The 123,095-nt window shown below is 37.9% G+C and overlaps 1 protein-coding gene across 1 annotated transcript; it reads right to left on the bottom strand.

Annotated features, from left to right (window-relative positions):
• Positions 1-1,481: 1,481 nt before the first annotated feature.
• Positions 1,482-112,334, bottom strand: LOC131030646 (uncharacterized). Its single transcript, XM_057961553.2, has 8 exons — positions 111,874-112,334; positions 70,665-70,800; positions 70,324-70,393; positions 70,071-70,164; positions 51,117-51,330; positions 48,620-48,761; positions 4,313-4,483; positions 1,482-2,075 (listed from the first exon to the last, which is right to left on the bottom strand). Exons 1-8 carry the CDS (start codon positions 112,109-112,111, stop codon positions 1,884-1,886), a joined length of 1,257 nt encoding a protein of 418 aa, XP_057817536.1. The 5' UTR covers positions 112,112-112,334; the 3' UTR covers positions 1,482-1,883.
• Positions 112,335-123,095: the final 10,761 nt, after the last annotated feature.

Here is a 123,095-nt window from a genome sequence, read left to right as displayed (position 1 = left end):
AAAGCATTTAAAAAACATTAAATTAATTAACAAAGAAACTATCAAGAGCTAGCTGAAAGAATTCCTAGTTCAAAAATTTCTAGTTTTCTTCCTCCAAACCCTGCAACCCAAAAAAATATCCGCCCCTTCTCCTAAACTCTATATTGAAACAATAATAATCTCTCATTTTTGCCCCAAATTCTTTGTATGTCTTTAAACCAATTTCCACCATCAATTTTTATGTTGTTATCTGCAGGCCTGTGGGTGAAAACATTCTTCAGCCTAACAAGATTCTAAGGGATGAACGACGTTGGATTCCCTTTTCTATATTTCTTTTAATATTCTCTCTTTATTTAAATTTAGCATGTCCATAATTAATTTAAGAAAAAAAAGGATATGTTATGTATAATAAATAACATTTTATAGATGGAATGGATTTTATACAAAGTTTTTATATATTCAAACACATTAGAATACTTTATAAATTAAGAAAAGATAATTACAATGAACTAATCAATACAATGGGCATCCAAGGACTCCCATGGATTAGGGCTAGGTCCTTGTCCAATTAATAAGACGTGCTCACTTTCATTATGATTATCTACAAGTCATCATCACTTAAACAATGCATTATGGATATCTCACTTTCCTGGGATGTAACGTGTAATTTCCTTTTGGCTTGTGTTCTTCAGTTTTTCATCTTTTTTATTTTCTGTGTGTTGTTCCCAGAATTGTTTTTGGCTTTTGCACTTAAAAACTGCAACCATGAACACCCATCAAGAACAGACCAGATCTGAGAAGAACAAGTTATAGCTTAACTGCAAGGTGCTGGTTTTATAATATTAATCTGCCTTTTTTTCAACTATCACAACCCTTTGGAATGGGATGATATCAAAACTGAAGTAACCAAATTATATCTATGACCACAAGAGTTCTTCCTCTGAAAAATAATAATAACATCTAGAATTTAAAGAAAATACCAGCATGCTTCTGATCCATAACGATCTGTGCATTTCTTAGGTTCCTTGAAGGAAATTCTCCTCTTAACACATAGGTTCTGTTCACATTTGGAATTATTTCATCCTTGCAAAAATCAAATTCTAATAGAGCTGTGCATCAATTATCAGACCATCTTATTTTCAGACAAGTATGTTCTTGAATTTTATTTTTCTTAGAATGCAGTTTCTAACATAAATGCCAACCGAATTCCCGAAGGGAAACTGTAAACATACAATATGCCCCCCAAAATAAATTCAATACAAATCTCTTAATGTACCTTGTCTTCCTTTCCTTTTCATCGTTTCTATATAATTTTTTATTTACTTGCTCTAGAAATTTTCTAACACCTACATTGGCTATTCAAGCTACAAACCAACTAAAGAAAACTTTTAGGAAGTACTACCGAATCACACTCGTCAATAAAGTAGAAATGATCTCAATGAATACAAACAAGAAATCTTCACAGGCATAATGATATAGAGAATATTATGTAGACTTAAACATGGAATTTCAATGAATATGGAATTTAAAAGAGCCGCATCTGAGCACAATCACCCCAAAATTGATAGGTGCATCCAACAAGAACATGTAACTTGAGCAAGGAACCATTAATGGTCAACATTTTTCCCATCCTGTATTATTTCAGTGTAACACTGATAAATCATAAGATAAATGTAGGGTACACGAGTCCCTAACAAAATGAGATGTATATACAAAAATCGCTTATTGTGCTTTCCTTGCTCTACTATATGTAGTCTTGCTTATTTGGGGTAGGATCAACAACTTTGAGGATCACCCATAATCGGCATTATTTTTCAATCACCGAAGCACGTCAATTTTCTTTCACCCTCTAAAAATGAACATGAAGTTTATTAATCTTTAAAAAATTTAATCTGGGACTTTGGTTACATAATCTCAACCACAGCTCGACCTATAATTTCGCCTCTGTCAAGAGCGTTATAAACAGCTTCAGCTTCATCAAATGTACATTTCCTTGAAACAGCAGTTTCCAGGTTGAAGATGCCTGTTTCTGCAAGCTCTACTAACTTTGGAAGATCCTGCCTTGCTCTACCTCCATATGATCCAATTATTTTTATCTGTATGTTCAACAAAAATTTGACACTGAATTGTCAATATTAAACAGAAACCATGGATAAGGTATATATTGCTGAGCAGAAACAAAAACCATGGGTAAGGTGATTGTAACACACAACATAAATAAGAATAAGAAACATATTAATGTATGTCTATAAAAGTCGTTTTGTTCCTTCATTCATTGTAATGTCTGCAGAACAGATGAATGCAATCATAATGTAATTGAAATACCATCTTCACTTCTGTGTATTTGTAAAACCTGGAAGACCAATCTGCCTAGTCTTGGATGGTCCCTTAGAAGCCAAGTAAATATTTATGCTTGTTTTCAGACACATTGGATGTCTTAGAAAGAAACCTAAGTTATAGTTTGGTTTAGAGATCAATTCCCGGATTCAGCCCCCAAAAAATTTTAAGGTTGGTTTCATCCATATAAAAGTATATAAAATATTAAAAATCGACAAATCTATACATATTTATAATTAAATTTATTGTTCAATATTTAAATAATAAAACTAAAATCATTAATATTTATAAAGCATTTAATATGCATATTTATAATTTTAAATAAACTAAATCTATCATCCTTTCCTTCTAGGGTTTCATTAATAATTTCTTTTGTTGCCATATGGAACTTTGTGCAAGGCTTCGACATTGAAAAGTTCAATTAGTTTTAAATTTTGTTTACCAGGCATATTGTGGGCTCCATTCTGCCATATGACTAGTTTAATTAACAATATTACAGGCTTCTGTTTTTTGTGTGGGTGGTGCACTTCATAGTGCAGCCTTTACAACCCCTATCCACCTGAACTTCATTGGTGAGTCACATATTGCCCTACGCACTCTTCGTATAGGACGATGCCCTTCTTTAGAATACCTCAGTTCCTTTAGCATTTGCTGGCTATTGTAAATCTCCAACCTCTAGTAACAAGATGCAGCCTCCATTATAGAATCGGATCTGAGCTACTTTTAGTTCGTGGATTCAGGATTCCAGATTCCAATGGAGAAAAGCCAGCATTCAATGTATTGGATTCCAGTAAAATTTGTAAAACAAAGGTACACATTTTTGACGGATTTGCACAGAATAATTAATGCAACGTTCGGATTCTTGACGGACTCCAAAACAAACCCACTGTTAAAGAATGACCCCTGCCAGAACCCCTACCCAGATCGATCTGGAGTCCGAAACAGGTTCGGATCGATCTGAGCTCCGGGGCCTACATGGGACAAACAGGTAACATAGAAAGAAACCAATGTGCATTCCTCAATGGTGGTCGTGAAACCAAACCCTTATATCACTCTTCCTGGTAAATTGGTAATAAAGCCCATCTTGTTAAGGGTAGCACCTTTGGCACAAGTTGAAAGCGACATTTGATAATCAGGGTTGATCGATTTCATCATTTCCAAGTCAAGCAAACCTTAGTTTGTCATGTACCTATTTACATGGATAAGCAATGATCTGCCCAACTAGGACTCCATGGTACACCTAGATCTTCCAGTTCATCATAAAGATTGATAATCATAAATTATCACTGGCGAGTGCTACAGGTCTCAAAAATATAGTAATGAACATGCATACACATGCAAGCAAGAGAATGTTTTAGGTTTTTCCAAATAGAAACTACTGACCTAATGAGTTTGTTCTTCAGAGACTCATGTGATACGAGCAACTGACAAATATCTCGGTTGGATGTATTTAAGAAAGTTGGTCTTTGCATCGAAGACTAAGGAGTTGGATTAGGCACTCATAATTGCTGCTAATAGCTCATGTTCTAATCCTGTACTCATCTTCTTTAATGTAACTTAGGAAAATTGCTCTTTTAAAAAATTAAAAAACAAAGATTTGCAGCACTGGCCTTCCACAATGAAGTGAAAATTAAGGATAAACACCACAATCGGTGCAGAAATGATCACTAGTGCAGAAGCTCTCTTGTCTCGCTGATTTTCTGAACAATAATAGAAATGACTCCAAGTTTAACAAAATCGCCTTTGCTAATAGGGAGGAACATTCAAACTGATAAATTACAACCTGCCATCTAGCTTTCCAGAAAAAGGGACAAAGAGAGGCAGGGAAGAAATTTGAGCCCTGAGCCTAACCATCTCAGAATCAGAAAGTAATATTGATAAGTAAAATCCTTTGGAAAGTTTAGTTCCTTTCAAGAATTTTATTAAATTGTGTATCCTGACTACAATTCTATTCAATTTAGCAAAGATTTAAAACAATAAGGTAAGAAATTAGGACCTGACGGCGAACAAGCCGTGTCATGTCAACCTCTGCTGTAACACCAGAGGGTGCAAGCCCAATCAAAACAGCCTTCCCACCATCCCGTACACTGAGTACAGTCTGCTTGAATGTCCCTGGTTTTCCCAACGCTTCCATAGCAATATCAACTCCCCTGCCCCCAGTAATTTCCTGCATAAATAAAGATAATGTCAGTAATGATTTTATATTCAAATATGCAAAAATATTGTCATTTCAACATAAAATATAAAGTAGCAGGTTCATAAAGGCTGCAGCTTGCTTAACGCATTCTCACACATTGATAAACTCTAACTAGCTTATCTTGCCATGTTTCACCTTTTGTGCAAGCATATGGGGAAGCAAAGCATCTTCAACAGCACACACATTCATAGAATGACATTTCTTTTTTAAAATGATAAGCTTTTGTCATGTAGGAAGCATCCAAACAAATAAAATCACCAAACTTCAGGGTATATGCAGAAATTTGCGATAAATCTCATTGATAAAGTTTCATGTCTATCTGATGTGTATATTTTACATCTTGAAGAAATAAGTGTTTTTGTCAAAAATTGTTTCATGTATAGAGAAATCAGGTATCAGTTAGGACTGAACTGAAAATAAAAAATCAATCTTGTCAACTTTATTGCAGTAGAAAGTTAATATAAAATAATTTTGCCAAACTCAGCCTCAATGAAGAGGTTAATCCAGAGGAAATGTACATTCAGGGCTGTTGTCTGTATCATAGAAGCAGAAATCTGCAATAAATTGTGATTTTTATAAAGTTGTAGCTGGGGCAGATTTTTCCCCTGAAAATATCGCACAACCTGTAGAGATTGTTGATCATTGGTCAATGATTTTTTGCAGTTTAAATCATGTTTTAATCACATAACAAATCACATTTAAATAATAAAAAATTGCATCTAATTATTCTCTTCCCCATGAACTCACAAAACCCTAAAAAAGAGCAATTTTTTTATAAACTAATAGATGCAGAACATTTTCTTGCAACAATGCACACGCACATTGGTTAGGACACGAACAACCTCAGGTATCCCGAACAAAAAACAAGGAGAGTTGCAGGGAGTCGTTGACTTCAGCAGGCGATTTTATCCTGTCAGCTTCAGGGATAACAACAATTTTATACTTGTATAGTGTTTGTGATTTTATACTGAAGTCAATATTACCATCCTTATAATTTTCAAGGAACTTTTAAACAACCTGAACAAAACCGAGAGAGATAATTATGGTCGTTCAAATCATTTCTACTTGTATAACTCCTAATATAAATCTGGAGGTTGAAATGACTCAGCTTTCCATATGAATTAGGCAGGCAGTATCCTTACACAAGAAAATAGGAAAAGCAGGTATGGCCTATTCCAAAACAAAGCAGCAACACATGTCAAACTCAACTATCCATATACATTAGTTATAAACGTATAAGTTATAAGCATAAACCAAGAGGTACAACTCATATGCCAATGACCATAAGATATGGTCTGATTCCTAGATGGATGAGAGGGTGAAACTACAAAATTATCTGGTAATTCACAAGTTTACAAAACATGAAAATGAAACTATTACATGCATGAAGTTTCCACAGTCCATGATAGTTAAATCGATGAATTCTGACTTGACTGTGTGTGTGATTTTCCCATCAATGTTTTGGATCATGCTCCATGATCCATCATTGGGATGAGAACTAGAAAAGAGAAGAGTAAAAAAGATTGCAGATCAGGCTAACAAAAATGACTATATAGCAAGGGTATTAGATTAGAGAAGATATGTACAATTACTATACATCAAAGAATACTAATTGTTCTTCTCTATCTATAATCTGTGTAGAATGCAGTTATTTATATAAATAGGCCATCAACTAGGCCCCACAAATATGCTAGCAAGTTCACATGCACATAGTGCATTGATCATTTGGACAAAGTGAAAATAAATTTCAAACCCGTATGGTGCCAATTGTATTTAAGGGATATGTTGCATAAACACTAAGCGCATGCTTTGTTTTCTTCAGCAGTTTTTGCGGATCATTTGCATTTCAATATCTAAGAAGTATGACATGAATTTATTTTTCTACCTCAATGGCAAATTTAAGATAAATCAGTTCCTGCTATAACCAATTTCCAATAATCTAAAATTCAAGAAATCTTTTCAAAGTCAACAAAATCTTGCCACTACTTGTTGCCATCGTACAAGTAAATATCTAAATTAAACAGAAAATAATTACAAACTTTCTCACAAAAATATACTGTGTGACCATGGTAAGAATTTTTTGCTATCAGGTTAATTTTTCCTTTTAGAGATTTTCTCTTTAGTTTTAAAATTTATCAAACAATCTTAAATGTAATAGAGGCTCCTTGGTTCATGAAAACTGAACAGGCAATCCACCTTTTGACCGAAGGTTAATCTTTTTATATTTACAATGATTTCTATGTTATAAAAAAAACTGGGACTTAAAGTGAAAAGCATTAAGGATTGTCTTGGATTTGATGAAAGTGAAGACGAATATAGCTTTAGTTTGTTCTCTTTGGATGAACTTAAACAGCATGTTCACACTTGCAAAGAAAGTATGAGACCATACACATTCTCCTCTTAGATATATGATTCAAAATTAACATCAAAATAGAATTGGTAAAAGATTTTTAATAAGCTCTTGTAAGATTTTAATGTTCAGCATGTTAGAATATATAATAAAATTAATGAAAAAGGTTTAGGAATGTGCTCTCAACATCACTTTAGACATTAGAGCCAAATGCAGCAGTTACATTAGGAAAATGCAATACACAAGAAATGGCTTCAACAACAAAATATAGCAGATACATAAAGCAAACTCAGTTCAAAAATTGGCTAATACAACGCAAGCATATTACTAAATTCTTTAAAGGAGACAACAATTTTACAATCTCATTGTAGTAGCAAGAGTCATTGGCTATGTTTGATTTTTTGGAACTTTGTACTTAGTTTATAGGTTGACTTTGGACAAACTATATTGTAACTGAAATTTTGTCATGCGCCACCATCTTGTAATATGCTTTATGCAATGCAATGTAATCATTGATATGAATATAAATAATAAAAGTCTATTTTTTACAATTTAGTGGTTAAACTCTCTATTATTTTCTCTCAATGTCTCTTTGGTATGGAAATGCCCTTAAAATTTCCAAAAAATGTAGTTTTTGTCTCTTTTTCTACATTTTTTTATGCTTTTTTTAAATCCGATTTTTTCACTATTTTTTTTCGAAAAATCCTATACTTTTGGTCTGCCAATTTTTCCCCAAATGATTTTTGCTGCACTCTATTGTCATAAGAGTGAACGTAAAATCTGGATGTGCATCATCAACATACAAAAAAAGAGAATCCAAAATACAATGTGGAAAAGAGAAAATGCAGGCAAAGAGAAGAAAGAAACTGAATTTGCTTGAGGATGAAAACAAATTATCATTTGAGATGATATATAGCACATTTAGAGTACCAAGCAAGAGATCTGCGTACACCCCTAACATCATTCCTTTGTTAACTCCCTCTTATTCATCGTTTCCAGTAGATATCATCATTTTTCTTTTAAGGTTTTTCTCCTCCTTGGTTGAGGAATTGCTTTGATTGTTGCCATTAACCATATGTTATCTTCCCATGTAAGTCTAGTATATTGGCAGGACAGAGAAACGTCCAAAAAAATGCAATAATGCATTCATACTAGTCACGTTAACATGAGATACAATCACAATACATGAAAAGTACTTGCACACTGCATCAATATGTGAATGCCCTGGTGTTATGTCCCTTTTTACAAATTTTGTTATTTTCTGATTTTTGTCTAAATTGTGCAAATTGAAATGGAATAAATATAGACAGCTACACCTACTTATGATAACCTTGAACAGCAGCAATCAAAATGGAACTAACAATATAGAAAACTCAACTTATTTATTCACCCAGAGCATTGGAATGTTTACAAATATAAATATACTGATCTGGAAATGTAAAGTTCCGAATTACATGGGGTAAATACCAATTGAATACCATACTGCAGATCTGGAATGTTAGGTTGATGACTGGATAATGAATGCTGGTAAACTGTGAGCAGATCTTATGGTATCTCAGACCCTTTTACTGTCCCCAAGATCTCTGTTGATGGCAACCAATCACCCCTGAGTCTGGTCTGCAGTGTGGATGCTGCCCAATCGGTGGTTTGATTGCCCTTCTCCCTCTCCAAGTACTGTAGGAACCCTCTTGAATACTGATGGGATTGATAACTCAGAACAGCTCTCCTTGGATTCACCATATAAGGCATGTAAGCTGCCTTAAACCCTTGGAACCTGTCCTGAAAGTCTACAAACTACTCTCAATCCTGGCGCTGTCCTGAAAGTAGAGCAATTTCACCTTCAGATCAGCAAGTTTCAATGATGGAAATGGATAAATCAGGGAATTGAGGATAGGGTTTTCATCCTACCGCAAAGGGTTGCAAAGCGGGTCCATACCTGTCCTGGGAATGCATCCATTGTCATATAATGATAACCCTTCATCACCCTTCATCCCTCTCATACCCTGTTGGTGATATTCTGCACAAATATCTCCTTGCTCATGGGGTGCTACCCTAGCTTTCATGTGAACCTTTTGTCTTATCATTGTACCATGGACAGCAATTAAGATCAGCAATAGAAAATGGTACAGCAGTTAGCACTTCCTAGAAAAGTTCGAAATAAGGAGGCTTCAAGCGCCCTTATAGTAGAGATTGATGAAAGTTTACTAACCATTGCAAACAGAAAATTACTGTCTCGCAACTGAGAACACCCCTGTGGTGGCCAATGATGCCATGAAATGACTGGAAATGATGATAATAGCACTGCCAAAACTGAGAATCATGTGGACATCAGTGTTTGCAATGATTCCTTTGCAACTTGGTTGGAATATGTGCATGTAGCTTCATAAGCAAAACATCATACTATACTTAGTCACAAGGTCTTGGAAATCAAAATGATACCTATTTGCTTATAATATCTAGCACCGAGAATCTCAAGGTGACTGTCTTCATTTGGTCTTCAAGTGTGGTGAAGTGATAGCTTGGTGAATTCACCCATTGTCCTTCAGTGTCCATGTTGGCCCCTCCTAGAATCATCATGTACAAGCCAAAGGTCTCCTCATGACTACAAACTAACCCATCAACAAGCTTATCGATCTTGGAGCAAAGGAGTTTGAATGCTTCCCACTCAACCTCTATGTAGCTAGTATGTATCATCATGGAATTTCCTTCTCTCATGTCAATAGTTGCCAAAAGGGCAAAGGGGTCAGAAATTGTGGCCCATTTTGGGCAACTATCATTTTGCAAATCTCCATCAGGCCTTCGATCAACCAGTGAGATTTCATCAAGAGGATGTGTCAACATATTAGTCCTAGAATATAAGTCTCAAGATACCTCATGCTTGCTCATGATCCAACTTAATTGTTGTTTTGTAGGTGTGTAAGGGATAGAAAATCTATAGTTGATGGAATGAGTAGTTCCATCAAAGAAAAGTCTCCTACATCCCACACAATTGCATGTGAATGTCCTTGATCTTGAAGAAAGGGATCCCCATGCCCTAAGCTAAAGAGTATAATCTCCATCTCTCCAATAACATTAGGGTTTTCATGATAAACTTGCAATTCCTCTTCATGGAGGTCAATAAAAATCAAATCATTCTTCACAACAACATAACTAATATCTTGCGAATCATCAACACGCAGTCCAATCATTCCCATACATTGCAAAACATCATTACATGATTCAATTACTTCCATACCTGAATATTGGGTTGGTGCTTTTTGGACATCAATTACAACTATTGACACACCTTCCTTCAACTCAAACTCTTCTCAACCAACAATGGATTCTTTCCCACCTTCATTGGTCTTTTGCTGGTACACACAATCATTATAAATCAAGAAGGAAACTTCACCTTCAACGTGCTTATAGGATTCCTCGTGTTCTTTCTCCTTGATTTCTTGTAACTGCTCTACTATCACAATTTTCCTGACCTCTTGTGATTTGGTTCTGGTGTAGCCTTCACTGTTTTAGGTCCATCATCTTGGGCTCTTCTTTCAAAAATGATTCTGTTGCCTCCTCCTTTAACTCCTTCTTAGCAACTTCTAAATCTACTTTCCTCTTTCGTCTTAAGTAGTAATAAAGTCCTCTTTTATATGGATTTCTCCATTCAGAACATCTCAAATAATCATCAAAAGGGAGTAAAGATTTGACTCCATCAGACATTCTTTCATTTCAGTCAAAGATTTTGGTGGCTTCAAATGGGTACCTTTCTTGATCATTTTCTATTTTTAACAGTAGCTTTTGAATAGGATCTATTCCTTCTTCCTTGAGTAAGAATTTAGCTCATCACCCTATGTTCTCTCTCCTAAATTCTCATATCTCCTTGACTCAATATTCATACAAATCAGACCCACAGGCTGGCAAGACATACTACTCTGATACTACTGTTATGTCCCTTTCTACCATTTTTGTTACTTTCAGATTTTTGTCTAAATTGTGCAAACTGAAATGGCATAAATATAGACAGCTACAGCTACTTAGGATACAATTGAAAAGAAGCAATCAAAATAGAACTAACAATACAGGAAACTCAACTTGTTTATTCACCCAGAGCACTGGAATGTTTACAAATATAAATATAATATATATTGATCTGGAAATGCAAAGTTCACAATTATGTGGGGTATATCCCAACCAACTGAATACCCATACTGCAGATATGGAATGTTAGATTGATGATTGGATTACAAATGTCGGTGAATTGTGAGTGGATCTTATGGCATCTCAGACCTTTCTGCTGTCCCCCAGGTCTGTTGATGGCGCCCAATGACTCTGGCCTGCAATGTGGACGCTACCCAGTCAGTGGTTTGATTGCCCTTCTCCCTCTCCAAGTACTGTATAAACTCTCTTGAATACTGATGGGATTGATAGCTCAGAATGACTCTCCTTGGATTTACCATATAAGGCCTGTAAGTTGCCTAGAACCTGCCCAAAAAGTCTGCAAACTGCTTCCAATCCTAGTGGTGTCTTGAAAGTAGAGCAATTTTACCTTCAGATCAGCAAAGCTTCAATGTTGGAAAAGGATAAATCAGGGAACTGAGGATAGGGTTTTCGTCCTACCTCAAAGGGTGGCAACTCTAGGGTTTTCGTCTCAGATTTGCTGATTAAAACATAAATAGCAAAATCAATTCCTTGTCTGCCTCAAACTGGCACCAAAGCTAAACTTTTATATCTGTTTGAAGAGGTCAGCCATAGGGCCCAAAGTTGGCAATAGAAATTTAAATTTAAAACTTAGCTCCATTTTATTTTATTATATTATTTTTTCTTTAATTATTTTACTTATCAAGTCGGCCAAAATGGCACACGTGTTGAAAAACACTTCTTTTTAAATTGTGAATTTGAGGTTGGCTAAGGGAGGTGGTACTAAAACCACTTTTTTCCTTGCTGCAGATTAATGTGTTGGTACGAAGGTATTACATCAATTTCCTACAACCAATTTGTTCCAATCATAAGTTTGACTCATATTTTATTGTATAAATTTTTGGCACAAAGGGCCTTATGTTCATAATGTGTTTAACCCAAAGAAGCAATACTCTCCAAAAAAACCTAATGATACCTGATTTTTTGCAAATCTTTGCCATGGACAAGTTTTTCCCCAAAAAATCCCTTCTTTTTAAAAAATTGTTGACTGCAATTTTCAACAACTTTTTTTGCATTTAAACTGCATAAACATTTCATTTAAATTGCTTATGAAACCTTAATCAATCTCCCACCAACTTGTTAAACCTCGAAGCTTGTGAAATTTGTACAATATTTTTAGGGCACAACTATAAATGGGAGCTCGTCAAGACATGCATAGAAGGCACGACTAGTTGCAGATTTGCAGGGTGTTGGGAAGCACTGCATTTGAGTCAAAGGTAGGCAATTTTTCGTTGTGCATTCCTGCAAATACATTCTATAATTCCACGCCATATAAATTGTATTTACATAAAATTCGACCAGCACATACATATAGGTGAATAGATTGTTAATAAAAATTTCAAAGTGCACATCACAAGGATCTTTCAATTTAAATTAATAAGATAAACATTAAATCTATCTTATTTGGTTGGGTTTCCATCCAAGAGATAGTATTTTAAGGTTATGACAAGTGAATGGTATATATTCCAAGGTTATATCTTCGCTCATTGTTCATACTTCATAATTTGTGTCTATTTTATCATGGTTTACTTTTATCTATATTTAGATGCTAGGATTTCTATCGATACCATCAATATGCTGTCACACATGGCTTAATTTTGTGTCTACTTCTTATCTACATCGAATGTTAAATAGAATTTTCAATGTGCACATCATAAGGATCTTTCAATTTAAATTAACAAGATAAAAAATGTTAAATCTATTTTGTTTTGATGAGGCTTCCATCCAAAGACAGTATTTTACTATTATGATAGGTGAATGGTCTATATTCTGAGGTTATATTTTAGCTCGCTATGTCTACTTCATATTTTTTCTACTTTATCATTATTTAATTGTGTCTACTTGATATCATGATTTTCTGCACAACTAAATTGTTATTGTGAAGATTGGTTGGTTGTTTGGTCCAAAAAACATTTGATGGTCTATGTTTTTCTACAGTGATAGCCTTGTCAATTAGTTCTCTAGAAAGAAATAATCCATATTCTTGGCTAAGTGGCTTGAATGTAATACTAATTTAGACTTTTTATCATATCATTGCTTTGCTTGATGAATATGGCAATGCTATACTTTCAATTTTTACATTGCCTCATTACTAAAAGCGAAGAGGTAATGTTATGTGTAGATCATCTTTGTCTTCATAACATTTTATCATTCTCTCATTTTTTAGTACAAAAACCCTTGGCTGCATAAAAACATCAGCCTGATGTTTATGTGTAACCCAGTGTTGCACTGAGATGTCCAATCTTTGTGACATCACTATCTTGCTCATTGTGATTTTGTATGCTTATGCTGATATTATGCATATTTATCCAACATGTGTTTTGTGTCTATCTTCTACTTCTACTTTATGTGTGTTAGTACTTTGACTAAATTTGAAGGTTTGGCTTAATAGCAAAGCTTTTGAATTTGACTTGGTTTTGTTCCTGGAATATTTGAAAATGCATAATTCATGCCCATATGACTCTACCTATTATGAGAAATGGTTTCTCTTTTATCAGCTGATAATATTTTTATTTGGATGATATTTTCTTTAAGTTTCCTACTTGAAAATTTCACAATGATAAAATGTTTTTTTCTTTTATCCGACTGGGATGCCAACATATTTATTGTAGTTGTTTTGAGGTCTTACTAAGTTTTCAAAGTTTTTAGAGTTTGTTATGATAGTGTGGTCTCTATGATTAAACACTTTTTTAATATTAATAATAATTTAGAATGCAGTCTTGTAACATTTTACCATCCACTCACATCATACAACAAGACTAAAGGTTTACTCATATCTTTCAATGAACTATTTTATTAATCATTAAGCAATAACTTTATCAACTTCAAATAGAGCTTACTAAAGAATCATTTAGTAGCAAAGCTTACATGCTATACTGTGTTCTGCTATTTTAGAAAAAAACATTTTATTTGGGCAACTCATGGGCTAAACTCTCTATTTTATTTGCTCTCTACATCTCTATGCTATGAAAATGCCTTTAGATTTCAAAAACATGTAGCTTTTGTCTCTTTTTCAACATTTTTTAATGTTTTTTTTTTCAAATCCGATTTTTACCCATTTGAATCCTGATTTTTTTCAAAAAAACTTATTCTTTTAATTAGCCGATTTTTTCCCCAAAAGATTTTTGCTGCTATGGGTCACTTTTACCCAAGGAACATATAGTCCATCCTAGTTCAATTCTTTAGTTTTCTTATGAGCCATAAGTTCACATGACCATTGTAAATGCCTCATGTATGAGCATTATAGCCTTCGGAGACTCAGGAGTTTCAATTATTATAGTTTTAAGCTGCAAAGATTAGGTTAAAAAGTCCCATGGTTACTAGGAAACTCCATTATAGGAACATGGACCATGCACAGATCCACATATCCACAATTTCTGGTGGCCAAATTTATATATAATACAATCGTCTCCTTATTCATTATTACATACCCTAATTTGATCAGTGTCCCCAACCCTATACCTGTACCATACCCCTGAATCTCCTAGTAACTACGACCGTTAATCCTTCTTAATTATAGTTAGTTATTTGCAATAATGCTCAACTAATTTATAACTAAAGTAACATCACAAGTCACTGTCAATAAATCATGTATGTTCACTCCAGCAAGTTCATCTATCTTTACTGTTACTACAACGCCCAACAATAACTTCATTGAAACCCCCTTTTTATAACAGTTACAGATATAACTTTAGCATCTATCCAGTTAGAATAGGCCTTGGAGTCTATTCTCTATGCATTTTAGCATTATCTTCATCCACTTTGTCAGATAGACCTCATTGGTTCATCATGCTCAGGGAGTATCTGATCAACCTAATTACCCTTTCAATGATCTTATTTACTCATGCTCACTAAGATAATATCAGACATAATGCTCCTGCAAGAATTCTCAACTTTTCTGGATTAAGATAAACAGGTTCACTACCTTGAAATAATGCATTTCACTCAACTTTTATAATTTTCACTAAAAGGAGCAAAATCTAAAATTTGTCAATCCCCAATTTTTCTACCTGACACATAGCAGTTATCTAATACAATTAATAGCATTTGACCAAGTCAAATAAGTTACTGTTACAAGGTCCATATCATTAATTCAGTTTCCAGGGTTGTTAGACATAACCCAATCAGTGTTTCCTGCTACTTCCACTCAATAAGCATCACTATTAAACTTATTATGTCAAATTTGAGCTAAAGGTTCTTAATGACATTGCTATTGTGTCTCCAGAAACTCTGTCAATAGTTGTCTCAAGTCTACCTTGACGATACAAGCAAGCTCAGCATAGATTAACACATACGTGTCAGTCATCAGGATAACTGTTATCTACAATGATCTAAGTTGAGATCTCATAAAGAATTTCAACAGAAAACTATAACAAATCTTTTATCACATTCCAAGCCTTATTCCAAAGTTACAATGAGGTGTTTCAGAATTTTGGCAAGGAAGAACAGCCCCCAAGAACACATGTTGACCAACTCAATCCTTACATCTAGGTGGTAGTAATCAATAAGATAAGGAACAATATCATCCACAATAAGATAGCTAGAGGACTATTTATAACATCATTGAAATCCAGAACAAGATAAGGAACAATATCAACCACACCCAACACAGAAATGCTCAAGAAAAGCAATTTAAGGCTCATAATAGTAAATACTAAGTACCTTACGACAGTTTAAAAAGGTTAAAATATTAACTTCATCATTCCATGGGGACCCATGCACCCAACACCCTCCCTCAAAAATTCTGAGAAGAAGGATGAGGACAAAACGTCACCCCCACTGCCATCCTATCACCACCTATAGGTGGAAAATCTTGGGAGTGTCCCCCTCTGCAAGGGACATTTAAGGAACTCCCCAATGTCCCCTGAAAGGCCAACAGATGCCTAGGGATCTCTTGACCATCCCAGGACATCAGGGAGTTCCGATGCAAATATCTTCTGGCAAATATCTTCAGTCATAAGATGCTCATGGAAAATATTTTCTGTTGTAAATCATGTATTAATGCACTCCTAACCACTTTGATGATACAAAATTTGGTGGTATGATACTTGAAAACCTTTGTTATCTATAATTGAGGTGAAAGACCGTGAAACAAATGTGGCATTTGTTAGGATGTCAAAGATGGCTAGAAAATTAAAAAATTAACAGAAATCTGTTAGCCAGATGGCCCAAAACACTCCATCTCCAAGAATAAATATAATGGTATAGTGATAGTAGACAAGGATCCTTGGGTACTCTAGGTATAAAAAATGTTATAATGAAAACCTTAGTTCCTAGCCAGTATCTTCAGAAAACAAGCAACTGTAAAACAAACATCAAAGGTATTGGCAATTCTCATTTATTCAAATTATCTTGTCAACTTTAATTTTTTCTCAGTTGTACTTAACACTTGCTAGTAATTTATTCTTAACTTCTGTCGTATAAAATCAGTCAAATGAAAACAGTTTAGAGGCTAAAGTTCCCAGATTGAAATATGCTATCTAAAATTTTCAATTTGAGGTCTGACCAAGCTGGAAACATGCTACTGAAAAGTTATGAGGTCAAGATTTCAAGCTATATGGAAACATAATATGGGGATTTTGCAAGATATAGTTTCACTCAATGCAAAACTTACCTTTGAGATATTGCAAGATTTTGCAGGCCATGGTATGACCCAGCCCAAAACTTACCTTTGAAAAATTTGTGCTCTTTAATTTGACATTAGATGAAATCATTTTATCGAGGTTTGTTGGGCATCTATTTCCAAAATCAGCATGAGGTTTGACCTACTTGATAATATTAGCATTCATTTTGAAGACCTTTGGCCCACCCAATAATCAATAATTTCTTGACTTTAAGTTGGACCCAGATTGAGGGTTCACAATATCTTTAATTAGAAGCAAAACTGGATATTGGCTCTTTGCATAGAGCCAACTGGCAGCAGATTCCAGTACAGGCAAAGTGCAAACACAACTCTCAACCCTTGGAAACTTCATACTCTAAATGAGAAAAACCACCCTCAACCCCTTCATGGATATCACTTCTCTGGAAAAATATTAGAAACATTTATGGAAATTATATCTGACCTATGTTACCCCAAGTTTCCGGGACGGGGATGAAGGGACGAGGTTTCAGGGCAGCTTTTTTTTTTGCCAATTTTTTGGACGGCAAAAGGGACAGCTATATAAAATATAGGAAACATTTAAAATATATAGGGAAATTTTAAATGTTGATATGAAAACATGGATAAAGCATACATATATACATTATATTCATATGAAAACATGGATATAGCATGCATATGGAAACATTATAGAACCTTAAGTTTTAACATACAACATTTGTGTTCAAAATTCTGTCAATATTCAATAATACAATATGCATTCACTATTCAGAAATTAGAATTCATTGTCAATAGGCATGTGATGTTAAAAAACTAACATACAAAATGCCCAAAGGCTACACTGCTGCTATATAGTTTCATTTTCAAAATACCAAAAAACAAAGCATAAACATAAGATTTTGAAATCATGGCAAATGCAAGGATTCCAGCAAACTCAGTCTCCAAAATCATGGCCTTGCAAGGCTGCCATGAAGTTTCCACTTTAGCATTCAGGATGTAAGGGTCGTAAAGGAGTACAGAATATTAGTATTCACAGAGATTATAGGTTGCAGTACTTCAACTTTAAATCTAAATAAACATCTTTGATTGTAAGCATTTCTTGTATCAACAATATTTATTGCTGAAGAAGTAATATAGCAAAATTACCTGATCAAAATTACCTCCCAATAATTTATTACATGTCTGATCTGTAAATATAATGCAACATGCCTTGCAAATGTAGGCAACCAATAGATTTGAATGTGTAATAACTTATTTACTGAAACAAACTGAACAAAAATGGCAACCATCAATATTTCACTATCAAAATACAGTAAACCCCCTGTCTCGGAAATGTACTATTGCTGAGGTGTGTGGACCCACAAAAAGAAATAAAAAAATGTTTTTTTTAAGCATTTGAGCCTTTTTTTTTTTTAATATTTTGGGAAAAAGGGGACAGTTGGCCATCCCCGGGACAGTTAGGGGACGTCACAGGCATCCGCAATCGTCCAGGGGACAGGGGGTTGTTCCCTTTGAGAATCATTACCGTCCCCAAGTTTCCGGGATGTTTCCCACAGATTTTGCAATTTTGGGGACTGGGGGGGATGTCCCCTAGCCATCCTGTTGATGTGTTTTTTGTACAGGACCAAACACAAAATAAAATACCTAAAGGTACCTTATCCTCTCTTGAATAAAGCTTCCCCGAATGCTAAAGATCTCGCAGAAGGGTCAATCGGAGTAAGCTCCAAGGTTCTAATATGTAGGTTCTCTACTTGTGGATAAGCACCAATGGTCATTGTGTTTGCTGTTTTATCAAGGGGCCTTACGTACTTTCTAAGAAAGCTAGTTCTTGCAATTACTTTTCAAGGAGGAAACTAGAATTTCCTAATATTAAATGATGTTTCAAAAAAAGGGCAAAAGATAGGGGATTCGAGAAGGCTATGCTAAACTAGGCCTAAGAATGACTAAATAGGGAGTGATCTTGGTGAAACTCTACTAATTTCAGTATCGCCAAAGAACAACTCTACTGGAATTGGTGCAATCTTCTAAGGGAATTCAATGATTTTCAAATCATCAATGAAATAGATACTATCAACAAGATACATATCAATATCTCAAATAATGATTGAACTCTTAAATTATTTTAATATCTCCAGTTGACCACACAAGGCACACTTACAATCAGTAAGGGGCTAGTGGTTTGGACTATGAGTCTTACCAAAAGATCAAACACAACATTTATCACTCAATCTAATTCTAAAATGTAAGAACTTATCTCCACTAAGAGTGATTCAAGAAGATAAACAACCATGTAAAGAGCCACAAAGATTGCAATAAAACACCAAAACTTCAATATTTCATTGATCTCATAGCAAAATATAACAACAATTGTTCAACTTTCTCTTTTCACTACTTCTATCTTTGCTGCTAACAATCTTATTATTCTTCTCTTTTTCTCTCTCTCACTCTTTAAAAATGAATTGAGTGAGGGCTTATATAGCACTCTCAAATACAATGAAAGGCCTGGATCTAAAGAAGATCAAAGGCTGAGATTTTTGAGACCTAGACCCTAATTAGGGTTTGCCACAAAAATCACCCTAATCAGATAAGCATTATCATAACATAGCCAATAGAAATTGGCACAAATAACGAGGATACATAGCCCAATAGGAATTGAATTGCCACATCATTTCATAACAACTTTTCATCTAGAATTTTGTTCCCTTTTCTATGTTCTTTTTTGGCATATTCCATGAATCTGGACGTAATCCCCTCGATTTCAGTAACGGGAATCTCATGTAGGTTCTTCATCCGCTCTTCCAAGTGAAGGACCTGATCAAAAGCTGCAAGAAGGGTCGTCTCCCACCCGTGCTCTAGTTCTTTTGTTCTCTCGATCAGGAACATAGTAGCATACATTTGATCTCGTTGCTTTTCTGTGATCATGTTCTCCTCTTTGCAAAAAATAACCTTGATCCTATCTTCCAATTCTTGGACATCCACATCTGTTTCGATCTCTATCCTTCTGTCAAGGATTGTACATAATACATCAAATACCTTATCCTGAATAGGATGGATAGTATCCTCCACTCGGCTGCATCTACTATTGATGTCCTCGAATAGGACTTCTTTCATTTGGAGCAAAGTTGACCATTGTAGAAGATTATGGGTTCCCCCAATAATTTTCTCGTGCTAAAACCTGTCTTGATGTCCTCCTTACCACCTGTAATACAAGGATGACAATATCTCTAGTGTGAGTGAAGGCATCCATAGTCACTACTAGATTATGAATGATCTCAAGGACTTGGATAACTCTGTGGACTGTCTTCATCATTCTTGCTACAAATTCCATGGCTTCCTTGTAGGATTCATCAATCCATGTACTCATTAGTTGGGCTAAGTTATTCATCTTTTCTGCCTCATTTATTGACTCAAGAGGGAGTGCATGCAAGGGCGAGATTGTTGGATCTTGTCGCCTTAATGGCTTGTTGAGGTGGCTAAAATAATTCCTCCAAGCGTTAACCTCCTTTTCTAACCTCTTATTCTTCTCCATTTCTTCCTTTAGTTTATCATTAACTGCTCTTACTGAATCGGTTGCTTCTTCCATGGCTTGCTCGGAAGTGGACGACGATCAAATTTCTCTAAATCATATTCTTCTGCCACAATCTCATCCTCATACTTGTCCACTGCTGGTGTAGCTACCTCTATCTTCCTGGATCCTGCATCATCTCTAATTACCTTTGACATCTTTGTAGCCTTCTTCTTTTCGATTTCTTCTTGAGAGTTTCCTAGGAGACTTTCCAAATCAAATACTTGCTCTTCATCTTCAACCACAACTACCCTCGTAAGTGTTGCCGGGAATAATCATTATGTTATGTTGTCATATTATGTTTATGTTGTCGTCAGTAATAATGAGTTACAGTGGTCAGTTAGTTAGTCGTCCCGAAGGGCAGTTGGACGCGACGGTTGGTCGCACCCCTTCGGGTATTATATATTGCATACCGTTCCTTCTTAGTATCATCGTGATAGTCGTATTTGGGTTTAATGTTACAAACACTTGATGTACATGGACTGTTGAATTAATACAGAGACTGGTTATTTAATATATTTCCATTATGTTCTGTGCATTTACTTTCGGCATTTAATCGTTTACCCGTATGTGGCAAACATTTGGCGCCGCTGCCTAGACATACTCAGGAACGGAAGACGCGGATGGCGCACGGACATGATGGGCCTACCCGTTGGTGAGATAAACCCAGAGGCCGACGACACGCAAACAGAGCTCTACAGCGGAGAAGACACTGCGACGAGGGAATTTTCAATTCTGCTCCAGGTAGCCATCGAGACCTACGTCCGACGAGAGGCCACGGAGGAACCGTTGGCACAACAAGCTCGCCTAGAGGAGATTGCTCGGGAAGAGCGATGCCAACAAATCCTCCAACAGTATGAAGAAAGCAGCCATCGGGAAGCGGAGCGGGATGGCACGAGGCCAAGAAGGAATTGAACCCTGAATCCCATAGGGATAAAGGAGCATTCTATATTCAAATAAAGGTGTCATAATATTGACACGAGTTGTATCTGACGAAATGAATTAATAAAGGCGTGTTCTGGTTTATGTGTTGTGAATTATGGAAATGTATGGGAATTAATGCCCAACCTATTAAATAAAGATAGAAATATAAAAGCAGAAACGAACGAGTGGGAGGCCGCGCAGAGGACCTTGATTCTGGAACAACGAGTAGAACGTAGACGGAGGCTGAGGCAACTTGCCGAAGGACGACCTGCCGAGGGGTTGCCCGAAGGGAACCAAGGAGGTGTCACGGAGGGTGCAAAAGCTGAGGGAAATTTCTACGCGTCACCAGAACACCATAGGGTGAGAAGCCACGAAGAGTTTCTGGAGGAAACAAGGTTACAGAGGAATCTAGTTGAAGAGACTCGGGATCAATTTAGAAACTTATCCCTTACGCCACGAAGTTAGGATCACCAAAGGGAGCCAGGAGTGGGTGCGGGTGAGAACGGAGGGGAGGACAACCGTACGGTTGTAGGTGCCACACACAGCAGGCAAAACACCGTACCTCCAGTCACCCAAGCAGGACACACCACCGGCGCCGGAGGGAGCGGCTCACAAACGCAGCCACAACCACCTCCAGGAAGACGACCCCCATCGATGGCAGGCAAACAAAAGTTGCCTAAATTCAACAGAGATGGAAACGATGACCCCGTACGGCACTGCCATACATGTGAGACAATATGGTCAACCAACGGGGTAGTTGACAAAGCGGATTGGGTGGTGCAGTTCCCTGCCACCCTGAGAGGAGTAGCCATTGATTGGTACTCTAATGTGGATAAAACAAAGGTGGGAACATGGGATGACCTACAGAAAGCTTTCGAGAAGGAGTTTCGACTCCTTCGAGATGATAATGAGATCGTGGCGGAGATATTAAGCACAAAGCAGGGAAAGCACGAGACAGTGCGAACATACAGCCGACGGTTAAAGGAGTTACTGGGGAAGATGGAGAACCAGCCGGCTGACGAACTAAAGAAGAGATGGTTCATGGAAGGGTTGCGGTCATCCCTGCGGAGAAAGATGAAAATTGTACTGCCCACCTCATACGATGACGCGTACATCCGCGCAATGGATTTGGAAAGTGAAGGCAAAACATCGCAGAAGAAAAAGGACAAGTCCTCTGCAGAAGAGGAGTCCTCGGGAGAAAGCAGCAGTGACGAATCATCAAGTAAGAAGGTGCAAGCTCTTCAAAAGGATATGCACCGTATGTTGAAGGAATTTAAGAACATGAAAGGAAGCACGAGTAAAAACGAAGAGGTGTGGTGCACTGATTGTAAGGAAGAAGGCCACACAAAAGGCACCTGCCTGAAGAAGGCCTTTTGTGAGATTTGCCAAGTGATGGGACACTCCATCAAGGAATGCCCATACAACATGAAAACCCGAAGTACGCAAATGAGCCAAGTGTTGTTCACTGAGAAGGCCACAAGATCCGCACTAGCGGGTACGGCCCAACAAACCAACACAACGGCATCATCTGGAGGTTACCGAGACAACAGACGCAGCGGCGAAAGGAATAACAACAATAACAATAATGGAAGCCGTATCCAGTATGACGTCAAGGGCCGGCCAATGATCCAATGTAGGGCCTGTAATCAATGGGGGCACTTCGCCCGTGATTGCACGAAGGAAGCCACCCCTCAACACCTCTGCCGATGGTGTGGGCCAGGCGACCATGAGGATGCAAATTGCCCAAAGGCAAGGGTTAATCTCCTCAACATTGAGAAGGCTAAGAAGACTGGTGAGAAAGAAGTACTGGCGATCACCCGCGCTCAGACAAAAAAGGCCACTTATCCCGACCCCCATACGGAGAAGGAGAGATTACGGGAGGCAAAGGACAATATTGAACGTGAGATGACGGTGCCGAACGACAGAACAACGAGGTGGTGAGTACATCATCCCGTACGGAAGCTGAAAATAACATCATTGGGCAAGTACTGCAGATGGAAGTACCTATAAGGGTAAAGGACCTTCTAGAAACAATGCCACAGTTAAGAACCACCATTTTTAGTTCCATACAAACCACTGCGTAGGCACCTTTGCGTACCACACGGGCGGAAGTTCCGGTCAGCCCCTCGGCTGACCCAATGTTGTTGGCCTTAAATAGTGGTCGGCATCCTGTTGTAGTAGAGATGAGAATTCTCGGGGCTATCCTCAAAGACACCATCGTGGACGGAGGTTCGGGGGTGAATGTACTGCCAGAGGATACGTGGAAGAAGCTGGGGAAGCCAACACTATGGTCACCCACGTTCAACTTGGTAGGTGCAGACCAACACGGCATCAAGCCACTCGGCACCCTGATGGCCCAGCCGGTCACCATCGGCACGCAACCCTTCATACAGGACTTCGTGGTAATCCCACTAAAGAAAAAAGGGTATGATGCGATCTTAGGGAGAGGGTGGCTGGTGGCAGCCAAGGCCACCCACAACTGGAAGAAGAACACTCTGTCTATGGAGAATGGAGGAAGGAAGTTTACCATAGACCTTGGGACGCAGTTGGTTAGTGAGGAACTGGCATCATCTTCGGAATTGGAGGGTGAAGGAGAAGGCGACCTGAGGAACGAAGGATGGGGCTGCAGGGAGCCCAACGACGAAGGGATCCTCAAACTAGGAGAGTGCTCTGAGGATGAGACGAGGTCATCGAACGGGCTCTTCCACTGGCAGATGGAGGATTACGAAATGTTCCAGAGCTACAGGCTCGAAGTAGAGGAACCAGAGCAAGCAACAGAGGAGGTGAACCTACCGGAATACAAAGAATATTGGAAGGGAGACGCCCCAAACCTCGGTGACATAGATAATACCAAGATCATTTGTGTCGGCAACAATTGGAACCCTGTGTGGAAGGCCGCAGCCTTCAAAATCTTTATTATTCTTCTTCTTCTTATGTATGGGAAGGAGACCGTGGTCCCTGTAGAATTTGTGGTTCCAGGCCTTCGGATGGCCATTGAAAATAGACTTGCCACCAACGGATCCAAATTGAAACCCTACCACGAGAAGCGCGCAAAGGACCCAAGAGGCCGGAAGGACACCCGAGAGTCCGAAGGGGAACCTGATAGGATGGAAGGGGACATGAGAGGCCGAGCAGGCGACTCGAGAGGCACGGGACCAAAGCGGGAGACTCTCGGGCGAGGCAAACCAAGAAAGGGCGATCCCAGAGGCATGAAACCCGAGCCGAATTAAAAAAAATAAAAAATAAAAAAATCCGTACGATCCGTACGGCAAAAAAAAGAAAAGAAAAGAACGATGGTGGAAACCACCGTGCGGTGGATACCACCGCTGCCACAAGCAATAAAACACGCAGCAGCCCAAACGCAAACATAAAACACCCACACAAACACACAGCCCCCGCACAAACGCACTCCGCCCAACAACGCAGCGCCCACGCAAGCACAGGGCAGGCACACTGTAATGTCCCTAGTGGGGAGTTGTCTATTCGAAGCTTAAGACCTACAAACAAACGTTAGTATTCCCAAAATATGCAAGATAAGTAAACATGTGTATTTAAGTGTGCTATTTATACAAGTAGTAAGGATATGTTATTCTACATATTCAACAATTAAATGCTCGTTGATTGATGGCTAATTATACAAAATGGAAACATTCCTTAGGTTGATCTTACCTTGATTGACCCAACCCTCTATTGAGAGACTCTTTCTCAGTTAGGGCAACCCAGGTAATATCTGCCTAAGGTCTCTATGGGATCTCTATTAATGAGTGAACCCATTAATGCTCTCAAAACCTGGCAGAGATCCCACCCCTGTCCAAGCTTCCCTATCTCTGACATATGCATATGGTTAACCTCTACAATATATATATTGCCTCTAAGAGATTCATTACGAATCTCCCTCTGGATTCCTATGAAGTATTCAACGTAGTTACAGTAACCATGCTCTTCATATTTAATACGTAAGTTACCTGTTGGTCTTGTTGATTTATTTGCAGAACCTGGAGATTGCGTATACCCCCTTTCACTTGTCACTATGCTCTGGGCGTTCGCACTGGGGTTTCTTTCTCTACAGTTTACTGGCAGTGGCAAGGCGTAGAAATGGCGACGCTCTTCCTACGTATCCGCCTGTATGCTGGGCTACACAGGGCATCCAAACCCGAGCTCTTGTCGCGTGACTCCTTGCTGGCAATGTTGACGTCCTCCTAGTATACGCACCTCCCACACCCTTCCGCCTCCTTTTCCCCTTCTCCGTGTTTTCCAGATGCATTATTCATATGCATTGTGGGTTGCTTCCTCTGCAGCCATGACTCGTGTTCGTGACCTTTGGATGTCACGATTTTGGTTTTAATTAATATGTTTGTTTTAATCAATCTTTTATGCATATCCTTTGCTATTCGTTTATACTCTTATTCATTTTAATAATTCGATTTATTTTATTTATTAATATCTTTTTATTATTCACTACTTTTATTATTTAACCATTTAACTTAATTTATATTTTAATATTTAATTTTTACTATTTTATTATTTATTAGTTATTCTTTATTTAAGGGAATCATGATTTATTGTTTATTGCAAATAATGATTTATTATTTATTATTTACTTGATTTATAATAATAATAATTATTTATCATTTATTATTATTTACAACAACAATTTATGATTAATGATTTATTATTTATTATTTACTTGATTTATAATAATAATTATTATTTATCATTTATTATTATTTACAAACAATAATTTACATTTTAATTGGCAATGATCAATGTGTCTTTGACAAATTTAAGTACCGGGATATATTTATTAATCGGGGGTTATTGCAGTCCCTCCCTCTCGACTTTGCTTGTCCTCAAGCATTTTAAGAGCCTCTTCCTTCTCCAAAGTAGCAACTTCATTGGGTAGTCCTTTCCATTTGATTAGGACCTCTTTCACGGTTCGATTCCTCAACTTTTTCTCTCTAGTATCAATGATGACTTCTGGCTCTAGAATAAGTTGTCCCTCATCGTCAAGTGGGGGCAATGTTTCACATGGTACCACTTGTTGTCCCAAAACTCTTTTTAATCTGGATACATGAAATACATTGTGAATTCAGCTATCTTCGGGAAGCTCTAATTCATAGGCAACTTCTCCTACCTTCCGTGTTACACGGTACGGTCCATAGAATTGGGGTTTGAGTTTGTCTGTCCCATTCTTTTTGATGGATGTCTGTTTATATGGCTGCAACCGCAAGAAGACTAGATTCCCTATTTCAAATGATCTCTCCACTCGTTTCTTGTCTGCATAGAATATTTGCTGATTTTGGGCATGATGTAAATTGTCTCTAAGTGCCTTCATGAGGTCAATATTCTTTTGGATAAACTCTTGAGAGCTAGGTACTTCGCTATCTTGGGTGTTCAATCCTCCAAAAAATGGGGCCTCATAACTGTATAGTGCTTTGAATGGACTCATCCCTATAGACAAATGGTGGGTGGTATTATAACAATATTCTCCCAGATGCAACCATCTAATCCAACTTGTTTGTTGGCCCGTGACATAGTTCCTTAAGTACCCTTCTCTCCATTTATTTACTATCTCTGTCTGCCCGTCAGTCTGGGGGTGATAACTGGTGCTTGGTGTTAATGTTGTTCCTGCTAACTTGAAAAGTTCTTGCCAGAACTTGCTAAGGAATTTACTATCTCTATCACTTACAATGTTCTGGGGAAGCCCGTGGAGGCAAAAGACTTCTCTAAAGAATAATTATGCTATTTGTTGTGCTTTAAACTCTGAGGAGGTAGGGAAAAAGTGAGCATATTTTGTGAGTCTGTCCACCACTACATAAATGCTCTCTTTCCCCTGAACCTTGGGTAATCCTGTTATAAAATCCATAGATATACTTTCCCATTTTTGGCTTGGGATAGGGAGTGGTTGTAATAGTCCTGCCGGATGTGATAATTCTATTTTATTTTGTTGACATGTCATGCATTCCCGTACATATTTGTAAACGTCCTTCTTTAGTCCCTTCCATGAGTATTTTTCTCTTATATGTTTGTATGTTTTATAGTACCCTTGGTGTCCAACTAGAGGGCTATCATGATACTCCCTCAGAATGGTGTCTTTTATTTTAGATTGAGGGGTTAGATATACCCTACCTTTGTAGAGGATAACACCATCCCAAACTCTGAATTCTTCACTGGGCATCTTCCCTTCCATAATCTCAGCGGTCAGGGGGTCTTTGGCGTATTCTGCTATTATATCTTTTTTCCAATCCTTTGTAATTTTAGTGATAGTGTTGATGTGAGGTCGTCGGGATAAGGCGTCTACAGCCCCGTTATTCACTCCTTTAACATACTCTATATCAAAATCATATGCTTGGACCCTACTCACCCATTTTTGTTGTCTATCATTTAGGTCCCTCTGGCTCAGGAAGAAATGCAAGTTGTTATGGTCTGTTTTCACCAGGAACTTTCCACATACCGTATTGCCGAAACTTTGCTAAGGCGTGCATTATGGCCAGCATTTCTTTATCATAGATGGAATAATGTTTCTTTGTTCCTGTGAGCTTGCGGCTTTCGAAGGCTATCGGGTGTTTCCTTTGCATAAGAACAGCCCCGATACCTTCTCCTGATGCATCACACTGTAGTTCAAATGGTATGGAGAAGTCAGGAATGCCCAATACTGGGCATGAACTCATGGCTTCCTTGAGTTGTTCAAAGGCTTGTTGGGCTCTGTCACCCCATGAAAAAGCTCCCTTTTTGGTCAAGTCTGTGAGCGGGGCTGCTATTTTGGAGAATCCTTTTACAAATCGTCGATAATAACTGCATAACCCCACAAAACCTCTAAGTTGTGTGAGAGTTTTGGGCATGGGCCATTCCTTGATGGCTCTGATTTTTTCTTCATCCACACTTACCCCTTCTGCATTAATTTTATGCCCTAGGTAGAGTATTTCCTTAAGGCCAAACTCACATTTCGAGATTTTGGCATATAGTGACTGTCTCTAGTATATTCAGCACTTCCTCAATATGTTTGAGATGTTCCTCCCATGTTTTGTTGTAAATGAGAATGTCGTCAAAAAATATGAGAAGAAACTTCCTTAACTGTTGCCTGAAGGTGTGATTCATACAAGATTGAAAAGTGGCTAGAGCGTTCGTAAGTCCAAATGGAAGCACTAAAAATTCAAAATGCCCATAATGACATCTAAAGGCTGTTTTTTGCACATCTTCCTCCCTCATTCTGATTTGATGGTATCTTGACCTTAAGTCAATCTTGGAAAAATAACAAGCTCCATGTAGTTCATCCATCAGCTCGTCGATCCGAGGGATAGGATATCTATTTTTTATGGTTTTCTTATTTAAGGCTCTATAATCAATACACATTCTCATGGTTCCATCTTTCTTTTTGACTAACACCACTGATGAGGCAAAAGGACTGCTGCTGGGCTGAATGTGACCCATTTCCAATAGCTCCTTAATGGTTTTCTCAATTTCCTCTTTAAACTTGTGGGGATGTCTATAAGGTGTGGTAATCACTGGTTTTGCTCCTTCTTCTAATTCAATAGAATGTTCAAAACCTCTTTTTGGGGGAAGGCCGGGTGGAATATCTCCAAAAACCTTTTTGTATCTTTCAAGGATGGGTTGGACGTCTATATGAATTCTTTGTTCATCTGAAGGAGTTTTACCTAGTATCATACATTGAGCTACCCATTCACCTTGATCATGTCTAAGGATTTGTTCAATTTTATTACAAGACACTAGCTTGGGACACCCATCCGGCATGCCTTTTAAGATTACTTGTTTCCCTTCATGCTCAAAACATATCTCTAAATTAGGGATATCCATAACGAACCACCCCAAATAATTTATCCATGGCATTCCAAGGATAACATCATTTTGTATGTTTGCTACATAAAAATCTCTTTTGATTGTATGTTTCCCAAAAGTGATTTCTACTTGAGGGACTATTTTTGTACATTGATTTATGGATCCATCTGCAAGGGCGACCTTAAATCTTGGAAAGTTTTGGGTTTTTAGTCTTCTTTTTGCCACCAAGTGTTGGCTAATGAAATCATGCGAAGCGCCTGTGTCTACTAAGGCAACCACCTTCTGTCCTTTAAGAGTTCCCTTAATTCTAAAAGGTCTATTCATGTTCTGAGTGATGACTGCCAGTGATCCCTCTATTTCGTCGGTCTTAGCCCTCTTGCTAAATTCTTCTATTTGGTTTACTCTGCCTCTCTTACATTGATGCCCTCTTTCCCAAGGCTCTCTACATTTGAAACATAAATTTTTCTTCATTAATTCATCCCTCTTTTGGCACCTATGTCCTGCACTCCAGGGCTCCATACATAAATAACATGGTTTCTCTAAATTGTTTTTCCTTGAATCATCTCTTCGGTAGGATAATTTGGAGGGGTAGATCTTTGTCTTTTCTTTGGATTGGTTCGACTCAACCCTCCTTGCCTTCCTGATAGCCTCAGCTAAATTTTGGGGTTCGAATGGTTTCACTACATTGTTGGTTAGGTCTTTGAGCCCCTCTATAAACATATGAGTTAGCCGCTTCTGGGATAGGTCGGGAATCATGACAAATAATTCTTGGAATTTGCTAATAAATTCATCCATTGTGCCAGTCTGTTTGAGGAGCACTAATTCTTGAAAATACCATTCAGAGTCTTTTTCATCAAATCTGCTGGTAAGTTTTTGAGAGAATTCCCCGTAGGAGTTAATACTTTGATGACCTAGGGAAACAAGTCCATTATGCCACCATTCATGAGCTGCTCCTTCTAGATGGAGAATCGCAAATTGAAGGGCGTTCTCTTCTGTCATGGGGCTTAGAGTGAAATAGGTATTCAGTTTTTGTAACCATGCATGGGCTGTGAGATTCCCTGATCCGTCAAAATTGGGAAGGGATACTTTATTCACTTTGTGTTGGAGTTCTTTATTTTTATGCTTCTGAGGTGCTTCCCTATGCTTGTCCTCGCAGAAATCTCTAAAGGATACCACTTCCCTGATATGAGGGTCTAGATCGGCATATGCTCTTGCAATGTCCTCAGTGCTAATTCTGTGTTGTTCTACTCCCTCCTCTTCCCGAGAAGGTTCATCGTGAGGTAAGAATTGGGGTTGAGGCACCCTGGACGTTGAACATTTATTATTATTCTCTAAATGATTAGAGCTAGTATCCCTTTTATCGGTAGTATGCCCTTTATTGGTTGAATTCCCCATAGATTTCAAAGCTTGTAGGAGGGCCTGATTAGATTCTTTCATCTCCTTAATCAGGGTGTGATTTGTTTGTTCCAAATAAGATCTCATCTCATTGGCGAATTCATTCATGTTGGGTTTCTTCTTCCTCTGGTAGACTAACATAAACTCCACAGGATGGCAGGATTATGCTCTGATACCACTGTAATGTCCCTAGTGGGGAGTTGTCTATTCGAAGCTTAAGACCTGCAAACAAACGTTAGTATTCCCAAAATATGCAAGATAAGTAAACATGTGTATTTAAGTGTGCTATTTATACAAGTAGTAAGGATATGTTATTCTACATATTCAACAATTAAATGCTTGTTGATTGATGGCTAATTATACAAAATGGAAACATTCCTTAGGTTGATCTTACCTTGATTGACCCAACCCTCTATTGAGAGACTCTTTCTCAGTTAGGGCAACCCAGGTAATATCTGCCTAAGGTCTCTATGGGATCTCTATTAATGAGTGAGCCCATTAATGCTCTCAAAGCCTGGCAGAGATCCCACCCCTGTCCAAGCTTCCCTATCTCTGACATATGCATATGGTTAACCTCTACAATATATATATTGCCTCTAAGAGATTCATTACGAATCTCCCTCTGGATTCCTATGAAGTATTCAACGTAGTTACGGTAACCATGCTCTTCATATTTAATACGTAAGTTACCTGTTGGTCTTGTTGATTTATTTGCAGAACCTAGAGATTGCGTATACCCCCTTTCCCTTGTCACTATGCTCTGGGTGTTCGCACTGGGGTTTCTTTCTCTGCAGTTTACTGGCAGCGGCAAGGCGTAGAAATGGCGACGCTCTTCCTATGTATCCACCTATATGCTGGGCTACACGGGGCATCGAGACCCGAGCTCTTGTCGCGTGACTCCTTGCTGGCAGTGTTGACGTCCTCCTAGTATACGCACCTCCCACACCCTTCCGCCTCCTTTTCCCCTTCTCTGTGTTTTCCAGATGTGTTATTCATATGCATCGTGGGTTGCTTCCTCTGCGGCCATGACTCGTGTTCGTGACCTTTGGATGTCACGATTTTGGTTTTAATTAATATGTTTGTTTTAATCAATCTTTTACGCATATCCTTTGCTATTCGTTTATACTCTTATTCATTTTAATAATTCGATTTATTTTATTTATTAATATCTTTTTATTATTCACTACTTTTATTATTTAACCATTTAACTTAATTTATATTTTAATATTTAATTTTACTATTTTATTATTTATTAGTTATTCTTTATTTAAGGGAATCATGATTTATTGTTTATTGCAAATAATGATTTATTATTTATTATTTACTTGATTTATAATAATTATTATTATTTATCATTTATAATTATTTACAAACAATAATTTACATTTTAATTGGCAATGATCAATGTGTCTTTGACAAATTTAAGTACCGGGATATATTTATTAATCGGGGGTCATTGCACACACGCAAGGCATACGCAGCCATACACAGCCATCTAGGAGGTAGTTAAGCATTCGGCGTGCAGAAGGAGGCTCGTACGGTGTGTATGGTAGACGGTTGGTCGTGTATTCCGTATGGGGTGATTCGTACGGTGGAGGGGTGTTGACCACACGGGAAGGTGGCCGTACGATTGGAGGTGTCAGTGTTGTTGTTGACCGTACGGGGAGGTTGTATGGCCGGGGTGCCATCGAGGACATTACAGTGGAAAAAATGTACAGCAACAACAAAAAAGAAAAAAAACGACGACGACCAGATTTAAAATCATTCGATGGAGTCTGGACATTACAGAAGGGTTTTGATATCTTAAAATATCACAGAAATGATGCGCGCCATGGACTTTCGGGTGGTTCTGAGGGTTGTAAATTGGTGTTGGCCCCAGAAACCCGCGAGGGGCGCTGCGCCGAGACCCCCAGTTTATTTTTGAGCTACAGTACACTTTTTGGAGTTGGGCGAAGGGCATCAGATAAGGCACGGTAAGTGTTGGGTTGTCCCGTACTGTGAGAAAGAAGCCTGAAGCTTAGCATTGGCGGGGAAGCCATAAGCCGTAGAGGGAGACGGTTTTGGAGGTTGCGAACAAACAGAGTCTGAGAGAAGGCATTGCAGGCACGCGAAGTCGTACGGTACCAGGGAGTTATTAAGTTCAGTTATTAGCCTTTGGGGAATGTGATGGAGGATTTGAGGCGTCTCCTAGCCTTGGTGCCAGAGGGTTGTGGCCACCTCCAAGCAGGAATGGTATGCTTTGAGGAACTCGGAGTATGTCTCGGCTAGACGTGAGGTTGCCTTGGTGGATGCACAGAGGGCTCGGGAGGAGCTGACCACCAGGTTGGAGGCAGTAGTAGCGTGAGACTTAGCTCAACGTACCCAGGAGTTGGATGCCGAGAGGGCAGCATGGGTGGCTATCGAGGACAAATTGGCTAGGGAGACAATATCATTTGCATAGCAGTTGGTGGAGGCTGAGATTGAAAAGTGTGTTTGTAGACAAGTTTGGTTTAGGCACAGGAGGACTGTGATGTCAAAGGAAGCACTAATGGAGAAATCCGCACTTGAGCATAGGATGGTAGTAGAAAAGGGTTTTCAAGCGAAGATGCAGCAGGTGTATAAGTTCCGGGCTTGACTAGCGTCAGTAGTTCCTGCAGTTCTCTACCTTGGTTCTGGTTAATGTCATCTCTATTTTGTAATAAGTCGTCCAGAGACGACTTCTTTTCTTGGGGGGGATGATGTTGTCGGGAATAATCATTATGTTATGTTGTCATATTATGTTTATGTTGTTGTCGGTAATAATGAGTTACGATGGTCAGTTAGTTAGTCGTCCCGAAGGGCAGTTGGACGCGACGGTTGGTCGCACCCCTTCGGGTATTATATATTGCATACCGTTCCTTCTCAGTATCATCATGATAGTCGTATCTGGGTTTAATGTTACAAACACTTGATGTACATGGACTGTTGAATTAATACAAAGACTGGTTATTTAATATATTTCCATTATGTTCTATACATTTACTTTCGGCATTTAATCGTTTACCCGTATGTGGCAAACAGTAAGTCTTTCTTTTAGCCAATCTGGAATGGAAGATTTTCTCTCTCTTACCTGTATTTCCTCAGGTAGAGGCCCCTCGGCTCTGAAAGGAGATGTTGCTTCATCATCATTCTTTTCTTCTTGTTGCTCATTAGCACCAACTTGGAGAGGAAGAGACCGACTTGATGAGTGCTGAGGTGTTTGTCCTTTGCCTTGTTTATCATTCTGTACTGTGGATTCCATAGACTCATCAACTTCATACACTATCTCTCTTTGATCCTCTCCTTGACTTATCTCCTTTTCATGTCTAGAAGAAGTACTTGGTGTACGATCAGGATTCACCTTTTGTTTCTTCTTGGATGGTTCTCTCTTCTCAGGTCCTTCCTTTCTCTTTGACCCTTTGAAATTGTTGTGACCTTTTCACACATCGCCCCATTGCTAACGAGGACCCCCTCTTTACCAGCTTCCTGCGTTGTTAGGTTAGGGTTTTGGCTACTTCGTGGGCAATTTTGCGTTTCCCGTGCCCAAGTCTCGGAATTTTGATCATGCCTAGTGTCGTCTAGGGTTTTTGAAGTGTTAGGATCAAGTTGCAAAAGATGATATTTTTAATGATCCTAAGTTTTGCTAAGTGTTTGACCTATCGAGCGTTAACATGTTTTTAAACACGCGCATCAGTGATTTTAAAGTGCCAAGATATTCACAGACCTTTTGGAGTTGTTTTCTCGCTCCTAAGGTAATATTTAAGTTGGTTTCGCACTTTATTCCAATATTTTCCTAGCGTTTCGCTCATATTTTTTGGAAAATAGTATAAGTCCAGTCAAATTTAAGGTCGCTGAGTGATTTTGAGTGGTTAAAATGATAGAATCCTAAGGGAAATTCTTATTCCAAGGGTTAAAGGGTCAAAATCCGTGCTAGAGGTGTTTTTCCCCTCACATTCCAGACTACCCAACCCATTCCCCCACTTAAAATCCATACTACACATGGGTTTCCCCTGGAATCCATACTAGCTACTAATTTCCCCCACTGTTTATCCACACCTGGGTCGAATTTCCCCTGGAAGTGCTAAAATTTGGCTAAGTGTCAGGATTTATCTAGACTGCCATCGAATTTCCCCTGGGAGTGCAGACTGGAGTGCAAGGATAGTTCCATGCCTGGGTCGATTTTCCACCAAGATTTTTGTGACGGCTAAGTGAGGATTTTTGTCCGGATTTTTATCCAAACAGAGATCGATTTTCCCTTGAGCATTTTTGTAAGGATTTTTGTCTGGATTTTCATCCAAACAAGGATCGAATTTCCACTGGGAACATTATGAAGAGTTTTGAGTTCGGATTTTCATCCAGACTAAGGTCGAATTTCCACTAGGGAGGTTTTTTCCAAGTTAAAGTGAGTTTTGAGTGTGGATTTTTGTCCAGATACATCGAATTTCCCCTCGGGGAGATTTTTTGCAAATTGAGTGCATTTTTGTCTGGATTTTTGTCCAAACTCACATCGAATTTCCCCTGGGAGGGTTTTTATATGCATTTTGATGAAATTGAGCATGGATTTTTATCCAAGCATGGGTCGAATTTCCCTTGTGGGGTAAATTTTGACACTTAAGTGATTTTTGAAGGGATTTTTCAATCCCAACCTATAGCGATTTTCCCCTGGAGGCTTATTTTGGATTTAAATTGCAATATTTTAATAAATAAGCCCCATTTAATTGCTTTTAAATAATTATTAATGATTATTTAAAATTTAAAAGCAAATTTAATAACTTGCAATAATTATTAAATGTTTGAACCTTCTAGAAGCAAGTTAGGGTTTCACCAAGCAAGTATTTATACAAGTGTTTTATCCCACATTGCTTGTGTGGTGAAAGAGAGAGGTGAAAGCAAGTATATGAGAGGAACTTCAACATTATTTTATTATTATTTCTACCAGGTGTCTCCATGAAAGCAATTTTTCTCCAAGTTGGGCGAATTTTTAGCAAGGCGTTTTTGTGAAGTGTGGGATTGACGATTTATTTTCCTCCATTTTTTCCAGCTTGCTGCTCTATTCCTCTTGGCTGCCATTAAAGACTAGTTTCAGATTTTCGATTTTGCTAAGTTTGGCGATTTTTTCCAAATTTAGCATTTTTTGGTGAAAGTTGGCAATTTCATGATTGGAGACTTGGGCGATTTTTCCTCCACCATTTGTGCTTGCTGTTCAGACCTTCATTGCTGCAAATTGCTGCCATTAACAACATTTTTCAGAATTCTGAAAAATTTCGATTTTTTGAGAAGGCAATTTTTTGTGTTTGGGGTATCCAACCCCAACTTGGGCGATTTTTTCCAGATTGTTGCCATCCTTCATTGCTGCAGATCAAGGCTGCCATTGACATCAATTTTCAGATTTTATGTTCAGTGCTAGACTTGGGAAAATTTCGATTTTGCTTGGGAGGTGTTTTGGTGCCATATTTTGATGATTTTCATGCATGTTTTGTGGCTGCCATCATTCTCAGCCTGCTGATTCGCTTCAAATCTAAGGTTTGCTTCAGATTTTGACCTCCATTAATGGCTGCCAATAATTTTCAGACTTAAGTTTTTATTGCCCAGCCAATTGCAACTTAAACATTTAGCATTTGGAGGTGTTTTATGGAGTTTTCTGTGCATTTTTTAGACCATTTTATCACTGTTGTAGGTCTGAAACTCCATTGTTAGGCGGTTGTCCTCAGAAATTTTTATGTTCAGCGCTAGACTTGGGAAAATTTCGATTTTTCTTGGGAGGTGTTTTGGTGCCATATTTTGATGATTTTCATGCATGTTTAGTGGCTGCCATCATTCCCAGCCTACTGATTTGCTTCAAATCTGAGGTTTGCTTCAGATTTTGACCTCCATTAATGGCTGCCATTAATTTTCAGACTTAAGTTTTTATTGCCCAGCCAATTGCAACTTAAACATTTAGCATTTGGAGGTGTTTTATGGAGTTTTCTGTGCATTTTTTAGACCGCTTTATCGCTATTGCAGGTCTGAAACTCCATTGTTAGGCGGTTGTCCTCAGAAATTTTCATTTCCAGCCACCTAACCAATTTTGGCGAATGTGCTTGGGGCTGTTTTCTTAGCAATTTTTCATCATTTTCAAGGATTTAAACCACTTTGCAAGGTGCTAGTAAGTCTGAAGTGTCCGATTTTCAAACTTGTCCTTAGAAAATTAAATTTTACCAGCCATACTTACATTCCAGAAAATGATTGTTTTCATCAATAAAACTGATTTTTATTGATTTTATGCACATTTTGAAGATTACAACAGGTTTTAAAAACTCTGATTTTCAGGTTGTCTTCAAAATTTTGACCTCCATTGTTGACTGCGGAAGGTGTCTTCAGACATTCATTGTGTGAAAACACAACCTTTCACACCTTTCCTTAGTCATCATCAATCCGGTATACTCTTTTGCACTTTAGCTTGCATATTTTCTAAGCGTAAGGAGGTATTAAATGAATTTTATGGAAGGCTTCCATGCCTTAGTGTTGTCACACTTTAAACTTAATTGCTAAAACTTACCAAATGTATGGATTATTTTCCTGACTCCATGCTCTGAATTAACCAAATCTTTAGAAAGTCAGGAATTTTATTACGAATATTTTCCTAAGTCTAACTTCAAGCTTCGTACAGGTGCGATGTCAAAGTCAAGATACAAGGAAAGAAAAGAACTGCTGAAGACTGGATTTTATCCAGAGTTTAAAATTTCATCCAGATGGAACGAGATCGCTGATACAAACATGCATTTCCTAGACTTCGACCAGATGCAGCGTCGGATGTTCGGAGTCAGAGATCAGGTTCATTCCCCAGCATATGCAAATATTATGAAGAGTGGCATTTTCCATGCCGCTGGGTTTCCACAGTCCATACAGTGCAGTGAGTTGATCCTGGAATGTGTATGATGTTACGATCCGCTCACAAGAATGATTAAGAGTCCCAAGGGCGTTGTCATCGCCTACCTTGCCGAGGATGCCATCGTTGAGGTGTTCGGAATTCCACACGGAACAGACATGAAGGATGTGACCAAGGAGGATTATGCAGACAGATACACAAAGAAGATGGGTGTATGTAAAAATTTAATTAACAAAGAGTGGATGATTGAGCCTAGGTCTCATCATTCCAAGGCTCCCAAGACACTCATGTGCATAGATTTTAAGGAGGAAAATAGTGATTTGATATTCCTACTCAACAGAGTGATGGGGATGCCGCAAGGAGCAATATTTCATGGATGGATGTTCTACCTCATCCAGGATTGTCTTAGAGGAACACTAGTGAATTGGTCCAATATTATAAGTGACAATCTGGATTTCCAGCTGAGAAATGTAGAGTGGTCCAAGTCATTCGCCATGACTTCCTACCCGGTGTACCTGCTTGCACGATTTGTTTCATACAGAGGATTAATATGCAAAGGTGAAGTCGGGAATGAGCAAGGACAATTTAAGAGTTATGAATGCTACCCCCAGCTGAGCATGCATAGAATTGAAGACTATAAGAGAGTGAATGATGCATTCACTATGTACATCACACGGATGCTACAGGGCGGAATCCACAAAAGATTGTCCAAGGAGGCAACAGAGTTAATAAAAAGATATGGATCGTGGTATATACAGTTCCCCACTTTCACATACCTCAGGATTCATGGGTTTCAATCTGAACCCTACAGACTTCCTAGGTATCCGACCGACAGAATGATATTGTTGGAAGTGGTGAGATAGCTTCTAGAGTTCGACGTTATCCAGAGAGAGAAGCACATGACAGGAATGACATTCCCTATTTCAGTTGGGAAGACGTCAAAGGTTTGCCAATCCGCCATAGCCGCCAGCACTGCAAGTGAGGAGATTGCAATCTACAGATTTGCAACGTACAATAAAAGAGAAAGATTCGATCCAAACAAGGTCGGAAGGATCAGGGGAGAGAAGTTCACTCATAAGGTTGACATAGAGGATTATTGGGCTAACTTAATGGACGAACAAGCAGTGAAGAGAAGAATGTGGTCTAGAATGTCAGTGGATTTCATGAGGAAGTGTGGACTTTTCCTCATCCCTGATCAGGTATTAGATGATAGAGATCATACACACCCACATTATGAGAATGAAATGAAGAAGGCAATCCTATTGCCAAATTGGTCAGAATCAGAAGAGATTGACCTGAATGTATTGATGAGAGAGGTCTTGAATTTCTCCCACACATGGGTAGATATGCAGATGAATAAGTTGGTTGACATGGGTGTTACCTTCACTTATGAAAGAATGAAGCCAAAAGAGTCTACTTCCGAGGATGATCAGAGGACTGTCAGTGATGTCAGGATTCATGCAGACGAAGAGAGTCAAGCTCCCAAGAGAAGGAAGAACATGCCTGGAGAAGTCAAGGCCAGAGGGAAGAAGATTGAGGAGGTGAAGAAGAAACAGAAGACTATCACTCCACTTATCATTCCTTCACCCCCTCCCAGTGTCTCATCAATCAAAGTGATTGAAGTTACAGAGCAGAATAAGGAGACCCAGCAGTGTTCCAACACAGTGATACTACCAGAGAATATCCACGAATTCCATGCCACAGCGACATCTGCACCTGCTAATGAGAATAATGATCAGCCGGAATCCCCTACTGTCCTTTTGGAAGTTAGCTTGGGAAATGAAGTATATGATTGGACCAGGAGTAATCCTGATGATAATGATGATGTTATTTCGGCATTGAAAGGACTTGATCGAGAAGTATGTCTTGATGATGGTATGGAAATGGCCGCTATTCCTGAATGGCTGAGGAGAAGTATGGAGAAAAGTAAACAAATGATAGAGGTACAACCTATTAATGATATTGATGACTACCTAGCTAGGAGTGCTAAGAAGAAGGAGCCCAAGAGAGCGGAGATTTTGTCGCACATAGCTAGAGATGAGACAGGAATGCGGATTGCGCAGATTGTTGTTCCTATTGCAGGCGTGACAGCGGACATTGCTACTCCTATGGATTTCCAGATCACTTCAGTCGCCCTTGGTTGTACATCCGCAGGGCAAGAATTCCAGGAGATTGGTGACAACCTCCAAGCAATCAATGCAAGGTTAGACAAAGCGATTGCGGAAAATGAAAGGTACAAAGAAGAAAATATTAGACTCAGAGAGTATATTGCAGGGACAAGGCATGGAGATCCCACCCTTATTTCCCCAATTGCAGTTGACCATGGAATACATTCACATTGCGAGGTAGCGAGAGGTACACACTCAAAGGTGGAAAAGTGGATTGAAAGCAAAAGAAAGTAGGCAGATGATTTCCTTACTTAGTTTGTCCATGCATATGATAAGACAACAACGCTCGTATTCAGAATACAGTATTTGGAGGGAGTTTGGGAAGAATTCCGACCTATTCAGGACAAGACTATTCCACGCCTCTTGGCATTGAAGAAGGTTCCTAATTCCACCTTGGTCAGCGAGAACATTGTGCACAATGGAGACATATATGATTTCCATGGCTGGTATTGTGCATTAGCCTTGAAAAAATCAGCTTATGAGAACGCCCAATCAAGTTGTATGGAGATGGAAGGATTAATTCAGAACATTCAGATGAAAATCCTTGCCTCGATTGAGGAATTATTGGGTGTTGATGTTAGTGATGCTAGTGGTTTACACTTAGCCGAATTAAGAAACAAGATAAAATTTATGTATTTTTGTCAGTTGGACTCTTTGAAGAAGAGTCAGATAGATGACTTGGTCTCTTTGTTGATTCATGTTCATAATTCGCAAAAGCTCATGCCAGAATGGGAGAACACTTTGAATGCTTGCTCGGATTCATTGGATGTGATTGATTTACAACAGGATACCTTGCCTAACATTTCCATGGAGGAGTTAGATTCAGTATTGGCTAGATTCTTGGAGTATGCTAGGAGAGAAGGAGATGCAGGAAGGAATCTTCTAGAAGATTCCCTATATGATGACTAGGTATCTTTTCATTGGGCCATATGTTGGTGGCACCATTTTTTATGTAACCCTAATTAGGGCAATTCTAGGGTTTTGTTGGCATGATCTCGACCGTTGATCTTAGATCAATCTGGGCCATCCATTTTTTGTAAAAGACTCTATATATGCCTCTTTGTCTCTCATTTGTAAAGGAGAGTTTTTGTAGAATTGTTGGTATATGCTCCAGCTATTTGAATCCTAATCATTGTTCAATTGTTGGTGATTTTGCTCTTCAAATGTTGTATTTGCATTCATGGTTCTCAATTCCTCCAAGTTAGATTAGAATTAATTTTCATGTATGTTAGATTGAGTGGAAGATTTGATTGAATTTATTTGTGTGGAATCCTTAATCCATACCACTAGCCTCTTTCCGCTGGTAAGTGCGCCTTGTGTGGTCAACCAGAATTTGAGTAAGCATAACTTCAACTATCACGCGTCCGTTGACAAGCATCAACTTGGCTGGTGTCTACGTTTGATGGTGATAGTCTGAAAATCTTTAAGTATACCTTAGACGATTGCACTAAGCTTGTGTCAATACCTGATTGTGAGACCTTGCCTAGTTTGATTCCACTAGATCCATTCATCATTTCCTACATTCCTAGTTTTAGAATAGATTTCCTGAACCCTATTCTTTTTCCCCCTTTTTTAGTAAGTAAATCCAAAGCCATATTGATAAATCTTGAGTTGTCAACACACCTATTCCGCATCATTCATGATAATCCAAACATTTGCGTAAGTCCCCAAGTGAAACACAACAATTCACATCAACCACTGAACTTACCCACTCGTCAAGACCTGACATGTAGAAACCTTGGAATCATTTTAGTTGATCTCATTCTTAGCATCTGAGGTGATTTTGTTCAAGAGAGGGTAAATTACTTTGGTAATTTATTTTGTATTGTTATGTGCATAAAAAACACATCAACAGGAATGAGAAGTATTCTCACTCACACTTGTTTCTCCTTCTATTCTTGCTTCTAGGATGAATGTCATGGCTATATTCTGCTCCTTCAACTTTTGATGCTAGACGTCCACCCATCTGCGAGTGCAATTCAAAACTGGGTCCATCAATGCTCTCAGGTCTGCAACTTCTTGCTCATTCCAATCTATCTTCACTTCTTTGTCTTCCTTCTCATAGGATGATTGGAGATATCTACCACTGTCTTGTGCTTGATCGGCTACTCTATAAACTTTACATTTCCCGATAAGATCCAAAGGTAATCTAGAGTGCATCTTCCTTTTTACCTCTACATCATCTTGAACATTCATCTAAAAGACCTCCACTTGAAACACATGTTTGTACTTCTTCCCAACTATCTCTTCCATATGACCATGAGGATCAAAATTCTCTCTTGAGGCAAAGGACGTGAATGAATACAGAGATAGTTCCTTTTCTGCATCTTCGGCTGCTTGAGAATTAGGACACACTTCAATTGAATTTCCCAGTGAAATAGGTATGGGGATACCATTCCCATGCTTATGTCTTGATGCCTTAGCACAAGCTACCAATTGTCTAGTCACTTCAAGTAATATTATTCTGTCCGTAGGGTACCTTGGCAGCATATGAGGTGAAGGACATCCATGGACCCTGATGTAGGTGAATTCAGGAAATTGAATGAACCATGCACCATGTTTCTTCGCGAACTCCTGTGCTTCTGGAGATAGTCGTTTGTGAATCCCTCCTTGCAACGTCCTAGTGATATACATTGTGAAGGTGTCATTGACTAGCTTGTAGTAATTCTTAGGCGGATGATGCAATTGAGCATAAGAATCACATACTCTTATCTCTCCTGTCCCTCTTCCAACAACTCCTCTATGTGGTAGCCCTGCATACTCAAAACTTCTAACCAAAGAATATATAACATATGAACTCATGTGGAATGACTTAGTAGGGACTAGCCTCCTCAACTGAACATCTAGGTTGTTGCTAATAATTCTGGACCAATTGAACATTCCTTTTCCTTGAACAATCACCTGTGTAAAGAAGAACATCCACTTGTCGAAAAAGAAGGCTTGAGAGGCTCCTATAAACTGATTGAGCATGGTTATCAAGTCTCTGAATTACTCTTGGAAATCAATCCTGTGAGGCGTATTGGGTATCTTATTCAAGCGAGGCCTTCTCTTAAGTAACCAATTCTTATTGATGAAGTTCAGACAGGTATCAGGGTCATCTTCGTAGACAGACTTAGCTCCTTCTAAGCTCTTGTAGATCATATCTCTCGGCTCTGGAAGATGAAAAGCTTCACTTATAGCTTCTTCTGAAAGATAGGCGAGGACAATCCCATCCTTGGCCACAATTGTCCTTGAATGTGAATCATAGTGTCTGGCACATTCGATCATTAGCTCATGACATCTGACTACGGGAGGGAAGCCTGCAGCCTTGATGATGCCACTCTCAATTATCTTCTTAGCTATGGGTGATGGCTTGCCGATGTAGGGTGCTTCTCGTAACTTCTTCACATTGAAGTTCCCTAAGTTGGTGTCGCCAATACTGCTCCATTTGGACACGATCCTTGTCTCCAAATTGTCATTCTTTTGATCTTCTTTAATGAGAGCCTGCTAGGTAGCGGATCCACTTGCCTTGGGGGCCACCATTTGCTACCTACGAAAAGAGGTTTAAGTCAGGTCTAGGCATAGTACCTTAGATAGGTGACTTAAGATCTCTTAAAGAAACAATTAAAATTTGAAAATAAAATGCTAAACCCTTAAAATTATGAATTTTCAAATTAGACATCACCTACAAATCAAACTGGATTATTGAAGACCTAACCTATAGAAGATTGATATAGAAATTTCAATCAGATCTTCAATACACTTCAAAAAATCAGATTGTACATACCTTATCCCTGATTTCTAATAATCAACCTGAAAAGATGGATAAAAGGTAGATTGCTGCTGGATCCGCCTTCCTTCCAAGTGATATTCAAAGGGTTTCAAAAGTTTCAGGTCTGCACCTCAGGTTAGCCTTTGCAGATTCAGTCCTTGACCAGCCTTCTTAGGTCAGAAATTCACCTTCCTGCTGCAATTCGCTATTCTAATTCTACTCCTCAAATTCGCTTAGGAAGAAGGTATGAATGAATGATTAATGCTTCCAACATTTGCTTTCCTTTATAGGGCGCCTTCATCCTTTTCCTAAGAGGCTGACCTCTTAAATAAACAAATATAATTTAAAAATTCATCTCCAAGGTGGCCGACCTAGCAATAAGGCTTAAAAAAACTATAATTAGGCGGCAAAGAGTGATCTTTTTGAGTTTTAAGGCTCAAGGATCAATTGTAGCCCATTTGACAAGTGTTTAATCAAGGCGGATTTGCATATTTATTTAAAATGAGGTTTGATTAGCACTTTAGGAGAGAAAAAATGTGTCTTGAATGTGACTTTGCTTGTGAATCTCTTGAAGAGGCATAGGCAAGTCTAGGAGATGTTGAAGTAGTCTTCAAGATTTAATGTTTGCCACTTTACTCCATTTTTTCATCATTTCACCATCTTGATCCTTAACCTCTAATGTTCTTGCCATTATGAACTTGCAATTTGCCTTCAAACAAGGTGAAAAATGTGGATTTCAAAGGACTTCGCCCTGGACCCTCTGGAAGGGTCAGGAGCGATTTTTGTGATTAGGTCCAAATTGGATCATTTTTTACTCCAAATTGCTTTCCAAGGCAAACATATACTAGACTTCTTTCCACCAAGGCTTAGGAATCCCTACCTTAGCCTCCATCATGAGCAAATTAGGCAATCTTGAGAATTTCGCTCTGGATTGGATCATTTTTTACTCCAAATTGCTTTCCAAGGCAAATATATACTAGACTTCTTTTCGCCAAGGCCTAGGAATCCCTACCTTAGCCTCCATCATGAGCAAATTAGGCGATCTTGAGAATTTCGCTCTGGACCCTTTGGAAGGGTCAAGAGCGAAATTCATGTCTTGTTTGTTTTCCTTCACCTAGATTCATTCTTCACACCTTGTTTTCCTTTGACTTTCAACTTTGGATCCCTCTCTCACGAAGACAACACTTGCTCGACCTCAAAATGGCTTGAAAGGAGAATTTCACTAAAAATCATGGCCAGGGACAAGACTTATTTAGGATTTCGCTCTGGACCCTTTGGAAGGGTCAAGAGCGAAATCCATGTTCTAGCTCAAAATCTCCATCATTGGTGGCCACAAGCCATTCAAAGGCATGCCTAGGCGTATCTCAAAACTCATTTCACCTTGATCAAGGTTTGTCTTGACACAAAATTGAGAGAAAAAGGTAGATTTTGGGAATTTCGCTCTGGACCCTTTGGAAGGGTCAGGAGTGAAATTCACATTCTAGGCTTGACTCTTCATCTCTTCAACTCCAATCTTCTTTGTAAGGAAAATATACACCACTCCACTTGCATCCACGCCATAGGAACCAAGGTCTTGACCTCATCTAAGGAGAAATAGGTGTTTTCAAGAATTTCGCTTTGGACCCTTTGGAAGGGTCAGGAGCGAAATTCAAGTTTTAGGCTAGAATACTTCACTTCTTCACATTCCATCACTTCAAAAGGCAAAGACATGTTAGTCCACTTCCAAATACGCTCAAGGAACAAGGTTGGTAGTCTAAGCAAGGAAGAAAATAGTGTTTATGGGTATTTTCGCTCTGGACCCTTTGGAAGGGTCAGGAGCGAAATCCATGTTCTAGGTTGGTTTCACACTTCCTTCACCCAATCCACCTTCAAATTTGATCAAATTCACCTCTCCTTATCACCATCAAGTCTATTTGCCACCTACTTAGCTCAAAATCTTCACGTTTCAATGCCTTAGGCAAAATAGAGGGTCAAATGAGGATTTCGCTCTAGACCCTTTGAAAGGGACAGTAGCGAAATTCTCATTCTAGGTTGATTTTCACAGTTTCATCGCCTCAAACCTTCCTTCAAAGGCATATATGCATCAAAGTCCCTCAAACCATGCCTTAGGAGCTGCAAATTTGGTCATGTCAAAGAGAAAAGTAGAGGATATGGAAATTTTGCTTTGGACCCTTTGGAAGGGTCAAGAGTGAAATTTTCATTTTAGGCTCATTTCTCACTTCCTTTCTCCTTTCCTTGGCTTGGATATAACTTGTTAGGCCTCCTTTGATCTTTATCAAGCTCAACTTGGCATTCATTTGGAGACTTTGCGAAGAAAATAGGGTCTTATATGAATTTCGCTCTGGACCCTTTGGAAGGGTCAGGAGCGAAATTCTTCCTTGAGCTCAAATCCTATCTTCGTTTTCCACATTTCTTCACTCAAACAAGTGTTTTACCTTCACTCAAGCCTGGGAATGGGTTAGCTCCTAATTTGGGTCAAGGTGAAGTGTCTTGTAAAGGAATTCGCTCTGGACCCTTTGGAAGGGTCAGGAGCGAAATTCCTATTCTTGGCATAATTCCCCATGATATTAACTTGACTTTGCCCTAGACTCACCCCTTGATGCAAGTCCTTCCATATCCTTGCCAATTCGCTCAACCACTCTTTGACTTAGGTGAAATCTTGGGTCCTTGGTGAAATTTTGCTCTGGACCCTTTGGAAGGGTCAGGAACGAAATGCATGTCTAGCCCAAGTTTCTTGACTTTTTCCACCCATCTTGCCTTAAATTCATCTCCTTGAATCTTCTCTTTGTCATTCAAGTCTATTATTTTCTTACTGGCTCCATTCAATCGACTCCGACTCGACAGAAGACAAGACTCTAACCAAAAAACCAACATCCCTGACCTATCCTAACTCAAACCTTTTAACTATTCTATACAATCCACACATTTTCCATCCCCTGAAAGGTAAGATCCTTCTAAGATTACAACAGGGTTCAAGGCAAACGACACATGACTTCCCCAAGGTAGGTCAAATTTGGCTTTAAAAGAAACCCTAGGTGAGCTCTGCGAAGGAAACCCTAACCTACCCAACCCCGGCAACCACTAACTCACTCAAAACACCTATCAAGCAGAGAAAAAACCTAGCTAAGAGAAAGCAAAACCAAAAAAGAAGAGGGGTCCCCATCCTGATGAGGCGATGTGTGAAATGGTCACAACACATCCGCACGTCCCCAAAACGTCCCCAGTATGGGGTACGGGGAATTTTAGCTAGGGGACACATCTGCGAGTAACATAGTATCTGACTGATCCTAGTTCGGGGTTTAAATGTTGTTACACTCATGTTATGTCTAACTATGTATCTATCAGCAGCCTTGTCATAAGTTGTGGCTGGTTGTTGCATAGGATCTTTCTCCTTTCCAAGTTCTTAGCTCGTTTCTTTATAAAAAGTGAAATGTATTTGTATCTACTGATCTTTGTCTCACTAAAGCTCTGTTTGATTTTGTTAATAGACACCTCCTCATATCTTTTTCTAGATTATTAGCATACCTATGCCATTTCTTATTTAGTTTTGTGCTCACCTTGAAGAGAACATTTTAATATAATAACTCATCAAGTGGCATACTCTTGTGCTAAGTTTGAATCTACCAGATTCTTATTCTTTATTATCTACACCCATTTGCAATTGTCTCCAGACATTCACTCTGTACATTGAGATCACCACCTTTTCCCTCCAGATGACTTTTACATGATTAAAGATTGATCTGGGTCAATCTCAAGGAACACAAGAATGATCCCCGAATCCCACAGTTCCAAATCAAATTCCAAGTTTACAAGCCCCTTATTAGCCATTATGAGCCCGAACAAGCACATGTTTTATGTGACATGCTGCTATGGCATGGTTTATAAGGATATTCAATAAGTGCAAAACTGCAATTCTAAAGAGCATTAGAGCTACAGTTCAATTCAAAAAAAGTGTTAAAGAAATCAAATTCGCATCATCATCACATAGGCCACCTGCATGATAGCAAATGTTGTCTTCAATATTTATCACGACCAATCATTCAGTCCACCAAAGGTTTTGGCCATGAAGAATCCATTCACCTATCAAGTCAACATGTTCCTCAATGGTGTCTATCATGTCAACAAGCTTGACACATGCAGATACTTAGAATAGGGGAAACAGGTATTCAAGCACACTTTCTGTCAGATCAGTTCTGTGTGGTTCAAATCAATTTCACCCGTGTTAAATCAGGTTCATGGCAATCAGGAACAATCTGAGTCATTTTTTGTGAGAATTCAAACTCTGGGGCATCCATCAGACCAAGGCAAATAATTTCAAGGCAATGGCAAATTGATTCAGAAAGTATAAACTGTATTCTTCCATCATCAGTCCTAGAGCTAAGCCCCTCTATCCTCTTGTTTATTTGTCGTATTTACTCAATTCAATTGTCAACACAGCTCTATTAAACAGATTAACTTATGCTAATTGGTTGCATTTATAATTTTATTTAATCAGCCCAGATGAATTTATGTAAAAGAGATTCTCCCTCACAATTTTCAATTTTGTTTATCAAAAAAGAAACCAGCAAAAATGGATATTACAAGTAATTAGAACTTTAAACTAGTGAGGCTCAGTCTTTAATAGGATAGGAGGCTAGAAGGCAATGAACATCAAGAAATTATTCTCTACAAATAGGTTGATGGTGAATACTGATCATATTCAATGAAACAATACAATCCTTTCAAGACTAGTGGAAGACCTCATGCTTTTCTCTTGTGGCTAATATATACAAGCGTGCTTTCTTGTCCTTGAGGAATGTTCTACTTGCATTCATACATGGTGGAGACAACAAGACTGTGGGTGAATGTGGGAGATCTTATGCTTTTTCTCTTGTGGTTAATATATAAATAAATATTTTCTTGTCCTCGAGGAGTGTTCTGCATGCATTCATATGGTGGAGACAACAAGGGTGGCTGCATAGGTGTGGGGAGGTGGGGTGGGGTGGATGGGGACTATGCTTTTCTCTTGTGGCTATTATATAAATAAATACTTTCTTGTCCTCAAGGAGTGTTCTGCATGCAATTACATATGGTGGAGACGACAAGGGTGAGTGGGTAGGTGTGCGTGTGGGGGGGATGGGGTGTGTGTTGGGGAGGGAGATAATAAAGCTAGCATAAAAGGATTTACAATATAATAAAATATAAAAACTAAAAGATCAATATGCAACATGGATTATATTATAAATGAAACATGTTAGTCAAGTTGCTAACAAAGTGGGGAAAAATTGCCTATATTAGAGTAAATTCATTACTTAGCAATTTTTGTCCCAATAAAATGTTCTATATTGAACACTTCACAATTTTCTTCTCTTACAAACAGAGTATTTGATATCATTGACTTGGGCATCAGTACGGTTAATACATGAGGTGCATTCTTATTATACAACTTCATATACACAATGAAGTTATAGGATCTTAATTTCATTGTATCTGCAGCAAAAACAGCTAATTCTTGAGCTCTAAAATTTTACCTTAATTGTATCTACAACATTCACTTTCGATGCATTAATAGTATGGGTTGCTCCTAGCTTTTTGGCATTCTCAAGCTTTTCATCTTTAACATCAACAGCAATTATCTTGCTAGCCCCAAATACTCGAGCTACCTGCAAGCAACTGGGTTCAAGAAACAAATAAAATTAAAAAATGTCAAGAAGAAAATTCAACTAAATTTAACCATCCTATTTACACCTGATCTTGTTTTACAAGGTGGAAAAAATACAAATTTTTGATACATTCAATTTTGAACTATGTACCCCAAGGACACATCCCCTGAAAAAATGGAGCCATCCCCTGTAGGAAGCGTTTCAAGGACATGGGGATAGACAGGAAATGTTCCCCATCCCTCCTCCCCCTAAACTTTCTGAATTTTAGATAATGTTTTAGGGATGAAAAATAACATAGAAGGGATGGCTAGCCATCCCTGGGATGGGCAGTAGACATCTAGAAGTCCCTGACCACCTCAAGGATGGCTACAGCCCAGCACTCCATCAATTTAAATAAAAAACACAAAATAAGTAAAAATAAAGGGCTGTGAGGGATGGGGGGTTTCCATTTATATTACAAACATGCAGTAGGCACTTAAGATACAAATATCAAGTGATGTATGATATTGAGTTCTTTGGCAAAGGCTTTCATCTATATATTTATATGACAGTCTTTGCTGATTCACTCCCTGTCATTGTGTTCATTAGAGAATTGTATGCCAATTATTGAGTACCAACACTGTGTTTGTTTCATTAAACAGTTTAGTGGTTGATGAAATCTAAGTTGCGGTGAGTTTGGGTAGATTGATTATAATTTATACTGATGACCTCTTTTAATATCTACACTTTTGCTGATTAAAAAAAGTTTTACCTACAAGTTTATTACATAATTAAACTATAACATTACCAAATATATTATGTTCAGCTTATCTGTTGGATCCAAACTATATTAATTTCTGAGAAGCCTGAAGAGGTAGCAGTTCATACCTGACCTAGACACACCCTCACCTCTGTTCCTGAAATGCTTGGTTATCAGTATGGCCGTGTAAGTTTAGGACATCAGTTTTCACTGGTGTACCCTGGGGACATCCCCGTGGGATTTTACCAACACAACCCCACGTGTGTGATTGGGGGATAGGGACAGAACATCCCCTCCCCTTCCCCAATCTGTAGAAGTTTAGGTGAATGTGCCCACGACTTCTCCCTACACTGGGTGACATTTCCCAGGATGTCCCTTTACTGTTGCACTTATAGAGAAATATATAAAATTCAAATCCTTCAAGGGGGGCCCACAAGGCTCTCCAACATAAAATCACACCCAAAATTGCCATGTGCAATGAAGGTCCCTGTGACCTCAAAGGCCTTAATCTGGGTTTGATAACACTGGATGGAAAAGACACTTTTTTCTCAAGATTTTCCCAATTAAATCCCAAGTAATCGAATTCCATTTATACTTTTGGTTTCCTGAGTCAACCTTTAACATTTATGACTTGGCAATTAACATTGAATTATTAATTATTAGCTGTGTTCTCAATTGTGTATTTAATTTTATAAATTTTATGTCAATTAGGTTATTTTTTTATATTATTAATATTACAATAGATGTATGTGTGTGTGCGTATACATATATATTAGCCATCCTTGAAACCCTATCTCCCATCACCCTGTCCTGGAAACTCAAGAAATATTGGTTTTCACCATATGGTTGAAAGGTGGAATGCCCTGCAATGACTTTGTTAAGAAAGCTACGTCTTGTTTTTTCTACAGGATGGTATGTTGTATGTAACTCCAGGAAATATAATCCTTTGCACGAAAGTTCTTGAAGGTTTGTTATCTGCATTTATGAGATTAAAGAAATCTATTTTTTTGCATAATGCTTTCATTGTAGCCGTTCCTTGGATTACTGTTTCTTGCAATTTACCCAACAGTTATTGGAATTTCTTGGAAGATGTTCAATGGCAGTTCCACTAAATATTTTGTAAAACCAGCTTTGAATAGAGTTAATAATATAACATCAGTCAGGTTGTGTGTATAATAAGATTTCAGGATGCCATTCTGTGTCACTTCCACTAACAATTTATCAAATCACAGGTGCTCACATCAAGTTGTTAAAAAATCCATTAGTCAGATTGTGTTCAATAGAATTTGAGGATGTAGTTCCTAAAGTTTATTTATTTACAAATCAGACATGTCAAACCCATAAAATGAAAGATCATCTAAGATTGAAACAAAATTAACTTTAAAAACGAATGCCAGGAAACAGTGTGTTAATAGAGAGACGTAAGATTAAGCACAGACGTGCTTGATTATGATTTTATTAGGTAAAATATCCCAAAGAACAAAAAATGATTACTTACCTGATTTTTTACTATTATTTCATAGATGCAGTTGATTCTTCTATCTCGAACAGAAAATAAGAAAAGAAAAAGAGTAATGGTAGAAACACAACCTACCAGATGACATATTTTAAGCTACAAATCATTACCTAGATCCTACCCCACCAACACCAATGACTGCAACTGTGTCTCCTCCATGCATGTCAGCTGCATGTTTAACTGCACCATATGCTGTGAAAATAGCACATCCAAGAATAGCCGACTCAGTATATGGCAATGAGTCTGGAAGAATAGTCAATGCTGTGGCTGGAACTACACAGTACTCCGCAAGTCCTCCCATGCTATACATGTAGACAGGCTTGCCTGCAAACAGAACATGTATTAAAAATAGAAGAAGCAACAGAAAACTGTTTCTATGCAATAAAAACTACAAAGATAATGATTGGAGAAACTAAGAAGAGCATTTTTTTCCTCCAAGATGCCATTGTTGGGTTTTGAAGGTTGCTTCATTTTTTTCGAAGGTGAGAGGTTCGGGGAAGTAAGATCGACACCAAAAGGATAGGAATCATTGCACAAGGAAGATTTAGCCATCAAAGGTAGTTAAATCTTTCGTTCTTTCCAAGATTCCAATATTTTTTTTAAGATTTTTCAAGTTCTAAGTTATTTTTTTGAGCTTTTTATGCTAATTAGGGGTTATCATGCCAATTTTGTTTTAATCTTTTCAATTGTAGTGTTGTTAATTGTAATGTTTTTCATTTTAGGTTCATACAAAATGGCTGGAAGTGGAAGTTCTATTTCAGTTGCCCAAAATGAAGAGTTCTTTAAATTTGATGCAACCTCACCTCTTTGGTGACATACAACAATCATTCAACAAATTTCTAGTGGTGTGGGTTTTCTTTGGCATTGTAGCCAACGTTGAAAAGATTATAAGAGCTCATATTTTCAAGTGAAAGCTCACTTATGTGCCATCCCTTTACAAGGAATAAAAGTTTTCCTAGGGCCAAATAAAGAATTGTCAAAGGAACATCAACAAATATTGGCTTATATCAAAGAACGAGAGGACACCAACAAGACAAGTGATAGATCAAAGGCTCTTGCACATCCTCTTGCCAAGAGAAGCTTGCAGAAACCTCCTCATGGCTTCTCACAACAGGCTCCTTTCATAGCAGTGCCACCACCCTCTGAAGAAGAGAATGTTTGGATTTCACAAAAAAGAGGCCCATTGGACAAGGCCTTCAATAATGAAGTGCAAGAGGTTGCAAATTAGAGCATTGCTCTAGCAATGAGTATCCTTTCAGTTTCAACAATGTCAGATCACCTTTTTGAAAAGATATGGTGAAAAACCTTTGCAATACATCTTATTATGTTAGTTTGTGTATGAAAAGGTGCAAACCACCTTATTGAAGGAGAAACTTTTAGTTGAGACATTAGTGAGAATAATCAAGGATACATGGCCCGAAACAGGTGTGTCCATCAATTTTGATGGATGGAAAGATTGCAAAAATAGACAGTTGATCAATGTTATAGTAGTGTCCCCTAAAGGGGCAATATTTTTTGAAGGCAATGGATTGAGGGGCGAGTAAAGATGCAAGTTTCATTGCCAATATCCTCATAGAATATATTTAAATGATGAGTTCTGAAAATGTTGTCCAAGTCATAACAAACAATGCTAAGAATTATAGGGTAGCTAGGTATATAGTGGAAGCTACATATAGTTGTTAGAAACACGGTTGTCGTTGCACCAAAAGATCAACTTGTTAATGCCTGATACAACTACAAGATTTAACGAATTCACGGGAGGTGGTTAAGGCATGTCGCAAACCCGAGCACTACGCTACACAACACAAGGAGACCAAGGACGCACACCTTGCAACAATCCCCCCCTCTAGTGCAACCAAGGGGTTTGAACCCATGACCTAGGCTTTGATACCACTTGTTAGAAACACGGTTGTCGTTGCACCAAAAGATCAACCTGTTAATGCCTGATACAATCGTGAGATATAACAAATCCACAGGAGGTGGTTAAGCCATGTCGCAAACTCGAGCACTACACTACACAACACAAGGAGACCAAGGGTGCACACCTTGCAACAATAGTCGCATTTTTTTGACACCATGTGAAATCCACTCATTTGATATTGCAAAAGATTGGCACACAAATTGAGTGGATCAAACAAATCTACATAGCAAGTGAGGAGATCCAAATGTTTGTGACTAATCATCATATTTCACAAGCCATATTCAGGACCTTCTCCAAGTTGAAGTTGTTGAAGGTAATTTAAATTTATTTTTTTTAATATATTTTTTTATTTTTTATTTTTTATTTTTTATTGTTGATATGTGATGTGTATTTTTTTATACCATGTTAGGTTGTTGAAACACAATATCCATATCATACAATCGTATTAATATGACTTGTGAAGGTGTAAGAGGCTTTGAGTTCTATGGTCATCGGCAACTTGTGGAGTTTATGGTGGCAATCAAGCATAAAAAGAGCCCAATAAGTAAAAGCATTAATCCTAGATGATGACTAGTGGGTTCGTGTGGAATATAATTTGAATTTCACTAAGCACATCATGAGCTTTATTAGATATATTGATATTGATCACCTATGTTTGGGTGAAATTTATGATGGCATGGACTCCATGGTAGAGAAAATCAGAGGAATAATAGAAGCCAAAAAACATGACCCAATGGAATTGTGATCTAGTCCCTGAGTGTGTTGATTTCGATGCTATAGTTGCACAATTTGCTGAAGTCTCCATAGAAGAGGTGGCTTTTGCACTTGACATAGCTAGTGGGAGTGTCAATCAATTGTTTGTGGTTCAAATGAAATTGAACCAAATGTTGATGTTGACTTTGATGCTTCTGATGAAGAAGAATACGAATATTAAATATGGATGGTTATTTGAATTTTCATTGTGTAGTGACATTTTGAGACTTCAGTATTTGCATTTTTTGCAAATTGTGAATATGAAGTATTTAAATATTCTATTTATTGGCAATTATGAGTATATATATTCTCATACCTGTACCCAAGGAAAAAGAAAATTTGTCACACTTTGGTATCGGGTTCAAATACCCATACCTACACTTGTACCCGAACCAGCAACTTAGAATTTATATTTAAATTTTACTTTATTTTATTTTAATTTAGCTTTAAATGACATTATTATTAATTTAATTATAGATCCTTGTTTGTATAATTATTTTGTGTACTATAAAATTGTTAAATCAACTTATAATTATTTATGTAGCAATTATGGCTCTATATCAAAGTTCCAAGACTTGCCACGACTGGGCGAGTCCTGGGCCAAGTGACCTTGGGCAAGTCCCAAGGGCCCAGGACATGGGCTCATCTGAGTACTAGGCAAGTCCCAAGATTCACGTACTTGATCAGGAACCGGCAAGTTCCGATGCCCAGACTCGGCCAAAGTTTAATTTTTTTCTTTAAATCTCAAAAAATGACAAAAACAAACTTTTTTTGACGTTTCTCTAAAAAAAAAATCGAGGGCATAGCCCCCCACTTCTAGCCCATAGGAAAATGCAAGTGTGTTTCCCACACCCCTTCTATCATTGGGTTTTCTCACATCTATCACCTCGTGCAGCTTATCATTGCTACCCCTCAAACCCATTAGTGCCTCCACTCCCAAACCCCCACTAGATAGTAGGATCTACCTTAGACACCTTCATAGGAGGGATGCAGGCTCCTCTGAGCCATAGAATTGTAGTTATTGTTTTGATATTTGTTTGCAACATTTGATGTCATGGATTCCATATTCCATGCGTTTTGTATACATTTGACAATATTTATATATCTAAGTTTGTTATTTCCTTCAACTACAATTTGCATTTATACTTATGTGATTGACATATACTTGTGTATGTGATCAACTTAGCTTCTATTCGATGATGTTATTGTGTTTTTAAGGTTTATTTAATAAAGGGTGCATGAAACAAGTTTTAAATACTTAAATATCTCTAAATTTCTGGGGTTTTTCACTTTGCCGAGTCTATGTCAAGTTTTCTTGACAAGTCCCAAGTCCTGAGTCGAGTCACCCTTGCCGAGTCCAAGTCCCATTTCTATGCTCTATATTGCTTTCAAAGTAATGAAAATCTCTTCTAATAACTTAGAAAAATGTGTTAAATATGTGTATGTGTTTTTTATGAATGTCATATCCAATTGTATCCATATTAGGGGTCTTCAAAAATGGTCATATCCGAAACTAATACCATATCTGTGTCTATATCCGTATTAGTGTCCATGCAAATTTGTACATAAGGTATCTGTTGTCACAAAAGTTTGCACCCTTGCTGAGCTATCAACACAACAACGTCATGAAACATGGAAACAACCCTGAAGTGTGGGACCTTGCGCAAAGGGACTGAATCTCCGAAGAAAGTCGGCTTCCTTCTCAATCCAGGTGCAGGCATTGAACCAACTCAACACTCCAAATTCTACTTCTAAACCTATCCTAACAACTTGCAGAGGAAAAGGGGAGAAAGAAATGCTAAAATGAAAAGGAGGTGATGCACCAAGATAAGAGATGTTTCTCTCCCCACCTAGATTTGACACAATGAACCAATTGAAATACCCAGAAGATGCACAAACTTCGGTTGCATGAATGACCCCAAACGCATGTATGGAGGTTAGAATTTGTTGAATGTCAAAAGGGGAGAAGGTTTCCCACAAGTCACACCTAGAAACAAGTTAACATAGCATATACATGAGAGAAAGCCACAAAACATACACTTACAATGAAGGTAAGAAAACATACATAGCATGCATAAGTTGAAGGAAGGCAAGAATGATAATTTCAATTCATTCTCAAGCCAATGGCCAAACTTACAGTAGTAGAAATGCAAGAAAAAATACAACTCTTGAAGAGAAATGAAAGAGCAAAGAGTAGCTCAAGCCAGCAGAGAGAGAACCCTTTACAATGAGGCTTAACAACCTATATATAGCAAATTGGTCACAGAGGAGAGACCAATGGTCAAGGAGAGGAAGTCTTGACCCTGGCTTGCATAGAGGAATGTTAGTCAGGGAAGGCAGGGAGGTGCACAGACCTGACATGGTGTGTATGCAAGCAACCTGGCCATATCCTGACAAGGCAATCCCAAGAAGAAAAGTACTTCTAGAAGGTGGATTATCTGACATCCCAATGTCAGAGCATGCAAGCCTGACATGAAGGCCATCAAGTAACCATAAATAAGCATGGCCCTGTACTCCACTTGATGGCAATCTTGCAAAAAGCATTAAATGCGCCCCTGTAGCTTCATGGATGAAAGTAGACAAGTCACAGGGGTTGGTGGAGCATTAAGAGCCTTGAGTGTTGATCACGTCATTTGGAAGTCGAACGTTGGGTCTTGCCGCAAGGGAAGAGAAGTCTTGGAATGTGGGGGTTCTAAGATTCTGCGGTCATGAAGGAAAAGGCTTGGAACCTAGGGTTCCGGGATTCCAAGGTCATGAAAGAAAAGGCTTGGAACTTGGGGGTTTCAAGATTTCGAGGTCAAGAAGGAAAAGGCTTGGAACTTGGGGGTTTCGGGATTCTGAGGTCATGAAGGAAAAGGCTTCGAACCTGGGGGTTCCAAGAAGACAACACTTAACAGTTCATGACCATTGGCTTTGTCCTTGATCAATTGGGGCAGCGCTAGTCCATGGAACATATCTCTGATCAGTTCTCACTAATGGACCAAGGGTGTCATAAAATGACAACGGTATCATTTGTCTAAGAATTCACCTTTCACCTTGTTGTGACCTTTTTCACACATCACCCCATTGCAAATGGGGGCCCTCTCTTTTCCTGCTTTCTAGGGTTTTTGTTAGTGTCGCGTTGCCTTCCGCTTTAGTTTTGTCAAGTCTTGCTCAGTTTTGAATAGTTCAAGTCCTAAGGATTGAAAGTTAGTTTTTGCAAACCAAGTGATTCTAGAGTCAAGACACCGTCAAAGTGCCTAGAAAGGCCAAAGGACGAAGATCGCAATTAATTTGGACGAATTTGAACAACTTTCTATTTTTAGAAAGTCTGCTTTTTTGCTTTTTCCTATTTTTTAGGAAGTTTCGTTTTTGGCATTTTTAGCCCAATCCCTGGTATGGCTATTTTTAGAAAGTTTTCCCTATTTTAGGGATGTCTGCTTTTTGCTTTTTCGGAATGGGGACCTAGGGTTTGCATTGATACCACTGACCTGCTTCGACCGGGATCCAAAATTTCCAAGTTTTGACCTAAAAACCCAGTTTCCTACATTTTAGGGGTCATAATGCTTCAGATGATTTGCCTGAGTATGGATTTCAAATTTCAAGTTAATCTGGTTAAATTTGGTTAAATTGTGAAATTTTGAAATTTTCCAAAAATTTTCTAAGTTTGGCTAATGGATGATGTTGAGTGTTATGGTAGGGGTTCAAAAGTCCGCCCAAGCATAATCCGCCATGTTGGAGAGATGTTCAAAGTCCGCCATGGGATGCATCAAAAGTCCGCCATGTTGGGATGTTCAAAAGTCCGCCTTGAAGAGGATGGGATGAAGGCCTTCCAAAGTCCGCCATGCTTGGTGGAGAGGTCATAAAACTCCGCCCTATGGAATGAAGGTAGTCAAAAGTCCGCCCTAGGAGATACTTTAGAAGTCCGCCCTTGGTAGCCATGTTTCCAAACTCTGCCCTAGGTGAAGTAGAAAAGTCCGCCTTGGGAGTGGTCTCAAAACTCCGCCCTATGTTGATGTCCTTCCTAAACTCCGCCATGTGTTGAGGTGTATCCAAAGTCCGCCCTATGCCTTGTGGAGTGGAAAAAGTCCGCCTTGGATAACTTCAAAACTCCACCCTATGCCTTGAAAAGGTAATGAAAAGTCCACCCAAGTTTGATGTCAAAGAAGATGGTGGAGTCATAAAAGTCCGCCATGCATGGTGATAAGGAGAAAGGCCGCCCATGTTGAAGACCTCCAAAAGTCCACCCAAGTATGAAATTAAAGGCAAGCAAACATGAAATTGAACACTAAAAACTCCGCCCTACTCTTGGAAGTCAAATAAAGTCAACAAGAATCCGAGTGATGTCATCAAATCTTCCAAAAAATCGAACTTGTAATCAATTTAGAAAGTTGGAAATTGAGATTTTCAAAGATCAGCGAGTTAGGAGATCAAAATGGAAACTCAAAATTAAAATAGGAAAGAAGATATTTGCAGATCAAGATGATTTTCAGACTGAGTTCCAAATTAGAAACTTTTTGGAAGATACTGTTTTATGAGCCTAGTTCGAGTTAGTGAACTAAAAACAATTTAGAAACTTGCACAAGTAAAGGATTTTCGAACTAAAGAAGATGACAACACTTTCCCAAGATTTGAGTTAGATTTAGAAACATGAGTTGGATGATTTTGTGTGTTTCTAATTAGGAATTCAACTTCATTACAAATGCATCATTTGTAACTTCATTCTTACACCAAGAAGTTCGAAATTCTTTAAGCTAAGGAGAGCATAAAGAAGTGTTTGCAGATTGGAGTTCATTTGGAGAAAATTTCGATATTGCTTGCAGTTGGGCAAGCTTCTTGACAAAGGATTCACAGATTTTGGAGTGAAGCCAGCTGGTATAAAGAAGAATTGTTAATTCTTTCTGAGTTTTCTGAGAAACTTACAGCCTTATTTCAATCTATTCGAAGGTGAAGTTGAATTTACAATGCAGATTTGTGCATTTTCTGAGTTTTTTCAGAGTCATTGAAAATGATTTTAGTGGATTTATTCGAATTCTTAGTGAAGGAAAATCATTTTATTGACCAAGTAAAAGAGAGTTTTTGAAGTTATAACACTTGGTGTTGGATTGTGATCACAATCATCCTTAGGATTGAAGAATTTATATACAAAAATCCATTTTTGTGGCTAAGTATGAAAATGAAATGAAATCTTCAAACACTTAGCCATTCGCAGCCCCTATTTTCTTCAATTCACGAATTAATTTCTAACTTAAGCTTCATTATCTAATTGCAGATTCTAGGCACTATGAAATTTCAAGTGGACAAAGACGTTCCTCCTGAGTCAAGGATGACTTCAAAGTGGAAGAATGTTAGCGACACTAACCTCGGGCACATCAATCTGAGGGAGTTCAAGAAGCGGATGTTTGGTTTGGACAACCTTGTGCCTACCACAACCGCACGAAAGATGATGAAGAGTGGCATCATGCATGCTGCTGGTTTTCTCCCCACCATGCAATACACCGAATTAGTAGTTGAATGTGCTAGGCATTACCACCCCGCCAGTAGAGATATTGTTGCACCCGATGGGAGAATATTGGCAAATATCAGTGATGAGGCCATCAAAGAAGCCTTCAGAATCCCAGAATATCATAACGCTGTGTACGTGACCAAGGATGAAGTTGATCGCATGTATCAGGATCACTTGGAGGAGTATGACGCCATCGTTAATCATTCCTGGTTGGATAAGCCAAGGAAAGGTGCCTCCAAACTTCAGAGGAAGAGCTTGGTGAGAGCATACTTCAAAGGAAGATACTGGAGATATGATCGTTCTACTGAACAGGATAATGGGGAATCCTCAAGGTGCTCCGTTCGAGCCCTGGATGTATTATTTTATTAATGAAATAATGAATGGAGTGAAGATGATAGACTGGGCTCGGATGATAAGTGACAACTTGGATAGCTAGCTGAAGAACTTGGAAGCAAATAGGACCTTCTTCATGAGTTCGTACCTGTTTTATTCCCTGGCTAGAACCTATAGATATAGAGGTCTCACTTGCAGAGGGGAAGTGGGAAACAAAGAAAACCAGTTTCCAGTCTATGATTGTTATCCCCAGCTCCACATGGAAGAAAAGTTCCATTTTAAAAGGGTGAATGATACATTTCTCATGTACATCACACGGACGTTGCAAGGTGGACTGCATCAAAGACTCTCTCAAGAGTCTATGGACTTCATCAATAGATTTGGATATTGGTATATCCAATACCCGAAGTTCACTTACCTTAGAATTCAAGGGTTTACCGGGTCTCCCTATAAGCTTCCAGCTTACCCTACCAACCGAGTTGTGTTACTCGAGGTTGTGAGGCAATTGGAGGGGTATATGGCAATTCAAAGAGATAAACAGAAGAAGACAAGAACCTCCTCTCTCACGATTGGGAATAGACTGGAAACATGTCCATCGTCACAAGCTACTGCCACTGCTGAGAAGGAGTTGGCTTGGTATCCCTTTTATCAGTACAAGGCGAGGAAGAATTTCGATCCGTTCCACAAAATAAAAAGGGTCAAAGGGATGACATTTGAGCACAGAGCTGATTTACAAGATTATTGGGCTAACGCAGCCGATAGTTTCGAGATCAAGAAGAGATTTTGGTCAAGGATTCCCTTGAGCATGGTAAGAGCAACGGAGGTGTTTAGAGTTGCTGACCAAGTAGAGGACAGCCTTGAGCTTCAGCAGCCAGGCTTTGAAAAGATGAAGAATGAACCACTAGCCTTGATAGATTGGGCAGAGGGAGAGAAATCAGATCTGGCAGACCTCATGAGGTCGGTGGTCGAGTATTCTAAGTGGTGGACATCTAAAAGGACAAAACAATTGAAGTCTAAAGGTGTGGCCTTGACCTATGACTTGATGGGAGTAGATGACTCTTTGTCCTCCAACCCTTGTATCTCTGCAGGCAATGCCCGAAATCTAGAGAGTGTTGGGTCCCGGAAGAGGAAGGAGTTAGTTGGAAGCTCTGGAAAGGCCATAGGAAAGAAGATTGTAGGGGAGAGACGGGAATCCAGCGAAAGTCATTCCATCCCGAGTGTCGCACCTGCCGTACCTGATCAGAATGTTGTTGAGGAGCAGGAGATGGACATATGTATGGTTAATAATGAAGTGAGAGTGTCTTCTCCTTCGATCGAGGAAATAATGAAAGCAGTCGTCCAAAGTCCGGACAGAGAGCAAATTGAAATGCCTGCATCTCCAATAGTCTTCTTGGATGGTATAGCTACTAATCCAAGAAGGACAAATGATGGGTTTGATCAGAATACCGTAGAGCAATCAACTATCCCTGATTGGCTAAGGGAAAGGATAAGGGCTAAGGTCCCTAAGGAAGCCTGTTCTGAAGAAATCACAACAGCATTTCTAGAGAAGGTGAATGAGCTAGTCATAGCCAAACCGCCCAAGCCAGCCAGAAAGTTCTCGTTGATTCAGAGGGATAGTGCAGGATTCGGGACAGTTCAAATAGTTGTGCCGAAGGAAGGGAAAACTCGGGACAGTGTTGCCCCAGAAGACTATAAGATCGCCACTATAGAGTTGGGTAAGCCCACCCAAGACCAAGAGGTCCAGTACTTTGATGACTCTTGTAACGCCCTCAAGGCAAGTTTAGCTCAGGAGAGAGAGAAGGGAAAGAAGATTGAGGAAGAAAACCAACAATGGAGGAAGTATGTTCTCCATCTTACCAGGCCACTCAACCATGAGATACCGGTCACCCCTCCACAACCTCTTCAATAGGAGTCAATGAAGGATTACGAGGATATGAAGGGCACATTCACGCAGGCCAAGGAGTGGATTTCAGATATGCTTCAGCACGTGCTGATATACTGGTGGAAAATTTAGTGTCAACACATGAGTCAACCTCTTCGTTGGTCAGTCATATCCAAGACCTAGCTACCAATTGGGAAGACGTGGAGGAAATTCAAGATGAAATACTTCCGCATTTGAAGGTTATCCGAGGCTTGTCGAAGAGAAGTTTGGTGGATGCAGATGTCATACAAGCCGGGGATAGGTATGACTTTAACACCTGGTATTATGCCTTGGTCACCCAGATTGAAGTTTTGAAGAAATCTGAGACTAAGTGTTTTGAGACAGAGGAGAGTGTCAAGGAGATCTTGAGCAAGGTGTTTCATGTAGCATCAGAGATCTGGAAGAAAGAGAGTATAAGGGAGAAGCACTTGCAGGCAGAGAACCTGAGAGCCAGGATTCAGTCAAGCTTCTTCAAAGACTCGGGGATGATTGACAAGGGCGATCTTTCGAGGATTGCAAATTTTCTCTTCATCGATGAGAACTTTCTTGCCCAAGCAGTTGAGTGGGAGAACATCCTTGCCACATGTATCGATGATGTGGACATCATCGACTTCTAGATCAGCAGCTTGCCAAGTGTCACTATGGAGGAGGTCAGGCTTATTGTGTCCAGGTACATCGAATCTGCGAAAGAGGAAACTGGACACTCACCTCAGTGAGATTAGCAGTTGTGCCACATGTCACTTTCCTATTCATTCAAGCTGATAGTGCTTTGGGAAACCCTAATTAGGGTTTGTAAATTTCAATCTGGACCCTTGATCACTGTTTGATCTCGGTCGTTCATTTATTTTTGAAAAACTATATAAGGCTACCTCCTCTCATTTGGAGAGTGTGACGTTTTTGACATATTGTTGCGTAAGGTCATGTCCAGATAATATATTGCATGTGCGCTTTCTCTTAAAGCTTTGTAATCCCTATTGTTTGAATGATTTTTATGGTTTCAATTTCGTCAACACTTAGTTAAAATTAATCTAGATTTGCTTTCATTGTTGTTAATTTGAATGAAGGATTTGATAAGTGTTAATTGATGGTGTATCTCCGCTCATACTTTTGGTGAATGGATGATTTCCATTTCACCATGCAAAGTTAGTCTGAGCCCATCCTCTGTACATCCCAACATCCTAATCATAAGCACAATCCATTGAAGATTGCACCAGCTTTGTGTAGTTGTCCCTAGTGTGGTGAAGCAAAGTTTGGTTTCTCGAGAGCACCCAGTTGATACCGTCTCCGGAGTTCATAGGATTAGATTAGCTTTCCTAAACTCTATCTCTTTTCTCCTTTTTGAAAGTCTAAATCCCAGAAAATCTAAAAAAAAATGAAAGAGCCCAAAATTGCTAAATCCGTCTAAAGTCCAGCAATTCAACAAACATTTGTTAACGTAAGTCCCCCTTGAGATTTTCAGCATACACTATCCAAGAAGCTATTTCACTAAAGTCGCTTGTTCGCACATATAGACCTTGGAATCAGTGGTGATTTTTCAGGAGAGGATAGAATGCCTTCGGGTATCCTATTCTAATGTTTGGTAGATGATAAAACAAACATCAACACACCTATAAAAGACCCTCCATTCTTTCTATAACAAAGCAGGTCTAAATTTTAGTAAGCATAGATCTTTGTTTCCAAATCAAATTCTACTATGAATAGGTTCAGATTTAAAATTACTATTTTAGTTATCCTTACCTTCCTCCATCTAAAACCATTTCACATATCAACCTAGTGACTTGGCTCCATCTCCAATAACATCATTCTCTAAACATCTCGAAAATCAACTTTAGGCAGAAAATATGGCTATATGTGTTATTTAAGCACTACCCATAAAGTATCTATCCAAAATTTTGAAAAGAAAATATATTTGTTCTAAAAGTTCAAAAATATATAATACCATAATGGGGAAGACAACACACACACACACACACATATATATAGATTGCTTCTAGGGGAAACCCGAGCCCGTCTGCCGCCAACTTCATAATCAGAAATAACAGAGGAAAGTTGGAATGGGGTAGTTCCCTCAATGTGGTTCGAGCTATTATCATTGGCAAGGCACCGAGTTGGAAATCCACAATGTGGTTGATCGGAATTAGAGAAATCCAAGGCAAAATGGATTACCCAATCAAACACATATTTTGGGAGGCAAATCAAGATGTGGATTTTTTACCAAACCACGCGATAGATTAGGGGTGTGAATCTATCACATCAAATGTAACTTCTGCCTAGACTAGCTTCACCCTTAGTGACGGTGCTCCCCATATGCAGAACGCCTCCATTACAAACTTTTATTCTACAGAAGGTAATAATCACACTGCCAAAAGGACGGAAGGATAGGATAGACACAAATACATGGTGCCTGCATGAATAGAATTTCAAATTTCTTCAAGATACGCAAGCGGTCCTGTCCGCCTATAAAGACGGGATGCCTTAGATGTAGTTGCAAACGGGAAATCAAATTTTCTTTTGCAGAGCTCAAGTTTGGAGGATGGTCAAATCTTCTGAGCCACATGACGCGGAGACGGAGTACATCATCATTCCAGAGTGCAAGTGTGACTGTTCGCAGGAGTTTGTTGAGGCTTAGCTAAAAGAAATCTTTGCTTTCAATGACAAGGTTGAGGATATCATTCGTAGAATCATCGGCCATAAAATGTTGGAGAGTTTCCATTCTCACAACGCAGATCTTTTGGAGAAGTTTGTTTATACTATTGCCAGGACGACTGGAGATCATGACATAACAGAGAGGGTTGTTCGCTGAATGGTATGTGTAGAGTTGACTTAACCTACAATCAAGGCCCTCAAGATATTGTCGAGCAAGGCCTTTAGAGGGTGGGTAGCGATTGCTTTCAGTGTAGAGGAGATCTTTAAGAATGGGGATATGTTTGACACTATTGCAGTTTTACGAGTTTGTCTGTGTAGGAAAAACTTGGAAACCTATGAACATATGATCAATGTAAATGGAGATTTGTTTACTCTAGGGAAAATTGAGAGAGCCTAGGAGGTCATTAAGGCCATACGTATCCTGGTCTTCACTTTCTGCTGACTCTCATGTATCTTTTTTCTGGTTTGATGGAAATGGGTGCTACCCCCACAATAGCAATTTGCTTATAAAAAAACTGATACCGTGGGAGTAGCGCCTATTTTCAAAATTATAGAAAAAAAGATACATAAGAGTAAAAAAAGAGTAAAGACCAGAATACATATGACCTTTATGACTTCCTAGGCTCTCTTAATCTGCCCTGGGGTAAACAAATCCCCATTTACATTGACCATATGTTCATAAGTCTCCATGTTGTTCCTACACAGACAATCTCATAAAACTACAATAGCGTCAAACATATCCCCATTCTTGACGATCTCCTTGATGTTGAAAGCATCCATGACCCATCCAGAAAAGGCCTTGGTCGACAGGTTCTTAAGAGCCTTAACTATAGGTTTGATCAATTTTGGACACACATTCGACAAACCGCCCTCTCTGTAATGTCGTGATCCCCCATCATTTTAGCGATAGTATATACAAACTTCTCCAATGACTCCGCGTTATGTGAATGGGGACCCTCCAACGTTTTGTTGTCAAGAATTTTGTGTATGACGTCCTCCACTTCCCCACTGAAAAAAAAAACGGATTTCTTTCAATTGACCTTCGACAGACTCCTGTGAGCAATCACAGTTGCATTCGGCTATGATGATCCTATCCATCTCTGCATCATGTGACTTAGAAGACCCAACCATCCTCTCTACAAATGCAACTTGAATTCCGACTACAGCTGGTTCTAAGGTGTCCCGACTTTATAGACAAACGATATCATTAAACTATCTTGCATATCCTGAAGAGATCTGAACCAAAGAAGCATTAATCGTTTGGGGAATTAATCGACAAAACAAAAGTATAAGATTTTTTGAAAAAATCGACAAAAAATCAGATATAGTATAAAAAATAAATATATTTTTAAAATTAAATATAGTATAAATTAAATATATATTAAAAATGATATAATATACATTATAAATTTAAAATAAATATTATTATATTTACATTTATTAATGGTCTATAAAGATACGAATTTATAATTTTTAATTTTTAAATTATTTATATTTCTAATTTACAATTTTATTAAATTATATAATTATTCTATATAGTTTAATAAATGACACACTAATATAATATATAATAATTTTAATTTACAAATTATTTTATATATATTAATTATATATTAAAAATTAAATAATATACATTATAAATTAAAAATAAATATTATTATATTTACATTTATTAATGGTCTATAAAGATGCGAAGTTTTAATTTATTATTTTTAAATTATTTATATTTCTAATTTACAATTTTATTAAATTATATAATTATTCTATATAGTTTAATAAATTACACACTAATATAATATATAATAATTTTAATTTATAAATTATTTTATATATATTAATTATATATTAAAAATTAAATAATATATATTATAAATTAAAAATAAATATTATTATATTTACATTTATTAATGGTCTATAAAGATGTGAAGTTTTAATTTATAATTTTTAAATTATTTATATTTCTAATTTACAATTTTATTATATTATATAATTATTCTATATAGTTTAATAAATTACACACTAATATAATATATAATAATTTTAATTTATAAATTATTTTATATATATTAATTATATATTAAAAATTAAATAATATATATTATAAATTAAAAATAAATATTATTATATTTACATTTATTAATGGTCTATAAAGATACGAATTTATAATTTATAATTTTGAAATTATTTATATTTTTAATTTACAATTTTATTAAATTATATAATTATTCTATATATTTTAATAAATGACACTAATATAATGTACAATAATTTTAATTTACAAATTATTTAATAATGTTAATTATTAAATTATTTTTAATTATATATTAAACATATAGTAAACAATAATATAAATGAATGTAAGGATTGTTGCTTATAATTTTTTTTATAAATACCTATATGAAGTTTATAATCCCCCAAATTAGATGTCATAGTTTTTAATTTAGAGTTCAGATTTTAATTTAAAGTTCTCAATAATATAAAGTTACCAAAAATAAGGAAACGACCGAAAGCTTATTCTCATATTTCTCAAGCTTTATCAGTTGCAAAAACATTATTTCCGATTTTTTATTTATAATTCCCAGGTGAAACAACAAGACAAGGTGAGGTTCTTATTCAAAATGAAAACAAAAATATTTAAGGTTTCAAGTTTCAGTGATACAAAAAGTCATTTAAGGTTTTGCAGAGGTCAAAACATCCGGCAAAAAATTAAGTACAAAAATTTCGAACCCTAACTGATTCCATGCAAACTATACCCAGAATCGGTCTATTTTCACAGGTGATTTTTAGGGTTTATGTCATTTTTTTAGCCGAGTAGATATTTCGCAATTTTTAAACACGATTTTGTAGAGTTCTACCCGCAATTAATCGGCCAAAGTCGTTGACTAATAGTCAACGATTTTTTGGCCCGACTTTGGGGAAAAAATCGGCATTTATGACGATTCGCGATTATTCACGATTAATCGCGACTCAATGTCGGCTTTTGCTTCTTTGATCTGAACTTTTGATTGCGCAGGGACCAAGTGTTTGTTTCCGTTCTGTCATACCATATTTTCTCTAGTGCAATCATTACCTCCTGCATAGTCTAAAATGGAGGCGTCCTGAATATGGGGAACACCATCACTAAGGGCAAAATGTAATGTCCCCTTCTCAGCAATAATCAGTTCAATTGGTCGTTAGCCTATCCCAGAGACCCGTAGACTAGTCGGGAGCAATGATTAGGGTTTCCTATTTTCTAAGAGGATGTTTTGGCAATTTTTGTGGCGTGCATGTTGGAGTTTTACAGTTTTGATTTTGGATTCCTTCTGGGTTTTCAAAAAGCTTCGCAATGATGGTACATGTGTAGCAATCAATGGAGTTTGGTAAATTTACTATTTTTAGTAAGTGGGGGCAAGGATAGCTATTTTATGGGTTTTCTGGGTTTTCAGAGAGCTACGTGATGGTGTGACATGCAACTGGATCTGAAGACTTTTCTGGACTTAATATTTTTAGTAAGTTGTGACGGTTGCTCAAAATGTGGTTAAAATGCATTTGGACACACTATTTTTAGCAGTATGCTATTTTTAGTAAATGCTATTTTTGGCAGTGCTATTTTTGTCAAGTTTCAGTGGTCCAATTCAAAGGCTATTTTTGGTAGTGCAATTTTCAATATTTTTGGCCTTCAGTTCACTATGGCAGTTGTTCAGCATATGGGAAAAAAGTATTTTTAATATATTTTATTGCCCCTTTGGCCTAGGCGTGTGACTTATGTATTTCTGGTTATGACTTAAGGGGATGCCTTAAGGAGAGATAAGTTAATTTTGTAATATATTTCACTTATTCACCTTGGATGCCACATTATATTTTATTGACATTTTTATAAAGTATATTTGCTACCTAGTGAAGGCTGATTTGGGAAGAAAGGTGAAATGAAATGTAATTTCAAAATAATGTGAAATGAATGTGCATTTGGGTTTGGTGTCCATTTGGAGGGAATGTGAATTTGAATTTGGGCCCTCCAAGGTTAAAAATAAGAGTGTTGGGCTCTTGTTTTGGCATCCATGAATATTTTATAACGAAGTGCTGCCAAATTTGTGCTAGACTTGTGCTTCGAAGTTGAGAGCTTCCTAGCCTTGTGTTAGTTTCGTGCTTGAGAGATAGCACCTAGCTGATTGGAGAAACTATTTCTCATTCAGAGGGATAGATTGAGCTATTTGGAGATGGATTCCATTGATGCATTTTCAGTTTTCTGAGTTTGGAGTGTTTTCATGTTGCTGGTTGGTTCATGGCTGTAGCAGTTAATCATTCATATCTCACTACCTGATTTTCTGATTGTTTTGGGTAATGGCTCGTTGGATTCCTATGTGCTAGGCGCTCCTTCTTGCTGAGTTTTGTATTTTTTTGTGGAGAGCCTGATTTTTAAAGCAGATCGCCCCTCTCCAAGCAGGTCGTACCAAGATGCAATATCATTGGGAAGCGTGCATAAAATATTAAGTTCTATTTGGCATAGTTAGTTGTTTGGTACTTGGTCGCCCCTTTCCTAACTCCCATTCGCCACTGATTGAGCCATTTGGAGGTGTTTCGACGGAGATATGGACTTCACAGTGCTGCTGGTCTGATTTTTTGTGATGCTGATAGGCTATATCAGATTTGGTAAATTGTTCGTTTTGGCTTGCGTTTTTCAGTTCATGTTTTGTAGCTTCTTGGAGTACCTTCTTTATCTATTGGAGATTGGAGCTTTATTGTACTGACAGTATCTTGCAGAGTTGCTCATTGTAAGGCTGTATTCAGTAGTACTGAAACAGTCCATTTCATTTTGCACTTTACTTTCTTGTATTGCCCACTCCATAAGTGGAAGAGGCTAGCCTTGCCGCCTATCTCTATTTCATATTGTACTCCTGTCCTCCCATTGCATAAGTGGAAGAGTTTGGCTTTGCTGCCTATCTCAATTTCATATTGTACTCCTGTCCTCTCGCTGAATAAGTGGTTGAGTGATAGTTTTGTTATTTTTGGTCCTATCGCTGAAAAGTGGTTGAGTGATTGTCATTTGCTTAATTTAGTCCTCCCGCTAACAAGTGGTTGAGTGATTGCTTTACTTTCAATATTTCCTTTCAGCGCAAGTTTTTGATTATCCTAACCTTAACGGGTGAACATTGTTGTGTTAAAAAATCTGAAAAAACTAAGGGGGGCACTTCACAAAACCATTCCAAGCCGAAGTTACACTTGATGTGATAGATTCACATCCTTGGTCAATCATGTGATTTGATAAGAAATCTGCATCTTGATTTGCCTCCTGAAATATGTGTTTGATTGAGTAATCCATTTAGCCTAGGATTTCTCTGATCCTGATCAGCCACATTGTGGATTTCCAACTCGGTGCCTTGCCAGTGATAACAGCTTGAACCACATTGAGAGAGTCGCCTTCAATATCAATTTGTCGAAAGTTTTTCATGCATAATTAAAGGCCTCCAAGAAGAGCCACATATTCAGTATCGTTGTTGGTACCATCCAGGAGCTTAATTGAACTACCCCATACCAACTCTCCCCTGTCATATCTGATTATGAAGCTGGCGCCAGACGGGCCTAGGTTTCCCCTTGAGGCACCATCAAAATTGAGCTTCAAGTGACCCTTTGGCAGGTGAAAAGAGATCTATTCAATTGCAGTGGTTGTTCCAAACAACGTAATAACTAACATATCATGCCTTTGAACCTTCTTAGGCAGTTTTAAAGTAAAGAAAGAGGATCAAGACAACATACTAACATAACAAAGGGCATTGTACTAATTTGAGCCAAATTCCAACGTCCTTTTAGTTATATATTGTTTTAACTTTGTACTATGTATTGAAACATAACTTAAGCTACCACATAATTGCAAAATCTCAAAAATATATAATATAAAACATATTTGAAAGATGCTTCAATGATCTCTGCATACGTTGTATTAGCTTCTAAAATAATGCAGACCAATAAAGCATCAAAAAGAAATTGAAAGTGAAGTTCTCAAGTCCGTCAAAAAAAAAAAAAAATACCATTGCTGCGGAGAAATAGGCGAGTTTCGCCATCATACAGTGTTCCTTTAGCTCTGTTGTAATCAAAAAATGGTTCACAGAGATCTTCTTGTCCCTGGAATTTTTGTAATTAATTAATGTACTTCATTTTTTGGCAATCCAGTAAATCATAAAAATTAAGCTCCATAAGCTATGGAGATGACTTAAAACAGCTACAAAATGGAGCACATAAGCACAGAAATATTATTTAAACTTGCTTAAGCCAAAGAATCACCTTTACACAATAAAAGCAGTTTCCACAAGGCATTATAAAAGCTCCTACAACGTGAGACCCAATGGGAAATCTGCATGTTGAAAAAAATTCATTTCATTTTTCTTTAAACTGTATTAGTATATTACAAAAAGGCCAATGCTTATGAGATAAATTTTCTGTAATTGGCTTAAACCAGTCAAGAGCATGAAAAAATCTAAAAGCAATATAAACAGAACTCAAGGTTATACCCAATTAAGGTACTTTGAACAATGCCTGTTGTACTCAATGTCAACATTTTTTCTTGCAGCCTTCATATTTTCTCTTAACAAACTAAGCTATGTACCAAAATGCTTGATACAAACCTTTTAAGTGTGACAGAATCAGTATGTGCTCCATGCTCAACTACCTCTCCTGTTATTTCATGGCCCACAACACAAGGCCTTGCAAAAGCCAAGTCTCCCTTCATGACATGAAGATCAGAATGGCACACCCCACATGCTGTAAGCAAATATGGATGGGAAATTAGAAATGTTTACTAAAACTAGGTACAACAAATTATTACTCCCCTTTGACCACTAAATATATTCCACCAAAGACCATACAAATTAATAAAATGCTAATAGTGATTTTGTGAGATTCTTCACCCCAAAAATACAATGTATGTTTAAATAATTCCATAAAAATACTGGTTGTGAATATAACGATAATCAAAATTCAAATAATATGATTTATCTACTAAAATTGTATTGCTTGAGACTCGAGTAATTATAAAGGACATTAAAATCTTAGTTCAAATGCATTTGGCCTGCTTGTATTAATAATCTCTTTTTGCAATTCTGAATTCATCAAAAAATTCTAGAAAACCCTTTGGTAACTAATTAACAAGATTGAAAGATCTATATTTTTTCATCCAAAGTAATGTACAATCAAATCATGATGTGAATTCTGGTCCAATTGTTGTGCATATATATTCATAAGCATCTGTACATATGGGAAGAAACTACTCTTAAAAAGCATGAATAACAATGCCCTACATAACTCAACTGTAGCATTACCTACCTCTCACATACACTAGCTCTGTTCCTCACAATATAAGCATTTGCAAAACATGAAAGTTCACTGCACATATGTGGCATATATGATATACATAAACAGGATGAGGGAGATTCTTCCTTAAAAAAAGACTATGCATTGTAATGATTAGAACTAGATTTATTATACCACTTAAGCGAATGATCAAGGTAGTCAATCCTCATTTTCAAGAAATTCTGACTTACACAAAGACTAAGCACTGATATAATTAGAACTAGACATATTATACATCTTAAGCAGATAATGAAGTTTGCCACTCATATTCACAAAAGTCATAAAAAATGCATGTATTCAAAGGTCCATGCCAGAAACTCACCCTTATCTGCTATTTTCATTACATCTTAATGGCCATATTATTTGATTAGGAATCAATGCTAATATCAAATATATAATATATTATTAGCCTGCCTACCACGGTGACTATATAACTAGTATTTAACATTTTGTAATGTGCCCACTTTGAAATATAATTTAATAATAAATAATAATAATAAAATTAAAATACAAAAGAATAAAAGTAAAAATTAAATTAAAATATAAAAATATGATTAAATTTTGATTAAAGCTAATGAATGGTCAAAAGGCATGAATCGATAAGTTGCGACTCCCCCAAATATGAGGTATAAAAGGGAGAGAACTCATTTGAAGAGGGGACGATTTGGCAATCAGAAGTGCAGATCTAATTGTGAAAGGTTGTGTCCCTTTCAAAGGGCAGAAATAATGAAGAGTTGCACTCTTTAAAAGGGTGCTAATGGTGAAAGGATGTGTCTCTTGCCAAAGGGCATACATGATGAAGAGGTGTGACCTCTCCCTCACATGGAGAGATATAAAGGAAAGGAATCAAAAGCATCCAATGACATCACCATGGATTAGATCAGATCAGAACTGTTATTAAGTTGCAGTAACATCCATGTTCTTGGTGGTATGCATGGGGATGTGCTTAATATGTATGCTTGATATACGAAGCCTGATAATATTCTTATCCAGAAGTTAATAGTAATACTAATATAGACTGCAATGTGTATGGCAGTCATACTTAATGGCATATACATTCATAGTACATGAAAGACTATTATATTAATGGCCTAGACATTAATTTATTTGCTAATGCCTATGAGAGGATAGGTTGGTGTGTGTAGGGAGAAGCGAGTAAATCCTCACAAGTGATGGTAAGCCCAAGATGGGGTAGGGATGGAGTTCTGAAACCTTGAGGGAGCCTCCTTGTAGATTGGTGTCAGCACCCTATGACAGTAAATCCCCTTCCCTCATTAGGGTTAGGAAAGAAGTTAAGATGGGTCTAATATAATAAATATTGAATGTATTGTGACTAATAATTCATTCATTAGTTTAGAAATAAGAATTAAAACATAACAATGCATAGTAATGTGTGTTAAATATTGGGAACAAGCAGCCTCCTAATAGGGGACATTACACATTTCTACACATTTTTAAAATTTTACAATATATGAACATAACAATGCATAGTAATGAATGTTAAATATTGGGAAACAAGCAGCCTCCTAATAGGGGACATTACACATTTCTACACAAATTTTTAAAATATTACAATTTATGATAGTAAGAGATATGATATCTATAATTATCTCAATTTACAGGCTTGTCAAGTTATTATTTTAATGGTTTATTTCTTTTTGGTTCCTGCTGGCTAGCAGGCTAGCATTAAAGTTCAGCACCTCAGCTTGTTATTATTGGTTTTCTTTAGGATTCATTTGTGCTTTGACAATTGTTGAGGCTTGTGCAGACTACAGGGTCCCATAACAGACCATCCCAGATCACACAAACCATAACAGGGTGAAAGCACCAACTGACCATCAGGGTAAATACCTGAAGCAAGAATAAGTTTCAAGCAAAAAGCCTATTTAAAGGGGTTCATTGTTTCAAAGATCTATCTAACAAGATAAAACACAGCATAGTTTGGCAATGGCAGAATATCAATCCCTTTCATCCAACAAGTATAGCTAGTTGGTGACTCCATAGAATTGGCAGCATGTCATGTCCAAGCATCTTATGGCCTGCCCATTTTTTGACATTGAATAAATCTTTGCTTGCAAAAACTTAACATGTGACTTCAATGAGGAAAAGGGCACTTTATAACCCTTCGGAAATAAAATACCTATTTTCTTTAAAATTAAAGGTTTTAGGGTCGAAATGAACATATTTGCATTTTGAGGTTATAATCTCCCCGTGGGGGGAAAGGAGAAGGCTATCCAGCCAATCTCCATAAAAGAATACTTTTAGGGGCATCCAAGACCCATTTTTAAGATGAAGGTCACAAACATGAAAGGGAGATGACCAATTTGGATGGGAAACCAATTATCATGGGATATATGCCATGGCATCTGTGAGGATAGGGTTTTGGAGAAGAAAACGATCGAAAGAAGGAAAACAACTCCTCTCTTCACATTTCATTCCATTAACACAGAGAAAACAAAAAATCTGAAGATGTGAGAGGACAGTTTTGAGCACAGAAAAGTGATCATTTTGGCAATTAGAGTACAGAAATCCCTCATGGTAACCCTCCTTGATTGTGTAGGATTTTGTGGGAGAGCATGGAGATAACCATCTTCACTCATCCATTTTTTCAGCATTCAGTGAGCTGAATATATGGCTGGAGAATTTCATTCACTCATTTAATGTTCTTGGCTTTCTATTTCAAAAAGAAAAATAGCTTGGGGAAATGCAAATAGTCTTGTTGCTGAAATATAATGGATTCTTTTCCCTCCTCTATCATTACTCCTTTTCTTACATAGATAAGAGAAAAAAAAAGACAAGTGTCCTTTGAAGTCCACTTACAACTATCAAATTCACCTTGCCGTTGAAGTCATCCTATATGATGTTAAGGCTGCAGTTGCAATAAATGTTTTCCCAATTGCTGCTGAAGATGACAATTGCTACTAAAGTGGATCGCCCTACTTAGGAAGTCACACACAAACTTGCTACCAAAGATGACAAAGTTGCCAAAATAATCCAAGCTAATGATGTTGAAGATTCAGCTAAGTTTTCTTTTTCTGTTGAAATCAAAGGGAACATTTTTCACCTCAAAACTCATCCAAGCATGCCCAAAAACCCACACATAAAGCCAAAATTCTCTCAACCACCTTTATTTTTATTTTGGTGGTATAGGATTGTGTTGGTTTACGTTTTCTCATATACTGAACATTAGAATAAGATACCCAAAGGTATTATATCCTCTACTGAAAAACCACTGCTGATTCCAAGGTCTTTATGTGCAAACAAGCGACTTTAGTGGGATAGCTACTTGGGTAGGGTATGCTGAAAATCTCAAGGGGGACTTACGTTTATGAATGTCTTTCAAGCTTCTAGACTTACATGTATTTATCAATTTTAGGTTCTTTCTCTTTCTTTTTTTTTTGGATTTTCCGAGGTTTAGACTTTCAAAAAGGGGAAAAGGGGATAGGGTTAAGAAAGCTGATCTAAACCTACGAACTTTGGAGATGGTATTAACTAGGTGTTCTCGGGAAACCACACTTTGCTTCGCCATACTGAGGACAACTACACAAAGCGGGTGCAATCTTCAACGGGTTGTGCTTATGATCAAAATGTGGGCATACACAGGGGATAGGCTCAGACTAACTTTGCACAGTGAAATGGAAATCATCCATTCACCAAAAGTATGAGCAAAGATACACCGTTAATTAATACTTATCAAATCCTTCATTCAATTCTAACAACTTGAAAGCAAATTGTAAATTAACTTTTAACTAATGTGTTGAGGAAATTAAAACCATGCTAATCACTCAAATAACAGAGATTACAAAGCCTTAAGAGAAAGCGCACATGCAATGTATTATTTGAAAAAATGACCTTCACGCAACAATATATCATAAACCTCACACTCTCCAAATGAGAGGAGGTAGCCTTATATAGTTTCTCATAAAATAATGAACGACTGAGATCAAACAGTGATTAAGGGCCCAAATTGAAAGTTATAACCCTAATTAGGGTTTCCAAAAACTCTATCAGTTAGAGTGAACAAGGAGAAGACAAGTGGCGCAGCTGCTATTCTCACTAGGGTGAGTGTCCAGTTTCCCCTTTTGTAGACTCAATGTATCTGGACACAATAAGCCGCACCTCCTCTAGGGTCACACTTGGCAAATTGCTGATTTGGAAGTCAATCATATCCATGTCATCGGTACAAGTGGCGAGAGTATCTTCCCAGCCGAGTGCTTGTGTCAGGAAATCTTTGTCTATGCGCATGAAGCTAGAGACTCTGGAGAGATTTTCCTTGAGAACTGGCCCCGTAGCTTTGAAGAAATTTCCTTGACCTTTGGCCCTCAAATTCTCCGCACGCAGATGCTTCTCTCACACCTCATCCTGCTGTAATATCTCAGCTGCCACAAGGAAAACCTTGTCTTGAATATCTCTGACGGTTTTCTCAACTTCTATACTCTTATCCTCGGATTTTTTCAGAGATTCAGCCCTTGTAACCAAGGTAAAGTACCAAGTGCTGAAATCATACGGGTCACCGTGCTGGATGACTTTCCTGTTTACAAGATCTTGCCGAGAAAGTTCCCTGATTTCCTTCAGATATGAAATAATCCTCTTCTGAATATCTTCACTATCTTCCCAAGCTTCAGTCATGTCTCGAATTCTGCTCAATAAGGAAGATGTGGACTCATTTGCTGCTATCAGGTTCTCAACAAGTATGTCAGCATGTTCTGAGGCATCCGCAGTCCATTCCTTCATTTCTTTGAAGGTTGCCTTCATGTCTTCATACTCCTTTAACGACTCTTGTGGAAGAGGTATGGGTGGAGTAACAGGTATCTCATGATCAAGTGGCTTAGTTAGGTGGAGAACATATTTTCTCCATTGTCGATTCTCTTCTTCAACCTTAATTCTTTTCTCCTTCTCCTTGGCTAGTCTTGCCTTGATGGTGTTGCAAGAATCATCAAAATACTAAACCTCTTGAGCCTAAGTAGGCTTACCCAACTCTATTGTAGTAATCTTATAATCTTCCGGAGCAACATTGTCCCGAGTTTTACCTTCTTTAGGTACAACTACCTGCACTGTTATGAATCCTGCATTATCTCTTTGAATTAAAGAGAATCCCTTGGCTGGCTTGGGCGGTCTTATCTCAATCGGTTTACTCACCATAGCCAAGAATGCTTCTATGTTCTCCTCTGAATGATCCTCTTTAGGAGCCCAAGCCTTTATTCTTTCCTTTAACCAATTTGGAACGGTTGACTGCTCCATGCCACTTTCATCAAACTTATTCTCTGTTTCCTTTGGTCCTGTAACTATACCATCTAGGAACTCCCTTGGAAATTCAAGTTCTTTAACCTCTACATTCTTAATAGAATTCGGCTCTTGGGCTGGTTCTTCCATTACCTCTTCCATAGAAGGGGAAGGAGCTATTACTCCTATATCAATATTCATCCTTTGTTCATCAATTGTAGCCTTGACTGGAGTAGTGGATGTAGCACTTAAGGTCGACTGAACCTCGTCAGATTTATATTTTCTACTTGCATCCCCGACTACTTTCTTTCCTTTACCCCTTAGAGAATTTTCAGTGTGTTCTTTCCTTTTCCTGAACCCAACACTTGACGAAACACCATGGTTTGAAGACATCGATTCATTGGTCCCCATGAGATCATATGTGAGATTGGTACCTTTGGATTTAAGATCTTTTGCCTTCTCACTTGCCCACCATTTCGAATATTCAATTATTGGTCTCATAAGGTCACTCAAGTCTGACCTTTCAAAATCTGACCAATTAACCAAGGCAAGGGACTCATTTCTCAGTTTGTCAAAGTGAGGCTGCTCAAACTCGGGATCCTCTTCAAGTTGATCTGCTACTCTAAATACTTTTGTTGCTCTAATCAAATTCAGGGGAAGTCTGGACTCTGGACCACAATCTCTTTCTGATTTCAAAATTGTCAGCTGCATCAGCCCAATAGTCTTCGAGATTCGGTCTATGCTCGAATATTTCACCATCGACCCTTTTCATATGGTGAAAAGGGTCAAAATGTGCTCTAGCCTTATACTGGAATAATGGATACCAAGCAAGCTTCTTTTCAACACTAGCAGCAACCTGTGATGATGGACATGTCTCCAATCCATTCCCAATGGTGAGAGAAGATGTCCCTGCCTTCTTCTGCTTCTCTCTCTGAATGATCATATAATTTTCCAGCTGCCTGACAACTTTGAGCAATACATAGGTAACTTATAAGGAGATCCGAAGAATCCTTGAATTCTTAGATAAGTAAACTGGGGATATTGGATGTACCAATGCCCGAAACTGCTGATAAAATCTCTAGATTCCTGAGAGAGCCCGTGATGCAAACCACCTTGGAGTGTCCTAGTAATGTGCATTAAGAATTCATCATTGACTCTTTTGAAGTGAAATTTTTCCTCTAAGTGCAACTGCGGGTAGCAATCATAGACAACAAAGTGATTTTCTTTATTTCCCACTTCCCCTCTGCAGGTGAGTCCTCTATATCTGTAGGTTCGAGCAAGAGAGTACACCAGATAGGAACTCATATAGAATGTCCTGGTTTTCTCTAAATCCTTCAGTTGGGCATCAAGATTATCACTTATAATCTTTGCCCAATCAATCATCTTCACTCCGGTGTTTATTTCATTGATGAAGTAGTACATCCAAGGCTCAAATGGCGCGCCTTGTGGACTACCCATGACCTTGTTTAGCAAAACTATCAAATCTCCAATATCTTCCTTGAAATATGCTCTTATAAGATCTTTAGGTAGCTTGAAAACACCTTTCCTTGGTTTTTCCAACCATTGATGGTTGATGTTGGCCTCATATTCTTCAATGTTATCCTCATATAGCCATGTTGCTTCTTCCTTGGTCATGTAAACAAGGTTATGATATTCAAGGATGCGGAAAGCTTCCTTGATAAAAACATCGCTGACATTCGCCAAGACTCCCCCGTCAGGTGCTATGATCTCTTGGCTTATAGAATTATAGTGTTTAGAGCATTCCACTACTAACTCAACACACTGGATTGCTGGAAGGAAACCAACAGCCTGTACAATTCCATTTCTCATCATCTTTATGGCAGTTGCAGTAGGCATCAAGTTCTCAAGGCCATACATTCGCTTCTTGAACTCCCTCAAATTGATATGCCCCAGGTTCGTGTCTCCAACCAGCTTCCATTTACACCTCATCTTGGATTCCGGAAGGGAATCCTTATCCACCAAAAACTTCATCCTGGCTGAGAGATCTGCAAAATAATCAAACCAACTTAAGTTAAAATTTGTACTTTTAAGAGTAATTTGTGAGTTTGGTGGCTAAGTGGTTGATATTTTCACTTTGCTCTCGACACAGCACCATAAAAAAGAAGTTTTCACATGTAGGTATTCTGAGAATTCTGAAGAATATGTGAAAACCTAGAGAATATCAAATTCTGATTTTAGACTTGAACTCAGATTATAACTTGGAAGACCTCATTCAACCTTGCTTGGATAGGCAGAAAATAAGAAAGAAGAAAGGAATAGTCAAATTAGCATGATCTTTCTTATTGAAAATTTGGATAAAACCTTTAGAATCTGCCAACAAAGAACTCAGAAAATTCAATAAATCTGCCTTCAAAACCAACTTCATCTTTGGTGGAATGAGAAGAAAAAGACAAGAAGATAGAAGGAACTTTCAAAAACTCAGAAATTTTGATAGATCTGCCTCCTATCAGCTGGTTTATCTCCGAAATTTGTTGAGACATGGACCAACTAGGACTCGAACCTAGGACCTTCCATACGCTACTGGAGTGCTCTACCACTGAGCTATTGGCCTCTCTTGGACCAGTCCATCGTCAGTCCAGTTGTGGCTTATTTCCAACACCAACAGAAAGTTCGAACGCTTGTGAAAAATAATGAAGGAAAGAATGTCTTATTTGTATTGAAGTTGAATTTCATAATTAGAAACACGCAGATCCTCTCTAAAATCTGTTTCCATTTTGATTTCAGTCTTAAACGTTTATGAAGAAAGTTTCTAATTCAGCTTCAAGTTGCATAGTCATCATCCTTGAGTTCGAATTCCTTTCAATGCAACTTTCTATTTCGAATTCCAGATCCAAAATCAACTCAATCTCCAAAATTCATCTCTCAAGAAACTTTCTTATTTTAAAACTCAGTTCGAATTCTTCAAGATCACGCTGACATCACTCGGAATATTCCAATTTTCAAACTTAGTCGACCTTCATCAAGGCGGACTTTGTTGAGTTTGATCTTATCATTAATCACTTTTGGCGGAGTTTATCACACTTAGGAACCTTTAAGGCGAACTTTACTTCATGTGTACATCTCATGTGTTTTCCACCTAGGGGGGACTTTGGAGAGACTTGTAAAACTTTAACCTTCATTGCAAGGCGGACTTTAGGTTGGTTATGCTCTTAGGAGGGCGGACTTTTCTCTCTTCCAAACACCTTCAACTTCAGGGCGGACTTTGTTGGATTTTTGCTTGTCTCATCTCCAAGTAGGAAGGCGGACTTCACTCTCTTCATGACCACGATGGATTTTACCTTGCCTTTTTCACTTGTTTCCTACCTTAGGGCGGACTTCTCATACCTTACCTTGGGCGAACTTTTGGCTTCCTAGACACCAAGGAGGGCGGAGTTTTGGAGTTCATAGCCTTCTCCATGGGGCGGAGTTTTGGAGTCTTAGGCACCTTCACCTTGGGAAGAGTTTGAGTTGACCATGATGTTAGGAAGGCGGACTTCTTTGGACTCAACTTCAAGGCGGACTTTGGAGGGTCTCCATCAAGGCGGACTTTCATACCTTACTTGTACCATCATCTTTGCTTGGACCTCTTAAAATACCTCCAAGGCGGACTTTCATGCATCCTATCCATGGTGGACTTTTGTTGGACTTTTCTTGCCTTGGGCACTTGATCTCTTTAGTATATACCATGAGGGCAGACTTTTGAGTGTTGAAGGGCGGACTTTGTGAGTCTTAGGCACCACTCACCTTGCTTGGAGGGCGGACTTTGGGTAGCTCACAACACTACTTACCTTGCTTGGAGGGCGGACTTTTGGTAGCTCACAACACTACTTACCTTGGGCGAACTTTTTAGCTTATGCTTCAAGGCGAACTTTGGGGTTCACAATACCATCTTCTTTGCTTGGAGGGCGGACTTTTGAAGTTCATGACCTTGGGTGGACTTTTGGAGTCTTGTGCACCTTCACCTTGGCGGACTTTTTGAAGTTCATGACCTTGCCTTCTTCTTGGGCGGACTTTTGATCTTTCCTGTCATAACATTCACCATCAAACATTGATTAGCCAAAATTAGAGAAAAACTTGAAAAACTTCAAAATTTGATAATTTCACCAATTTTCGCCAGATTAGAATGATATTTGAAATCCAAACTCAGGTAAAGCATCCGAAGTGTCATGACCCCTAAAATGTAGGAACTTAGCTTTTTGGGTCAAAACTTGGAAATCTTTGATCGCAGTCGATGCAGGTCGATGGTACTAGTGCAAACCCCAGGTCCCCACTTCAAAAAAGAAAAAAGCAGACATCCCTAAAAAATAGGGAAAACTCTCTAAAAATAGCCATACCAGGAATCGGGCTAAAAATGTCAAAAACGAAACTTCCTAAAAAAATAGGAAAAAGCAAAAAAGCAAACTTTCTAGTTGTTCAAATTCGTTCAAATCAATTGCGTTCTTCGTCCTTTGGCCTTTCTAGGCACTTCGACGGTCCCTGGACTCTGCTATCACTTGGCTTGCAAAAACTAACTTCCAATCCTTAGGACTCAAACCGTTCAAAACTTGACAGAACTGAGCAAAACTGGAGCGGAAGGCCACAGGGCACTAACAAAAACCCTAGAAAGTAGGAAAGGAGAGGGTCCCCATCATTAATGGGGTGATGTGTGAAAAAGGTCACAACAGATTGCTCGTGGACCTAGACTCTCCTACATCATAGCCCTTCATATAAAAATTTAGGGGTCATTAATAGCAGTTAAACAACCCTAAAAATAGCATTTAGGGATTTATAACAGCAACTTTTAGAGTTGCTTCTAATATTTATTATTTTAAGATTTTAAATTTTATTTATTAAATTATTTTTAAATATTTATTTGCAAATTTGCATAACGATGTAGCTGATTTTTTTTATTTTCATTGGGCTTTTGTGTATCCTCTACTTTCACACCTCATGCTATCTAAAGTTTAAAAAATCAAGAGCAAAATGAAAATTTCAATTCCTCTTTTAGTTTTACTTCTGATATTTTTAATTGTAAATGTTAAAATAATTATTTTAAAATTTTGATACTTATTACTAATAATCAAATTAGGGTTTTACATTTTGAGTATTTTTTATTTCTATGCTTCATGCAATTTATAGTAAGAAAAAATATAAGTGAAATCCTTGTATGAGGAAGGTTGAAGAAAAAGGATTTCAATTTTAGCGTATCCTCTACTTTTGCACTTTGTGTGACCTTAAGTAAGAAAAAAAAATGGAAATCCTGTCTTGAGCCCTTGCATAATGTATGGTTTAAAATTTAAACCATAAATTCATTTCTTGCAATGTCACTATGAGTTCTCTCAAGATGAGTGACAATGAGGGTTAGGTGGTTTGAAATCCAAGCATTGCAATTGAATTTAAAAATCTGAGAACAATTTAAAAAGAGCACTCATAATAGAACTAATTGCGTCACTCCTAATAGAAATCCATAGCCTAATTGTTCTTTTTAATCACCCTTCCGAATTGTTGAAATTTTTTGCAAAGGGTCCTATTGGCTAGTGTTTTGTGACCACACCAACACAAAATAAAATTTCCAGCGGTCACCTTATCCTCTCTTGATCAAAATCAGATGTATACTAAGATTGCAGGACGATCATGAATTGACTCCAAGGTTCCAACTACGTACTAGAGACTTTACTATAGATATAGACTTGCTTGGTTGATGTTGCTGGTAATCCAAGGGGACTTACGCACACTTAAAGAAGACAGACAAATTTATAACTTTCAAGGAGATTCTCGCGAATGATTTGGCAATAATAAAAATCTTTTTTGGGGGTCTTTTCAATTAGATAATGCGAAAAATAAAGTAGGAAGGGTTTAGGAAAGGTACTCTAAATCTAAGAACTCAATAGATAGCAATGCTTTAGATGAGATAAACCACACTTTACTTCGCCACTAGCAGACAACTACATAAAGCGGGTGCAATCTTCAGAGGGTGTGTTTGAAAGATTTTAAACCATTGATGAACACCATCAAAGAACAATGTTCATCCAACAATTTAGATTAAGTGCACACATATAAGAGCTCAATCCAACCTTGCACTGTGGATAGAAATCATCTATCAACTAAAGGTATGAGCAAGCGATCTCCACCAAACACTGTAATCAACTTCGTTCATCTAAATGCTTGAAACAAATCTAAACTAAGTGAGAGAGGTGAAACCATGCAAGTTTTGAAATAACATAAATGAACACTAAAACCAGTGTTTCACTATTATCACTTCATAAACTTATACCAACAATTTCATACAAACAAATGAAGGGGTGACCCCCTTTTATAGGCCTCCAGAAGGAAAATGGATGACCTAGATTACAAACCGATCAACAGGCAAGATTGAACATGCAAACCCTAATTAGGGTTTGACCAAAAGAATCCAAATACATGATGCCACAGTGGGAATAAACATTAAAATTTAATGATGCATCACGCCCATTATCAATTAATTACTCCTTGCTCAAAATGGTGCCCATTTTGCATTAATTAACAATTACATTCAAAAAACTGCCTACTATGCATTAAATGCACCACTTCATCCAAATTCGCCCAACATGCAATAAATGCACCACTATCCCCTTAAACATGACGGATGCCATGCATTGAATCAGCTGCCACTTGGTCCAACATTCTCAGCAATGAATGCGCCACCATGCCCTCATGCGGTCAAAAGATTCTCGTCCATAAATGGACAACCATTATCCCGCTCAATAATGGCAAATGCAATGAATCTGGTGATGACGGCTTCCAGCTCTCTTATAGAGACACTTGGCACATTCTCTATCTTGAATGCCAGCAAGGAAACATCCTCTTCGCACTTGGAGAAAAACTTCTCCCAACTTGAAGCTGCCTCTTGAGTCCTTCACATCGTGCTGGAGAACAAGGAAACATTTTCCAAATGTCCTTCGGACAAGGATTCCACAAAGAAGAACTCGTGCAACCTGTCCTTCAGGAAGTCAACTGTTAGCTCTTCATTAGTCAACTTTCTTGCAAATAATGTTTCAACTGCATTATGGATTTCCTCCTGAATTTTCCTGACCGATTCCTTCAGTGATGCTGACTCTTTGCTAAATCTTTCAAAGGATTCCTTCCCAATGTAGACGACATAAAACCACTGTGGGAAGTTATTTCATTCTTTTGGACAACCTTCCCATCAATCAAGCCTACCTAGAAATACCCATTAATGCTCTCAATCGCGGAATTGTCAAGTCCTGACAAAAATGCAAATCCTCCCATGAAATATCCCCAGTCCCAAGTCTATTCAGGATAGTAAGAATTCTCCAATGGAAGTGAGCCAAGTCTTCAATAAATTTTCTAGCTGAAGCAAAGACATCCTCCACCCATTCCTTAGAGCCCTGAGCTCTTCTCCTTATTTCTTTAACGCCATCAATGGATTCTTTGGGAAGAGAAGAGGGAAGAACAAAGAATGGGTCTTCCTCTCTAAATGGATGCTTCAACTGTCGTAGATATTTGCACAAGGCCTTGTTCTCACTCTTCAGCCCTTATTCTTCTCCTTCATCCTTTTCATTTGCTCTTTCAATGCCAAGGAAGATTCATCAAAGTCTTCCATCACCTGTGTCGTGGAAGCACACCATAAGTTGACCTCTCTAATTTCATATTCATCGAGCGTGATTTCATTCCTATCCCTGTCTACACTAGGCACAGCTAAGTGCAATGTCCTGGATACTGACTTGTCTCTTGTGATCTTGAAAAACTTCCTAGCGACCTTTTTCCCATTGGCTTATCTACTTTGATTAGAAGTTCCTCTAATTCCTATGCAGGATCCATTTCTTCATCTGACTCCTTTCTCATTCTTTCCTACAACAAATCTAGAGCGGCTACAGGCTGATCCTGAACTTCTAGTTGTGCTTGTTCCTGTGAAACCTCTTCCAAAGTGCCTAAGTTTCCAAGATTTGTTTATGTTGTGACATTTTCACTCATCGCCCCATTGCAAATGGGAACCCCCACTTTTTGCTTAGATTAGGTGTCTTAGTTTGCTTAGCTTGGCAATAGTTTCTTTAGTCGTTAACCTTTGCTAGTGAGGAAGAGATGTCAGGTTGGGATCACGTTGCAAAATTGCTAGAGGTTGTAGGAAGTTGTCAATAATGTTACAAGAATTGCCAAGGTTGTTAGAAAGGGTCAATTTTGAAGGAATAAAATCTTCCTTGCAAATTAAGGAAATAAGATCTCTCCTATGCATTTCAATTTTCATCTTTAGAAGAAAGTGAAATTCTAAGGCAATGGACTTAGACAATTTACCTCCACAAATAAGGAAGAAAGGCCTGCAGATCAACTTAGGTTGATAGGAAGTAAAATTTTCTAAGTGAAGGCCCTTAGGTTGATATGAAGTAAATTTTTCTAAGTGAAGGCCTACGGATCAACTTAGGTTGATAGGAAGTAAAAAATTTCTAAGTGAAGGCTTGTGGATCAACTTAGGTTGGTGAGAAGGTAAAAATGGCTTAAGTAAAATATCAACCCTCAAAGATAAGAAAGGGCTTGGGGATCAACTTAGGTTGATGGGGAAGTAAAATTGCTTAACTAAAATATTCAACCTCGAAGTCATGAAGGAGAAGTGAATCAACCTAGGTTAATAAGAAGAAGAAATCGCCTAAGTCAAATTTTAACCTCCTAAAACAAAGAAGAGGATGTGCACCAACTTAAGTTAACAAGGAGGAGGATACACACCGATTTGAGTTAGTAAGGAAGAAGGGTGTGGATCAACTTAGGTTGATGTGGAAGGTAAGAAAGGTCAACCCTCACAAATGAAGAAGGCGAATTTTAAAAGCAAAATACATAAAACGTTTTTTTTTTGTAGATAAGAGGAAAGTCGGCTTAATCATTAAACAAATACAAATTCAAATTTAAGCAAACACCAAAAAATGTTGTTTCTAAAGAAGTCGGCTGTCTAAGTGGAATGAAAGGGTGCAATGTTTGGTAGGAGATGTGTATATAACGAAGGAAGAAAGCACTATTTTAAAAAGAAATTCAAGTCACATCCGATCTGCCTCTCCAAATTCGCACAACAGATAACACTAGGAAGATTAGTTCAAATTCCCATTTAGGAAGATCTCCCAATTTCGCACTCAGCCAGTAGACTTTGGAAATTCAAAATTCAGACATTATTTTGTCCAAGCTTTGGTAGGTGAAGTTAGAAGCAAAATCAAAATCACATGAAGACATCAGAAAATCAGCACTCAAACCCTAGAAAATCAAACCTGATTTTGGCGAATTTCTCCAGCTAGGGCATTCTGATTTTAACATCATTTGATCAGATCATAAGTCAAGCAACATCAGTTCCAGCTTTGGAAATTCATGATCAGATTTGAAAGGGTTTTGGAAGCATAAATTTTGTGAAATATTGTTTTCAATCCTAGTGTTTTAATGCAAAAATCTCTTTGTTTTCCAAGTTTGATGCGAGGATGGAAAGCTAGGAAGGGGATGATTTGACAAGGATGGTGAAGGAGTCAAGCTGCACAAGGTCAAAGTTAAGAGGAAGACTACCCAAACATGAAGGAGACTTCGCATGAATTTCAGAGGATGAAGGGCCTTTCAACACAATAATCAGAATATTCCAAGGGAATCACCAAGTGTTTGAACTTCTAAGTGCTCTACAAGCATTGTAAGGATGGAAGAGGATCAAGGGACATTAACGTCAAAACTCAACAACATGATGACTTCAAGTTGACAATGCAAGAAAGATCAAGATCCGAGCTAGGGAAGATGAACATTCAAAGTGACATGAAGACTAAATATTCATCAAAGTCTACTTTTCAAGAAAACAACACGTTCCAAATCCAAGGCAAGGAATCCCAAGATCAAAGAAGGTTAAAGAAGAAAATACTTCATGATCCAAAGGTTGAGATTGTGAATGCATCACAGGGAGGACAATTTCCAAGTTAGAGTAAAGAAGAGTGAACGTGATCAAGGAATGGAGATAGTTTCACAAGAGGCTGATGTGGCATCCTATTTGCTTTCAAGCCAATCAAGTTAATTCCACATCAGCAAGCCCAAATGTATTGACCTTGATTCATCTCATGGTGGAGCAAGTGACACATGGCGCCTCATCAAATACTATTTTATGTAGCTAACCTATTCTCTCATTAGTTAGAAATCAAGATGGATGTGTCCAATTCATTGTAATGATCTTATTGGCCAGAAGGAAGTTTGTTGTAACAAACCCTAATTAGGGTTTCAATCTCGGCCATTGATTGTGAATCAATCTAAGCCATTGAATTGTATTGAGAGCACTATAAAAGGCTCTAATCTCTCATTTGTGAAGGGTTAACAAGAGTAGAATAATACTGGAGTAATAGATAATAGTTCATAGATAGCAATCAATAGATAGCAATTAGAATAGAAGTTAGATTAGGAGAAGGCAAAGATTGTTGCCAAGACTTTGTTGTGAAGAGCATATGATTTCATTGAAGCTATGGTGAATTTGATGTGTTATTTCAACAAGTTGCATGGTCTCTACTTCTCAATTCATTTTCATGTTATTTAGATGAATGGAAGATCTTTGAGCATGATCAATGGTGAAATTCATATATTACCACTAGCAATTTGTTGATTGTAAGTTTACCTTGTGTGATAATCTAGAATCCTTAAATGAGCTTAACTTCAATTGCTATTCACACTTTGATATGCATTGCCTTGATGGTATCCTTGTTGTTGATAGTAATTTGAACATATGTACTTACCTTAGAAGATTGCACTAAGCTTTGTAGAGTTGTTGCTTTGCATGTCGAAGCAGGGCTTAGTCGAGTTTCACCAAAGATTGTCCATCATTCCTACATTCTTAGGATTAAATTAGACTCTCTAAGCCCTATCCTTTTGCCCCTTTTTTTAATAAAGTAATCTTCCACGTTCCAGCAATATCCAAAAGTTCAATATTCAAGTATTCAATGTAAGTCCCCTTGGATTACCAGCAATCACATCAACCAATTAAGCTATCCATACATCATGACCCGAAAATATAAACCTTGGAGTCGTCTCTATTGATCATCTATTTTAGCATTCGAGGAGATTTTGATCAAGAGAGGATAGAATAATTTTGGTATTTTGTTTTGTGTTAGAGGTGTCTAAAAAACACATCAACGGTTTCCATGAAACAATCTTGATCTTGCTAATCTGCATTAGGAGGAATTTCTTGCCTTTGATTTTCTTGCGAAACAGGTCTATGGGAAGTGCTAATGTTGAGAACATCTTGTGTTTGTGCAGTGCCAAGATCATTTTCTTGCGTCTTGCTTCTTGCAACTTCCTGTGTGAACATTTCAACCTCATGCACGCTAGAAGAACTAGCCGGTGATTGTGCTTCCTCTATCCTTGGCCTTTTTTGTTGTGGCTCTTCCGGCTGGACTTCTTTTCTCTTCTTCGTATGTGACTTCCTAGGAACATTTTTCTCTTTCCATTGTTCCATTCCTTCCTGTGGAACTCCTTCTTCCCCGGCCTAGGCTCCTGATGACCCTTCCCTTGCTTCACCCCCCTGATTTCCGAAATTTGCAAAGACCTTCTTGATTTCCGAAACTAGCAAAGAACCCCCTTATTTCCAAAATTTGCAATGACCCCCCTGATTTCCGAAACTTGCAATGACCCCCCTGATTTCCGAAATTTGCAATGACCCCCCTGATTTCCGAAACTTGCAATAACCTCCCTGATTTCCAAAAACTTGCAAAGACCCCCCTGATTTACAAAATTTGCAAAGACCCCCTTGATTTCCGAAACTTGCAATGACCCCCCCCCATTTCCGAAAACTTGCAAAGACCCCCCTGATTTCTGAAATATGACCCCCCTGATTTCCGAAAACTTGCAATGACCCCCCTGATTTCCGAAATTTGCAATGACCCCCTTGATTTCCGATTTGCTTGCAATGAGCCCCCTAATATCCGATTTGATGAAGAGTTGCAATGACCTCTCTAAAATCTGCCAAAGTTGAAAAAATTTAAAAATTATTAATAATGATGCAAAGTCGGCCTCCAAAAGTACAATTAAAAGTTTCTTTTTGACAATGAAAGTCGGCCTAGGAAACTTTGAAATGAAGAGACACACACTTTCAACCCCAGCACCTATATAAGAAAAGTGATGACCTTCATTCTAAGCAACAATCAAAGCAAACAATTACAATCTACTTTGCAATTTAAAGACAGCGAACTACACGAGACAACATCCAGATTGGTAAGGCGAACTCCTTCTATATCAGCAATTGTGAAGAAGACATCAACTTCAAGGCAACATTCAGATTTACAATCAAGAAGGGCGAACTTGTTTTCATTAGCAAAACGAATCTGATCATTACACATTTGCAAGGAGGGAGAAATCAATTTGATATTCAAGTCTGCACCTCTGAAAATCACAATTTTGAAGGCAAAGCTCTCTACAAGTAGCGATTTTAAGGGTTGACCATTTCATTGATCAAACACTTCATCTACAAAGAGGGGCGAATTCACCTATAGCAGCAATTTTGGATAGCAGATTTGATTATCTCATTGATCAAATACACGTTGACAAGAAGAGTGGAATAAATTTGAAGATCATTATACTGATTTTAAAGGCATTTTCAGATCAGTACCTCTGTGTAATCAACCCTACATTTGCATATAAAAGGTGGAATGAGATCTCCAAACATGTGACTCAGACCTTGGAGCACTTCAAAGTCAGATATGGAAATGAAAGATAGAATCACCATCTCATCATCGTCTTGAGGATTTACCAAATTGTAGGTTAGTGAAACCTATCCATGTGTGTTTAATGCTATCTTTGTTTGTTTTGCAGGTGACAACAAGAGGAGTATAATACATTCAAAAGACTTTCATTACATCGTGGTAACATGAAGAAGTTGGTTGATCAAGACAGGCTCGAAGACCTTCAAGATATCATCTCAACATGAGGAAGTTGAGACACTGGAGCATGAAGGAGACAACTTAATGATGAAAGAAAGTTTTACAATCTTGGATTCCTGAAGGGAATCCAAGAATCAAAGTCAGTACATTTGAGGAGCTAAACTCAACCAATTGCACCATTCATCAAAGGTAGGATCAATCAAGGTCATCACACAGCCTACATCAAATATGTTCAAGGAAGCAGATAGTTTTAGAAGAATTAATCAAAGATTGTTAGATCATAACAACGCTTCCCATCATCGTCACATTGAGCAAACTAGATAATGTTGAGTATCAAGAGATATTGCTCAAACATTCCTTCATGATGATGAATCAAGTCTACAAGAACAAGCAAATTAAGGCAGCATCCCAGTCATCGTTCCAACAATCAGAGGAGTTCCACCTTAGCATGTCCAGATTCAATGCACCAAGCTCATCCATGAGGCACAAACTCCAATGTACCTACCCCCACTATTTATTGGTCGATTTTTCTAAAGAGGACATGTGTCAAAGCATTGTAATTATTTCATTGGACAAAATAAGGTTTATTGTAACAACCCCTAATTAGGGTTCCGTTGTAAAATCTCAGCCATTGATCTCAAATCAATCGGAGTCATCGAATTGTATTGAGAGCACTATAAAAGGCTCAATCTCTCATTTGTAAAGGCTAATAGTAATAACAATAGTGAATAGTTAATAGAAGGCTAATAGCAAAATAGTAGATAGCAGTTAGAGTAGAATAGGAGGAGAAGGCAGAAATTGTTGCCAAAGTTGTGAATAAACTTCCTTTTCATTGAAGTTATGGTGGAATGTGTTGTTTCTTTACAAGTGCATGGTTTCTTGTTGGATCTTCATGTTAGATAATAAGTAATTAAATGAATAAAAGGAATTGTATATGATTAATGGTGAAACTCCTAATCCATACCACTAGCAATTTGTTGATTGTAAATTCGCCTTGTGTGGTCAACTGGAATACTAAAAACCAAGGTTCAAATAAGAAGGCTTGTTGGCATCCCATGATTCGGCTTAGCATCAGCACAAGGTCGGCATACTCCTACTTGAAGTCCATGTTGGTGATCCGTTTGGGCATCTTGGAAATGTGTGGCTTTGCTTTCTGCATCCAGACTTTGTTAATTATTCCAGCACACCTCTCAATGTCAGCATCATATATCATTGTTGCTCTCTCTTTGATTATGTAGGTCATGGACTGGTATAATAGAATTCCAAATGTCGGGTTGGCCAAGAGCTTGCCATTTGGTGCCAAAATTACTCTTCTCTCAGCATTGTAATGTTTTGCGCACTCCATAATCAGCTCTGGGCATTGGATGGTTGGAGGGAAGTCGGCAACTGCAACAATCCCGCTTTTGACAATCCTAGTGGCAATGGCTGACGGAGCATGTCCAGCCGTTCCAAAAACTCCCTTCTGGAATTCTCCTAGCTGGAATGTTCCTAAGCTAGTGTCGCTGACTTCCTTCCACCTTGAAATAATCTTTGATTCTAGAAAGAATCCCTTTTGCTCATTTTTTATCTATGTCTGCTAGGTGATGCTTGCAGCCTTGCTGAATTCCGCCATTCTTACAAAATAAAATAAATAACATTAAATCATCATAAAATAATTTAATAAATCCATGGAGGAAGGAATTCCAGGCTGTAAATTCCAAACTTGGAATAAAATGAAACCTCCGAGAACAAGAACTTCTGAAAAGATAATAAACTCTGCTTATGACTTTTCTCCACTTCTTTCTAGCTTCAAATTTCTCCAATAACCGTTGTGAGAAATGAATACCAATTCCCATTTAAATAGAAGTCTCCACTAAAGCTGCCAAGTTGGCAAAAGGTTAAAATTGCAATTGCATTGATTTTCTTCAATCATGTGTCATGTTTCCTTCAACAACTCGCCATGCAAGTGGACGTCGCCGTCGATGTTGAGTTCAAAAATGGAAATTTCTATAAATTCTTGAGTTGTGTCATAAATGTGGAATATTCTTTTTGCATGTCGCCAACTCATTCATTGTGAAAATCTTCCATTTTAGCCACATGAAAGATTTTCCTTTGGAGAAATTTCACAATTTTATCCGTTTTTTGCAGGAATCCTGTTCGTTTAGAATTTTAGGAGAGAGAAAATTCATGTAGATAGATTTTTATCATGAAGAATTTTTTTTCCGTGTTCTTGTACATCTTGTTCTAAAGGAGATTTTTCAATCAATCAATCAATTTTCCATGCTTGGGGAATTTATCTTGTCCGGAGTTCAGGAATTTAGGAGAGAGAAAATTCTCTCACTTAGTCAATTTTTCTTTGTGCCTTGGAATTCTTTGTCTTGGGTGTGATTTGCTCATGAAGAAGGAATTTTGAATTTTTTATTAGCCATGAATTCCTTGTTTTCCTCTATCCTTGGGCGCATTTTCATTGGAGGAGGAATTTTCATTGGAGGGAAGAATTCTTCCCTTACATCATTTTGGCACTCTTCTTCAACCTTGGGCACCATTTCAATGCAGAGAAGGAAATTGCTTGGGGAGGAAATTCCTCCTGTTCACCACTTTAGCACCCTACCTATGCCTTTGAGCACATTTCCTTGTAGAGGAAGGAATTTTATTTGGAGGAGAAAATTCCTCCTGTTCATGTTTCTAGCGCCCTTCCTGCACTCTTGGGCAGAATTTCTCTGTGGAGGAGGAATATTAGCCTTGGAAGGAAATTCCTTCCTTTAATACGAGAGTATTTGGTAAAAAAATGATTAATTTAATGAATGATCGAAAGATCATTATATAGATTACAAAGGGATTGATGTTTCTATTAAGAAACAACCAATAACAGGAACTAAATTAGAAACTCCTAATATTTACAGTATATTACAAAATTGACCATCAAATAACTAAATAAAGATATTATTCTAATATCCTCCCTTAATGGTCAATATGTCCACTACACCAAGTTGCCCCCTATACTTAACAAACTTATCCGGATGTAGGGACGTGGTGAGGATATCTGCAGTCTGGTCCTCAGAAGGAACATATTGCATATTCACGAATCCATCTTCAACCAACTTGCGGATGAAGTGAAAATGAAGCTCAACATGCTTGGTCTGCTCATGGAAGATTGGATTTTTTGCGAGTTTCAGCACCCCTTGATTGTCACAGAAGAGGGGTGTAGGACCTGCTTGAGACAATTGGATGTCTGAAAGCATCCGCCGAAGCCAAACTGCCTCACAAGCTGCTTTGACTATTCCTTGATATTCAGCTTCCCTCGAGGAAAGAGCTACGACCTGCTGCTTCTTACTGGTCCAAGTGATAGCACCTGTGCCCAAACTGAAGACATACCCGGATGTGGACTTTTTATCACCAACAGAGGCTACCCAATCCAAATCTGCGAAACCAATGAGTCTGGGATCTTTGGCCCGTCCATAAAGGATACCAAAGTCTGAAGTGCCCTTGACATAGCGCAGGATCCACCTCACTAGAGCCCAATGCTCTGATGTAGGAGTTGTCATGAAGCGGGATATGTAACTCACTACATAGCTCAGATCAAGTCTAGTGGAGTTGAGATATATTAAACTGCCCACTAGTTGCTTGAAATCGGATTCATGTTCAACTGGAGAACCGGTTTTGGTCGACAACTTCAGGCCTTTCAACATAGGTGTAGATGCAGGTTTACAGTCCTGCATTCGGAACTTGTCTAGCAAAGACCTGACATATTTGGACTAAGAGATGAAGATGCCATGAGACTGCTGCCAAACCTCAACACCTAGGCAGTAGTGCAGAAGCCTAAGGTCAGTCATGTCAAAAGATTGCCATAAATTCTACTTGATTCCCTGAATCAAAGATGTAGAACTGCCAATGATGATCAGATCATCAACATAAATAATCAGAATGATGATATCACTACCAGTAGTTTTGACATACAAATTTGAGTCGGAAGGACTCCTCTAGAAACCTTGATCTGTGAGGTACTTGTCAATTTTCATGTACCATGCCCGAGGAGCCTGTTTCAAGCCATAGAGTGCTTTCACCAATTTGAGTACCTAGTGTTCTTTTCCAACAACCTTGGATCCAGGAGGTTGAGTCATGTAGACCTCTTCCTGTAACTCACTATTCAGGAAGGCACTCTTGACGTCCATTTGATGGACCTTCCAGCCACACTGAGCTGTCGTGGCTAGGACTAATCTGATGGTGCTCATCTTTGCTGTCGAAGAAAAGGTCTCCTCATAATCAATTCCTTTAGGCTGAGAGAAGCCTTTGGCAACGAGGCGAGCCTTGTACTTATCCAAAGTACCATCAGCCTTGTATTTTGACCTTATAGACCCATTTGCATCCAATGAGTTTCTTCCCTGGAGGAAGATTTGACAGAACCCTGAGGTGCTTAGTTGCCATAGCTTGTTCTCACTCAGGTATTTCTTTCGCCTTTGTGTGAGTCTGAGGTTTTGTTGTGACCTTTTCACACATCGCCCCATTGCAAACGAGGACCCCCTGTTTCCTACTTTCTGCGTTGGTTAGTTTTTTGTTTTGGCTCAATAGTGGGCAATTTTGAGTTCCCGTGCCCGAGTCTCGGATTTTTTATCATACCTAAATGTCATTTAGGGTTTTGAAGTTATAGGATCAAGTGTGTAAAATGTTAGATTTTAAGTGATCCTAATTTTGTCTAAGTGTAAACCTTTTGAGCGTTAACGTGTTTTTGAATGTCCTCGTCGGTGATTTTTAAGTGCTAAGGTGTTTCGAGACCTTTAGGAGTTGTTTTCTCACTCCTAGGAAGTTATCCAAGTTGATTTTGCACTTTATCCTGATAGGTTTCCTTACGTTTCGCTCAAATTTTGGTGAATTTGCCTAAGTCCCAATGTGTTTTATTGAAAATTCTAAGTGTCCAAGTGATTTTGAGTGGTTAAATTGTTACATTCCGGATGAAAATCCATGTTCTAAGGGTCAAAATGTCAAAATTCCAGACTGGAGGTGCTTTTCCCCCTACATTTCCGATGACCCATGATTTCCCCCAACTCAAAATCCTTACTGGATTTTCCACCAAGATGCTCAAAATTTGGCCGTGTGGGATTTCTTCCTAACAACCCATGATTTTCCACCAGGACTGCGGATGACTTTAATGAGGACTAAAATGATGATTCTTGATGCCTATTGATTTTCCACCAGGACTTTTATGATGAAATTTCATGGATTTTAATGCAGATAGTGATTCCAAACCTTAGGCAAATTTCCACGAGTGATGATTTTAATGATTTTGGGTCCAAATAACTGTCCAGATAGAGGTCGATTTTCCCCCAGAGTGATTTTTTGTGCTAAATGGCAACTTTGAGTTGGAATTTTCACTCCAGACTTGGATCGATTTTCCCCTGGAGACATTTTTGTGCAAAGTTGATGAAATTTTGTTAGGATTTTTATCCTAATAGGGGTCGATTGTCCCCTAGATGTGCATTTTGAACATTTTCATTATTTTTAATTGGATTTTTAATCCAAATAAGGATCGATTTTCCCCTAATGGTCAATTTGATTTAATTTATGAAATCTTTTTTAATAAATTGACCCACATTTAATTGTTTTTACAAACATCAGCGATTATTTTAAAAATGAAAAAACAATTAATAAATGATTTGCAATGAACATTTAATGAATTTCACCTTCTAGAAGCAAATCGATTTTCCCCAAGCAAGTATAAGTAACAATGTTTTATCCCACATTGCTTGTGTGGTGAAAACTCAGGGCGAAGGCAAGTTCAAAGGAAGGTGGCCAGCATTATAATAATATTATATTTGCCAAGTGTGTTGCTTACTTAGGTGATTTTTCCTCCAACTGGCGAATTTGTTCAAGTGTCAAGTTGACACCATTGGGCTGAAGATTGTTTTTATTGCTTATTTTCCTTCATTCCCAACCTAGGCGATTTATTTTGGCTGCCATTGGAGGAGATTACTTGCAGATTTTTCAGACTTTGGCGATTTTGACTAGGCGGCGCCATTTTTGGGAGAAAGGCAATTTTTTTATTTTGGGGAGGTTTTACCTCCATTTTTGGTGATTGTTCTCCTTGGTTGGTGGCGCCATAGCTGGGAGGTTGCTGATTGTCATTTTCAGACCTGATTTTCACCTTTTGCTGAGATTATTGACCTCCATTGTTGCCTGGGCACATCATTTTCAGACATACATTTTCATTCCCAGCTGACTTCCACCTAAGGCGATTTTGTCTAGAGGCTGATTGGAGGAGTTTTGAGTGAGTTTTCAGAGCTTCCAAGTGCTGTTGCAGGTTTGAGACGCCATTGTTGCAAGCTGTCCTCAAAAAAAATATCATTTCCAGCCACTTACCTACCTTGGCGATTTTGCTTGGAGATCATTCCTTTGACTTTTCGTGATCATTTTCAGGGTTTTTTATCACTTTGCAAGGTGCTGGTAAGTCTGAAACCACCACTTTAAGACTTGTCCTCAAAAAAAAATTATTTTACTAGCCATACATGTATGCCCGGAATTGATTGTTTTCATCAAATTTTTGCATAACACGCAATTGCAACATGATTTTGACAACTGATTTATAGAGTTGCAAGGTGTCTTCAGACTTGTTGGCAGCCATTGTTGACCTCGGGAAGGTGTCCTCAAACAACTTTTGTGTGAAAACACTATCTTTCACACCTTTCCTAGTTCAATTCCCGATCCGGTAGACTCCTTTGCACTCTAATTTAGATAAAATTTCTAAGTATAAGGAGGTGTCTTCAGACTTTGTTAAGTCTGAAAATTAATGATTTTAATGATTTTTATAAGGGTTTCATACCCTAATCTTGTCATATTTACTTACTATTCATTAGGAATGTGGATAAATTTCCTAATTTCCATTCTTAAAATTGTCTGATCATTAGGAAATCAGAACTTGTTATCAGGAATATTTTCCAAGGTTGCTAACTTCCAGCTTCATACAGGTGCAATGTCAAAGTCAGGAATTAGCATCCAGAAGGAATAACAGAGGATTGTTGAAACGGGATTCTATCCAGAATCCAAGATGTCATCCAGATGGAAGGAGATTACAGACACGAACATGCATTTCCTGAACATGGGCCAGATGCAACAGCGGATGTTCGGAATTGGAAGCCAGATTCCTTCCCCAGCTTATGTGAACATTATGAAGAGTGGCATTTATCAGGCCACTAGATTCCCGCAGTCCATACAGTGCAACGAGCTAATCCTGGGGTGTGCACGATGTTATGATCCTCGCTCCCGAATGATCAAGACTTCTAAGGGTGCCATCATTGCCTACCTTGCTGAGGATGCTATTGCTGAGGTGTTTGGAATTCTACATGGAGCAGACATGAAAGATAGAACTAAGGATGAATATGAAGAAAGATATAAGAAGATGGATGCATGCAAGGCCGTAGCAAACAAGGAGTGGATGATCAATCCTAGGACTCATCATTCCAAGGCTCCCAAGATACTCATGTGCACAGATTTTAAAGATGAATATAGTGATTTAGTATTCCTGCTTAACCGAGTGATGGGGACACCGCAGGGTGCAATATATGATGGATGGATGTTCTATTTCATCTAGGATTGTCTGGAAGGAACATTAATCAATTGGTCAAAAATCATAAGTGACAATCTGGATTTTCAGCTGAGGAATGTGGAGAGATTCAGGTCATTCGCCATGACTTCCTATTTGGTGTACCTACTTGCACGATTTGTTACTTACAAAGGATTGATATGCAGAGGTGAAGTCGGGAATGGGCAAGGACAATTCAAAAGTTATGAGTGCTATCCACAGCTAAACATGTATCGAATTGAAGATTATAAGAGAGTGAATGATGCATTCACTATGTACATAACGCCAATGTTGCCAGGCGGAATCCACAAGAGGTTGTCCAAGGAGGCGACAAAGTTGATAGAGAAATATGGATCGTGATATATTACTATATACAATTTCCCACTTTCACATACCTAAGGATTCACGGATTTCAATCCAAACCTTACAAGCTTCCTAGGTATCCTACTGACAGAATGATCCTGTTGGAAGTGGTGAGACAGCTTCTGGAATATGATTCTATCCAGAAGGAAAAAACATTGAACAGGGATGACATTTCCTATTTCAGTAGGGAAGACATTGGAGGTTGCCAATCCGCGGCAGTAGCTAGCACAACAGTTCAAGAGCTTGCATTCTATCTATTTGCAACATACAAGAGAAGAGAAAGATTTGATCCAAATAAGAAAGTTGGAAGGATCAAGGGAGATAAGTTCATCGATTATTGGGCCAACTTGATGGACGAGCAAGCAGTGAAAAGAAGAATGTGGTTCAGGATGCCTGTGGATTTCATGGGGAAATGTGGACTTTTCCTCATTCCTGATCAGATATTAGATGATAAGGATCATACACATCCACAATATGAGAATGAAATGAAGGCGATTCTATTGCCTAATTGGTTAGAACTAGAAGAGACAGATTTGAATGTGTTGATGAGAGAGGTCTTCAATTTCTCTTGAGGATGGGTAGATAGTCAAATGAACAAGTTAGTTGACATGGGTGTTACTTTCACTTATGAAAAGATGAAACAAGAGGAATCTGCTTCCGAAGATGATCAAAGAACTAGCAATGACTTAAGGATTCATGCGGATGAGGAGAGTCAAGCTCCTAAACAAAAAAAGAACACAGCAGGAGATGTGACAACAGACATTGCTACTCCCATGGATTTCCAGATTACTTCAGTTGCCCTTGGCCGTACTACAAAGGAACAAGAATTTCAGGAGGTTGGTGATACCCTCAAGGCAATCAGTGCGAGATTGGACCGAGAGATTGAAAAGAGAGAAAAGTATGAAGAAGAGAATATCAGACTTAGAGAGTATATTGCAGGGATAAGGTGTGAAAATCCCACCCTTATTTCCCCCATTGCAGTTGATCGTGGACTACATACACATTATGAGGCAGTGAGACATACACTCTCGGAGGTGGAGAAATGGATTGAGGATACGAAGAGACAAGCGGATCATTTTCTTACTCATTTTGTCCAGGCTTTTGACAGGACAACAGGGCTTATATTCAGGATACAATATTTGGAGGGAGTTCAGGAAGAATTCTGACCTATTCAGGAGAAGACTCTTCCACGCCTCGGAGCTTTGAAGAAGATTCCTATGTCCACCTTGATCAGGGAGAATATTGTGCACAATGGAGATAGATACGATTTCCATGGCTGGTATTGTTCATTAGCCATGAAGAAATCAACTTATGAGAGCGCACAAAAGAGTTGTGCAGAGATGGAAGGATCAATTCATGAAACTCAGTCGAAGATCCTTGCCTCAATTGAGGAATTATTGGGAGTTGATATCAGTGAAGCCAGTGGTTTACACTTAGCAGAATTGAGAGACAAGATGAAGTTCATGTACTTCAATCAGTTGGACTCTTTGAAGAAGAGTTAGATGGATGACTTGGTCTCTTTGTTGATTCGTGTTCATAATTCGCAGAAGCTCATACCAGATTGGGAGAACACTTTGGATGCTTGCTTGGACGCATTGGACGTGATTGATTTACAGCAGGATACCTTACCCAGCAATTCACATCGACCATTGAGTTACCCACTCGTCAAGACCTGACTATAAAAACCTTGGAATCATTTTAGTTGATCTTACTCTTACCATCTGAGGTGATTTTGTTCAAGAGAGGGTAAAGTACTTTGGTATTTAATTATGATGCTTGCATGTGCGTAAAACACACATAAACAAGTTCATACACACTGTGAATGTTGGCCATGAGAGAAAAATTGACATAATTACGCTGCTTGCTCTTCTTCCGAGCAATTCTACCCTCAATGAGCTCATCATCATGAAGATCAGCAATTGTCTTAGCCCACCATTTACGCCGGCGAGTATAAGTGCCAACATCAGATGCAAGAGGTGCAACAGGATCAAAATCATCAAACAAAAGATTGAAGGAATCCTAAGGAAAGTTAGGTGGTGCAGCTATATGTCTAGGTGATCCTGTAGGAGAAGGAACTGGTGTAGGTGCAGGAGTTGGAACAGCTGGAGCCCTCCCATCAAGTGGACCTAATGGAAGACGGAAACCCAAGTCTGAAGCCTTCAAAGGCTGATCCTCTAAATCCATAACTGGAGGAGAGGGCTGAAATGGCCCACGTTCCTCATCAAAAACCACATCACGACTGAAGATGATATGGTTTGTGTCAATGTCAACCAATCGGTAGGTTTTGTGCGTATCACTATAGCCAGTTAGCATGAGTTTTTGGCTCTTGGCATCCAATTTGGTGTGTTTCGCATCGGGGATCAAAACAAAAGCAGTGGAGCCAAAAACTTTTAGATGACTGATTTTGGGCTTGCGGCCTAACCAAGCCTCTTCCAGAGTCTTCTTCTTCACAACCATAGTAGGACACCGATTCAGAAGATAGACTGCAGTGTTAACTACTTCAGCCCAAAATTTCTCTGGAACACTCTTGTGTTCAAGCATAGACTAGGCCATTTCAATAATCGTGCGGCTTCTTCGCTCAACAACACCGTTTTGCTGAGGGGTGTAAGGTATAGTGAGTTGGTGCTTGATGCCATGTTCACAAAAATGGGAGAAGGCAGGGGAACAGAATTCTTCCCCATTATCAGACCGAAGAGTAACAATAGGTTGACCAGACTCTTTTTCAACTAGTGCTTTGAATTTTTGAAATACAACAAACACCTCTAATTTTTGATGAAGAAAATACACCCACATTTTTCTACTAAAATCATAAACAAAAAGTAGAAAATACTCGGACCCAGAAACAGAAGGAGTAGCCATAGGTCCACAGATATCAGCATGGACCAGTTGTAGTACCTTAGAAGCTCTCCAAAATCGTCATCCAAAAACAGAGTCCGATGCTACTTGCCAGCCTGACATGCTCTGCAAACTCCGAGGTTCTAGGTCTGAATTTTTGGCAATCCGATGACAAGATCTTCCCGAGCAAGCTGAGCAAGATAGTTCACATTTAAGTGCCCATAAAGTTGATGCCAGAGTGTACTAACAAAGGAGCACTTGGCTGCCATGGCAAGCTCCTGAGAATTACCAGAATCAGCTAGTCTGAATAGACCATGATCCTCAAGACCCACAGCAACAATTGTCTGAGTCTCCCGATCAAGGATACTGCACTATTGTGAACTGAAGATCACGTCGAGCCGAGGAGAATGTCTCAGAATCTGATTGACTGAGAGAAGGTTGAGTTCCATTCCTGGAACATAGTACACGTTGAGGAAAATCAATTTCCTCCCTCCAAACTGAAACTGCACATTGCCCTTTTCGACAACGGTGTACTCTTCCCCTCCAAAAATAACTAAATCTGAGTAAGGCTAAAAATCAATGAACCAATCTCGACGATGAGTGAAGTGGCATGAGGCACCTGAATCAATATACCGAGCAAAAGATTTTACATGGTCTATAGGTCTTTTAGCCATGAAGGCGTAAAAGACAGACTCACTCTGCTCAGTGTGCTCCGCTGCATTTGCTTTCAGCTGTGAACCACTTTGCTTAGCCTATGCAACCAAGCGTTTTCGGCACTCAAGCTTCATGTGACCAAATTTATGGCAATAATTGCACTGAACATTTTTCTTCTTCGAGCCTTCTGATGACGGAGCAGAGGGTTTCTGCTGAGAAGACTGTGATCTTCCTTTATCCTTCTGAAAGGATTTAGCTGCAAATGCATGTTCCGTAAGAGGATGAGTTGGTACTGCTACCGAACTGTTGCTTCCATCGATCCTGTTGCAGAAGTTTAGTGCAGAGATCAGCGAACTTGAGATCAATACCGATTGAGGTGATGTTAAGGGTTTCAACAAAATGTTCGTAGGACTTGGGCAAACTTTTCAAAGTTATGACAACCATGTCCTCCATTTTTCGGTCGATGGCTTCCAACTGGTCATGGATTTCCTTGATCCGATTAAGATGATCCTAAAGGGATTTTCTCTCATCCATGACAATAGAGAAGAGCATATTTTTCCAAAAGAAGGCTTTGCTCTTATCAGACATCTCATGCAGTGTCTTGAGATGCTCCCATATCTCGACAGCTATTTTGCTGGAAGGTATCTGAGGAAATTGATCGTCGGTCACTGAGAGCTTGATGAGCATGACAGCTTCACGATCTTGCTCATCATGACTTGGTCTGATCAAGACCGACTGCAGAGGGAGGTGAGACTTTTCCAAGAACCAACTGATCAATAACACAATACTCGAAAATTGCAAGCATCCGCAACTTCCAAGTATTGTAGTTTTTGTTGTTAAATTTATGACCCCCCTCAAGCAGAATATTCATCAGAGATGCCATGACTAAAAATTAAGGTCAAAACTGGTTGATCGAATGAAGGCACGAATATCAAGGTAGGAGTTTGTCAACACATGAAATCGCGTAAACGTGACGTATACATAAAACTAAAACATAAAACTGATAGATTTCTAGGCTAAACAAAAAAAGTTCTGGCACAAATCCCAATGTGCGGATTGCTAATGACCCAAAAAATTCTAAGAGATATCCAGATGAGATTTCGAGAAACCCACAAAAACCCAGATATTATTCTTCTGAGAAAAATTGCCCAAGCCGCAGACGAAAAATATTGAGGGTCGGAAAAACCCTAGGCGACAAAAAAATTTCTAAAGTTCGGATTAAACCCTTTGAATGCGGACAAAACCAGCGCAACAGAGGCACAAAACAACTGAAATCGCGAGTGGAATCGCAGGTTTGAGAAAAACTTTGCCGAAAATAATGCCAACAAATCACGTCACGCAGAAAAATGGAATTCCCCATGCGTGAATGGAACCTTGCCCTATAGAAAATTGCGCAGAAACGGAAGAAGAAATCGCGTCCAAACCCTAGCCGCCACGAGCAGAAGATAAAACTGTCGCGATTTCGCAAAAAGATGGAGAACGCAGCTGTATAGGCCAAAAAAGGGGCATAAAAAAGAAATCGCACATTAAAAAATCGACCCGCTAAAAGTCGCGCACGCAGAACATAGTTGCAGACACGAAGACGAAGTCGCACGAGCTCGGAAGAAGACCAGAATTACAAGCACGAAAAATTGCAGAAAGAAAATAGATGGGTGGAAACGGAAAATGCAAAAAAGAATCGCATTAAAACCCACAAACAAACACAGGCAAGCGTGATTTCGAAAGTCCAATATTGGATGCAGGGTTTGCAAAAAGAACGCGTGAAAAACCCTTCAAAAAATCACGCAAACAAATTTCACAAAATTCTGAATGAAAAACCCGCCCAGAATAATTACTAACAGGAAGAAAGATTTTTTAAACAAAATCGATTTTTGGAAGCAAAAAATTGAAAAAAAAATAAAAAAATAAACCTGCTTTGATACCATAATACGAGAGTATTTGGTTAAAAATTGATTAATTTAATGAATGATCGAAAGATCATTATATAGATTACAAAGAGATCGATGTTTCTATTAAGAAACAACCAATAACAGACACTAAATTAGAAACTCCTAATATTTACAATATATTACAAAATTGACCATTAAATAACTAAATAAAGATATTATTCCAATATCCTTACCCCATTTTGGCGCTCCTCTTCTAGGTTGGGCGCCATTTCACTAGTGTGCAAGAATTTCTATCTTGGAGGAAAATTCCTCCTCATTGATTTGGCACCCTCATCTCTACTTGAGCGCTATTTTGCCTTGGTGAAGGATTTTTAGCAAATTTGGAAATTCCTCCATAACCTTCATTTGGCACCCTACTCCAGTCTTGGGCAGATTTTTGCTAGGGGATAGGAATTTTGACAAGTTTAGAAATTCTTCCTTGCCTCATACTTTTTTGCTCATTACCTAGATTTGGATGCCAATTTTTGATTTAAGTGGATTTCTCTTGCCTTAAAAGAATTTTCATGCTTTTTCCGCTTCAGGAAAGAGTTCCAAACTTAGCCACTTTTTTTTATCATCCGACTGCTTTTTCAACTTTCCGGATTTGGACTTGGATTTTCAGGAATGCTTTGCCATTGATGTCTTGACCATTGCCCAAGATGGACCTACCAAAAATAGACTCACTAAAAATAGTAAGTACTTCCAAATATAAAATTAGGGCAAACCAGGACAAGGTGACACTAAAAATAGACTTAGTAAAAATAGGAAGTGCTCTGAATTCACTCACCCAAATTTCACTTGTAGCTTCCTTTAAGGGTCCTAACTTTATTGCAACGTTAATATTTTCCAAAACCCTAAGGAAATGACCTAAAATGTAAGTCTGAAGGGCAAAACCCTAAAATAGACAAAATAGTTCCCCAACTTAGTCAAATTTGCTCAAAGGACTTGCAAACTTGATCAAATTAGACTTGATCAAATTTCATCAAAACACTTGCAGACTTGGGGAGACCGAAGGGATTGCTGCGAAAAGACCCAAAGAACCACAACCAAAAGGCCAAGAGGACCTAAAAAGTAGGGGGTCCCCATTTAGAATGGGGTGATGTATCATTAGGTCACAACAAGTCCCTTTAAAATAATGCACTCCCAGAATAAAAGCAAAGGTGAGCACATCAAGGGGCAACATTAGGCTATGGAAACGTATGGTGAGGGCTGCTAGCACTTTCCAAGAGCCATGATTCCCACTTTTTCTATCTAATACAATAGAGCCTAAAGGGAAACTTAGGGCGACAAGTGATTCTCCAAACTCAATGAAAATGAAGTTTAATGTTCAAATGAGAGATGAGGTAGATGATGTCATTGGTAAATTTTTATTTGCCAATGGCATTCCATTCCAGTTGCTCACTTTCCTTAATATAGGGAGGTTGTGGATAAGATAATAAAGGCAAAGCTTTCATATGTGCCACCAAGGGAGACAAAACTGATGACCACAATCTTGGATAAGAACTATTCCAAGATTAATATTCTAAAGGTGAAAATAAAGGCTATATGAGGTCAATGGTGGATGCAACATTGTTATAATTTGGTGGACAGATATATCAATATCATGGTGACATGTACATAAGGTCCTTAATTCTTTAGGAGTTTTGATTGTTCAAGGCACCAAAAGGATGTTGATTATTGGTTTCAAATGCTTAGAGATGCTATTGAAGAGGTTAGCCCAAAGAATGTGATAGAAGTTGTAACAAATGTGGCCTATGTGTGTAAAGCAACGGGGAAGTTTGTTAAGGTGTTATACAAACATATATGATGGACTCTTCATTGTGTGCATGCCATGAACAATAAACTCATAAACACGAGCAAAATAGACTAAATTAAACAAGTCATTTCTTGATGCTAGAAATGTGTAGATGTTTATTTGCAACCACCACTCATCACATGCACTATTTCAATCCTTCTCCAAGAAGGCAAATTTGAAACTTATAGAGACCGAATATGCATCATACTTCATTCTCTTAGAAAGGATGTTCGAGTTGCCAGAGGCATTACAACTAATGGTCATGACACGAGAGTGGAATTGGTGGTCCACTTCTAAGTCAAAGTAAGGGAAGAGGGTGAAGGATGTAAGACCAAGCTAAGGTGGGTTGGGCACTGGGCTAGGTTGTGGGGATACCTATGGCATAACGAAAAAAAAAAGGGAAGAGGGTGAAGAGTGACATTTTTGGGTTGATGCCAAATCCATTGTCTATCTTATAACTCCAATTTTCATAGTCATCAACTATGGGGACACTAATGCTCTAAACCTCAAAGAGGTGTACAAGTGTATTGACAACATGCTTGGACAAATAAAGAATTTTGCACAAGAGAATGACCCCATGTTGCAATTCTATCATGAACATATCTAGTCTATCATTCAATAGAGGAGAAAGAAGCTCATCACTCCCTTGCACATGGTTGCCAATGCATTGAACCCAAAATGGTACCTATAAAGGCCTAGTAGGGTTACCCCTATTGTTAAGGATGCCAGCACTATTCATATTGAGTGGACCAAATCTGCCACACTTAGGGGATACCTAGAAGAGGCAAAGTTGGATAGAGATTATGGCAAAGGAGGACTCAATACTATGGTTGACTATGCATGGACCGCTTTCATTGACAACCACACTAGCCAATCACCTCTTATCCCAAATTTCTAGTTCTTCTGCTACTAAGAGGAATTACTCTACATACAACTTTATCCACTCTATTAAGAATAATAGACTTATCTCTAGGAGGGAAAAGAAGTGCGTAGCTATTCATTGCTGATAGCAACTTGAGAATTGACTGCAGTACATTAACAAACAAGGAGAGCCCAGCAGCACAATGCAATGTAGAACACGAGGAGCAAGCATAGGTTGATGATGAATCAACAAAAATAGGGTTGGTTGGTTTTGGTTTGGAGGAGCTTGAGCTTAATGTGTCCAGCAGTTTCAATGGTGAGGAGTTTGCCATGACCTTTGGGGATGATGATTAGAGGCATTAACTAATTGTATTTCAATTTTGAATGTCATCATCATATTGATATTTTGAATATAATCATACACTGATATTCGCCTCTTTCACTGTTCAATGCATTGGTGTTTAGTATTATATAGTTTACAGTTTAAATTGTTAGTTCCTATCCATTTTTTTATAACTAATTTTTCAAGTACTATATTATTCTTGCACTGCCCTCCCAAAATTTAGATCCCTGGTCCCCCTGTCCCTGAAACCCGTTCCCCCTTTCCTCTTATTTCAGAAATTTGTGGAAGTATGTTTATTAAACCTTGGTGTCACTATTTCATTGTAATCCAAATTGCAGAGAAATGCTGCTGAGATTTTCTAGAATAATAAATAATTTTTTTCCAAATTGAAAATCATGAAGAGTAAGGGGCCAAATTCCTCTGCATCTCTAGCAAGGATCATATCACATAATTCAGGCTTGAAAAGAATTCAGCAAATTCAATAAGTTAAATTTGACTAGGTGCTCCAGAAAAACTAGGCCATTAACTTTTGAGAAAGAGTTTACTACAAAAAACCTAACCCATACTAATTATACACAATTTTAGGATCATATTTCACGGCAATTCCATAAATAGTCTGAACCTGATAATAACTGGGAAAAAAAGTTAACTGTTCTAATTTACCCAAGGATTTCAAGCAGGGTGCTTTGTATAGGTTGTTTTTTCCAATTCATTAATTTTCATTAAATTTCCCAAAATTATATTTTTCAGTTAGCAAACTCTCCAAAAAGAATGGCATGTTGCTAAGAAATATTTGTGATTTGAGGAGGAACATACAATTTATTAATAATACTTAAAATAACTTCAGGTACATGTTATACATATTTTTTACAAGCAAAGGTTTGCATTGCCATTGTATGGATGTAAATATTTTGAATCCCATACAATTCTCCTTGGAATCAAGTTAAATGTAGGACATTAGAGCAAAAGAAATCTGTCTTTGGCAGTGGTGTTGATTTCACCAATGCCCAACGTTGTAAGATGTAACGATTGAAAGAGATCATTATAGCTATTCAAAGGCTAATGCTTGATAGCCACCATAGAACTTGAGTTGGGTATCTACTAGAGGTTATGGTTCGGCACATTGAAACTGGACCAATTAATTTTTAAAACAGAATTATGACGATTGCAAATTACAAATTTAAAGGTATGAAATCACCAAAATATCTTTGCAAATATAGAGATAGAGAATGAAACACATTAGATTTTAAAATGTCTGCTTTACAACAATATTAAGCTCCATTATACAAACATTAGCAATCATAAATCAGTACATAAAATTTTATATAAAAAGAACCAAATAAAAATTCTATAAAACTTTATAATTGCAGAAAAAAATGTTCAGCAAACACGACTAAGTATTCAAGATGGAGTGTTACCACAATGATAGTTATGTTCAAATCCTCCAAGAACCCCTAGACAAGTTCTTCTATGTGTGTTTTACTACTACTTATCTAGCGCTTGGGACCAATGTGTCCTAATGTCCTTATCAATATAAATACAAACAACAGCAGGAGTGTTATATCTAAATAGATACACTTTAATAGGTCTTACAGATCAATTTTGCAAGGGCAATAAAAACATCTAAGACTTTTATAACACATTTCACGCTCAAATCTCCGTAAAAGATGATACAGAGCTGAAACCAGGTACCTGTCCCAAAAAAATGAGGCCAGGGGGTAAGGCTTAGGTGAATTTGACAATAGAAGTGTTACATCCCACTTGTGCCCTAGTTAATTTTGTGCAGTATTTATGCCCTGATACATGTTAAACCTAGTGCATTTTGATATACTTGTAAGATGTATAATGTGCCTAGTTTCAAGCTTTAATTAATGGATATGTTCAGATGACTATGCATATGTGAATGATGATAATTATGCTTCTATGATGATTGATGTACTTTGATTGATTAAATTGATGAAATTGCAGTTATCAATATGATATCATGTTTTACTTTTGTCATGAATTATTAATTGTCAGGACTAGGCAAGTTTTGGATCTAACCAAAATTTCCGTGGACCAAGTGTGTGCAGGAGACCGTCGTCCTCCATGAAAGGAGGGAAAGTGTCATCAGGTCGGGAGGTGGAAGAAAGGAAAGGACTCAATGCCGTTTGAAAACCCTAACCTAAGCCAAGTAAACCTATGTTGAGCTTGTTAGACCTTGTTAGCCAGTGCGCTAGGTAACCTAGTAGGTCAGTGTAGAGATTTTAGGGTTTATAACCCTAGGGTTTGTCGCTTCTCGAGGCAATTATTAATTATTATGATTATTTCATTATTTCATTAATTATTAATCAAGTTGGTTGGGACTAATGTTACTTTTATTATATAAATATATATTTAAGCATATGTATATATATGTTACATATATATCCTTTATGAATACCTGGGTACGGGAGTACGTATACATGGTCGTATACATACTACCGCAATCAGGTATTCGTACGGTGTAAGGGTCGCATATATATAAATATAAATAAATATGTATATTTAATCAATTTATAATTTGTATGGCAATGTTTATTTTTTAATTAAATAAATTATCATTTGCCAACTTTAAATTGGCAACTCTATAATCAAGTGAAGGTTATGTGAAAGGGAGATATGAAGTTTGTCCCTCCTAAAGTTGCTAGGTGTTTGACTTAAAATATATTATGGCAATATTGTGAGGGATATAAGTTTTTAATTAAACCATTATTCATCGCTCTATCTTGCCTTATGAAATTATCGGGTATTAGGAGATTTGTTAAGAATAGAGTAAGCAAGTAAAAAGAATGGGTTTAATGCATTTTCAATACTTCCTAATGTATATTGATATCACTTGAAAAGAAAAGGAAAAGAACGAAATATATATTATTATGCATTCATTTCTTAGAGGAGGCATGGAAAGATATTTTCACGGGAAGCTTCTGTTGGAAGCGAGAAATGTTGAAGGCGTGAGAATGGAGCACGGGATTAACGTGACTCCTTGGGCGGTTTGAGAATTCCGCCTGGTATTAGGGCGAACCAAGGAAGAGTCACGTGTTAGTCAATACTTAAACCATTTTGGAAGAGAAGGGGATTATCGTTTTTTTATTGTTCTTCTTCGGGACGGCAAAAGAAAGAGGGTTTGCTCTGCAATTCCGTGATTTGTCTGCTCGGCCATTACCAAGTTTCAAGGGCTTTGAGTGAGAAGTGCGTTAGAGTGCAACCTATGATGGGATTCTGCTTCCTCCAGGTCATGTGGTCTGGTTACCCTACCGTTTCGACTATTTCCTTTTCCGTTTTTCATTCAATTTATGGAAAATAGAGGAAAGAAACTAAATGCAGTTTACTCTTCAATATTTCATGAAATTTCTTAACTATTTTCCCTTCTGTAATGTGAATTCTTAAAAGTATACTTTAATGGGAAGGGATAAACCCTTATGTTGTCTTAAAGAAAAATTTATATGTAGTATATTTGTTTACTTCTGCATAATACCAATTTTACCTTCTATTTTTGGTAAATTTAAATGGTGATGATATTGCGTACGAGATTCTCATACCTGGTTAAATTTGGAATACATATATGTGTATATATATACTCGTTCAAGTATATATATGTAAACATGGGTGTGTGTGTATGTGTGTGTGTGTATATATATATATATATTAATGTGTATCTATATAACAATGTGTATGCATATATCATGAAAGGTCAGGAAAATTATTTTAGTGGTTGCAAGACTGTATGCAGTAAACCAGTAAGGTGTTTTAATTCCTTCAGATGTTGTAAATCTGGAATTATAGTGGTAGACTCATCTTATACCCTAATTCCTCCATAGTACTGTTCTATTTTTTTTACAAAAAAAAATCCTCATATCCAAAGTGAACAGCAAGGTTGCACTGTCACTAGACCAGCATGTTTAAGGTCTGCCATTATGAATAAATATATAAATATTGGTGTGCAGGCCTAGAGGTTATGTTTACTCACACCATTCAGCTAGCTAAAATCTGAAAATCATAAGAACATAACCAGGTATCAAGGTGCAGCAAGGCTCCATTCGGTCAACTTAAACCGGAAAACCAATAAGTTGTAATCAGCCGGTGTGTGTCTTAGTTATAATATACACCTTTATGCAAGTACATATACCTCTAATGTAGAAATATTTGTGTAATGACAACTGCAGGCCTATGTGTTAGATTTGCGTATATTCTTTAGTAGAACTATAGACTGGAATAAAATCTTAACCATGGAATCCCTGCCCTTCATGAAATTTGGGATTATTGTGATACAAAGGTTGGGACAATTGCTAAGTTGTTAAATTTAATTATACTCTAAATCTAAGGCACCCTAGAATACCTATCGTACATGTGAAGGTACGGGTACGTATGCACACTTGTACACGTACTTTGACATATACCGTCAAGTAGATACTAGTGTGGTTATAATTGGTATTACTTGACGGATATGTGAAGGTATTTGCACTCGTGTGTATTGGTAAGCGTACCTTACCATGTGCTGGTAAGCATATTCAGCATAGTGGTGCAAACTTATACCATTGAACTGAAGGGTGTTCATACCCGAGTCAACTTAATGAAGAATTTGATCCCTTAATCAAGATTATTCAGAATCTTCCTTAGACTGAAAGTCAGGACAGCTCTAAGATAAATCTATCTAATTGAGATAACCCTCTCTAGAGTTAGGAATTAACCTATACCCTAGCCTACGAAGGCAATGGGTAGAAGAGCACTTTTGTACAGGATGCAGTTAGCATCACTACTGGGAGGTCCCTCTCAAAAGGCCGGATAGCAGAGACATGTCCGGCAAGTTTTATTCCATACTCAGGAATCGTGCGTACAATTGGCGGCTCTTATGCCCATAACTTTCCCAAGCCAGGGACTCAGTTGAAACATCATAAACCAATGCAGTCTTGTATGTGAAAGAAAATTATGATAATATTTCAGAGTACTAAAACTGTGTCAAATGTATGCTAAACACAAAGTTGGGTCTTAATTCCCCTTTGGAGTTCAGTTGAACTTCGTGGACCTAAACTTATTGCCGAGAAGGGTGAGATCATTGACAGCGCGTTAATTCGTGCTTACAGTGTTAAACCTTGGCCAAGGTGGTGCTGCGTAATGCATGCATTTGTCTGATCTTTAGTACCAGATACACCTCTAGTCAGAGCGTCATACTAGTAGGGAGTTACCCTTAGTGTATGACCGACTAAGCGTGTAGGTCTTAACACCGAATCTCAGATGGCATTGAGTTCTCTTTTTCCTTTACCTCCCTGCGAAGGGTTGGGCCAATCCAGAAGGATATGGCACGGGGGACTAGATAGTCCGTGGTTGGGCGGAAAAGCGCCCTAATGATACTTTCCCTCCTCACCAGTATCATGACAGAGTTTTGAGGTTCAAAATTTAGCATCAGTTGAAAAGTACTCTGTAAACCCTATCTCTCTTTAATTTCATGCAAGTTATTTATTTCTTAATCTTACATGTATGCTTAATTTTAGTTCAATGTAATTAATCTTTCAGTTATCGTTATTCTTGTTCCTATTTTAAATATAAAAAATAAAAAATAAATCCTTCTTGCTATGTTTATGTTAACGGCTATATTTGCAACAGCTAGATTATTTGAATTGATATCTCTTTTAAAAAATTTAGCATGTTACAAGAAGCATCCCTTAGTCTTGACAGTTAAAGCATGTGGAAATTTTTTTTTTCCAAAATCTGACAAATAAAAAACAAGAAACCAAAAAAGGGGGAAAAATAATCGGCTGTGTAAGTTGCATTATCTAAGACCGGGAAGATCCACAAATTGCTCCAATGCGAAACTGTATTATTAATATTAATAATCTAACATGCCATTGAAAAGCTGTATTATCAATGCTCTTAATTTACCATGCCATTAAAATTTTCTGTACTGGTTTAACAAGTGAAGACGTTTAGCATTTAAAGAGCTCTGCGGAATTCGATTCTGGCCCTAAAGAAAGCTAAGGAGAAGGTTCTCCAACCAATAAATTAAAAATAAAAAATCCGTCATACATAACACTGAGAGTGAGAGAAATTGAAATACAAATAAATACCTTTAGTTTTTATAAGAAGTTCCCCAGTCTTGGGGCGGGGCATGTGGAAGTCTTCAAATGTCAAGGGCTTTCCAGGCTCCCAAAACACCGCCGCCTTCATGCTCGAAGGCCCATTCCCCAAGTGGTACCCGCTCGCTTCCCCTGCATTCTGCGCCACGCTTGACAGGAATCGATCGCGTGACCTCCTCCCACTCAATGCTCTTCGTAAAACAGGTACAAACCGCGAGAAATTTGCCATTCTGTAACGTAGCGTCGTGCGATCGATTCACGGCACCACTATAATTTGATTATGCGATCGAATCTTGGCGCTCTTGCCTGGCTTTCAAGTAAGATTATTGGTCTCTGTCACCAGTAGAATTTAATATGGCCAAAACAAAACCAAAAGAAGTGATATTCGTCTGTATTATATAGAGAGAAATGGGTCCCACGTAATCTGGTATTTCTATTGGATTTCATGGTGGCCCACTTCCATAAAATTCAGCGTAGTGGATAAACATAGTTTTTTTTAAACGGTCCCATGCTGGCGTTTCTGTCTGTTTTTAAGGGTGAATCATACCCATGAGAGCTATTATACTAGCCATCATACTTTTGTGGTCTTCTGAGTGAATTATCTGCTAAGATCTAAGCATAATTCCTCGTGCTTTGGTTGGCACGAAATGACTATCGAAATGTTTTTCTATGTATTTTTAATTTACAAGTACAATTAAACTCTTGAGGAGATGAATCATACTTAGTCAATGAAAAGTCTTATACTTAAGTTTTGACTTATGAAAAATAACATAAAATTTTTGAGCAAATATTTACACTTAAATTATAATATAAAATATATAAAAATTGAAATTACAATCATCAATGTATGCAAAATAATTAAAATTGTCAATGAATAATTGGTTTGTAGGTGACATTGAATGGTTCTTAATGAGTCCATCAAGAATCAAGTCTTGTTGAGTGCAAGGAGGTTGGGATCTTGCCTCAAGTGACAGGCATAATAGATACCTCTCAATCCTTGACTCTTGGACAAAGAGATCGGAATGGATAGCCCTCAATCCTTAACTCTTAGTCGAAGAGGTTTGTTGAAGAGGATTCTACTTAAGGCTCAACCTCCTTATCAATTAGCTAAAAACCATACTCTGGATGAAAAAAATTTCATAAAAAGAAAGTACCAAAGTTTACTCTAAAAACTATTATTTAAACCCTTAACAATATTAGATTAGATATAACATCACTTAATATTTTTATTAAAAAATAAAACAATAATTAAGAGTATTATCAAAATAAAATAATTTAGTAAAAATTGAAAGTGAAATTGGAGGGCAATGTCATGGTGTATAAATTAGATATTGTGTGCCAATTTATAAGGTCCACAAAATTCACACATTCAATGTTTTACTTTGTGCAACTCTATATTTGACACATAATTGATTCCTAAAGATAAGTTGATAGTCATGACGACAAGGGATTTTGCAACTAAAATCTAGTCAAATTATTGACATATGGGTGGAATGCAGCAATGCTTTACACATTCCATGTGATGTCCCCTTCTAGTCATCCACAAATGGGATTCTATATCAACCCAATTGCTATTCATGATGGGCTAAGGTATGAAAAATAAGAAATAGTGATTTGATGTTTATTTGTGAAGTTTCGTAGGCATATATGATTGGGCACTTCATTTTTATCTGATTCATTAATAAACCTGCACTCAATAGTTGCACCCCCTACCCCCCATCACCCCCACCTCGCCCTCATCCCCACCCCCACCCACCACCCCTTTCCCCCCAAGTTTCCCTACAATTCTATGGGGGGCGTCATTAATTGCCCTTTCACTTCTAGGGTATGTGTTGCACATATGGATGTCTTTGTTGTCATTGATGTCAAACAATTATCAATCCTATATGAGCTGATTGTTGTTGGTGATCTGGATATGTATATGTTCAATTGATGTATGGTGTATCTGGTTGATGGTCTGGATGTCTGTTTCTATGATACTATACTACATAATTGATTGTAGATTCATGTTGTGTTGATTAGATGATATGAGGTGATGATTTAATGTGTTTCTAGAAGTCTGGTGTTCCTTACCTAGTTTGAAAGTGACTATGTTATCTTTGGTGTTTTCTCTGGTGAAATTTATTGTAGTCTAGAATGAGTGTTTGTACCAGACATGTCTCAGATGATCATGTGGGTTATTGGGATTGCTTTGCTCATCATGACTATGTTGCAAATCGAGATGTCGTGGTTCTTTTTGGGTGAACCGCTTTCTTTAGATCTGAGATAAGACAGTGTGATTTTAGCAGATCAAGTGTTGTACCAGTTTGTGCATTTTGGTATGAGCAGTCATGCATAAAGGTTTTTGATGTTCATTGGAAGGTGTGTCGACTTAGTGTGAACCCTCACACGTTCTTTTTACCTTTCAAATGATATATTTTTGGGTCGATGTTATGTATATGTTACATATTCTTTTGGTCGACCTAGGGAAGTTTATTTTAGATCTAATTGTTATATATTGAGCAGATTGGTTGTGTTAAACGTAAGACAAATAGTGAGAGAGAGGTGTGTGATTGATGGATATGAAAGTAGTGTAATGAAGGAAGTGCAAAGTTTCAATGATGTATAGAGCGGACATATGAGTATATATTGCAAAATGTTATCTGCATTCTAATAGATGTTGTTTTGTATATAGTTCTATTGTTTGTAAGAGAAGTTTGTATCTTGCCTTGAAGAAGTGATCTTCAGTTGAGCAAAACTTATTTTGTATCTTGCCTGAGGTTGTGTGCCTCAGTACAACTTCGAAGTAGTGAGCTCTTTGACAGGATGCCTTGTTCATTGTAAACAATTATTGTATATACTGTAAATTTGATTCTCATCATGGTTTTTCCTAGTTTGGGTTTTCCTCGTAAAAATATTGGTGTTCATGTGAGAGTTATTTACTTTCTTGCATAAGCATTGGATGAATATCATTATTCAAATATCTTAATATGATCAAGTTTTTGTGAATGTTGATTCAACCCCTCTTAGCTTCTGGTATTGTTCAACAATATGCAGTTCATGTGTGCTTGAATAGAAGATCTGTGAACTGTATGGGGGTTTATATTGCTTATTCTCTTTGGATGAAGCCCCGGCCAAATGATTCTTCAAACTTCAGCCAAATGATTCTTAGGGCTTCAGATGAGATCAAATAAGCAACTTCAAGCATTTAAGACAACTCTTGTTGCATGTGAAAGCAACCATACCACTCAAATAATTTTACCCAATGAGAAGACATAAAATTCTTTTATTAACGCGCTTTGGTTAAAAATTGTTCAGTTTCAACAATTTAAACATTGCAAAAAGAAAAAACGACAATTTATGATTTTTTTTGTATGAAACATGATTTATTGCAATGAAAATAATTATTTGAATGTTAAAGACTAAACCTCGCCAATAGTTCTTGGCAAAAACTAAAAAAATCCAAGTTAAGAATTCAAGCAAGGGAAAGCGATATTTTTCCATCAGTGGAGTACACTTTCAATTGTTGGAGGTTATTGCTAGAGCATGTGAATTTTAATTTCCATGTAATAATTTTGTCTGCAATCTATATGATCTTATTCTCTATATGCTTTCAAGTATTTATGAGGCATAAGCCTCTATATACACATAGGATAGAGCACGTGCTCAAAGAATTGTTTTTCAATAGAAAAGTGATGAAATTATTCATGGATTTTAACATTGAGGATAATCTTCTAGTAAATTCTACATATACAATGAGATCTTTAGGAAAATCATTACATGTTTGAGAATATAAATGTATAATTCAAAATTAAAATTGTTGAAGTTTAAGGTTTCAATGTTGTTTTAGAATTTAATTTAAAGTGAACTTTTCTTATCCAATTTGATTTTGGTTTGTTATGACTCTGACATGGTAATGATACTCGATAAATAATGCTTGCATTGATTACAATGCATGTAATAAAATAGAATAAGAAAAATTCATTTCAATTATATCAATCTATTAATAAAGTTAACATTTCAATACACAACAATTATGATAAAAATCAAAATTTTAGTGAAACATTAAAAATGAAAAAGTTGTTGCATATCATATATCATTTTTTAAAGAATCAATGGAAATAAAATAACAAGAAAATAAAAAATTGTCAACTCATTCAATTTAAATTATCAAACATAAAAAAAATGCATATTACTATTTTTCAATCAATTTCAAAAAAATTAATACAAACATTAAAAACTAGTATTACTTTTCATGCAAATGAAATTTACAATGACAAAATCGATTTAAATTTTAGTGGGTGTATTTCATTATTGCCACTGGAGGGGCTTTTTCCTTATTTTTTTAAATGTAAATTTATTATTTTTAATAATAAAGAAAAGATGGATAACCCTATCATAGAATTAGTTTACATGACGATTGTTTCGTCCCTTATTTCACCTAGTTTAGGGATCTCTTGGTGTGGGCATTGCTAAAGGTAACTCGTCTCTTGTTCTTCCTTCTGTGTTGCTAATGGTTGTTGAGGGTTTCAACGTAACTGTTAGTTGAGTCATCACAAAATTACTTTTTGTTGTGCATGTGTCATAAAGGAGTTGGAGATGTGTATTAGTTTTTAAGTTCCTATCATTAATATTTAGTTTACTATTGAATAGTTTCAATTAGCTAAAGTTAGTTTTGATATAGTGCTCAATAGTTCTTCTACTCTTAATTTTTTTATATTTTGTATTAGAGTTACCATCCTATTAAAGACTGTTTGGGGTGTGTGCTTGAGGAGAGCCTCCATATTGTAAAAATAAGCAAAGAAGAAGTTGTCAAGTAAGACTGTGGGAGAAAAGATTACCAAATCCACTGTAACAAGCACAAGAAAGTGGATTTGTACTTGTTGCACTTTATACTAAGGAGAAAATAAAAAACAAGTATCATTTGTCAAGATGAAAACACTCGTTGATAAGCCTATTTTCAAATCCACTACTCATTATTGAAGAACAATCAAATATTGATAGTGATGATGACTTAATTGAAGATGAGACACTTGTTTTTTTGAAGAGGCTAACATTTTGAAGATAGGGAGGGATGTAGTAGAGGATAGATAGATACTTAATAGTCTAAAGTGTTTCTAGATTAAAAAAAAAAAAACTATATCTCATTGGGGTTATGAGACATAAATATGAAGATTGGTGTCCAATAGTTTAGTGGGGAATCCAAAATCTAAAAGTTCAACATCATACCTTTACAAGGATGATGAGACAATTCATGTGTAGATGGTGTCTCATGATGTTGGGAACTTGGATTACAGCTGGATGACCATACTTGTAAGTCGGAACAACTTGAAGAAGTTTAAATGGTCTGAAAACTGTTTTCAAAGAACACTTCCCCTTAATGTATTGTTTTGGACAGTTAGTTGGTTTAGTGTTGTAGCATTAAGAGGGGTGTTGGAATATACACTCCAACATAACTATTAGTTGAGTCATAACAAAATTATACTTTGTTGTGCATGTATCCAATATTGAACATATGTAAAAAAAGCTGGAGACAGTTTATTAATTTTTAGTTTGTTGTCATTATTATCTAATGTATTGTTGAATAGTTCCAATTAGTTGTCAACATAGTTAGTAGATTTGTAGGATGCATTTAAGGTAAATTAGGCATAAATATGTATTCCAATTTACTTTTGATAAATAATATATAACCGAGTTATCTTGTTGTTTAATTTTTTTTTATTAAGGGCATGGAAGAGATGCTTAGGTTGGAGTCCCATGGAGGGGGGCTTCCAATAAAATAGTTCTAGAACTGCTGAGATTTTTAAGGAAAATTTTAAAGTTGCTAGTCCCGTGAATTTTGTAGGGGAGTTCAGCTTAAAAGTTTAAGCTCCAAAATTTGCGATAAATAGTGTACCTTTGTCTTCTATACTATGTGTAGTGATAAAAACAAGTTAAAAAAAAATCATTTTCCCTCCAAAGCATATTTTTAATGAAAATCTAAACTTAAATGTTTGACAAGTGGCACATAACATTTCTAAATTGGTGGGGCAATTTCTAGCCCCGCCCCATTTTCACCCACTCAAATATGCAAGCCTAAAAAGTAGGAGCTTCTATTTTTTAGGAAAAGATTCCAAATAATCTAGTAGCAAATAGAAGCTTAAGCCCCCATGAGATTAATGGCAAGGTCCCATGGAGGGGGGCTTCCTAAAAATCCCACCAAAAAAATTTCAGTGGGTGTTGTTGAGATTTTTTAGGAATATTTTAAAGGTGAGAGTCCCATGATTTAGTAGTGCAAATCAACTTAAAAGTTTAAGTTCTAAAATTTAGGGAATTGCAAAGAAAAAATTAATAAATGAACACCATTTTCTTTCCATTTCTTTTGCGGGAATTTAAAATAAAAATTAATTGACAAGTGGTAGAAAAAATCCTTAAGCCGGTGGGGCAATTTTTAGCCCCACCCCTATTGCACCACTAAAATATGCAGTCCTAAATGTAAGGGGCTGCTTTTTTTCAGGAAAAGATTCCAAATTATCGTGTAGCATAATTTTTTTTTATTCATAAGACCTCCTGCCAAACGGACACGTCTATTCTGGCTCCAAAAGTGACCTGTCGTACCAACGACATGCATCGACATACATGTTCGAGACATGCATACCCTGCCAATTTGGCGCAGGCACCGGACTCAGGGAAAATGACGTGGAGTTGTCCTGGACTCGGTTGTTTCAAACGTCGGGGCCTATGCAAAACTACGTGGACATGCCGAAGGACGGCGGATCGTGGGCCGCGGCTCGCGCCGATGTGTTGTGCCTAACACGCACATTAAAATCCATATAAAACAAACATCTGGTGGCAAGTGTTGATGACCACGTTCGGACACCAAAACGGCGGGAAAAAGAGGGCACGGGCTCCCTCCAAAATGTCTCGTACGTGCTACTGACAGGTGGGTCCTAACTCAGTCAATCCGTCAATCACAATCGTTTAGTGAAAAATTGACCATGTAGAACGCGACTTGCCACTAACACTCGTGTTAGGAAAACCGTAGTACGCCCTATACCGTTTCAACAGAAAACCGATGCCATTTTCTGCGGCCTCATGTGGAAAAAATCACAGTCGTTCATTGAAAAATGGATGATGTAGAACCCATGCGTGTTAGGTGAACCGTACGACGCGTCCTCCCGCCATTTTTTGCGTGTTGTGGAAAAAAGCAAGAATAAAGGGACTAATGCGCAATGAAAGAAAGTATCCAAAGCCCTCATTGTTGAAGTGTTGTGTTGTTTTTGAAGGCAAAGAAGGGTTTCAAGAAGGAGGCAGCGAGGACTTACTTTTCAAGGGCAGCCTGCGTTCATTTCTGAAGGTCAACAGGTATGTTGAGTAGCAGTTTTTTCTTGTTGTATACAGTTGGAAAATTTGCATGTTTTGGTTTATACGTAGTGCGAAAATTGTATTGTTTTGTTTTGCTTTGGTTATTCTTGTTTTGCTCTAGCTTGAAATTATTCGCGTTAGGGTTAGATATAGGGTTAGACGTGTGTTTGCTAGCTCCAAAAGGCCATTGTAAAACACATGTTAGTATCTCTGTACTGTCATTTTGGTGGGTGTTTGGTGTCTATTAGTATCTTTGTACTGCCGTTTGGGTCTGTCATTTTTGTTGTTCTTTTCGGTATGAGTCTTACCGATAGCCTCATCGGTTATCGACAAGACAATATTATGCTTTTGCAACTTCTCCGATGTAACCATCGTTGCCTTATTAATTGAATCGGCGAGAGTAATGTCGATAGGTCCGACCTTGGATTTCCATGCGTTGTTATCGGTTTTGCCGCTTCTCCGATGGATTTCCATGCGTTGTTAGTCGTGCAATAGCCGCGGCCTTGCCGACTCCGCCGTACGCACTGAATAACACGCGATTACGCGTGTTAGTCCTTGGGCGATTAACAATTAATAGTAATATTGAAATTATCTTCAAATGATTCAAATGAATATGTAGAAATACCCATATAAATTTGTAGTTAATTTTACACAAGGTTTTTTGTCTTCTTTTTTAAATATGATTTACTATTTATTGCATAAATAGTCTAAAATAACAAAAAAAAATGCCTGTTTTGGAGCTGTGGCCGAATGCGTAACCTATTTTGCAATTAACGGCTGCGATTGAGTAACCTATTGCTAACACGCTATTTTTGGTCCCTATTTTTTGCTAAAGCCATTCTAGCTCCAAAACAGACCTTTTGGACAGTGTGTTAGCGACAGGTTAGTCAATCACAACCGTTTATTACAAAATCAACGGTGTAACACGAGCGACTAACATGACTGTTAGTCAATCCGTAGTTCACTTTGGAGCGGGAGCACCTATTGTACAACTTGTTAGCATTGTGTTAGTCAATCGCTGCTCATTCATTGCAAAATCGACGGTGTAAAACGTGCAACTAATAGGCATGTTAGTCATTGTGTACTACCATTTTGGAGCGGTCATGGGCGAAAGCGCATAACGCGCCTTGTTAATCGAAGAAACTTTTGATTAGCTGTGTGCATCATATGGAAATGTGTAAGTGTACAAAAACGTCCACAGACTATTGTACAGAAACTTAGATTGTAGAATAACATGGAACATGTGGTAGATGAACTTAGTTATTAGAAAGCACTAAAAAATTAAGGCATAGGTTGATAAAAATTGAAATAATTTATAGACGTTGTTGTTAGTCTGACAGATTTGCATGTCCGTTTTGGAATAACATGTATCTCAATTTGAAATATGGAGGCCAACTTTTCTTTAGAAACAAGCAAAACACAGGTCGCATTTTGGGGACGAATAAGCGATGATAGGTTGATGAACCTATTTATCTATGAAGACACTGCATTCCTGTCTGCGATGAAGTTGATCCTTGGTCCTAAGTACGTAGAAGGTGGATGGAAGTACAGAACGAATGCGGACATAGTGTCTCTGTTTATGGCATGGTGTCTGGAGCTCCAACCTGTTCTGAAAGTCAGAGAAATCATGAATAGGTGTGTGAAGAAGGAATGGATAGGCGGAATGGAAGCTTTATTAGGTTTGGCACGAGACATGGACGACTTTGAAAGTGTGGGTAGAGCGTGGATTCACGTGAGTGAATTCAGTCCTCCCTTGCGACCGTTCTTGCTCTGGAGTGTGACATTTGATAAAGAGGCCAGAAGAAGTGTAGCACAGGCTGGGATGTATGGTATCGTGCAATACCTTGAGATGGTTGATGTCTGGGAAGCGCGTGTGGAGATGGCAAAATGGGGACCTTGGTCGGAATATAGAGCACTTGTGCAACAAACGGTTCCTGCACACAAAAAACGACGGGGTCGACCTTGTGGAAGAACAACTAAGAAGGGTCGTGTGCTGCAGTTCGGTGAAGGCTCCAGTAGGGAGACAAAAATTAACCAAGTTAGGAACATGGAAGTGCTGGATGTGGAAGAGGGCACGGTCACTGTTCACGTGGCATAGCGAGATGGCACATACAACCTTTTTTGAAGCAAGGACTGTGTTTTTTTTTTAAATGTTTTTTAATGTGTTATGTATGGACTGTTATGTATACCGTCCATCGACTTCGATGGTCTAGTCGGCTAGTCGTCAAGGTTTATCTTTTAGAATGTAAACATTTTCAGAATTAATATAAAATATAGCTTTACCAGACAAATAAAAACTTTGTTGACACCAACTGGTACTCTTATCTTCTCTGTTTTGAAATTGTTGTTAACATTTCATTATATATGGTGGAAAAACAAATGTTTTTTATTGTATGTGCATGAAATTGTTGTATAACATCAAAGTCAAGCATTTCAATATATATGACTACAAATAAAATTAAATTCTTGTAGCACAATTAAGTTTCTATTCTGGTCATTTTGGTCATTCTTGGAGCATTTTATATGCCATTTTGGTCATAACCAATACTTCATCGGGTTCCCAACCACCAATTTGCTAAAAAAATGCAAAGTTTCTCAAAAAGTTGCAAAAAATTGTCAAGCAACAATGACAACTTTTGGTCAAATGTGCATTTTTGCCTTTTATGCATTTTTACTTATACTGAACCTCCTAGCATGACTTCCTAACATTAAATCGATATGCCTAAAAGCCTAATGAGGCTTTAGAAGTCGTTTTAGATCATAATGCAAATTTATGCTATTTTGGGCTTACAAGGGCTCATAGGCCAGATTTGAGAAAAGTATCAACCTAGGGGACAATCATCCTTGAAATGACTATCAAACAAATATGTGGAGCTCTTAGTATTCCATTATTCAAACACCTAATCCAAAATATGGACCATCAACTCAAAATGTGGAAAATGCATAAAAAATGGTAAATAGTTTCCTAACACCTCACTTGGTATGATGAATCTCCTTAGCATGGTCTTAATTTCCCTATCTCTTCCATTTGGTCGAACAAGTTGTTGGTGCCCAAAACCACAAATTGGAAAACAAAAAGACTCACCAAACCCTGAAGTAGTGCAATCGGCCTTGGGAAACGAATAGGGATGGTCGAAGACCAATTCCCTCTGCACTTTAGACTCCACTAAACCTAGGTGGGTGTGCCTCTTCCTCTCAAGCACAAAAGAGGTTATTTATAGTGGATTTAAACTTTACTAAGATAGTTCTTTGCAAGATAATTTACTGCTGCTGCTAACTTCTTTTAAAAATTGAAAACTGAATGAAAAGATAATTGTGTACAAAGATTGTTATATTTTGGAAGTAAAATGGTTTCAGGATATTCGAGATATATGCAATAGAATAATTCAAAAGGTTTCAGAAGAATGCTTCTCTCTCAAGGACCTAATGCATATTAAATCAGGATCTCAAATAATTAACAATAGAGCAGTGCCTCTATCTCAGAATATAATGATACTTTGTGGATAGATAACATTATCAACTCAAGAGACGATATGAATAATCACTATAATGGTTCACTATGTGTCACATAAACAATAAGAATCCAATCTCACATTTAATGTAATAGAATGTGATTCACATTACAACAAATTCTTAAACAAATTTATGAAGAGGACAAAGCATGTTTCATCAACAAAGAAAGTAATCAGTACATTTGAAGTAGAAACAGTGAATCTTGTATATTAATGTCTGAGAAATGACAGTACAGAGAAGCTACAATTGGAGATACTTCATTACAATTTTCTTACACAAAATGACACTTCTGCTTCCTATAAAATTTCATAATACATATGACTTTCAGTCCTTACAACAATGATGTTCCAAACCCGCCCCCCCCCCAAAAAAAACTC

The sequence above is a fragment of the Cryptomeria japonica genome, chromosome 3, assembly GCF_030272615.1.
Source record: "Cryptomeria japonica chromosome 3, Sugi_1.0, whole genome shotgun sequence".
Taxonomy (NCBI): Eukaryota; Viridiplantae; Streptophyta; class Pinopsida; order Cupressales; family Cupressaceae; genus Cryptomeria; species Cryptomeria japonica.
This window is presented reverse-complemented; position numbering and strand designations above follow the sequence as displayed.

Coding starts and splice junctions, on each gene's coding strand:
- LOC131030646 (XM_057961553.2), bottom strand. CDS start 112,111: ATGGCAAATTTCTCGCGGTTTGTACCTGTTTTACGAAGAGCATTGAGT. Junction 70,801..111,873: donor ACTTCTTATAAAAACTAAAG/GTATTTATTTGT, acceptor ATTTGCTTACAG/CATGTGGGGTGTGCCATTCT. Junction 4,484..48,619: donor ATGTTGTAGATACAATTAAG/GTAAAATTTTAG, acceptor TTATTTATGCAG/GAAATTACTGGGGGCAGGGG.